The following is a 144,179-nucleotide window of genomic DNA, read 5'->3' on the forward strand; positions in this document are numbered from 1 at the left end:
TTAGCCTTAGTGTTGAGTTAAAAGGATTTTCACTAACAGAATAGAAATAGAGCATGTAACTTCCAATAAAATAACAAGAGATAAGAAATCTTGGAAGTCAAAGAAAGGAACAGAGAAAGCCAAACAAATCACAGAAGTAGATGGGAGAAATAATTCCAAATGGATTAGTAAGCAATACAAATGTAAGTGGACTAAGCTAGTAAGACATTGTCTGATTGCATTTTTTAAATCTAGATGTGCTGCTTGTAAGTAACATCTCAAACAAAAATACATGCCAGGAAACCCTAAACAAAGCTGACTTCTTATAGCAAACAAAATACACACACACCTGTTCTCAAGCACCTACGGAATACTTAAAATACTGGTTTAAAAAGATAGGGGCAGACATAAACATGAACAACTTCTTCATAAACATATCTCCCCAGGCAAGGGAAACAAAAGTAAAAATGAACAAGTGGGACTATATCAAGCTGAAAAGCTTCTGTACAGCAAAGGACATCACCAATAGAACAAAAAGGCATCCTACAATATGGGAGAATATATTCATAAATGACAGATCTGATAAAGGGTTGACATCCAAAATATATAAAGAGCTCACACACCTCAACAAACAAAAAGCAAATAATCCAATTAAATGGGCAGAGGAGCTGAACAGACAGTTCTCCAAAGAAGAAATTCAGATGCCCAACAGGTACATGGAAAGATGCTCCACATCGCTAGTTATCAGAGAAATGCAAATTAAAACCACAAGGAGATATCACCTCACACCAGTAAGGATTGCCACCATCCAAAAGACAACAACAAATGTTGGCAAGGTTGTGGAGAAAGGGGAACCCTCCTACACTGCTGGTGGGAATGTAAATTAGTTCAACCATTGTGGAAAGCAGTATGCAGGTTCCTCAAAAAGCTCAAAATAGAAATACCATTTGACCCAGGACTTCCACTCCTGGGAATTTACCCTAAGAACGCAGCAGCCCAGTTTGAAAAAGACAGATGCACCCCTATGTTTATCACAGCACTATTTACCATAGCCAAGAATTGGAAGCAATCTAAGTGTCCATCAGTAGATGAATGGATAAAGAAGATATGGTACATATACACAATGGAATATTATTCAGCCATAAGAAGAAAACAAATCCTAACCATTTGCAACAACATGGATGGAGCTAGAGGGTATTATGCTCTGTGAAATAAGCCAGGTGGAGAAAGACAAGTATCAAATGATTTCACTCATCTGTGGTGTATAAGAACAAAGAAAAAACTGAAGGAACAAAACAGCAGCAGACTCGCAGAACCCAAGAATGAACTAACAGTTACCAAAGGGAAAGGGACTAGGGGGGATGGGTGGGAAGGGAGGGACAAGAGGGAAAAAGGGGCATTACGATTAGCACACATAATGTGGGGAGGGACGGGGAGGGCAGTATAACACAGAGAAGACAAGTAGTGATTCTATAGCATCTTACTAGGCCTGATGGACAGTGACTGTAATGGGGTATGTAGGGGGGACTTGGTGAAGCGGGGTGTCTAGTAAACAATGTTCCTCATGTAATTGTAGATTAATTATACCAAAATAAAAATTATTTAATTAATTAAAAAATAAAAAGATGGGGGCTAAAGCAGAGAAAGACAAGTATCAAATGATTTCCCTCATTTGTGGAGTATAACAACAAAGCCAAACTGAAGGAACAAAACAGCAACAGACTCACAGACTCCAAGAAGGGACTAGCGGTTACCAAAGAGCAGGGGTAGGGGAGGGCGGGTGGGGAGGGAGGGAGAAGGGGATTCAGGGATATTATGATTGGCACACATGGTGTCAGGGGGATCAGGGGGAAGACACTGTAGCACAGAGAAGGCAAATAGTGACTCTGTGGCATCTTACTACACTGATGGGCAGTGACTGCAATGGGCTATGAGGGGGACATGATAACGGGTGAATGTAGTAACCACATTGTTTTTTCATGTGAAACCTTCATAAGCGTGTATATCAATAATACCTTAATAAAATTAATTAATTAATTTTTTAAAAAGATAGTGATTAGAAGCATGAGGAAAGTTGAAGGATAATTATTACCAAGCAGCATAATTCAAATTCAAAGCACAATGAGACAAGTCATTTCAAGCCACATAGATCTGACTCTAATGTGCAAATAGTACACAAATTATTTTTATTGAAAATGCTTTTAAATATTAGGAGCTGTTATTTGTCTATTACATAAATAAAGCAGAGTTTCTAAGATTAAAAAAAATGTTTTCTGGCCATAAAGAAGTTAGGTTAGAAAACAATAACAAAAATTTGTAGAAATTCCAAAGTACACATGTGTAAATAATATGTACAAAAAAAATGTATGATGCCACAGTGAAAATTTTTATGTATTTAAAATTTAAAGAAAATGAAAATACTACATATCAAAATTTGTGGAATGCAGGTAAAATGGGATTTCAAAAATAAAATATTACCTAAAATGCTTACATTTGAAAAGAACAGCTAAAAATTAATAAGCTGTGTTTCCTGCTTAAGATGTTAGAAAAAGAACAGTATGGAAGGAAATGATGAAATAGGAACAAAAATTAGTAACTTGAAAGCAAAGATACGATATATTAACTCAAGCCAAAAAGTTCTTTTTAAAAAATAAAATGCATAACATGGTGAAATTGATCAGGAAAAAAGAGAAAGGTAAAGAAGCAAAATTAGGAACAAAAAAAGGGGGGAGGGGCTTTCATTAGAGATACAGCCAAGTTGTAAAAAGATGAGGAAACCTAAACACATATTACTAAATGAAAGAAGCCAGTCTGAAAAGGCTACAAACTATGATTTCAAGAATATAATATTCTGGAAAGACAAAACTCTGGGGGCAGTAAAAAGGTAGTAGTTGGAGCAGTAGCACAAAGGATTTTTAGGGCAGGAAACTGCTGTATGATACAACAATACTTGAAAACTTAAAATGAATTATTTCCTGAGGGGAAAAGTAACCAAAAAACTATCTCAGAAGAAATAACCATTTAATAATAGTCTAACAGTCAAAGAATTCAGAGCAGTAGTGAAAACTGGCAGGGCAAAAAACAAAACCAAGACCACCACTCCCCAAAAAGCAGGTACAAATAGCTTTAGAATGAGCTCTACCAAATACTCTCTAATCAATCAATCAAACCACACAAACTTCCTGAGAATAGGCAACAATCATAAACTTATTTTGTGAGGCCTGAAAGCCTTGGAACCAAAACAGACAAGAAAAGTAGAAGAAAGGAAAAACCACATGACGGCATCTGTTGGGAGTCCAATTCACAGAACTCTGGGCATCACAATCAAATTAGGACAGGTTATCCATTAAGATAGATTATCCGTTGTGGGATAATTTTATTTCTCTAGATTGTTAAACTCAGGCATGACCATATGATTTGCTTTGTGCAAAAAAAAATGAGTGAAAGTGGCCTGCATTTCTGGACAAAAGTGTAAGAGCCAGTGTCTTTGCTATGGTTACCAGCATGGTTCCAGATAGTGGGTATTCTGCCAGCCTGTGTGCTGCTGGAGTGAGGAAGATGATAATGCAGGACAGAGTCCCCAGCTGATTTAAGGTTGTTGATCCACAATGAGACAAGTCATTTCAAGCCACATAGATCTGACGGTTGTTTGTCACTACTAGGTTCTAACCTATCTTGATTCATACAAGCCATGGAGTGAAATACTTTGCAGTCATTGACCAGAATGAGTTACAGCTACATGTGCTGACTTAGAAATATGACCATGGTATATTATACTAAGTGAAAAAAGCAAGTTGCAGGAAAAAATGTAGCATTTATCTTTGAAAGCAATAGAGAAAGGTTTGAAAACAATATTTTTGAATTTAAACATCTTTTTTCTAAATATAATCAGAGTAAAAGCTAACCTCAGCAAATGGAAAAACCCTAGAAACAGTCTCCTTAAGGTTAGGAAGACAAGGTTATCCACCATTACCACACTAATTAATATTCTGAACCTATGATAATTAGAAAAAACTACAAAAACAATGGGCGAATTCAATAAAGTACCTGGGTAAAAAAATTAGTATACTGAAAATTAACATATAAATTATCTGTATGCATTTTGGAATTCCCACACTTTTTTCACTTCTAACTTAATTTTATGGCCAGAAAACATGATATGCTGTCTTTTTTTGTTTCAAAGAAATTCTGGTTATTAGGAGGCTTAAATGAAATAAAGACAGAAACATTTAGCAAAGAGCATGCAACATTGCTAAGCACTTAATAAGTAGTCAATATTATTATTTCTCATATCCTGGTTTGCCACATATTTGGAACTTTCAAAATACCACTTCTCTAATGTTTTCCTTTCCTTGTAATTATACTATCACAATATATAGTGATACCGGGGAGGCCCACTGTGAAGAACAGCTTGACTCAGGCATCACAACAAAAATCGATCGCAAGGTTGTAGTTACAATGTTCAAAGAATAGGGAAAGAAGTCTTACTGTGTCAAACCGTAACGAGAGTATTATGCAATTCTGAGAATTCTATTTATGAAAAGAGGGCTCAGAAAGGATTTCTGTGATGGCAATGCTTCTTCAAAGGCCCCCTTTTGAAGAAGGAATGGAAGAACCCTGAGTGCTTTGACTTGGAAGAAAGAAACCTCTTTTAGAATGGTGTTGCTTGGTAGCTTCCTTCCTGACTGGAACATATAATGTGTCTCAGCTGGAAACCTAACATCTCTTAGGAGGCATGTGGGCAATTCCATTGGAAAAAACCTAAAACACTCTCTATATAAAAGGGACTTTCAACTTTGGCACTGCTGACATTTTGGGCCTGATAGTTCTTTGTTGTGAGGGCTATCCTGTGCATTTCACGATTTTTAACAATATCCATGGCTTCTACTCACTAGATCACAGTAGCAGTTCTTCCAGTTGAGAACTGCTTTAGATAATCTCTTGGCACCAGTACAATCATAAACACAACCTGGCACTGAAACCCCATAGTATTACCAGGTGATCATCCAGATGATCAGGATACACTGATAATCATTTTTAAAATTTACAATCAAAATAGACAAAATTGGAAAAATCTCTTGGAAAAAGTGTACTCTTCTTCCCTACCTCCAGTTTAAGAAACAACGTAACGAATTTTAGTCTTGGAAAGGACTATTTTTCTAATTAATATAGTTGAGAAGACTAAGGTTCTCCAGCAACCTGCCCACAGCGTCACCACAAGCTTGACAAGGGCCAAAGGTGCAAGAAATCTCATCCCAGAGTTTTCTAACACACACAGCCCTCACCTCTAACACACTGTCCTCAGGAGCTATCTTTAATCGTGAACAAATTCTTTTTAGATTTATTCTGTGTGATTACAACAACCAGAACTAGGACATACAGGAAACCGAGTTCAACTCTTTGTATAAGAGAAAACGTTCAGTATGTCAGTGTAGTTAAGGGAAAAAAGGATAACTTGATATGAACACAGAAGTAACAGAAACAGCGAAGATCTGGGGGACAAGTTCCCCCTGACAGAACGCTAAATCGTAGCCAACCTCGTGAGGTTTTTGCATCAATGACCAATGGAACTCTGCTCAGAAAAAGGGCTCTCTTAGGCCTTAAACAGTCATGCCCAGCCCTAAAGCCATATCGGTGCCTGCCCTATCAGCTCGGTCGGCCAGCACTACAGCCCAGTGCGTTACCTGACCCTTATAGCCCCCAGGACAAGAGTAAACTCCACCCCGGGACTCTGCGGCGAACATCAGCCGCCTGCATGAAAAGGAAACTACAACTCCCATCAAACAGTGCTAGATGAGGTGAGCGGGCACTCGCCGCACGTGGGCGGCTCCGACCAATAACGACTGTCGTTACAGTGAACAGTTTGGCCGAGTTTGTAAAAGGCCGCGGCAGGCGAAGAGACAGGAGGTGAGGGCGGTCAACAGCTTGGGGCCCTGGGCCTGTCCTGGGAGGGTGGGGGCGCAGGGCAGATAAGGGGGCCGTGTTCCCAGAAGGCGGGATGGCGGTGGGATAGAAGTGTTAAGTCGGGAATCGTGGCGGAGAGCGTGTCCAAGTTGCAGGGTGCAGACCAGGTGATGCTTCGGGTTTGGGCCTACTCAGGACCGGAACTGAGCGGCCGCGCGGGGAGGATGCTGGGAAGCAGGTCCCTAGGTGGTGCGTCGGGGGCAGACTGGGTCCCGGAAGCCGAATGCGAGCTTCGCCTCCCGCGGGCTCGGTTCCCAGACACTTGACGGCCTGAACCCGGCGCCTTTTCTCCGCTATTCCGAGGCAGCGCAGTGCTGATGGAAGCACCCTGGACCAGGAGTCGGGAGCCCTGCCTTATAGGCCTGCCCCTTCCTCTCCCTTGTGGTTTGACAAGGAATCCAGCAGATGCCAAATGCAGCGTTAGATCATCGGGTGGCTGGCTGTGAGACATCAAAATCTCTCTTTCTCTGAGCCAGTTTCTTCATCTCTAAAATGGGTAAAATAGTACCTTCTGCACAGGATCGTGGTGAACAGTACATAAGTAAATGCATGGGAAGGGCTTAGTTATACTCAGTAAACCTTAGCAAATTTATTTTACAATCAAGACATAATTCGTTCTCTTCATTTACTGTGCTTCACAAGCATTAAACAGCATCCTCCAAACTGTATCTACAGCCAAAGAGTACCTGATTGAAAGCCCATCACTTCCAGGGAGGGTTTGTGGGCTAAGTATTCCAGGACCAGTTTCTTTACACTGTGAAGCTATTTTGTAAACTTGCTGAGGAAGAAGAGACTTTTTTAGGCAGGATTTAAATACAGATTTCAAATACAAGTTCTTTCTTTCGGTAAAATTGACATTACATTCATTTCAGGTGTATAAAAATTTGATATTTATATATAATGGGAAAGTGACCAAAAAATTTTGTTTTCCTTGTGATGAGAACTTTTAAGATTTACTCTCTTGGCAACTTTCAAATATGCAATACAGAATTATGGACTATAGTCACAATGCTGTATATTATATCCCCATGACTTAATTTTATGACTGGAAGTTTGTACCTCTTGATTCCCTCCCTTTCTCCACTCCTGAGCGGCCCCCAACCCTTCCCTTCTGGCAACCACTAATCTATTCTCTCTGAGTTTTTTGTTTGTTCACTTGTTTTGTTTTTAGATACCACATATAACTGAAATCATATGGTATTTGCCTTTCTCGGATCTGTCTCACTTAGCATAATACCCTCTAAGCTCATGCATGCTGTGACAAGTGACAAGATTTCTTGCCTTTTTATGGCTAACTAGTATTACATTGTGTGCATATGTGTATATGTATATATACATATATATACCATCTTCTTTATCCATACATCAGTGGACACTTTTTTCCATATTTTGGCTATTGTAAATAATGTTGCAGTGAACATAAGGATGCATATATCTTTTCAAATTAAATGTTTTCATTTTCTTCGGCAAATACAGGCCTCATAAATTTTGTTACTTATGTGTATATCTTGATACTCCTTCCTTATCAATACATGTAGATCTGATTCTTTTTAATTGCTCTATAGTAGCATATTGTATGGTCACACCATAACTTATTTAGTCAGCTCTTAGACTTTCTGTTGTACATAATTGTGTACATGTGAGAATACAACTCTGAAATCTTAAAAGTGAAATTGCTAAGTCAAAAGTTTTACATTTATTTTATTTAAATCCCTTTAAAGAGGATGTTGCAGTTTACACTCCCACTTAAAATGGTGCAGTGTCTATCTCTCCACATCCTCGCAAACACAATGAGAACATTTACCTTCTTTGTCACTTTGTCAAAGTATTGTCATTTTAATTTGCTTCTCACTATAAGGTTGAATTTCAGATGTTTAAAACTATTTTTCTTTTTTCTTTTTGATAAGCTGTCTTTTCATGCCCTTTGCTCATTTTTCTAGTGCTTTTCTTTTTCTGATTTACAAAAACTCTTAGGAAATTAGCCCTTTGACATTTGCACTCTAAATATCTTCCCTTTTTAATGGCAGCCTTATTGAAATATAATTCACATAACAAAATTCAACCTATTAAAGTGTTATAGTTAAGTGATCTTATAATTTCATAGAGTTGTACAACCTTTCATTACCCTAAAAAGAACTGTATTTATTAGCAGACACTCTCATTTCCCTCTTTACCCCTAGCCCTTGGCAGTTAATCTACTTTCTGTGCATTTGCCAAATCTGGGTATTTCATTTAAATGGAATCAGACAATGTGTGGCCTTTTGTTGTCTGTTCAATGTTTGTTCATCCATGTTGTAGCGCGTATCAGATCTTCATTCTCTTTATGGCCCAATAATATTCCATTGTATAGATATATCACATTTGTTTATCCATTCATCAAGTTCATGGACATTTGGATTGATTCTACTTTCTGGCTCCTATGAATCCTACCACTATGAACATCTTTATACAAATTTTTCTATGTTTTCAGTTCTCTTGGGCATATATTTTCTGTGGAGTCATATGGTAATTCTGTTTAACATTTTGAGGAACCATCAATTTTCCAAAATGGCTGCACCATTTTACAATACCATCAGTAATGTATGAGGGTTCCAACTTTCTATATCTATGTCAGCACCTGTCTCTTTTTTAGTCATTTTAGTGCCTATAAAGTGACATATTGTGAATCTGATTTCCATTCCCCTAAGGACATGATGTTGAACGTATGTCTTTTGGCTGTTTCTATAACGTCTTTGGAGAAATACCCATTCAAATCCTTGCCTATTTTTAGGAAGAGTTGTATTTGTTGTATTTTTTAAAATGTATGTGGTTTTGGGAGGAGATTTCCACTGCTCTACTCACGCCGCCATGTTGGCTCCCTCTTCTCCTTGCCTATTTTAAATTGGGTTATTTGTCTTTTTATTGTTCACTTTTAAGTGTTCTTTATGTATTCTGGACACAAGTCCCTTATCACATACATGACTTATAAATGTTTTCTCCCATTCTGTGGAGTTGTCTTTTCACTTTCTTGATGGTATCCTTTGAGGCACAAATGTTTTTAATTTTGGTGAAGCCCAATTTTTCTATTTTCTTTTGTCACTTATACTTTTGGTGTCATATCTAAGAAACCACTAACTAATCCAAGATCATGAAGATTTACTCCTGTGTTATCTTCTAAGAGTTTTATAGTTTTGGCTTTTACATTTATGTCTTTGATCCATTTTGAATTATTTTTTGAATACAGTGTTAAGATAGGGATCCAGCTTCATTCTTTTGCAGGTGCATATCTAGTAGTCTCAGCACCATTTGTTGACAGAACTATTCTTTCCCCAATAAATGATCTTGGTATCACTGTCAAAAATCAATTGCTCATAAATGTGAAGGTTTATTTCTGACTTTCAGTTCTATCCCATTGTTCTGTATTTCTATCCTTAAGTGGTACCACACTGTCTTTTTTTTCCCTCCAACTTTATTGAGATATGATTGACATGTAACATTGTGAAGTTTAAGGTATACACGTTGATTTTATATACTTAACATATTGCAAATTGATTATCACCATAGCATTCATTAGCTAACACCCCCATCATGTCACATAATTACCATTTCTTTTTTGTGGTGAGCACATTTAAGATTTACTCTTTTAGCAATTTTCAAGTATATAACAGTGTTTTAACCACAGTCACCAAGCTGTACATTAGATCCCCAAAACTACTTGTCTTATAACGAAGTTGGTACCCCTTGACTGACATCTCCCCATTTCTCCCCCCATCCCCCACCAGCGCCCATTCTTTGTTTCTATGAGTTTGGCTTTTTTAGGTTCTACTTACATGGGAGGTCATACATTACTTGTCCTTCTCTGTCCACATTGTCTTAATTTGCTTTGAAATCAGACAGTGTGAGTCCTTCTACTTTGTTGTTTCCCAAGATTGTTCTGGCTTTTCCTGGTGCCTTTCATTTCCATATGAATCTTGTCAATTTCTGCAAAAAAGGTATCTGGGATTTTGGAGGGGATCACATTGTATCTGCAGTTCAGTTTGGGGAGTAGTGCCATTTAACAATATTAAGTCTGGACCATGAAATTGAGATTTCTTTCCAATTTTTAGGTCTTTAATTTCTTTGAATGATGTTTTGTAGTTATCAGAATACACATCTTGTACTGCTTTTGCTGCTCAGTTTGTTTTGTCTTTAGATATAGCCTATGGTACTTTTTTCCATGCAGAATATTTTATTTTTATGTAATCAAATATAATCAGTCTTAATTTTTAAATGGGAAAAATATTTAAATAGCTGTTTTTTCAAAGAGACACTGATTAAACAAGCATGCAAATTGTTGCTTACCACCATTATTCATTAGGGAAATGCAGATTAAAACCACAATGAGATACCATTTTACCTCCACTGTAATCAAATAGCTACAACCTAGAAGACAGTAAGTGTGGGCCAGGAAGTGGAGAAACAGGAAATCTTATGTTGCTGGTGGGAATGTAAAATGATACAGCCATTTTGGAAGGCAGTTTGGCAGTTTCTTTAAAAATTAAGTGTAAACTTACCATATGACCCAGCAATTCCAGTTCTAGGTATCCACCCAACAGAAATGAAGGTGTTTGTCTATACAAAGACTTGCATGTTAATGCCCTCAGCATCACTGTTCATAATAGCCAAAAATTGGAAACAGTCCAAATATTTGTCAGTTGGTAAATGGATAAACAAAATGATATACATATAATTTCCATACAGTGAAAACTATTAAGCAATAAAAAACGAATGAAGTACTGATACATGTTACAATGTGGTTGAACCTTGAAAACATGTTGAGTGAAAGAAGCCAGACATAAAAGGCCACATACTGTTTGATTCCATATATACCATATATATGAAATGTCCAAAAAAGGTAACTCTATAGAGACAGAAAGCAGATTAGTGAATGGGGGTAGGAATGGTAACTGACTGCAAATGGTGAGAAGGATCTGTTGGGGTGATGATAGTATTCTAAAACTATTGTAGTGATCTATAAATTTAACAAATATTGAGTTCTATACTTAAAACGGGTGAATGTCATGATATGTAAAATATACCTCAATAAAGAGTTTTTAAAAAAGAACTGATGTAGTCAGGAAAAATTTAATCAATATTTTATGGATTCAGTGACATTTAGGATACCCTCATTCTGATATTCTTAAAAAATACATTTTAAAACCTCCACACTTTTTTGTTCTATTATGTTAACAGTTCTGTCTTTTGTAATGGAATGTTTTAACTACCTGGAATTAATTTGAGTATACAAAGTGAGACAGGAGGAATAAGATATTTAATGATAATTTTTGCCCTTAAATTTTCCTTATATGTTGTATAATTTTAGGAAATTTTAGTAAGGTAGTGTATTGATTAAAATTATTTGGATCTCTTCCCCTTATTCATGTAATCACTGATGTACTTTTCAAACATTTTTAGAAGTAGAACCTTTTTCTCCCAATAAAATCTTACTCTGTAAAATTGGGTACTGTAAGATTTGGGTACTCTGTACCCAAGTAAATTTTTAAGAAAACCAGAAATAATATTCTGAATCTATTCTACTGAAATACTTGCATCTGTATGCTAAGATAAATGTTTAGGATGTTCATTGCAGCATTGTCTAGAATTAAAAACCCATTGGAAGAGCTGGTTAAACTATAGTGTATTCACATAACAGATTATTGTGCAGTCAGTAGAAATGGTGTTCAGAGCCATTCATGCTAACATGAAAAGAAATCTGTGATAAAATTTTAAAAGAGCACACTTCAGAGCAATGTGTATAATTCCATTTTTCTAAAAAGAAAGTACATACATACATATATTTATAAACATAAAGTAATCTGATGGCTATAAGCCAGCCTGCTGGTAACTGTATTTATGCTTGAGGAGTGGGGATTTGGGGGGGGGATGTGGGGATAGTGGTAGTGGTAGGAGTAGGGCATAAAAGGGGTCTGTACTTTTCCACTTTTACATTATAATTTTGTAAGTTGACTATTTTCTGAAAATATGAAATTATTCTAAAATAAAGTTTATTCTAAAAAAATAGGGCATTAGTGGAAAAACTGGTGAAATCCAAGTCTGTGGTAGAGTTAATAGTATTCTACCAGTGTTAAAGCGTTAGTTTTGACAAATGTCCCATGGTTATGGTAGATGTTAACTTTTGGGGAAGCTGGTTACAGGAACTCTGACTATCTTTGTAGCTTTTCTATAAATCTGAAATAATTCCAAAATTAAAAGTTTAAAAAAGATGTGCATTTATAATTTTGAAAGATACTAATAAATTGCCCTCTACAGGGCATAATAAAAAAATAAAAGGAAAATAAGAGGAAGGAGTGGAACTCCCATGATGAGGCAAAAACTACATCACCTCACGGCTTCCCCACATAGCTGCAAACCAGTTCTTTCCTCAGTGAGCAAGGTTGTTCTTTTTTCTACTTTAATGACATGTTAAATCATCATCAACATAACTCTTAAAATTGATTTTTTGCTAAGCTTTTTCATATGTATGTTTTTTTCCCCACTTTGCAAATATAAGATAACCTGTAACTCAGAAGTTACAAGATTTGTTCACAGACAACTGGCGTAAAGGGCAAACTAAATCCTCCTCTTTTTCCCTTTGGAACAACATTCCTCCCTGAGAACCCGTGTTTAGCTGAATGAGAATACCTACTAAAGACGTTTGTTAACTTGGAAAGGAAAGTGTGTCTCCATGAGTGTTTTTTAATGGGTGATTTTGCCCCCCAGAGAACCTTTTAGCAATACCTGGAGACATTTTAAGCTTTTTTACAGTTTGGAGAGGAGGGGTAGACTGCTACTGGCATCTAGTGGGTAGAGACCAAGGATCCTAAACTGCACAGGACAGCGCCCCCCAGCCCATTAAGGAATTATCTAGCCCAAAATGTCAGTAGTGGCAAGGTTAAGAAACCCTGCTGTAGATCATATTTCACAAAGTTTTATTCACTCTGTGGATACTCAGCAAATATTACAGATGGGGGATTAGGTCATAGCAAATTGAAGAGGTGGACATTCTTAGACTTTTCTTGTTTGGACTTTGCAGTTTGTTAATCAGTGGACTGTAGAAGATGTGGAGGGAAAATATTTTATCAAGACTATCCTTTTGGGCCAGGGTGGGAAAGCAATGCTAATAGCCTATTTCAAAATCACAAGCAAATTACCTTTCTAAAAAAGCTTTAAAACATTGAACTTTAGTTACTAGTAGGCATGTTGAACTAATTCCTACAATTTACTTATAAAATGCATCAAAATAGAAGAGGGATTGATAGATGAAAAACAGGGTAGATAAATATGTAATAAAGCAAAAATAGTAAAAATGTTTCTAGAATCTAGAATCTAGTGGGTAAGTATACAGAGGTTCACTGGGGATCAAAAGCAGAGATTCTCACTCTTCTCAGCTGACACTGGGTATTGAAAACTGCATTGTTGATTTTGCTGAGTTACCTCCGGCAAGTTACTTAACTTTAAAATTTTCATCTGAGAAGTGGTTGTTTGGCTCAAATGAGATACTGTTATTGTGAGGCTCAAACAAAAATGTGAAAGCCCTTTGAAAAGCATAGAGCACTTTAAAAATGTAATTCGTTGCCCTTAGGAAGGAGAAGTGTTTGACCAGTTTTATACGGTGGCTCTAGGTGTTATGGACAACTCCTTGTGTAATGACATCAGCACTATTTTACCTTTTGGCAGTCAGAAGTACAAAACAGCCATTTCCATAACAATTTCTGTCAGATATTTCTTAAGTATTTGTGAAAGACTTAATTCCTATTCTGAGAAGAAAGGATCATCCTGTCTTTATATAACTTTAATGTTTTTTCTTGTTTTCCTTACAGACTGCCAAGTGCTCCACTTAGGGCAATGGGCATCTTCTTTGACAGTGGAACATTGGGCAGGAGCTTTGCCATTGGCCGGCCGAGAAGGAGGAGGCAGAATGTCTTCATTGTTACACCGTAGAGTTCAAACTTAAGAAGACTTTGGCTTAAACAGTATCATTTACTCTGCAAATGATTATGTCTTCACCTGTCCTCTGTGATCATCACAAACTAATGAAACACCTTTTAGGTCTTAAGAATTTAGGTTACTCTGTTTTCCAATTGCTCTGGCAGCTGATACAGGTAGGATTGGGCTGGGTTTTGGGGGAATGGTGGAAAGGAACTCATCTCTCCCATTCTTGAGTCCTTACTCAAATTAAACATCTGTGCATGTAAAGATTAGGTTAACTCATCCAGGTTGTTGTGTAGAACAGGATTGAACCTACAGAAATGCCCAGTTGTTATATTAGGATTTTTAAAAATATTGAGAGAGATGGACAGTGACTGCAGTGGGGTATGGGGGGGGACTTGATAATAGGGGTAAATGTAATAACCACATTGTTTTTCTTGTGAAACCTTCATAAGAGTATATACCAATGATACCTTAATAAAAAAAATACATATATATATATAGAGAGAGAGAGAGAGAGAGAGATGAAAGGCAAAGTTTTTTTCACTTTTATTTTCTTTGAGGGTTTAAATTGATGCTTTGAGGATACAATTTGAAAATGGTGGATAACTTACGATATTAAGTACAGAAAGTAAAATATACAGAAGTGATTTTAAGTGTGTGTGTGTGAATGTATACTCATGCTGATGGGCTTGCTGCCTTTTTTAGGACCTGTGAAAAATGGAACCAAACACTCTGAGAACTAAAGTCCCAGCTTTTTTATCTGATTTGGGGAAGGCCACATTGAGGGGAATCAGAAAGTGTCCTCGATGTGGCACATATAATGGAACCCGGGGACTGAGCTGTAAGAACAAGACATGTGGAACCATATTCCGCTATGGTGCAAGGAAGCAGCCTAGTATTGAAGCTGTCAAAATCGTAACAGGCTCTGATCTGCAGGTCTACTCAGTGCGGCAAAGAGACAGGGGACCTGATTATAGATGCTTTGTGGAGCTAGGTGTATCAGAGACGACAATCCAGACGGTGGATGGGACAATCATCACTCAGCTGAGCTCTGGACGGTGTTACGTCCCCTCATGCCTAAAAGCTGCCACTCAGGGCGTTGTGGAAAACCAGTGCCAGCACATCAAATTGGCAGTGAACTGCCAGGCAGAGGCCACCCCTCTGACTCTGAAGAGCTCGGTTCTGAATGCAATGCAGGCCTCCCCAGAAACCAAGCAAACCATCTGGCAGTTGGCCACAGAACCCACAGGTCCTCTTGTACAGAGAGTTACTAAAAACATTTTGGTGGTGAAATGCAAGGCAAGCCAGAAGCATAGTTTGGGGTACTTGCATACATCCTTTGTGCAGAAAATCAGTGCTAAAAGCTTGCCTGAACGTCGTTTCTTCTGCTCCTGCCAGACTCTGAAATCGCACAAGTCGAATGCCTCCAAGGATGAGGCAGCCCAGAGATGCATTCATTTCTTTGCTTGCGTCTGTGCCTTTGCCAGTGATGAGGCATTGGCTCAGGAATTCTCACACTTCCTAAATTTTGATTCCAGCGGTAGGTGGTATGGTTGACACAGTTAATCTGTTTTTCTAAAACAGCAATGGAAGAATTCCACTGCTGGCATTTGGAAAGTGTCGTAGCAACCTTCAGAAGCAGTTACTAGCTAATTCAAATGAAAAGCATTCCTTCTTTTAATCCCAGTCAGCACACTTGCATAAAGGTTGGTTGGCTGGTTGGTTGAAATTAATGATTAAGAAACTTGGGCATTTTCATTGAGACAAATCTAGCAAAGCTAGCTTTGCTGGGATTTTTTTATTCCTCCACAGATGCCCTATGTTAGTAAAAATGAGTAACACACACAAAAAATCCCTTTTATTTCAGTTGGCTGGCTCATTTCTTACCTTGAAGATGTGGAAAACTAGTCACTTGCTCAAAAGATTTTCAGAAGTTTCTAAATCAAATATTTTGTTACTGTTGTTTTTGACATTTTAATCTTGCAGACACTTTATTTTCATTTCTTAATGATGTTTAGTAGGCAGCAGCTTCTAAGTTTCTAGTTTTACATTTGTCTTTGGAGTCTTATCATATTAATGCCTATGAACAAAAACATGTTTGGGGAAGTTCTTTGAAGGCACTTATTTTAAAGCAGACAGGCACTCTATAATTTGTTTTGGGGGGTTGGATTTTTATTATATATAATTTTTCCCTAGGCAGAGGCCCATACTTACTCTTAGATAGTATTAATAATTCAGAAATTTGTTATATTTTAGGTCTTAAAGAGATTATTGTGCCCCAGTTAGGTTGCCATTCAGAATCAACAGTATCTGCTTGTGAGTCTACTGCCTCTAAGCCAAAGAAGAGGAAAAAGGAGGAAATATCTGGTGAGCAGCTGTTTGGTTTGTTTTTTTAGTGTGTTATCTTTAGAGATTGTTTTACAGTGTTTTGTCTGTTTCACTGAATCTCAGCAAATATAAGAAATGTTTCTTATGTTTCTTTTAATGAAAAATATTTTACCCTCCATTGATGATTCTTTAAGTCAAGCTAAGAGTTGGTTCCACTGGCCAAGTTTAAGATCCATCCACACTCCACTTTTATTATTGTATATGTTTGTTCATCCCCTAAACATTCAGATAGTCTACACCTTAATCTACCTTAGGAAGTGTTATATAGTTTTTATCCAAGGAGCATTTAAAAATTTTTTGTGACAATAGTTAATTATATTTTCCACACTAAGTTAGGAGTATAGTTTGTTATCTGCATTTCACCATGTGGCACCATATATGTATATATATATTTTTATTTTTAATCCAAGTATAGCAGTGTCAAGTTAAGGATTTAAATCAATATGAAAATGCTAAAGTGCTCTAGTAGATAAATGTCAAAGGACTTCAACTCTAAACAAAAAGAAAATATTACCTGGTCTATGCATGTGAACTGAACTCCAGACTCACTAGTAAAACAGTGAAATGTAAACATTTTAGAAATGCAAAATTAAAACTAGATAGTTTTTGTTACCAAATTAGCAAAGATTTTTTAAATCATTACACCATAGGGAAAGGTGAAATATTGCTCTTTGGCATGGCTAGTGTAGTAAAGTTGCTGTAACCATTTGTAAAAGTAGTTTGCAGTATCTGTTAAGTTCCTACCCATAGGGAGATTGTTGGAAGTAGGTCAAATGGTCATGTACAGTAGTTTTGGTGCTGAGAAGTTGTAGAAAGAATGAGATGTGGTCATTTCTGTGTTTTTGAGAGGCAATTCAGGCAGGAATATAGGGTAGAGATTGTTATATCATTACATTATTTGAAAAGTAAACATTTTTGAGGTTTCCTAGGAAAACAAAATTTTTTTTTAAATTTCTTACTTTTTGACTGGATAGTCCCACTTATAAATAATCCTTTTTAAGGAAATAATCCTTGGTTCAGAAAAAGCATGTTATTCAGAGATGCTCATTTTATGGTTACTTATAATGTTAAAAAATTAGGTAAAGGCCAACCACAGGGGATAGTTAAATGAACCATGAAAACTACTTGACAGAATATCAAGCAGCCATTAAAAATGATTATAAAGAAGTTGGAAAATGTTCAGATCACTTGGGTAGTCAGAATTAAGTACAGAAAGTCAGTTAAACTTGGATTTCGGATAAACAATGAATAACTTTTTAGTGTTTATTTAGATAAACAATGAATAACTCCTGTGTAATTTTGGAATATGCTTAGTTAAAAAATATTTATTTGAAATTCAAAAAAATGTTGCTAAACCTGATAATCTTGGCATACTCATGGCTACTTAAAATCACAAAATCAGGAAAATTTACTGTTCACAAAAAAGAAAATGGGTGGTAGTTCATCAGAAAAAGTAATAGGGATTGTCTGAGAGAAGGGAGCAATGAGTAAATTTCTTTCCTTCCTTTCACTTCTTGTCTCTCCCGCCCCCCTCAATTTCCTATAAAGAATGTAAGAAACTTAAAATGTCATGTATAAAAGCTAATGCTAATTCTTTCTTGAAATGAAGCTATCTTAAAGATTAGCAAAGACTGTTTATATGTTTCAGACTCTTTAGAAATGAACATCGATTTATGTTCTGCAGACATGTTATTAAACACTATGATGATTTGTGGTTTAGGTGCGCAGACGAACAGTTCACTGTTGCCTCAAGACTCAATATGCAGTAATCTAAGGAAAGGTGGGCTGAAAAAGCCTGTGGTTGCTTCTTCATTAAAAAGGCAGGGTAAGTTTCCCTTCCCCAGAATAGGCTAAAGAGGTGGAAAATTATCCTAAAGAGGCTCAAACTAATATAACCAAAAGACATATTGCATGTTGTCCCCCAAGGACTGCTAAGAAAAAACACTAGCAAGCACTGAGGTTGATGTCTGTCCTCACACTAGCCTCAAATCATGCTCAAATCTAAATAACAAATGCAACAAAAATTACAGACATGTTTTGGCAGCATATATTTTATAGAATATTTTCCTTTTATTGTTTATTACCCACATTATTGGTTTGGAGATTTAAAGTTGAAAAAGAAATGTATTTTACAATTATGTATTGATAAATATTTGTTGAGAAAGACAAGTATAGTCTGTTCTCCAAAATTAGTGAAGCTCGAAAACCTTCCTAAAAGCATTAGCATGGCTATCATTCTGAATTTATGAGATAGAGTAACTTAATTTGAGCATAACTTACATTTATATATATCACTTCTCAGAATAATTAAGCTTGTAAATTTGGGGATCAGCATTTTCTTAACTCTCCTTTAGTAGGTCTGAGTTATTAAAAAACCATATATAATCCCTACCTTTATTCTCTGGTTTTGAAAGTAAGACCAATACCTAAATAGCAAATAATACAAGACCAAAATCTTAGTTAACAAGTTATTAAGAACTTAGACATTCCAGGGATAAATGTTTTTGGAAGTTCAGGAAGTAAAAAGATCAAAACTATCAGAAGATTTAAAAAATGTTTTCATTACTTCCTTTGGCACAAAGAAAAAAGAAAACCTTTAATCAATATCATCGCTGTGTGCATTTACCTATGAGAATTTTAGGTTCGGATGACTAGTAGTTAAGGCATCATAATCTCTTTATAAAAGGGATCAACAGTGTAGGAGCGTTCTCATTTCTCTCCATCCTCGCCAACACTTGTTATTATTTTTGGTGGCTATTGTAACTGGTGTGAGATGATAATCTCATTGCAGTTGTGATTTGCATTTCCCTAGTGATAGTGATAGTGATATGGAGCATCTTTTCATGTGTATAAGGCCATTCTTCAACCTGCAGTTCAGTGTTGGCTGCTAACTTTCCATGGTTAACAATGTTAAACCCATTAGTCTCTCAGAGCTTTTCATTTTTTAAAAGAATCCATCTAGAAAAAAAGAAATCTGAATCTCCCATTTCACTTGGTATATCTAATATCTGAGTTTCTGTACAAACTCCTTAGCTTTTTCAAACTTCAATTAACTGTTTATTCTGTAAGAAAAAATAAAAGTTACTGAAGGTTTTTTTGGTTTTTTTTTTTTCCCTAGCCTGTAGTCAGCTGTTAGATGAGGCACAAGTGACCTTATCCTTCCAAGACTGGCTGGCGAGTGTCACAGAGCGCATCCATCAAACCATGCACTATCAGTTTGATGGTAAGTACTGGTACTCAACTAGACTATTACTGAAAGTAAGAGAAATATTTAAGTAATTGAGTTGCAATTCTACTCTGTTTCGATAGGGAAAGTAATTGGACTTCAGTCCAAAGTACATTGGGTCACAAAAAAGTAGAAATCTAAATGAGGGAAAGGAATAATCACATAACTAAAATGGAGGACCAGCAAAATGAATTTAAAGGTACAAGAGAAAAAAACATAGTAAATAATAAGTAAAGGTAGTAGAGATCCTAGGTTTTGGGGCATGCATGCCCATGCATACACTAGTATGGGTGTGTGTGGTGAGGATGAAACCAAAGCCTTAGGAGATAATTCTAAGCCTCAAACTTAAAATCAAAATAAGGGGGGAAATGTTTAGAGAAAATCTAATGTGAGGCTAAGATAGTTATATAGAATTACATGACATGCTAAGGAAGATTAGAGAACACAGGCTGGGTTTGGGTTGATTGTGATCATCCTGTGGAACTGCAGCAATTTCAAAAGTGGACCATCCAGCCAGTCCTTGCCCACTGCCTTGCCCACATCCTTGATGGATGGTTTTCCAGGCTTTGTCCAGTGATGAGAAACCTGCCACTTTTGAGGCAGCTTATAACATTGCTGGACAGTGAGCTGTGAGGAAGGTCTTCCTCATTGTAAATGAGTATGTTAGCTTATAATACTTCCTGTTGGTTCTAGTTCTGTGCTCTAGCCACATGAAATAGGTCTGGTCCTGTTTCTAAGCAATCCCTGCCACTGCAAACACACCCATCGCCCTGCCTGACTGGTCTTCTCTTTTCCAAGTGATACATCTGAGGTCTCCAAATACTCCTCATGGCATATTTACAGACCTCATATAATTTTGATGTTTTTTGCTGAATGTGTTGCAGTTTACGAATATCATTTTAAAAATAAAGCATCCCTTAATAAAAATAAGTAAAAAATAAAATAATAAAATTAATTAATTAATTAATAAAGCATCCCAACCTGAATAGTAGCCTGGCACTCAATAGGAGACACTCATACACAGTAGATGGATGCTCAGTAGGAAGAAAAGTTTTGAAGAATTAAAACTTCATGGTGAGGAAAGAGACAAGAATGGAGGTCTTGAAATATATGTTTAGTTTTATTGATATTAGTTCAGAATAAATAAAACTTCAGAAGTTACTTTTTAGAAAAGCAAAATAGCCTGAGGGCTAAAGAGTCTATTTTTCTTTTAAAATTTTGTTTGAAATAATATAATAAATACCTATTAGCTCACCTCCCAAAACAGAAAATAGAACACTGGCAGTAACGTAAACTATCCACAGTGGCCCTTCTTCATCTCATTCCCGCACCAGCCCTTCTCACCATCTCCATTACCACGACCTTTGTCAAAGTCACACCTTCAGCTTTCTCCTGGACGTAAGCCTGTGTCTTTCGTGAGAGGTTTTCAAGATTGATTTGTGAACCTAAGCAACGTCTGCATTCAATAAAGTAGGCAAAATCAATTGAAAGAATGGAAATCTTTCTATGGAATTGTAGAAAACCTTTCATTTTTATTTTTCTTGGTTTGACCTTTGTTTTAAAATGGCATCTGAACTGTCTTTAAGAGCCATTCTTAAGGTGTATCCAGGTAGGCAGAAGTAACATGTTTATCCACATATTCCTGATGTTTTCCCTCTGTTGTGACTTCCCCCTTGGCAGAGTTTTTAGGAAAACTCTGAACTCTCCACCCCTCCCCTGAACACACTTTCTGTTGCCTTTTGTTGACCTAGTGTCTTACAAGCTTCTTTAAGAAATTTGTTCAGTATTTCCAAACATTTGCCTGCCTTGAGATCATATTCAGAGAGAAAGACTGATGATTCCGGTTAGATAAACAGTGTCCTGACTTTGTGGTCTCTGGCATTCATGGTCCTGACCATCTGAGAGCATACAGTTACTGCACTTAGACATGGATATAAGTAGCGAGTGCCTGGGGACAGCGAGCTGGAGGGAATCAAATCTACTTTCTCAAACCTCATTGTTCTCATCTCATTTCATATATTCTTTAAAGGGAAAGTCTGTGCTGTGGTGGTGTTTACAAAGTTGGGGAATTGAAGTTATCTTTGGTGGATGACAAGGTTCTGCTGCATTTGTTATGACTGCAAAGGATCAAGAGCAGGCCTGGTGATGATAGTGCTTGGCTCATAAAGATCAATCAAAGCCTTCTTTTGCCTCTATAAAGAAATTTTCTTACTTTTAGTTATTACTTCCCCTCAATTCCATTTCCTCCACCTTTTCCTGCACATCAGAAAGCTCTCTGAGTTTCTTTAAATGAGTTTCTCCTTACTCCCTATAGGCAAACCAGAACCACTGGTGTTCCATATTCCTCAGTCCTTTTTCGATGCCCTGCAACAGAGAATCTCTGCAGGAAGTGCAAAAAAAAGGCTTCCCAACTCCACCACAGGTATGGGATTTTTCCTCAGGAATAGCAATAGATGTCTTGACATTAGAGAATTATATTTGGAAAAGTCATGGGGAATTTCAGGACTAGGGCTTCTAGTAACATGCTCAGTGCATAAAGCCTTAGCCTGTCAGCTCTTACAGTAATGATCACAGTCTTCAGAGGCTCATCCTTATTGCAGCAAGAAGAGTTAAAGGAAATATTCAGAAAGAAATGGTAAAAGAAAACAATGAAGTGCAGTGAATGTGCCCACCGAGAAGTTTGATATTTTCTAGCTATGAACCAGCTTCAACAAAAGCATTGCAGGCTCCAATCATTATTTTGACTGGCTTTCTGGAATCATAGTACAGTATGTATCAAAAATGAAAACTTGTTTTTCATCATTTCCAATTTTTTATGAAGATTTTTAGTGTACATAAATAAGTAGCATCTCCAAGAAGCATCAGAGACTTATAAGAAATTCATGTAATTTGATTCATCACATTTCTACCAAATATTTTTATTTTAGAGTAATTCACTTTATAATTAAATTATTCTGTTACCTATTTCTTGGTTTTATATGATATCTTTCTACTACAGATCTGAAAGTACTGATTAGGGAATATAAGGAAATAAGGGAGACAAAAGGAAGAAGAAAGGATTGCTCAGTGGCAAATAGCCCAAGTAACTCCAGCTAGAAATAAATGCTGTTTCTTCAGTAAATTGTCATTTGATGATGTAATGGGAACTGTTTGAGTTTTAATTCTTTCTTTGAATAGTACAAGCTGTGAATCACTCTTTTTAGGGCCATAAATCTTTGTCTTCACAGCCTACCTGACTTTTGAGGCAGCATTGATTCTTCCAGTTTAAACTTTAAGCCTAATATGTTAATTTTAACCCATCCCTTAGCTATTTTTGCAGGCCCTTTGGTGGAACTCTTTTATAATTTTGCAGGCATGGCAATAGATTGACACTCACATTAGCAGGCTTAAACTCCATGTAATTATATTAATTATGATTTGACCTCTGATATATCTAAAGTTGTCAGAAGGTAAAAGTCTGTTTTATAATGGAGTCCTGTGCATATAGCTTTGCCATACAGAGAAACAAGTTTTTAAGAGCAAAAAGAAGGAGCATCTCAAAGCATCAGAGACTTTATATTAGCAGAAATCCATATCATTTGATTCATCACTTTTCTGCCAAACCCTATTATAGGTTTTCCTCTAGAATTGCTTTTTAAAGGGTGAGATCTATAAGGAAAGAACAGCAGAGCACTGAACTCTCTAGAAACTGAATAGCAAATATGGTGATAGAGAATGTTACTTTTTAGTAATCTAATTTTATTCCCCTTTTACATTAAAGCTTTTGTTCGGAAAGATGCCTTGCCACTGGGAACCTTTTCCAAGTATACCTGGCATATCACTAATATCCTGCAAGTTAAGCAAATCTTAGACACCCCAGAGGTAAGAGTTTATTTCTACAGTAGTGGGAGAACAAAGAGGGGAAGAAAGGGAAGCAAGAACAGAAAGTATGTTTGTGCCAGTTCCTTGATCTAGAGACACCAAAGAGAATTCCCTTTTTTTATACTAAGTGATTATTCAGAATTATTCAAGCGAGGTGTTACAATTCTGATTTTAACGGGTATTCCCTATAACTTGAAAAAAGAAGGATCTTAAATTGGAGTATCCTTTTTCTTTGCCTTTGGGTCAGAAATCAGGGATGATTTTTTTCTTTTTTTTTTAATTAAGGTATCATTGATGTACAATCTTATGAAGGTTTCACACAAGCAACATTGTGGTTTCAGCATTCACCCATATTATCAAGTCCCTCCACCCCATTACAATCACTGTCCATCAGCATAGTAAGATGCTTTAGAGTCATTACTTGTCTTCCCTGTGCTGTACTGCCTTCCCTGTGACCTACCTATATTGTGAGCACTAATTATAATGCCCCCTAATTCCCTTCTCCATCCCTCCCCACCCACCTTCTCCAACTCCTTCCCTTTGGTAACCACTAGTGCGGGAGTCCAGCTCCAGTCTAGGGGTGGGATGCCCGAAGGTGCAGGACGGAGTCGGCGTGTGGAGAGACAGGACACGGAGTCAGTTGGAGGTGGTCTCTCGACAAAGTGCCAATGACAGCTTTATTTATACCATTTTGCACAAGGATATGATTATTTTTTATTTGTTCTTTTGATTAACAAGCATAGGCAAGCTTTTTTCTTTCTGTTTCCTTCTAATCTATACATGGTTAGCCAAGTGTTAGACAGGTGATTTTTTTTTCTGTTCCTTGACCTAAACTTTTCTTAGCAACATGGACTCTATTTAGTGTTTCTTGTTTCTATGCAAAGCGGTTTCTAAGTAATGCATGTGACCACAGAAACGTGCAGCATGTAGCAGTGACTATGGAGTCTATCAGCTCAGGGTGAAAAACAGGTCACTCACTACTACAGTTAGCTAGGCAGATATCATCATCTATATTTTTAATGCAATGGGTACATTTTATCTCCTCATAATATTCTATCGTAGGTAGATGCAAGATAAAGATAGAAAGCATGATTTAGTGCTGTAAGAAGGCAAGTGTAGATGATCAGGTTTGTGCCTATAGACTAGGTATTAATCCAAGCCAGACAAGGGCAGCAAAACATCGACAGGTGTAGACAATTTCTCTCAAAACTGGGGGGGGTGAGGTTCTAAGCCTCACCTCTGTTAGCCCCCATTTTCTCACCTGATGGCACCCCTGCAACTGTGCCTGTCTTAGGTTGTTCCTCCCTTGAGGAATCTTACCCGTCTCTGGCTAACCAGCCATCTTCCGGGGCCATGCAGGGAGATGTAAAGCTGGTAAGTGAGAGAGAAGCAATATTCTTTGGAAAGGTTAGCTTTTCACTTCTTTGCAGATTTATGTCCCGTGGCTTCCAGGCCCAGCACTTGTCTTGAGGTATCTTTACCACTTGGAAGAATTATGGTACTTGGTAATTTCACATATGAGGCACAAATTCTAGTAAAGGGCTGTAATTAGGAAGGAAGAAGAGAAGCTATAGAAGTAGCAAATAGAAGAAAACATGAGAAGATTGTTTAAGTGTCAGGGTTATTCTATTCAATATTCCCTCATAACTCTATTTCTCTAATTTTCATATAAAACTCTTCATCACTAGTTTCACTAGCATTGCAAACAAGGGGGGCATTCCCTCTTAGGTGGAGATGGGGTAGTCAATGTTTGACTAGCTACCTGCAGGTTTTGGTATTCTATGCCAAGATTGCCATCTGGCCTCTGCATGTTCTGTTCTTCAGGACCACTGTCCTGAAAAGCTTCTGGGAAGTTTATGTTCTCCTCCTTTCCGTGCTGCTTAGCAAAGGTTAGCTTAGCCCTTGGCAACAATGCAAGCAAAAGCAAAGCCAATAGTATAATGGAGAATAACAAAATCAAGGTGGGTAATAGAGGGAGCCAGCTGTGAAGGCCCCTGCGTTGTGGGGGTCTTCCTCCAGCCTGAGCTTTGCTACACAGCTTGAGTAGCATGGCTCCCAGCACACTAGTCCCTTCTTGGAGTCTGCAAGTCTGCTGTCGTTTTTTTCCTTCTGTTTTGCTTCATTGTTATACTCCACAAATGAGGGAAATCATTTGGTACTAAATCATTTAGTCTTTCTCTGCCTGGCTTATTTCAATGAGCATAATACCCTGTAGCTCTATCCATTTGTTGCAAATGGTCGGATTTGTTTTCTTCTTATGACTGAATAATATTCCATTGTGTATATGTACCACATCTTTATCCATTCATCTACTGATGGACACCTAGGTTGCTCCCATATCTTGGCTATTGTAAATAGTGGTGCGATAAACATAGGGGTGCATATGTCTTTTTGAATCAGGGATGTGAAATTCCTGGGTCAAATGGTATTTCTATTTTTAGTTTTCTGAGGAACCTCCATATTGCTTTCTGCAATAGTTGAACTAATTTACATTTCTACCAACAGTTGTAGGAGGGTGTCCCTTTCTCTGCATCCTCCAGCATTTGTTGTTTCTTACCTTTTGGATGTTGGCCAAGGGATAATTTTTCTTGTAAATTAAATAATGATCCCCTACTAGGTATGGAAGTCCTAGATAAACTGGCCAGCAAATAGAAAGTATTTAAGTAATTTGAGAAGATACATTATTTGTGAAGTCATTGGGCTCAGCACAGTTAAACTCTCTTCCCAAATTGTAGTTTAATTCTCTTTAGAGAAATAACCTTTAATTAGTTTGTGTTCTTTTTCACAAGGGAAGTATTAGACATTTGTAAACTTTTTTTTAAAGCAGATCCGGAATATCTGAGGCTTTTCCCTTCCAACAATAATGGGATAGTGTAGAAAATTTAGCATAATGTGATTCATACATTAAGATTAGCTTAATTGCCAGGCATTGTTATATTCAGAAAAAGAGTAAGTTGTTTGATAGCTATAAAACTTAATGTGTGAACTCTAAATATAGGCCTATGTTAGCACTAAAGACACTGAGGAACTTATTTAAATGCAGGTTGTCACAGAGGCAGCTTCTAGCCTGGAACAAGTGGTGTTCAGGGAGGCCCTGAAGCAACCCAGAGCAAAGTCAAGAGAGCGAGTAATTGTTGAGCTTCTGTCCATTGGGCGTTATTTACTTACATCACCTCATTCACTCTCACAACCATGTGTTGGTATTAACTGTATTTTGCAGATGAGAAACAGACCATGAAAAGCTCACCCTGCATTGTTTAGTGGCAAACACAAAATTTATTTCAGGTTCTGTCTGGCTCAGTCCCAGTGATGGTGTGCAGCACACAAGTTGTGAGGTTAGCTGTAGGTGCCATCAACAGAGGTCTCATAAGAATGCTGCTAGCGGAGCAATAGGGGAAGGAATAAAACCAATTTTAGAGCAGGTGTGAGCCAGTAGCAGCTGTGTAGCCATGAAGATGTTAGTGATTCAGTTTGTATGTGGTTTGGCTGTAATTCAAATTAATGTTACAGAGAAAAAAGGAAAGCCGTGAATGATGTAAGGGAGAAAAGGCAGATTTATTGACAGAATTTACTTGAAAATAGAAAGGGAAGTTTTAACTAATTTGAGTGTACTTAACAGGAAAGAATGAATAAGTAAAAGATCTGTTGTCATCCAGATGTTGGTCTACTTTTCCCTTTCTCACTTTTCTTCATTTTGTCTTCACATCTAGATGCCCTTGGAAATCACCCGGAGTTTTATCCAGAACCGGGATGGGACTTACGAGCTGTTTAAATGCCCTAAAGTGGAAGTAGAAAGCATAGCAGAAACCTATGGTCGTATAGAAAAGCAACCAGTGCTGCGACCATTGGAACTAAAAACTTTTCTCAAAGTTGGTAAGTGACTTAGCTGTTTCATTAGCACATCTTCCTTTGTGGGTAAGCTGTGTGCGTTACACTGTCCTGGACTTTGGATCTTGACTTAAATATTCATCTTGCAAAGGCAGTCACGGGATAAGGTGTTTTGTTTCATTTCAGGTAGTGTTTTTAAAATAAAATTAAAATTCTCTTTACTATAAAGAAAAAACACAGTTTTTTCTTTTTTTTGGCATCATTAATGTACAATTACATGAGCAACATTATGGTTGCTAGACTCCCTCCATCATCAAGTTCCCACCACATACCCCATTACAGTCACTGTCCATCAGCCTAGTAAGATGCTATAGAATCACTACTTGTCTTCTCTGTGTTATACCGCCCTCCCCAGCCCTCCCCACATTATGTCTGCTAATCGTAATGCCCCTTTTTCCCTCTTGTCCCTCCCTTCCCACCCATCCCCCCTAGTCCCTTTCCCTTTGGTAACTGTTAGTCCATTCTTGGGTTCTGCGAGTCTGCTGCTGTTTTGTTCCTTCAGTTTTTTCTTTGTTCTTATACACCACAGATGAGTGAAATCATTTGATACTTGTCTTTCTCCACCTGGCTTATTTCACAGAGCATAATACCCTCTAGGTCCATCCATGTTATTGCAAATGGTAGGATTTGTTTTCTTCTTATGGTCAAATAATATTCCATTGTGTATATGTACCACATCTTCTTTATTCATTCATCTACTGATGGACACTTAGGTCACTTCCATTTCTTGGCTATTGTAAATAGTGCTGCAATAAACATAGGGGTGCATATGTCTTTTTCAAACTGGGCTGCTGCATTCTTAGGGTAAATTCCCATGAGTGGAAGTCCTGGGTCAAATGGTATTTCTATTTTGAGTTTTTTGAGGAACCTCCATACTTCTTTCCACAGTGGTTGAACTAATTTGCACTCCCACCAGCAGTGTAAGAGGGTCCCCCTTTCTCCATATCCTCACCAACATTTGTTGTTGTTTGTCTTTTGGATGGTGGCCATCCTTACTGGGGTGAGGTGATATCTTATTGTGGTTTTAATTTGTATTTTTCTGATGATTAGCGATGTGGAGCATCTTTTAATGTGCCTGTTGGCCATCTGAATTTCTTCTTTGGAGAACTGTCTGTATGGCTCCTCTGCCCATTTTTTAATTGGATTATTTGCTTTTTATTTGTTGAGGTGCGTGAGCCCTTTATATATTTTGGATGTCAACCCTTTATTGGATCTGTCATTTATGAAAATATTCTCCCATACGGTAGGATGTCTTTTTGTTTTATTGATGGTGTCCTTTACTGTACAGAAGCTTTTCAGCTTGATATAGTCCCACTTGTTCATTTTTGCTTTTGTTTCCCTTGCCCGGGGAGATATGCTCATGAAGAAGTTGCTCATGTTTATGTCTAAGAGATTTTTGCCTGTTTTTTTCTAAGAGTTTTATGGTTTCATGACTTACATTCAGGTCTTTGATCCATTTCGAAATCACTTTTGTGTATGGGGTTAGACAATGATCCAGTTTCATTCTCTTACATGTAGCTAACTGTTCAGTTTTACCAACACCAGCTGTTGAAGAGGCTGTCATTTCCCCATTGTATGTCCATGGCTCCTTTATTGTATATTAATAGACCATATATGTTTGGGTTAATATCTGCACTCTTTATTCTGTTCCACTGGTCTGTGGGTCTGTTCTTCTGCCAGTACCAAATTGTCTTGATTACTGTGGCTTTGTAGTAGAGCTTGAAGTTGGGAAACGAGATCCTCCCTGCTTTATTCTTCCTTCTCAGGATTGCTTTGGCTATTTGGGGTCTTTTGTGGTTCCATATGAATTTTAGAACTATTTGTTCCAGTTCATTTAGGAATGCTGTTGGTATTTTGATAGGGATTGCATTAAATCTGTAGATTACTTTAGGCAGGATTGCCATTTTGATAATACTAATTCTTCCTAGCCATGAGCATAGGATGAGTTTCCATTTGTTAGTGACCTCTTTAATTTCTCCTAAGAGTGTCGTGTAGTTTTCAGGGTATAGGTCTTTCACTTCCTAGGTATTTTATTCTTTTTGATGCAACTGTGAGTAGAATTTTTTTCCTGATTTCTCTTTCTGCTAGTTCATCATTAGTGTATAGGAATGCCACAGATTTCTGTGTATTGATTTTGTATCCTGAAACTTTGCTGAATTCAGATATTTGTTCTAGTAGTTTTGGAGTGGAGTCTTTATGGTTTTTTTATGTACAATATCATGTCATCGGCAAACAGGGACAGTATAACTTATTCTTTACCAATCTGGATGCCTTGTATTTCTTTGTTTTGTCTGATTTCCATGTCTTAGGACCTCCAGTACTATGTTGAATAACAATGGAGAGAGTGGGCATCCCTGTCTTGTTCCTGATCTTAAAAGAAAAGCTTTCAGCTTCTCACTGTTAAGTATGATGTTGGCTGTAGGTTTGTCGTATATGGCTTTTATTATGTTGAGGTACTTGCCCTCTATACCCATTTTGTTGAGAGTTTTTATCATGAATGGATGTTGAATTTTGTTGAATGCTTTTTCAGCGTCTATGGAGATGATCATGTGTTTTTTGTCCTTCTTTTTGTTTATGTGGTGGATGATGATGATGGATTTTCGAATGTTGTACCATCCTTGCATCCCTGAGATGAATCCTACTTGATCCTGCTGTATGATCCTCTTGATGTATTTTTGAATGCGGTTTGCTAATATTTTGTTGAGTATTTTTGCATCTATGCTCATCAGGGATATTGGTCTATAATTTTCTTTTTTGGTGGGGTCTTTGCCTGGTTTTCGTATTAGAGTGATGCTGGCTTCATGATTGACTTTGGAAGTATTTCCTCCTCTTCTATTTTTTGGAAAACTTTAAGGAGAATGGATATTATGTCTTCTCTATATGTCTGATAAAATTCAGTGGTGAATCCATGTGGCCCGGGGGTTTCGTGCTTGGGTAGTTTTTTGATTACCAATTCAATTTCATAGCTGATAATTGATCTGTTTAGATTTTCTGTTTCTTTCTTGGTCAGTCTTGGGAAGGTTGTATTTTTCTAGGAAGTTGTCCGTTTCTTCTAGGTTTTCCACCTTGTTGGCATATAGATTTTCACAGTATTCTCTAATAATTCTTTGTATTTCTGTGGGGTCCATCGTGATTTTTCCTTTCTCATTTCTGATTCTGTTTATGTGTGTAGATTCTCTTTTTCTTTTAATAAGTCTGCCTAGGGGGTTATCTATTTTATTTTCTCAAAGAACCAGCTCTTGGTTTCATTGATTTTTTTTCTATTTTATTCTTCTCTTTTTTTTTATTAATATTATTTTGGTATCATTAATCAACAATTACATGAAGGACATTATGTTTACTAGGTTCCCCCCTTCACCATGACCCCCCACATACCCATTCACAGTCACTGTCCATCAACATAGTATGATGCTGTAAAATCACTACTTGTCTTCTCTGTGTTGCACAGCCCTCCCCGTGTCCCCCACTCACTATACATGTTAATCGTAATGCCCCCTTTCTTTTATCCCGCCCTTATCCCTCCCTTCCCACCCGTCCTCCCCAGTCCCTTTCCCTTTGGTAACTGTTAGTCCATTCTTGGGTTCTGTGCTTCTGCTGCTGTTTTGTTCCTTCAGTTTTTTTTTTGTTCTTATACTCCACATATGAGTGAAATCATTTGGTACTTGTCTTTCTCCACCTGGCTTATTTCACTGAGCATAATACCCTCTAGCTCCATCCATGTTGTTGCAAATGGGAGGATCTGTTTTTTTCTTACAGCTGAGTAATATTCCATTGTGTATATGTACCACATCTTCTTTATCCATTCATCTACTGATGGACATTTAGGTTGCTTCCATATCTTGGCTATTGTAAATAGTGCAGCGATAAGCATAGGGGTGCATCTGTCTTTTTCAAACTGGAGTGCTGCATTCTTAGGGTAAATTACTAGAAGTGAAATTCCTGGGTCAAGTGGTATTTCTATTTTGAGCATTTTGAGGAACCTCCATACTGCTTTCCACAATGGTTGAACGAATTTACATTCTCACACACAGTGTAGGAGGGTTCCCCTTTCTCCACAACCTCACCAACATTTGTTGTTGTTTGTCTTTTGGATGGTAGCCATCCTTACTGGTGTGAAATGATATGTCATTGTGGTTTTAATTTGCATTTCTCTGATGACAAGCAATGTGGAGCATCTTTTCATGTGTCTGTTGGCCATCTGGATTTCTTCTGTAGAGAACTGTCTATTCAGCTCCTCTGCCCATTTTTTAATTGGATTACTTGCTTTTTGTTTGTTGAAGTGTTGTGAGCTCTTTATATATTTTGAATGTCAACCCTTTATTGGATCTGTCATTTATGAATATATTCTCCCATACTGTAGGATACCTTTTTGTTCTATTGATGGTGTCCTTTTCTGTACAGAAGCTTTTCAGCTTGATATAGTCCCATTTGTTCATTTTTGCTTTTGTTTCCCTTGCCCGGGGAGATATGTTAAAGAAGAGGTCACTCATGTTTATGTCTAAGGGATTTTTGCCTATGTTTTTTTCTAAGAGTTTTATGGTTTCATGACTTACATTCAAGTCTTTGATCCATTTTGAATTTACTTTTGTGTATGGGGTTAGACAGTGATCCAGTTTCATTCTCTTACATGTAGCTTTCCAGTTTTGCCAGCACCATCTGTTGAAGACACTGTCATTTCCCCATTGTATGTCCATGGCCCCTTTATTGAATATTAGTTGACCATATATGTTTGGGTTAATGTTTGGAGTCTCTATTCTGTTCCATTGGTCTGTAGCTCTGTTCTTGTGCCAGTACCAAATTGTCTTGATTACTGTGGCTTTGTAGTAGAGCTTGAAGTTGGGGAGTGAGATCCCCCCTATTTTATTCTTCCTTCTCAGGATTGCTTTGGCTATTTGGGGTCTTTGGTGTTTCCATATGAATTTTTGAACTATTTGTTCCAGTTCATTGAAGAATGCTGTTGGTAGTTTGATAGGGATTGCATCGAATCTATATATTGCTTTGGGCAGGATGGCCATTTTGACGATATTAATTCTTCCTAGCCAGGAGCATGGGATGAGTTTCCATTTGTTAGTGACCTCTTTAATTTCTCTTAAGAGTGTCTTATAGTTTTCAGGGTATAGGTCTTTCACTTCCTTGGTTAGGTTTATTCCTAGGTATTTTATTCTTTTTGATGCTATCGTGAATGGAATTGTCTTCCTGATTTCTCTTTCTATTAGTTTATTGTTAGTGTATAGGAAAGCCACAGATTTCTGTGTGTTAATTTTGTATACTGCAACTTTGATGAATTCTGATATTAGCTCTAGTAGTTTCGGAGTCTAGTGTTTTTTATGTACAATATCATGTCATCTGCAAATAGTGACAGTTTAACAACTTCTTTACCAATCTGGATTCCTTGTATTTCTTTGTTTTGTCTAATTGCCGTGGCTAGGACCTCCAGTACTATGTTGAATAACAGTGGGGAGAGTGGGCATCCCTATCTTGTTCCTGATCTTAAAGGAAAAGCTTTCAGCTTCTCTCTGTTAAGTATGATGTTGGCTGTAGGTTTGTCGTATATGGCTTTTATTATGTTGAGGTACTTGTCCTCTATACCCATTTTGTTGAGTTTTTATCATGAATGGATGTTGAATTTTGTTGAATGCTTTTTCAGCATCTATGGAGATGATCATGTGTTTTTTGTCCTTCTTTTTGTTTATGTGGTGGATGATGATGATGGATTTTCGAATGTTGTACCATCCTTGCATCCCTGAGATGAATCCTACTTGATCCTGCTGTATGATCCTCTTGATGTATTTTTGAATGTGGTTTGCTAATATTTTGTTGAGTATTTTTGCATCTATGCTCATCAGGGATATTGGTCTATAATTTTCTTTTTTGGTGGGGTCTTTGCCTGGTTTTCGTATTAGAGTGATGCTGGCTTCATGATTGACTTTGGAAGTATTTCCTCCTCTTCTATTTTTTGGAAAACTTTAAGGAGAATGGATATTATGTCTTCTCTATATGTCTGATAAAATTCAGTGGTGAATCCATGTGGCCCGGGGGTTTCGTGCTTGGGTAGTTTTTTGATTACCAATTCAATTTCATAGCTGATAATTGATCTGTTTAGATTTTCTGTTTCTTTCTTGGTCAGTCTTGGGAAGGTTGTATTTTTCTAGGAAGTTGTCCGTTTCTTCTAGGTTTTCCACCTTGTTGGCATATAGATTTTCACAGTATTCTCTAATAATTCTTTGTATTTCTGTGGGGTCCATCGTGATTTTTCCTTTCTCATTTCTGATTCTGTTTATGTGTGTAGATTCTCTTTTTCTTTTAATAAGTCTGCCTAGGGGGTTATCTATTTTATTTTCTCAAAGAACCAGCTCTTGGTTTCATTGATTTTTTTTCTATTTTATTCTTCTCAATTTTATTTATTTCTTCTCTGATCTTTATTATGTCTCTCCTTCTGCTGACTTCGGGCCTCATTTGTTATTCTTTTTCCAGTTTCAATAATTGTGACTGTAGACTACTCATTTGGGATTGTTCTTACTTCTTTAAATAGGCCTGGATTGCTATATACTTTCCTCTTAGAACTGCCTTCGCTGCGTCCCACAGAAGTTGGGGCTTTGTGCTGCTGTTGTCATTTGTCCCCACATATTGCTTGATCTCCATTTTAATTGGTCATTGATCCATTGATTATTTAGGAGCATGTTGTTAAGCCTCCATGTGTTTGTGAGCCTTTTTGTTTTCTTTGTACAATTTATTTCTAGTTTTATACCTTTGTGATCTGAGAAGTTGGTTGGTAGAATTTCAGTCTTTTTAAATTTACTGAGGCTCTTTTTGTGGCCTAGTATGTGGTCTATTCTGGAATCTGAAAAATGTTCCATGTGTACTTGAGAAGAATGTGTATCTTACTGCTTTTGGTTGTAGAGTTCTGTAGATGTCTATTAAGTGCATCTGTTCTAGTGTGTTGTTCAGTGCCTCTGTGTCCTTACTCATTTTCTGTCTGGTTGATCTGTCCTTTGGAGTGAGTGGTGTGTTGAAGTCTCCTAAAATGAATGTATGGCATTCTATTTCCTCCTTTAATTCTGTTAGTATTTGTTTCACATATGTCAGTGCTCCTGTGTTGGGTGCATATATATTTATAATGGTTATATCCTCTTGTTGGACTGCCCCCTTTATCATTATGTAATGTCCTTCTTTATCTCTTGTTACTTTCTTTGTTTTGAAATCTATTTTGTCTGATACAAGTACTGCAACACCTGCTTTTTTCTACCTATTGTTTGCATGAAATATCTTTTTCCATCCCTTCACTTTTAGTCTGTGTATATCTTTGGGTTTGAGGTGAGTCTCTTGTAAGCAGCATATAGATGGGTCTTGCTTTTTTATCCATTCTATTACTCTGTGTTTTTTGATTGGTGCATTCAGTCCATTTACATTTAGGGTGATCATCGATAGATGTGTACTTATAGCCATTGCAGGCTTTGGATTTGTGGTTACCAAAAGCTCATGGGTAGCTTCTTTAGTATCTCACCGTCTAACTTAACTCTCTTATTAAGCTATTACAAACATAGTTTGATGATTCTTTATTTCTCTCCCTTCTTATTCTTCCTCCTCCATTCTTTATATATTAGGTGTTTTATTCTGTATTCTTGTGTTTCCTTTGCTTTTGTGGATAGTTTATTTTATTTTTTGCCTTTTGTTAGTATTTGGTTGTTCTGCTTTCTTTGCTGTGATTTTATTTTCTCTGGTGACATCTGTTTAGCCTTAGGAGTGCTTCCATCTAGAGCAGTCCCTTTAAAATATCCTGTAGAGGTGGTTTGTGGGAGGTAAGTTCCCTCAACTTTTGCTTGTCTGGAAATTGTTTAATCGCTCCTTCAAGTTTAAATGATAATCATGCTGGATACAGTATTCTTGGTTCAAGGCCCTTCTGTTTCATTGCATTAAATATATCATGCCATTCTCTTCTGTCCTGTAAGGTTTCTGTTGAGAAGTCTGATGATAGCCTGATGGGTTTTCCTTTGTAGATTATTTTTTTTCTCTCTCTGGCTGCCTCTTTAATACTCTGTCCTTGTCTTTAATCTTTGCCATTTTAATTATTATATGTGTTGGTGTTGTCCTCCTTGGGTCCCTTGTGTTGGGAGATCTGTGGGCTTTCATGGTCTGAGAGGCTATTTCTTTCCCCAGATTGGGGATCTTTTCAGCAATTATTTCTTCAAAGACACTTTCTATCATTTTTTCTCTCTGGTCTTCTTCTGGTACCCATATAATAGGAATATTGTTCTGTTTCACTTGGTCACACAGTTCTCTTAATATTCTTTCATTCCTAAAGACCCTTTTATCTCTCTCTGCCTCAGCTTCTCTGTATTCCTGTTCTCTGATTTCTATTCCATTAACAGTCTCTTGCACCTCACCCAGTCTGCTCTTAAGACCTTCTATTGATTGTTTCATTTCTGTAGTCTCCCTCTGGACTTCATCCGTTAGCTCTTACATATTTCTCTGCAGGTCCATCAGCATGGTTATGACTTTTATTTTGAATTCTTTTTCAGGTAGATTGGTTATATCTACCTCACCAGGCCCTCTCTCTGCGGTTGTTTGAGTGATTTTTGACTGTACCAGATTCTTCTGCCTTTTCATGGCTATAGAAGTGGTCGCAGGCAGGTGGCGCATGTGTCAGCTGGGAGAACAAAGTCCCTTCCTGCTTCTTGGTCACCTTGCCCTTCTCCACTGCCTGTGCCATCTACCCGCACACCAAGAGCAGTCTCTGGGATAATCTCCTGAGCTGCCATGGGTGGGGCAGCCCTCGGGATAGCCTAGCGCACTGCTGGAGGTTGCAGCCATGCTGAGTGTTCTCCTGCAAGAATAGCGCCCCTTCGTGCCTTCCAGACTTTGCTTCGGCTTCCACTGCCTGTGCCAGTTACCTGCACACCAGGAACAGTCTCTGGGATAATCTCCTGAGCTGCCATGGGCGGGGCGGCCCTCAGGATAGCCTAGCGCACTGTGGGGATCGCAGCCACACCGGGTGTGTTCTTCTGTGAGAACGGCGCTGCTTTATGCCTTCCGGACCTTGCTCTGGCTTTTTCTGTCCCTGTTAGCTTTGCACTGGGAGGAGACTCTGTGTGGTTGCTGTAGGCGGAGCTGTTCTCTGGATGCTCCACAGCAGTGGCGGGTCAGCTGGTTTGCTTGCAGCACCAGCCGGGTGGAATGAATGGCAGGCTGCTTATTGCCGTGAGGGGCTTCGGGGTTGCATTACCCACCAGTGGGTAAGGGAACCTGAAGTTCCTCAAGATTCCCAGCCTGCTGCACTGAGTGTGCTGGGATGATTTTGTCCAGCTGTTGAGCCCTTGTCCCTTTAAAACTTTTAAAAACTGCCCTCTTTTCTTTTGTCCCAGGGAGCCTGCTGTCGGGACCTGCTCGCAGTCTCTGTCTCGGATTTTACTCTTCTCTTTCTCTAATATCCAGTACACCATGCAATGTGTGTCTGTGCTCCCGGTGCAGATTACTAGGACTGGTTATTTAGTAGTTCTGTGCTTCCACTCCCTCCCCACTCTGATTCTTTTCCTCCCACCAGTGAGCTGGGGTGTGGGGAATGCTCAGGTCCCGCCCGGTCATGGCTTTGTATCTTACCCTTTGCATGAGATGCTCTGTTCTCGCAGATGTAGATGTAGCCTGGCTGTTGTACTGTATCTTCTGATCTCTCTTTTAGGAATAGTTGTATTAGTTGTATCTTCAAAAATATATATGGTTTTGGGAGGAGATTTCCACGGCCATACTCACACCACCATCTTGAGCCCTCCTTCTAGATCCACACACAGTATTTTAAAAATAAAATACATGTTCTCTATAGGGAAATTAAAGGTGCTGTTATTAAGCATAAAGGAGAAAAATAAACTACCTGTAATCCCACCCACCATAGATGACATCACCATTAAGATTTTGGTTTATACCCTTTCATACTCTTTTCTGTACATGAAAAGAGTTCCTAAAACATGGATCACAACTCAGGTGCTTTTTTCACTTAAAAATGTATCATGAATGGCTTTCTGTGTCTTGTCTTCAGCTTATTTTTTGAACTTCTTCTATTGTTATAAAATACACATAATATATAATTTACCATTTTAACTGTTTTTACGTATATAGTTCTCCATCATGTAGTACATTCACATTGCTGTGCATCCATCTCCAGAAGTTTTTCATCTCCCCCAACTGAAACTCTACCCATTAAACACTACCTGCCCACTCTTACCTCCCCAAGCTTCTGGCAATCCCATTCTTCTATCTGTCTTTATGAATGCCTACTCTAGGTACCTCATGTAAGTGGAATCATACAGTATGTCCTTTTGTGACTGGCTTCAATGTTCATCCCTATTGTAATGTGTTGAAATGTCTTTCCTTTTTAAGGCTGAATAATACTCCATCGTATGTTTGGACTACATTTTGTTAAACTATTCATCTGTCAGTGGACACATAGTTTGCTTCTATCTTTTGGTTATTATGAATACATTTCCTTAATAGTTGCATTAAATTCATTCATTAAGGTATCTCGCTCTAATGACTCCATTTGTTTCAAACTCTTTGCTGTTGTAAACAATGATTCCTTTTATAACTAACTTCCTTTTATAACTAACTTCCTTTTAGATAAGACTTTTATATACTTATTTCCTGACTTATTTAGGATATTCTTTGGGATAAATTCTTAAAAATGAAACTGGATGGTCAAAGATTATGTACATTTTCACAGCTTTTGATTGTTTTGCCCTCCAGAAGATTATATTTGTATTTTACTCCTGCCAGTCATATGTGAGTTTCTTTTTCAATTTTTGTTGATTTGATAGGCAAAATATGTTCTCTTTTAATTTGCATTACCCTCAATACTAAATGAGGCTAAATTGTTTGTATTATTCATTTATATTTGATGAATTGCTTTTTCTTTGTCTATTTTTAACTGGGGTATTTGTGTAATAATTTAATAATACTGATAACTATAGCACATAACAGTTAATGAACAGCTACTCTGTGCCAGGTATTATTTTAAGTTCTTTATATGCACTAATTCATTTAATGCTCACAACCCACTGAGAGGTAGATTCTGTGATCCCCATTTACAGATGAATAAACTAAGGTGAAGGTAGATGCAGTCCCCTTCACAAAGTTACACAGCTAGTAAGTGGTGGAGCTGGTCTTCCACCCCAGGCAGTTTTGGACTCCAGAACCTGCACCCCACATCATCTGATACTTAGCTGTGTCACTCTCGTTCATCACTGTACCCCAAGATAGCACAGTGTCTGGTCCATAATAGACACTCAATAATGACTTCTCAAATGAAGAGTGAGTGAATGAATGAAAGCCAGCCATAATTTTAATTACCTTAGCTTTGTGATCCACTAGTGGCCTCCCTTCATTTCTCCAATTGTGCACTTACTCTTTTAGGAGAAATTTAGAATTTATAATTATTGTTTTCAAATTCTTACGTTAATATATTCCTACTTACATTTTTTGCTGCTCTTGTGACTAAGATTTTTATCATTTTTCTAACTTGTTACTGCCAATGTATGGAAAGCCCTTGATTTTGGCATACTCATTATCAAATTGGCCCCCTTAATGAGTTCCTAGTAGTGATGATAGTTCTTTTCCTCTGGGTTCTGAGCAATCAGTTATATCTCCTGAAAATGATAATTGTTTCATATCAAATATTTATATCTCATATTTTTCATAAATTAGCTACGATTTCAAGAACAACAATGGATAATAGTGAAGCTAGCATCCACAATCATCATTTAGGTTATAGTAAAAACTTCCCCAGTGTAGTATTTCCCAACTATCTTGAAGAAGAGATAGTGATAAGTACTCTGTGAAAAAAGTATTTCATGGTTAAATAAATTTGAGAAATGCTACATACTATATTTCTTTAAGACCCCTGATTGTAAGACGCCGGACAATTTAGTAGTAACTTTTTTGGTGGGAAAAGAAACTTCACCATATGAAAACTGCCTGGGTTATAAAATATACTCAGATCTCAGATAATGCTATAGGTAGAGTAGAGAGTAGGTAGGTAGTAATGTCTTAGAATATAATTTATCTGAGAAATTAATCCTAAAAATCAACACATTAAAAAGATCTTGAAATAAAAACACCTATTGAACTTTACTTAACCTAAGGTTTCCCAGATTTATTTAACCAGTGAACACTTTTCAGGGGAATACCATTAACATTTCACAGGATAGTTTTCTAGGAAAAACTGCTCTGTTTCACTATTAGATTATGCACTATTGGTTATTGATTTCAGATAAATTTTTTTTATTATTGTAACAACACATCATTCTCAGTACATTAAGTACTCTTATTAGGAACTAGCATTAAATTTTTTGAAATACCTTTCCACGATTTTTTGAGGTTTGTCTTTGACCCAAGTGCAATGAACTTTATTAATAAAGTTCTAATGTTTAAGTAACTTCCATTTATGGAACAATTGACCCAAGTGCAATGAACTTTATTAATAAAGTTCTAATGTTGAAGTAACTTCCATTTATGGAACAAATCCTTCTTGGTCTTTTCTCTTTTAATGTATATATAGATGCTACTTGCTATTTTATTTAGGTTTTTATCTATTCATAAGTGATTAACTGCCTACCATTTATATTTTGGAAACTTTTTTGGGTTTTGGTAATACTTATATAGAAAATGATTTTAGAAAGCTTTGGATCAAATTAAATAGCTTAGGAAATATCTGTTCCTTGAATATTTGAAAGAATTTATTCTCTAGACCTAACCCTTTCTTGCAAGCAGTTCTCTAAAAAATTGTCCAGTTTCTTCTGATTTACATTTCTGTTCATGGTTTCTATTCTTTCTTGAGTCAATTTTGATAATTCATTTTTTTTAATTCATCTGTTTTCATCCAAAATTTAAATGATGCACATCTTAATGATTTTTGGTATAGATGATATTCACATATGACCTTTAAAATCTATTCTTTGTCTTTAGTTATACACTCCACCAAAATTCTTTTTTATTATCTTTCTCAAAGAAAGGTACTTGTATATATCAGTTGTTGTAAATTGCTGTTTTAAACTATTGTATCCTTTTGTCTGTAATAATTGCTCCTAACTCTTTAAAAAGTTTTTTCTACTATTTTCTTGAAACTCTTTTTATAGCTTTTAAAATGGAATTCTCAGTTAATTTTTAAAAACATGTTTGATAATAATACTTAAGGTTCTTATTGTCTGTAATTATAGTTTAGCTTCTTATTATCCCCAATACTTCGTATTTAAAATTTCCAGTTGGTTGAGGCTTTCAATTTCTGACTTTTTAGAAATTTAAAAATATTTTCTCACTAACCTATGATACGAATTTTTGTTAGTAAAGATGTAATTTACCCAATATAAGGCTTTATATAGTTTTAAAATGAACCATATCTTTAAAGTTCTTTTTATCTTCATTTATTACCTGTTTGACCTACTAAGGATCAGAGAGTTGATACAATTTCCTACTATAATGATATTTCTCTAAATATCTTCTTATGTTTCAAAAAGACTTTAAGTATTGTAATGCAGTGTTTTTGGTACATCTTAGACCATTCAGGCAGCTGTAACAGAATTCTATAAACTGGGTGGCTTATAAACAACAGAATTTATTTCTCACAGTTCTGGAGGCTGGGGAGTTCAAGATCAGGGCACTGGCAGATTCAGTGTCTGGTGAAGGCTTGCTTCCTGGCTTATAAACAGCAGTCATCAATCTTTTCATTGTTGTCTTCACATGACAATAAGGGCAAAAAATGTGTCTGGGGTTTATAAGGCCACTCATCTCATTCATCAAGGCTCCACCTTCCTGACCTAATCACTTTTCAAAGTCTCACCTCCAAGTCCCATCATGTTGAAGATAAGGCTTTTCAACAGATGAATTTGGGGAGGATATAAACATTCAGTCTTATAGCAATACTTTATCAATTTAAAATAATTTTTACCCTAAATTATTCTTTGTCTAATATTACAAGTGACACCACTTTCTTTTGTTTTTCATATTTCTGAGATGTTTTCCATCCTTTTAACTTGTGATCTTTGTTTAGTTGAAACTCTTACCAACATTAGTTGGTTTGGTTTTTCTCTAGTTTTAATAACTTATCACCTTTATCTTTGTTGTAATTGATAAAGTTGGTCTTTTGTTGTTTGCTTTTTTTTTTTTTTTTGCTAAATGGACTCTGTTTTTTGTGCTTGTCTCCATAGTTTTTAAAGTGATACCCTCTTCTCATTGTTAATTCTGCTAGTGTTCCATGTTTTTTTTCAAAAGCACCCTTTAAACTGAGGTTTTCATTTTCTTTTTAAGGTATCATTGATATCTTTTTAAGGTATCATTCATATTATCGAGCCCCCCCATACCCCATTGCAGTCACTGTCCATCAGTGTAGTAAGATGCCACAAAGTCACTACTTGTCTTCTGTGTGCTACACTGTCTTCCCCATGACCCCCACACACACCATGTGAACTAATCATAATATCCCTGAGGTTTTCATTTTTAAATCTTTAATCCTCTGGAATTTATTTAGTTGTAGGTATGAGGTAAAATTCTGTTTTCTTTTGTTTTTTTCCACCTATCTGGTTGATGCACTCCATTTACTGTAAGAAACACCTGCATTTCTTTTACTAATTAAAAATCCCTTTATCTTTTACTAAATTCCTGTTGTATTTGTGTCCATTTTGAACTTTGTTTTTTTCTTTTAATCTGTCTAAACATATGCCAGTACCCCTATAGCTCCAGGGGGAAGGGTGTTCCTGGCCCAGGGCAAATACCCTATGAAAGCAGTGAAACCAAAATAAGTCAAGGCGAAGAGTAGGTTTGGGAGAAAGATCACAAGTTAAAGGATGGAAAACATCTCAGAAATATGAAAAACAAAAGAAAGTGGTGTCACTTGTTTGCTTGAGTGCTCACAGCTTGCTTGAATTTGCTGACTAGGCCCAGCCCTGTCCGTCTCCTCTCACCACCACTCTCACTCTGCCACCAGGGTGCACTCTCTACTTCCTGCCCACCCCTTCCAGGAGGAACTCCATTGGCAGGTCCTTGGTGACTGGCAGACACCAGACCAATTATGTACCAGGAACAGATGAGAGGCAAGAACAGCTGCTCCCCCTTGCCGCAGAAGGCAGGGAGGCTCTGCAGTGGTAAACACCTCTTGATAATATAAATTAACTAAGGTTGGGTTGGAGATTCTGAAAATTCTGCAGTTTACCCTGAAAGCATATCTCGCCATGACCCTCCTTACCCCAGAACGACTCAGGAGACACAGGCCCACTCAAGAGATTTTATCTGAAAGAGAAAATGGCTGACCCCAGAGAGAGGGAGCAGCAGCTCGTGGGTGAGGAAGCACATTTTTAAGGAGTAGGGGGAGGGTGTGTTCTGCATTGGTAATTGGATCTTAAGGGGTGGGCGACCATCTGGTCGGTGGTGATTGGATCTTAAGGGGTGAGGGTCTTAGCGCGCCAGAATTTGCCTTCATACCCCATAACCACACTCACACTCCTTTGGTTATTATGGATTTGTGATATGTTTTAGAACCATGTAGATTTTAATTCTTTCTTTCTGGCTTCCTTGAAACTTGACCTTTTCTCATTAGTCTCCCTTTTAATCTCATCTAGCTGTCTTTTCTTCTCAATCTGGACTATTCTTATGATTCTTTTGGCTGGATTCTTATTTTATTCAAGGATTCCAGATGGGTCTGTGAAATTTTCTTTTGGATACATCCAGTAATAATTGCTTTTCCCTCCCCCTGATTGTTGTTCTTAATGGTTCCCCTTGTTCTCATATAGTTTGTTGGGTTTTTTAAACTTTTTTCCCTTTACTTTTTTAATCCTGAACAGAATAATATCTGTGCAGACTCAGATTTTGGAGTTGTACTGATCTTTTTTCTTTGTTTCTTTCTTTAGGCAATACTTCCCCAGATCAAAAGGAGCCAACACCTTTCATCATTGAATGGATCCCAGATATCCTTCCCCAATCCAAGATTGGTGAGCTACGAATCAAGTTTGAGTATGGTCACCATCGGAATGGACATGTGGCAGAGTACCAAGACCAGCGGCCCCCTCTGGACCAGCCCTTGGAACTGGCCCCGCTGACCACCATCACTTTCCCTTGAGGCAAAATAAGAGTCTTTTGCTGCTAAATTTGCACATCCCCACCCCTTGACAACTTTAAATCCTATTTAGGCACTTACATAGCCCTGTTCCTTAGTGAACTGCTCTTAGCTAAGATGCAATTTCTCAATACTCCAAGTGGATTCTGAAGAACTTTTCTTGTAAATAGCCTTTTTGGTGCTGCTGTGTATAGTCGTCATTATAAATTGGATGGCATTCTAGCTAGTTCTTGAACAAAAGGAATTTCCTTCCTAAAGACTCACCTTTAGAGTTTGTTTTGCTTTTTTCTAATTCTCTTAAGAAGTTAACAGCACTCAGCCTTATACCAACAGTGTTGGAAAGTTAGTAATACCTTGGTTAGGGCATAGCGATAAGGACCATCCTGACAGTTCCAGTCATGCCCTTTAATTATGTTCTCAAATAAAGCCCAGTGTCACGAGTTTTTCCAAATTTTACATCATGTTGGCCTGATTCTAAAATTATAAACCTTTTGGGAGATTTAGATGATAGTGAAAAGGAAAAAGAAATCCAGGTGTCAAAGGAATATTGACATTTAAAATTAATACTTGTTCCCTTCATATTCCTTCTTTATTCTCCAGAAAGTTTGACAGCTGGTAAGATTCAATTTCTATTTGTGAGTTCACTGATCACAGAATGGAGATACTGAAAGACACAGGTTTGGAAATCTACCTTCAAGGAGAAAAGAAGAGAATGAATATTTCCTATATACCTACTTTGTGCCAGGCACTTTTATTTATATTCTCATTCATTCGTCTCCGTCATTTAGTCCTCATTATTCTTTGGGTTTAGGCATTACTCCTTTTATAGTTAAAGAAACAGCCTCTCTGAGGTTAAGTATCTTGCTGGAAACAGCATTAAAAATATTGTTTCATTTTACCGCAAAGTGCTTGTTCTTTGCATTTTGTCAGGTTGCTTTGATATAAGTTCCTTATTCATTGCCCTTGAGAAGACAAGAAAAACCCAAAGGAAGTAGGCTCTTGGTTTTCTTTCAATTGCAAGTAACAAAAACCCAACTCTAACCAGTCAGGCAAAAATGGGAACAAATGACTGGGTCAAGAAGACTAAAATAGGGCTGGAAAACTATCCTAGGGTAGAGCTGGGTGTAGCTAGGCCTCAGGACCTTTGGAACCAGGGTCCATCTGACCCATCTCTCCCTCTCCTGGGGCTTTACTCACTCACAGCACAGAGCAGCTCTTTCTGGTAGGAATTCTGGCTCCTAATGTGCCTTAAAGCATGACTTTGACTTCCACTCTAAAACAGGATGAACTGCTCTACTTCCTCCCTGATCCCAAAGTGCAAAAACCCCCAAGAGAGGGTCTGATTGGCCTAACTTGGGGGAGGGGGATGATGAGCATTTCTAATAAAGGGTAGAGCTGTGCCCCTACAAGAAGGGGATGGATAGGCAAATTAGTTGTCTATCCTATATGATTAAGGAGCTAGCTTGCATGGGGATATCCTTAGTGCTTCAGACAGTGGGAGAGCTCACTGAGGAGAATTTAGAGAGGTCCACACAGAGCTTGGAACTTGCCCTGAGCTTTAAAAGAGAGAAAGATTTGGATAGGTATGGAGAAAAGAAAACTAGGTGAAACAAAGAACCTACCTGAAAAGCAAGAACACCCAAGGAATCTGGTTGGTCCATTCTGAGAAATCCTTTAACCTAAGTACTTGAGGACATCAGTCACAGCGTTTTAACTAAGACATTTGCCTGTTGAGTTACCAGGCAAATGCCTGGGTCTGGCAGTACTTAGCTATTACCACAGGGGCCACAAAACACATGATCTACCCAAAGAGGCCCTCACTCAAGTGTTAAGCTCTTCACCCAGGACCACCATCACAGCCCATCAAAATACTGAATAGAGTTCAGAGTTACACTGACTTTTCTAGCTTGACACTCTCTCTACTAGGTCAGTCATGGGCCCAGGAGTACCAGTAGTACTGTTGCACCCACTTGCAGCATCCAAATACCTCTGGGACATCATCAGTGTTGGCCTCACCTTACACTACCAGAGTGGTCTTCAGATACTCTTACCAGAGCAATACTCTTCAAACCTGTACCCACCTGCCTCCACTTCCCACACACTATCATGTGTAGTATCCATTGCACTCATACTCCTATTACTCATAGGAACTCCCATCTCTTAAGGGCTACCACCAGCTGCTGCCTTTCCACTGCAGCTACCATTTGTATTCTGGAGGGAACAGCTCAAACACCTCCATGTATGCAGAGCTTCCTGCTATTGCACTGACTGATCATCCTCAGACTGAGTGTATTAACAGGTCTGAGATGTTTGCTGCCTTAACTCCTCCAGGCAACATGTTTGGGCCCCTATCAGTGTGGATATCATGAGAACAACTTGCTGCTCCTCCACCCAGAACATTTGGTTCTAACCTATCATATCCCTGCTTCTACCAGAACGGCTATCAACTCAACAGCTTGCTAGTATTTAGAGGAATGATAGGCCACTCAGAGACCTCCAGAAACTCCAAGAGCCACCCACCTAAGTGAAGCTCCGTAGGCCTGTCACCTGGCTCTCTCTCAAGGTACCAGATGTCATCAGCCCTGTAGCGAGGGCCCGCCAATTCCCAGTCACGTAAGTCTATCCAGTCTTTAATGCATTTCTATTATGGCTGGTCTTCCAATAACCTTGCTCTTCCCTCCAGCCCACTGTGTGCGGATACACAGGCACACATATGACACACACTTCAGCCCCAAGGCCTGGCCACCTAGAGAGTACAAGCTGTGTCTATCATCCAAGAGGCAATATTCTGTCAGTACCTGGTTCTTCCATGTCAGAAAGAGCCCAGAACTTGCTTTCCAGTAGAACCCAGGAAAATACCACTCTTGCTGAGAGGGAGAGAATGGGCAGGGGCTGCCCTCCTCCAGCTCTTTAAAACCTGACCCTTTCAAGCTTAAGTTACAGATAACAAAGAACAAGCCTTGAGTCTTTGTGTGTGAGTTTTCCCCCTCCACCTATTATTTCTGGGTTTTTTTAATCTCCCAGATTTTTAATATTCTGGTTTTCTTCCTTGTGATATTTACATCTTGTTACATTTTGATATTCTTATTTTATGCTCTTTTTAAACCTTACAGACCTTGCTTCATCTACCTGCCCTCCCACCATCCAGCTCTGCAAATGCTCTTCACATCTTTCCATCATCCCACCTGTCTCACCAAGGTAGCAGGATGACTTGTTTCACTACAGCCCTTTGATGTGTATAGCAATCACCCAAGGATCTAGTTAGAATGCATATTCTGATTCACAAGTTCTAGGGTGAGGTCCAAAATTCTGCATTTGTATCAAGCTGGATGGATGAAGTACTGGCCTGCACAGATGCTCTTGGTATGCAAACTGACTTTGAGTGGCAAGAGCTAATGCTGACCTGGTACTGTGACTCCTGTCTTTCACAGCCACTAATGGAAGAGGGCAGTCCTGGAGGTAACACTCAGCAACTGCTGGCCCTCGCATACACCTAGGGCACTAACCAGCCATGTAACAGGATGTTTCAAGGCAGTGTGTTAGTGTCAACAGCTTAATTTAACACTCCCACAGCTACTCCAGCTGATTGAGGAGCTAGCCTTAAAGCTCACAACTAGTTCTCGTGAGTTCAGTTCGGAGTTGCTGGGAAGTCAGAAAGTCAAGAAAGCATGCAAGCAAGTTTATTACATTCTGTAACAGAGCAGACCCCAGCTGCCTACTGTGAGGCTGCTTTTCTGACGTTTTCACAGGGCAGAGAAATCCTTGATTGACGATTCTTGGCCCTCTAGGCCTGATCTGATGGGTGAAATGAGGACATGGGCTAGACTGAGCCTGAGCTCTGATGTTTCTTATCTGGGGAGATGCTGGACGTTTCCTGAGTCACTGCTGGTCCCTGTGGCTTCATCTGATTAACTCGGGAGTCATTTCTGGCTCTCTAGCTTTATCTGGTTAACTCCAAAACTCCGAGTTAATTTTGGTGGGTCCCACTATTTTTCCATTCCACTCATGTCTATTTTTCTGCCCAAGAGTTCCATCTGGATAGATACAAGAAAAAAATGGGTCTGTAACTACATACATTCCCTGTGGTTTCTCTCACTCTTTACCCAGCACCAGTTTTTTCATTGTCCACCCCACAACCACCATCTTAAGGTTCAGATTTTAAGCCCAGGGTTCAAACCCTCAGTCTAACACCTGCTTATTTACTGTGCAACCTCAGGCAAGTTATTTAACCATCTGATACCCAGTTTCCTCATCTGGATGATGTGCATACTAAATAAAGACACTGCATATGATATGCTTATCAAATACTGTTACCCTCCTGCACTTTTTGCACTTCTCTATTCCTCTTCTGTTGTTGGTCCAGAAGGAGGGGGTTTCCCGTTCAGGTCAAGTTCACTATGAATTTCGTGAGACCGAATTAAGACAAGATCGAGTTGGGGGTTGGGGAGTGTCGGTTAAAAAGGGTTTCATACCACATTTATCTCATGGCTGTCACCCAACTATGCAGAAGCAGCAAAGACAGCTCACTCTCTCCTGGCTCTTGTGCTGCTCCCTCCTGCTGCTTCCCAGCATGGGGCTCAGTTCTCTCCCTACCTAGCAGCGGGGCTCCGCAGCTTCCCTCCTGCTGCTTCCTTTCTCCGCCCCGCTAAGCTCTTCCTCCTCTGCTCGCACCGTTCTCCTCCACTCTCCTGCTGGTGGCTCAGTCTCCCTGCTGCTTCTGCTTAACAGCACTGGAGCTCTGCAGCCTCCCGCTTCTCCTGGCTCTCCCTTCCAAGATTCCTTTTTTCCCCTCACCAGTTCTCCTACCTTCCCAGCCCCTAGATCCAGGGAAGAACCCTGTGGGCGGGTCTCCATGGTGACTGGCAGAAGCCCAACCAATTACCTACCGGGACTAAGAAGAGACGAGAATAGATGTTTCCTTTCCAGCCCTCCCCTGGAGGCGGAACTCCTCGTGACTGACCAGCGCTTCTGTCGGCAGTAATCCTGCTGTTCATAGATATGCAACGCAGGCTTATGTACACAATGGTTGATATTAAAGCCAGGGAGGATCCTGGCCATAATTTTCATTTTCTCTACAACCGTGTTTTTCCAAGTTAGCCTTGGTGTTTTTCTCTTAGAAATTTTTGTACTTAATACCATTGTTACAAGAAGACCACAATTTTGCTTACTGTAAAAGGCTGCAAATAACAAAGAGGGATGCTGGTATTCATGAATATTACTTTGATAAGTTAGATTAAAAAGGGTTACAACCTTAAAAGAAGGGATATAAAAGTTAAGCTTCCACACTACTGAAAGGAAGACGAAGAGGAAGACAACGACCTGAGCCACGGTTGGGGGGCTGTCACGCGGCGGCCGCCCCTCGCCTCCGCGAGATGACGTCAGTCACGTTCTCCCCTTGCTCAAGCCACCGCTTCCGGCCGGTTTGGCATCTCTTCCACCAGGCGGCGCCGCAGGACGTTCTGTTGCTGATGCCTCCTGCGCAGCCGCACTGGTCCCTGGACGCGTCACCACCTTCGCGTCTTTTCTGGAGAGCGCGGGAAGGCGAGTGCTGGAGGGTGGTGGCGTCACCGGGGTTCCCCGCGCGGCTCTCGGGGGCGGGGCCGGGGACGTGGCGAACGGAGAGGAGGAGGAAAGAAGACTGGACGGGGGGCGGAGTGGCGCCGAGCGCAGGCCCCTCCCGTGCTGGCCGGGCCGCGCCCGTCCCGGACCCTCGGGCGCCCGCCTCGTGACCCGCCGTGGGCCCTGCCCGAGCCGCTGGAATGGTGCTGACGAGGCGGGCTCGGCGGGGAGGGACACCGACAGCCGCCCGCCAGGGCCGTCCCCAGATGTGCTCCAAGTATTCCGGACGCCTTTAGACCCCATTTTGGGCCGGCACCCACCTCCTGGCTCCATGGGCGGCTGCGCCCTCGTGCGACCCGGCCCTGGCCTGGACTCCGGGACAGCGAAGTGGACTCGAGCCCTTGGGGCCAGACCTCAGCTGGAGCTCCAGACCGCGGGCTCCGCGGGGGTGGGGTAGCTGCACCCACCGCCCACGCCCCTTGCCGCCGCGGCCTACTTTGTCCTCCCCCGCCTTCCCAGTGTTGGCCAGCCCTGCCCCATGCTGTTCCTATCAGGTGGGGAAAGAGCGTGGACTCTGTAAGGGGACCCGGCCCGCCATTTACTGTTCGCTTTGAGCAAAACATTCAGTGCCTTTTGAGTGCCTGTTTTCTCTTTTGTAAAATACAAATAGTATCCACTTCACAGTCTTACTAGTCTGTGCTTAGCACGTGATAGGCAGTCGGTCAAAAGATACAATTACCTTTTCACTTTTACTTTACCCACCTGGTCCTCAGAGCCAGTTGGCAGGGGCTTTAATTCCTGAATAACACTTAAAAGGCTTTGTGTGGTTCCGTGTACTGGTTTTTGATAGACCGTGTACTGGTTTTTGATAGAGTCCTTCCTTTTCTTAGTATGAGCTCCATTGCCTGCCCAGTGGCTTTGGAAGGAAAGGTGGCAAAGGGTTTATGTGTGGCCTGAGTTGAACCTGGAGCCTAATAAGAATTTAGGCCAGGGTGGTTACTAGAATTTTCTCTGGGCCCTAGCGCCTGTGAAACTTCTTAACAGACAACCACAAGATTTCCTGCTGGGAGACCTATCTGGGGCACACACTGCCTTGAGGCACCCATCAGTTGTCCTCTTCCTGTCACTGCCCCTTCCCAGAATTTTTCATTGCGTGTTAGATTGCTGTGGCCAAGTCATCTTTCTTGGGATGGCTTGAGCCCTGTGAACAAGCTAGCTTCCAGTTGTTTCTATGAGGCTGGTCTAACAGAGTAAACAGAATACAAGACTATCTACTGGGAGGAAGAAAACTAGTTATCTTGAAATGCTTATTTAGCATGTGTTAAAGACTTAACACAAGTTTTTGATTCCCACAACCAGTCCTGTGAGCTAGGCAGCATTATCATCTATTTACAGAGAAGAAAAACGTCGTTTAGCAGGTTAAATAGCATGCCTTATGTCTTACAGCAAGAATATTGCAGAGCCCTTGCTTTTGAGACCATACTAAGTTTGGGTTGCAGAGCTGTGGCAAGAGAGAAACAATTACTTAGCCCTTCTCTAGGTTATGAGATGCTCAGGACCATCCTAGAGGGTATGAGCGAAGGGACTGTGGACTTCCCCTCCATATCCTCACTCGTTTGGCCACCCTTGCCATTTGTATTAAGGCAAAACCAGTTTAAGTGACAGATCAAGGGCAGCATTTGAGGTTCCAGAAGCCCCTAGAGACACAAAGGGTTACCTCCCTCCCCCCACACACACTTTGCTTTGGTCATTGGTGGGTTAATGGAAGAACTCCTGTGTATCTGACTTAGGCCTTTTTTTAGCACCATTGGCAGGAGCCACATCTTGCACCTGCTGTCTCTAGGAACCTTTGCTCATTTGTCAGTCAGCAGCGCAAGAGGCAGAAATGTGGTGCCTTTGTAATTTGCATTCAGTGTACCTTAGGGATGGCTGTGTTCTATTATGTCCTAAGAATGGCAGCTCATATCCACTGCTGTGGTTTATGTGGAACTATGAGATACAAGAGAAAGGCAACAAACACAAGTCCATTCTCCATTTTCAATTTTAAAAAATCTTGAACTTGACTAGAGACATTCCCAAGGCAAACTGGTAAGGACCCAGGTATTTTTTAGTAGTTCTTCAAAACCCAGGGCTTTGTAGGTAAATATTCCTTGGATTGGATCAAGGCGCACGCAGTTCCTGTGTTTCAGATCATAAAGCAGATGAGCCTAGTTGAGCCGGGGCCACTTTAAATGGAGAGTGGTTTGTTTCTTCCTTTTTGCTGCCAAAGAAGTCCTTCCTGTCCTGACTCATACTAACATACTTCCTGAAACCTACAAGGCATGGGTGCTCAGGCACTTATAGTCAAATTGGAGAAATATCTTCTGTTTTGTCAATATAGCCTATACTTAAGCGACAGGGAATAAGTTTGTTGAAGACCAGTGAAATCCAGATGTAACGGATGATTAGCTATCCATGAAGGTAAACCTATAAATAGTTTGTAAATTTGTTGCCTAGAAGTTTGAAGACATCCCCAACACTGATCAGATATCTGAAAGCAAGCTCAGGAAGGGCTGGAAAGAGGTTAATTTAGGTTAAATCTAATTATTTGTGGTATAAAGCAGTTTGGAGAACCAAGGAGTTTGGTCATTCTTTGAAGTGTAGAAGTATCTTCTGGCACTGCCTAAGGAAGGGCAGGTCTTAAGGAGATTTGAGCTCCAGGATTTCCTTGGTCAGACTGTACCTGTAGCAGAGAAAAGGGGCCCTGCCCTAAAGGAGCAATGTTTCTCTAGGTTGGTTCCTTTTGTTCTAAGTCCATATTTACTAAGCAGCCTTTACTTTAGCCCATGAGAAGATCAGACAGGCCAAGTCAAGCATTCTAGTCCATTAAAATATCCACTATTCCTTGCTGTAAATCGAACATTGTCAATTTGGTTTGTATGCCATTCAGCCTCTGTGTGAATTCAGTTAATATATGTTTGAGAGATGAGTCCCCTCACAGTGGGCCAGCCTGAAAGTATAAGGCCCAGATCTGGGTCCTTGTTGAAATTCATCAAGATAAGTACTCCCTAGTGGGGATCTGTGAGAAGGGTAGGATAGGAGGAGGGAAAGCAGGAGCAGGATCCAGCTTTGCCAAGGAAATACTACCCTTGTCTTATTGTTGACCTTCCTATTGCTATTGCATTCAGGAAAGCTGTATTATCAGCACAAGGCAGAGAATGCTAAATTTTAGATGAGTGACATAGGCATTGAGTGCTATGGATTCAGAGTAAGGTGGGAGGGTCAAATATGTTGCTACCAAGGAGGACAGTGAATTTGCCAAATGGATACAATTTCAGTAGGTGGAAAAGAAAAACCCATTGCCACTTCAGTGAAGTTCCCCTCTTAGAGATGATGTAAAATATACGGTCATCTGATCTCATAGCTGCTAAGCCAAAGAAAAAACACTTGAGTCAGAAGAAGGAGTGGTAGGTTCCAGAGAAAAGGAAAAATCAACTGTTCATTCAACAATTTGTTTATTCAACATTTACTGAGTATGTACTATGTGCCAGTCACTTAGCTGGGTGGGGATATAGAACTCAAACAAATAAAAGTTTTAAAAAGTTTACATTTAAACAAACAAAAGCTTTAAAAACTTCAAAAAGTTTACATTCTAGTGAGGAGAGAGAAAGACTGGAAGGAGGGAAAGAAAAAGGAAGGGGGAATGGACAATGCAGTATATCAGATGTGAGATAGAATTAAACAAGGGTGGGGAGGTAGGATATGATGAGGTGTTTTTCCTCCAAATTTTAAAGTATTATGTGCAAGTTAATATAAAGGAATATAAGTACATATAATATATAGTCTTTGATCATCTTCTGTGAGTTGGGGGAGCTGACCATGCTGTGACACACCAGGAGGTAAAATCTGTGGCTATGACTCACCGCCTGGAAAAAAATAAACCAAGATCTCTGAATGGAGCATTTTCTTCTGAAAGGCAGGAAAGCCAGGTGCGATGACAGAGGAAAATGGGATTGTACCTTTGACCCTTGAATGTAAACACTATGGTTTTAAGAAAATAAGTGTTGATCTGGTGAGATGTGATAGAGCCAAACAGGGAAGAGGAAAAAGCTAAAGAAGCACTTTTCCCATCAGGGGGTGGGGGCCGGGGAGTGGAGAGTGGAGGAAACCAGGCCTGGAGGTGGGTGGCTGTGGAATCTGCGAGAGCATGTTTCCTCAGGAGGTTCCCTGTTTGCAGATGCACGTGGGAGGCTGGAGATAGTGAAATTGGGGGTAGGATCTCAACCTCCCCACCTTGAGCTTAACAGCAGTATTTTCTGAACCAAGAGTGTCAGAACTATTAATCTTATACTCCTTCTTGGTGCCAGAGATGAAATTGGGGCACAAAAATATTGGCATTCTCAAGACATTGTGATGACTTAGCAATGGGACAGAATAGTAGAAGGAAGTAGAGGTGTGGTTGAGGAGGGAAAGATCAAATTTGGGACAGTGTGAATACGAGTGTTGAAAGACAGTACGTGCTGGAACATGGCTGAGAGATGTACAACAGGTCTCAAAAGTCTGTACTGACCTGCAAGACTTAGATGTCAGCAGTCACCAATATTCTCTTTGAAGCTGGGGAAATGGGGGTAGGGGTGGCAATGGTAGCTGAACCTGGCTCATTCCTGGCTTCACCTCCTCCTCCTTCCTCTGTTTTGTTAATGATATGACTGGGGGGAAATTAAAGGAGTGGAGGGGGACTTGTGTTTCTGGATGTCATGGTTGCTCCCCAGCTCTGTCCTTGGGTAAGTCTGTCTACCTCTAGGCATTCATTCTAGCTTCTGCTGCATAAGGACTTGAAGTTGTCTCTGTTGGTCTCTCAGGCATTGTGTAAAGACAGAATGCTGGAGGCCCCTTCACCTTTGACCCAGCTTGTGGAAGGACGCTGGTCACTAAAAGGTAGTTAAGTATCATCCCTTTCTGAATAGTTTTTTTCCCTTTTGCTCCCTTGGCTAAGAAGCAATGAGAATAAGTTCAAGAGAAGTTTGATGGGAACCTGAGAAGTGGCATCTTACACAGACACAATAGTGGGAAGTAAAGACCACCAGTTTTATAGTCTGAGTCTGGTTTTGAAGGATTGTCACGTTGACCAGTAATTTCTGCGTGTGGTCTGGTAGTGCCCATGAGAAATGATAAAAGCATCCAAACTCTCTGACCTAAAAATGGCAGTCCCATCCCCTATATCATGTACTGACCCTATGTCCATGCATTTCTCTCCACTCCCACTGGAATTACATTAGTTCAGTCCATCTTCACCTCACCTGAATCACCACAGGTACCTACCTGGTCTTCCTGCCTCCACTCTCACCCTCAAGTCTTCCCCTGACATACTGTCTCCTATGCAAACCTGGTCATGCTTCTCCCCTGCCTAAAACCCTTCAATGATTCATCATTGTCTTCAGATGTTTATTAACAAGTAATATATATATCCATCATTGTCTGAGGCCTATGGGGGACAAAACAAGCATAAGACCCAACCTGTACCTTAGCATGATAGCAAGAGCCTCTGTCACCTGGTTCCAATGCCTCCACCCTTGCCTATCTCTTCCATTCCATCCTCCCTCATCCTTTATTCCATCCACACTGAACCATGTAAAACTCTGAGCCATGTTCTCACTCGCTCTCTTCTCTGTACATTTGCACAAGTTGGTCCCACCCTCTGTACATTCCTTCTTTTCCCCTTCCCCTGACTAATTCCTACTTACTCTTCAGGTGTTCAATTCAGGTGTTACTCTTCCCTGACTTTTTATATGCCACCATACTTGAACCAAGGTAGGACATAACAATGACAAGAGCAGTGACCATCTGTGCATCCATCACAGTACCTTACTGTACCTGTTGGTTTTCTTTGCTCTCCACCATGAGACTGAACTTCTTCAAGACAGGGAATTGAGTCCTATTCACCTTCACATAACTAACTCCTAGCATAGTGCTTGAAACTTCAGAGGTGCTCTATAAATGTTTGTCAAATGTGTAAGTAAATAAATTAATGAATGGATGAGTGCTTGTCTGATCCCAATCTTGACATAACAAACCTGGAGAACAGGGCCTTGGCCTACACCTACATTTAATGGATCCTCTCATCCTGTGTTTCCCCAAGGGAGATAGCTTATACTGTTCAGTGTATAGCCTTAATCTGTTTTGCTGAACTTAACTGCTTATATTGTTCAATGACAATTGGCAAAGCCCATGGCATTGGGGAACTCATGGGTGATCTTCAGAGTAAGAGGTAAAATGGAGCCTACTACTTTATGCAGTAATGCTTGTACCCCAAGTTTGTCAAAGGCTGTTTGTTGAAGACAGGGACCTATCTGGTCAGAATCTATATGGACCCTTCCCCAGGCGAGATTCCATGAATCAGTTCATGCCCTTGTGTTCCCATGTTCTTCACCTGGAAGAAAAAAATACCTGTTGTTAATGGGAATGGGTGATTTTCATACCTGCTTTTGAGTTTTCCTTTGTGAGCTGACAGATTGCTGAGCCTCTTAAGGACATGATTTGGCAGCTTCACATCAGTCAACTGTCTTACATTTTTCAGTGACAAAACATTGTTTCAAGCCAGGATGTCCTGACAGGAAACCTGAGTGACATAATGATCCTTCTTCCTGCTGATGTGTTTTATGTGGATATGTGGAAGCTTCTTGCTGCTTCTTACAGTCTGTGGTGTTTGTATTTCTCAACCTGGTTGGGGTTTTCCTCTGAGAATAAGCCAGTACAGAATGAATCTCACAGTATCATTCCTGGTGACATTGTACGTGTGTAACAGGGAATGGACTTTGTCTCTATGGGGCCTTCTGCTCCACATTCCCAGCAAATTGAACAAGCTGGGTGGTGGTGTTCTGGCCCAGTACTCTCAGGAGAGATAACAGGCTGTGGTTCTAGACACCTAAATCCCTGCCAAGTACAGCATTGCCATGAATGACTTGCTTTTAGACTCACATTTGATTTAAGGAGAACCTTTCATTGAACACACCTGGCATACATATATCTCCAATTTCCTTCACAGTAACCAAGGAATTCTAGCTAATGAAAGCTGAAAGCTATGACGCTGTTACAACTAAATTAACATCCTGAATTACATTACTTAGAGTTTGAACTCTAGCTATAATCTTTGCAATATAAAAGCTATTCTCCAAAACCTTAAAAAAGGAAGACGAGAAAGCCATTCCTATAAATCATATTTTTGACCATAGCTAACCATGAAAACGTCTATGACTCAGCAATATGGCTGCTACTTTGCAAATGGATTTAAAGAACAAAACAAATGAGTACAGACACATTTATGAATTGATGGTGTCCTAACAGATTATTAGAGATTGGGGGCAGGAGCTGGGGTCTCATGTTTGTTTCTGTACCTAGCACGGGACCTCAGCCAGCCATGGATACACATTAGGTGTCGATTAAGAGTCACTGAATTACTAAATGGAAATTTACTGGGGCTCTGCGCTGCAGACTCCACACACAAATAGACTTGCCCCTTGGGATTCTTAGCAAGAGCAGATATTTCATGAGAGCTGTTACTTCAGTTGATTGGTTAGACAAAGTGAAACCAAGGGATTCTGTTTTAAAACTAAATACACTTACTCTGCTAAATTTCACAACTGGGATGTTCTACTTTAGGTAGGTGTTGGACAAAATGACCTCTAAATTGAGGTTTGTGGGTTTAGGAAAATATGGGTTGTTGTTGTTTTTTTTTTTACGACACTGAAAAGAACTCAGCAGGAAAGCTGGCAGGAAGTCAGACTGCAGTCCTTGCCTGAGAGGATGACACAGGCCAAAGGAGAGAAGGAAAACAACAAGGCAGCCAGAGCTTGTCAGGCATTTTGCAGAGTTTTTCAGCTTTCCAGGTTTTTCTGGAAAACGGAAGAAAAGAAAGAGCATAAAGGGCAGAAAGGATTGGTTAGCAGCTGGATTCAGAAATGCTGATGAGTGGATTTGCCTATTGGTTTTGTTTTTCTAAGAAGGGATAAGGGAAGAGGTTGTACTTGGCCTGAGCTGCTTGCTGGCAGGGCAGTCTCCCCTGGTCTGTGTGCTGACACTGTTGATAGAGCCACTGGAGGAGCCCAGAGCCTCTGCACTGCAGTCTCATTGAAAAGTGGACACAGTCTGCTCTGCAGAGATTTCTAAGGCATGTAGAAGAGTAGAAAGGACAGGAGGAGTTCTGTTTTGCTTTTAAAATGTTTATTTATATTCATTTTTTTGGATAGGTGACTCAAAACTAAAAAAATATAAAAAGGTGTATACCAAAAACACTTTCTCCTATTCCTGTGCCCCCCACCTGTCCATTTCCCACACCCCAAACTGATAACCCTGTTTTTAGGTTTTTGTTTATCTTTCTTGTTGTTTTTATCTGTATACAAGCTAAAACAAATGTATACTTTTCTTTATTCCATTCTAATATAAATGCTACTATGGTATATACACCTTATACACCTTGTTGGGGCTTTTTTCCCACTTAACACTATACCTTGGTAACATTTCCTTATCAGTATATAGAGAGCATTCTCATTTTTATTTTATGGCTGCAGAGTTTTACAGTATGTGGATGTACTGTAATTTAACTGGTTCCCACTGAGGGACATTTAGGTTATTGAGCAGCTAGAATTTCTAGAACAATATTTTAAAATAATAAGCATTCTTTCCATGTTCTAGACCTGATTTTAAAGGAATAACTCTAGAATTACTCAATTAAATATAATCAGGCTATTGGTTCCAGACTTACACAATCTATGATTTTCTAATCATAAAGAGGTCTTCTATCCATTGCCTTTGCTTCTAGATTTGAAATTACTTAGATCAGTGTTTAAACAAGCAAACAAAAAAAGCAACTGTTAACAGCCTTTCCTGCTTCGTTTTGCCCTGCCTACTGAATTGTTAGTTTTAGGGCTTAGGCCCAAACAGGAGGCTCCTACACTGAAACCTGTACTTTAGAGGACCTCACATATCATAAACATAAAATAAAAAATTATTTAAAGAACTCATGAAAATCTTTGTCACCCAGGACCTGGTACTCAGTGCCAACCCAGTTGTACTCACAACCCTAAACCTCCACTCTTATCACTATATTCAGACCTCCAGAAACCCTATTCCCCAACTGTTAACCTGTGTCCTCAAAACCAAAGGGCACTGCATTTGAATGCTATGAAGGTTATGGATTGTGTGCTTCTATGTTGGAAGACTGCTTTGGGATTCAGGGTGGATATGAGGAATAGACTACTTAGTTAAGAGAAAAAAACAAATTAACTTGTTCAATCCTTTTCAGACAGTAGGTATATTAGTTTCCTAGTGTTGCTGTAACAAATTACCACAAATTTAGTGCTTAAAACAACAAAAGTTTATCATCTTACAGTTCTGGGGATCAGAAATCCTAAAATCAAGGTGTTAACGGGTCTGCATTCCTTCTGGAAGCTCTAGAGAAACTGGTTCCTTGCTTTTTCCAGCTTGAAGCCACCTATATTCCTTGGCTTGTGACCCCATCCTCCATTTTCAAAGCCAATGATGTAGCATCTTCCAATCTGTCTTTCTCTCCCTGACTTTCCTGCTTCTCATAAAGACCCTTGTGATTATACTGGGTAATAATCTCCCCATCTCAAGATCCTTACCTTACTCACACCTTCAAACTCTCTTGCCATAAAAGGTAACATATCTACAGGTTTCCAGGATTAGGATATGGCCATCTCTAGGGAGCTATTTTTAGAATGCCATGACAGAGATACAACATATTCTTACAAAATAAAGTATGGTTTCCCAGTAGTACAGAACATCAATTTTTTTTCCTCTGGTTCTAATTCAGTTACAGAGGTACTCAAGAAATAGCAAATATTCACAGCATTGTACATGACAGCTGAGGAAATGGCCTTTTTCAGTATTAAAAAGATGCATTCTTAAATTTATGCATATGTAACTGTAACATGCTTGATTCTCTTAAATTAGATATATATGGAATCTTAGAATTGTAAGTGATTCTAGATTTATAGAAATATGTCATATTTAAGCTTAAAAAATATTTGGATTTATTTTAATAATTCTTATTTGAATATTTGATATTATAACATTTGCATTTTAATAGACACTTAAAATGTCTAAAATAATTTGTAAAAAATGAAATTTTTTATTTTTTATTTTGTACTTTATACTTTATGAGTTATTCAGATTTTATATAACTTAAATACAATTACATTTTAATTTTTAATCCTAGGTCAGCATATGCAATAAAAATATAATGCAAGTTACAAATATAATCTTGAATTTTCTGTAGTAGCTACATCTTAAGAAGTAAAAGAAATAGGTGTAGGTGAATTAACTTTAATTTATTAACTTTAGTTTATCTTATAATCCAATGTATCAAAAATATTACCAATTCAATATTTTATCAATATAAAAATTACTGAGTTTTTTGTAGTGAGTCTTCAAAATCAGTAAGAATTTTACACATGCAGTACATCATTAGAAGCTTTGCCTCTAATGAACACAAGAAAAAATAATTTTCTCTAATGAATATAAACACATTTTATGGAATGTATGATAATTTAAGAATTTTGTGTCTTTATTACTCATTACTTTATGAGTCTATCAAATTATATCCCAACATATGTCAAAGTAATTAAATTCAGTCAACTCTAGTATTTTGTAGACTTTCAGTCATATAAAAACTAGTTTCACTCATCCTTAACAATTTTGTTTTGATGAAAGCATGTCAGATATGGTATATGGGTCTCCATTTGTACTTTCTCCCCGAGCCCCACAAGTGACATGGGTGGGTCTGATTACTTTCTCTCCACTTTATGACAGGGTGCAATTGGCAGGGAGAGGCTTCAGGCAGCATAGGAGCTCTCTATGATGGTGCTTACCTGTGTGCACTCTTATTCCTGAACATCTTTCTGCATTCCCTCTATGATCTCCTCAACCTCTTCCCTTTCAGTGAAGTAAATATTATTGACTAAATAAATTAATGTATTATTTTTGCCATCTATAAGGACTTTCACATATATATGTATTTGATGTACAGTCAACCCCATGAGGTATAGCAAATAGCAGATAAGGACACTGGCAGAGAGAGTTTAGGTGACATGACCGAAGTTTAACAGTAACCAGGGCTTCTCATTTTAAGTTCTTGCTCTTTCTACTTCATTTTGTTGCTGCTCTAGATAAGGCTCTGTGCTAGGCTCGGGAAGATGAAGCCATGGGAAGTCAACTTTTCTTGCCCACAAGTGGTTGATTCACTAAGACAGGAAGACAAAACAAGGTATGTGGGTCTCAGAGAGGTACACATCTAGGGCTATGGTTCTTTAGAGAAGAAAAAAATTCCACCTATTTGGGAGAAGAGAAAGGCCTCATGGAATAGGAAAGATTTGGTTTGGGCTTTGATTTGGATCAAGAGAAACAGGAGTTAGGGAAGCATGTTAGGTAGAGCAAACAGCATGAGCAAAGGAGAAAATAGCTCCATTTGGCTAAAGCTCAGACCCTGTGTTCAGGAAAAATAGAAAATATGGGGAAGAACAGGGCTGTTTTAATGAAGCCTTAGGATGTTAGGTTTGGGATTCTGCATTTTATGCTGGTGATCCCCCTGGTGGTAAACCCCTGAAGACTTTTCAGGCAAGAAAAAGGCATGCGGGGAGGGGAGCTCTTCATTAAAAAGAGAGAAAATCAGAACCACGGAAACTGAACAGGAGGCTATTTAGCAGTCCACGGGAGACTCAGCTAGGTTGGTGGTGGAAATGGAAATAAAGAGACATCTTTGGGACACAGCATGGCTCTAGAGTCTATAGAAGTCGACCATTGATTTGGCTATGGAAGGGCAAGGACATGGCTAGAGTCAAACAAACCAAACTTTTTATCCTGGATCCTGGGGAAAAGAGGGTTTCCGTTCACATAAGCTCTGAAGTCAGGAGGATGAGGTGGTCAGGAACAGGAGTGAGGCTGGATGGGGCAGGGATGGTGGGAAGCTGAAAAATTGGTTTTTTGGGTCTTGTTAATTGACTAGTGGGATAATCAAGTAGAGATAACTGGTCAGGTGTTGGAAAATCAGTTCTGGAGCTCAGGAGTTAGGGATGGGGCTGAAGGGACTTCTGCGCTGTGGTGGTATCGGACTTATGGGAGCAAAGACATGCAGGAGATAAGAACAGGACAAAAAGAAAAAGCCACAGGAGATGTCATCTTTGAGAACTGAGAGTAAGAAGGGGAGGAAGTGGGAAGGTGGAGGAGTGGCCAGGGAAAGGGGAGACCCTTTGTGAGTGATGAACCTGAAAGCAGAGACTTTCCTCCTGTCCCCACACCCACCACTATACCTGGCAGACAGGCACACAATGAATGCTTGCTGATTGGGTGAACAAACGGATGAATGAATGAGTCAGAAGAGAGAGAATATATCCAAAAAAAGGAAAAAGGATTTTTCAGAAGGTCATTAATAATATAAATGCTGCTGACAGGAAAAAGGCATTGTTGGCAAAAAGGAAGTCTTCAGCTTTCTTGCTCTTCTTTTTCATAAACCTCAAGTGGTCACAGGAACAGTGTACAGTGGGGCAGAAGATGACTAAAACTCTCCCAGGGAAGAGATGGGCCCTAAAGACACCTGGGGTGGCCGCTGTTGGAGAGACCACCAGTGCGCCAGGCCAGTGCTTCCCAAGCTGCTGAAGCTTCCTTTCTTAGCTCACACAGTTGCCAGTGTTTGGGTGCTGGGCCCCTCTGAGTCAGGAAATAATTTCTCATCCTTTGACTAAAATGAGAGACCTGTGTTGGTTTTTTTTATTGCTGGGTTTCCAGTGAGTGGGGTGGGCAGGAAACACCCATGTATAGAATCTAGCCTTAGGTGGAATGGGGCAGGTTGGTCCCTGAACTTTAAATGAAGGCATTCTCAGCACTGGCTTCATATGTAAGTATATTTTTCTGAACCTACAGAAGGCTGTGGGTTTTCCCTCCAAGGCAGGAGTCTGGAAGTGCCCCTGAAAAGTCCCTTAAATCCTACCCACACTAGGATTAGTTGTGATACAGTAAAACAAGGGTTGAAGGAAGGACAAAGGGTGAAACCCCAGGTCTGCTCCCAATTAACTATACCCTCTCTCCCATTTGGGCCCCTGACAGTCTAGGAACTTTCTGGAAGTGAGTGTAAAGAGGAAGAATGGGGAAACCCAGCAGTAAGAATGGCTGGGTGCCTACAGAGATCCCCGTAATGTCTACTTTTACCTCAGAGCTTAGACTGGCCCTCAGCCTTGCCAGGCTCAAGACCTGATTTACTAATGCATCAAGAATGGATCAGCAGTCTGGGGGCTGACTCATTAACCTAGTTCTCACGCATTGATACATATGCAGAGATACTATTTTGATCCCCTAACCAATGTGTTGTTTTCCTCTTAATTTTCTGTTACCCTGTAACCTCACTCCCCTTGAGATGGAAGCATCATGAGGCATCTTTTGCCTCAAGGCACCACTGTAGGGCAGAAGTACCACAGTAAACGGAAGACTAAGGACTTGGATCACAGAGTTCATCCCCCACCCACCACTAGATCCAGTTTTCCCAGACAGGGAGATGCGCACTGCCTCTGGGTAGCCTGGCACCTCTTGAGAGCACGCCTCCACCATCCCCATACCTGAGCACACAGCAGTAACTAGCAAACAAAAACACCATGGGTTGAGAAAGCGACTGCAGAAAAATGGAAAAGCTTCTTCCTTCTTTTATGGAAAAGAGGTCCCACAAATTATGTAGCTGACCCTGTTGGCAAATAAAGCATTCCTGAAGGAGTTAGAGGTCAAGAATATTCTGGGGCATTGTGGCTTAAGTAAGAATATAAGTTAACCCTGCCTAAATTTTGAACAATGCTGGGGCTCTTTCAAGCCATATGAAATGTCAACACTAGTGTACAGGATTGTTTACACTATAAATGTCAACACTATTAGCAAAGCAAATACAAAGTGTCTGCACATGTGATAAGGAAAAACCTTGGTAGAAGGTGTTTGTTGGCTGTTCAGCTTCATTTGGTTAGAGGAAAAAGGTGGGTAGAAAAGGCTGTCTGGCTAGTTCTCCCTGGAAGCAAGAACCAGCTTGTTTATCCTGATAATCTGGCATCAGATCCATCAAGACTTCAGAAAAATCTTGATTTGAAAAGAGAACTGATCGCATATCTTCAATATTAGGTGCCACCAAAGTCTGTTTGTTACCAATTTGTTACACCCATGTGTTTATTTTTATTCATTCCGAGAGTTCAACTTCCTTCAGATTTTTTTTTCATATCTCCTTTTTTGAATTTCCCATTCATATTCCTCACTTTATTTGCAAGCTCTCCTACATATCAAAAATAACATTGTTTGTCACTTGTGTTGCAAATAGGTTTTCCCAGTTTGTCCATTGTCTTTTAACTTTATCCTTCTGTGTCTCCCAGTCACATTATCTGACGGGCATGAATGAAGTCACACTAACAGTAATACCAAATCTCATTAATTCAGAGTAATAATCACCTAATATACCACTAATAACTGAGCATGTACTAAGTACTTCACGTGCCATTAACCTTATAATTACTCTATAGATTGGGTATTGTTAGTTCAACTTTATAGATGTAGAAACGGATAAGCGTGGGTACTTAATTTGCCCTATCACACAGCTAGTTAAGGGATGGAATATGGGTCTTGATTCCAGACCTAACACCTAAGCCCCAGGTTCCAACCCTGTGCTGTCCAATACTGTAGCCATATCTATTGAGCATTTGAAATTTGGCCAATGTGATTTCAAAGACCAAGTGTGAAAGAAAGAATAGGAGATATCTCATTGTTAGTTTTTAAATTGATTACACATTAAAATCGTATTTTGAATACATTGGGCTAAATATTTTACTATTTTTTTTAACGTGGCTACTAGAAAAATTTTAATATGAATCACGTATTTCTAGTGAAAGAATAGCTCTAACCACTTTACTATACTGCCATCCTTCACTTGTGTGAAGAGTCTTCATAGTCCTTTTAATCCTTTCCAGTTACATCGCTGTTGGCGTCTTTTAAATTTGTTGTTAAATTAAAACCTCCAGTTTTGTTTTTTACATTAATTAAAATCATCCCGGGGCCTCACTCTCTTCAGCATTCTTAGTTCCCTCCGCTTGTCCTCACACACCCAGGTCTTGTCATCCAGATCTGGATATTCTCCAGTGTCTTTGTCCCCCTCAATCCGCCAAGGTAAGAACACGGCTACTGCAGAGTTCAGGAATATGGAAAGTTCCGAAGTGGGCAGTGGCTATAGTTGCACAACCATGTGAATGTACTTAGTGCCACTGAACTGCACACGTAAATTTGGTTAAAATGGTAAATTTTATGTACGTTTTCACAATAACTTTAAAAAGTAATTAAATTCTCATACATATTACACCATGCATGAAACTTGAAAACATTATCCTAAGCAAATAAGCCTGACAAATATTGTATGATTCCACTTATATGAGATATCTACAATACGCATATTCGTAGAGACACAAAGTAGATCATTAGTTACCAAGAGCTGGGGGGTGGGGAGCAAATGGCTGCGCGGAGGAGAGCTGTGGGAGTGGGCGCCACGTGGGCGCGGCGGCGGCAGGGAGAGGGGGCCCGAGGGCCAGCGCGCAGGCGTCTTCGGGCGGTGAGCAGAGGCGGCCCAGGCCCAGGGAGGGGAGCGCGGCCGCCGGCGCACACCGACCGGGACCAAAGAGCCGGGGCGGGCGGGGCTGAGAAACGGCTGGGGCCCGACACTCCGCCCGGCGGCGCAGCGCTCCATCCGCTTTCTCCCTTCCTCCTTTAACAAAGGGCCCCGAGGCCCGCGCACCCAGCGGAAATAACCCGTAGCAGCGTCGTGGCGGGGGGCCCTTTGGCCCCGTGCTACTCGGCCTGCGCCCGGGGTCAACCCTGCCGCACGGTCTTTCTCTCCGAGCCTGGGGCCTTACGGGCTTTTTGGTTTTGTTTTGCGTTTGATCCTTTCACTTTATAAGTCCTAAGGCTTTCCCCGCCTCTCATCTTCCGCTATCCCAGTGTAGCCAGCGTTGTGTATACTTCCGTAATTTTCCCCATCCTCCACGCCCCGGTCGAAACGGACACGCGCGCACAGGCGGGGTCTCCTTTTGTTTTCTAAAATGGCATCGTGTAAGGCGCCGCGCGCATCTTCTTTTCTGAGTCCACCGAGGAAGCTGTATATTTTAAACTGGGTTCACTATTAACGGCCGAATATTAATCTGCGGCATGAAGGCACCTCAGTGCATGTGAAAATTCCTATGTTGACGTCCTTTGTTTCCTGTGTTTGACCACCATAACCGGTGCTGCCATGAGTATACAGCCCCAGCGCCAGAACAATTCCCGTTTCACCAGGAAGGTCTGAGAACTGTTTCTCCGCAGGCCCACGAGCACTTTGCCGGTGGTGCGACGGTGAAACCAGCCCTACACGGGCGCCTGCCTCGGCCGCCGGGGAAGCCCCTCCCTCTGCCCACCTACCGGCGGCGCGCGCTCCTCTTCCGGCCCCCTCCCCCCACGTCCCCTCTGCGGCTGCAGGAGGCCGGCCTGGCTGCCCCCGGAGCCTCCGAGCTCTCTTCCCTTCCCCCTCGCGTTTTCAGTCTCGTTTTTCGAGGGTTCGCTAATCTCCCCGTCCTAAGGAAGAACGAGCCCACTACTCCCTTCTGTTCTTTCTTTCTTTCCGGTTACTGCACAACTTGGAAAACATAATTACTTTGCTGTACTTAGATACTATGTGCCCATGGCATCTAATCCAAAGGTACAATATAAACAGGAAAGACTGCTAACCACCCATTTCCCTCCCCCAAGGTCACGACTGATAACACTTTCCTGATATTTTTCCAGAAGACTTTCAGCAGTAAATACGTATTTCGCAAACAGCAGCGTGAGGTGTAGACGACTGCACTGCCCCCAAACTCCTGTAAGTCCGCCTGCTCTCTGGCTTCTCATCAACTTCTCGCTCACCCTCCCCTTCTGCCTTTCTCACGACACTGACGCTGCTTTCTCTAAGGGGCTGAAAATTCATGTCTAGTTCCTTTCACCCCATATCTGATCAGGTGCTAGGAGCTGATAGTGCACCCTTTGAAATATTTATTCCTCCAGTCCCTTCTCTTTGTTCCTCTGACTCCACCTTCTTCAGGCCTCATTTGTCACATTGCCAAGCCACTGAAGTAGCTAGCCTCCTCCTGCCCTTCCTCTGAAAAGGTCTGGTGTTGATCCCTCATCTTACCACTGGTTACTGATCCAGTATAGCAAATGCTATTCCACGGAAGGGTCCCTTAGTGTCAGGAGGTTGATAAAGTGTATTGCATAGGAGGAGTACTGGCCTGGATGACCGACCAGAGGCCCGGGTAGCACTTGAACCCTGCCCTTTTCCTGCCTGGTACCGTTTTCAAATTGCTCCACATCTCTGGTTTCCTCACGGATTATCTCCAAGACCTTTCTGGCTCTAGCGTCTGAAGCTACAATTACAACTCCGTTCCCCATCTCCTGTTCCCTGCCCTGGCCCCTTACCCAGTCAGCCACACTTCCCTTTCCCTCTCACTGTGCCTCCCACACCTGTCCCCCAAATCTGTTCTCTACATTGCGCTCTCTCTAGAGTGATCCTTTAAAAGCATAAGTCAGGTCATGTCTACTTCTTATTCTGAATATTCAGATCGTACTCATCTTTGAAGACCGGACTTTTAGTCATTGCTTTCTCAAAAAGCCTTCTGCAGTGTTTCCCAATGAGAGGAGCCTTTTGACCTTGCAAGCCTGCTGTCAGTAACACTTTATCTGTATCTCACTAGTGACACCAATCACTGTGCCTTGTAGAGTTGTTCCACACCTGTCCTTTTACCACCATCCACTTCTCCCCCACGGCCCTTAGTATATTACTTTGTACATGATAGAGGATATAGTTTTGGGAGTCCTGAAGTCCCAGCTCTAACACCAGATCATTGTGTTACCTTGAATATGTCACATAGCATTTCTGAGCTTCAAATTCCCCAGATATAATGAAAATAATAACCTATTTCATAGTGTTGTGTCAATTAGATGAGATCATGTATGAGGAGGTGCTTTGTGAACTGAATCTATCTATATGGTTGATGATAATAGTAAAGATACTATTACTCAGATACTGGCAACAGTAATTGCTTTTCAAAGCAGAATTTTAAAAGGTGGAAAATGGAAGTTTTTCATCTTGGTTGCAGTCTCAGAATGGAGACTGCATTCTAATTATTCCCTTTATATCAATTACCAGATGGTCTTAAATATAATAATAAAAACTAAAAATAATTTAATAATGGGAAGTGATTAAATTATAATGAGCATAATGCAGGGTCATCAAAGGTATATTTTTGAAGAATATTTAATGATATGGGTAACTAATAGTATAAAAATTTTAAAAGCCAGATGCAAAATAGTGTGTGTAGAAGGAGGTGTAAGAGGGGAAGAAGCTTTTTCCCATCACTCTTCATAGCTTTTTATTAGACCTCCAAATGGGGCACCTAGTGCCAGAGAACTGGGGTGCATTCCAGGGCCTCTTGCACAAATAGCTCACTCTCTGCCTCCCAAGAGTCAGGGATTCAGGGCAGACGAACCAGGAGCCTCATGCCTCAGGGGAAGCCATGGCCTGTCCCAGATCCAGGGACAACCTTTAGCCTGCCTCTCTGTCTCCATGGCCTGACATTCCAGGGTCTTCTCTGCACTATTTCTCCCATCTGGACTGTGGACTTGGGGCAAATAGCACGTCCCAGGACCTGCTTTGACAGTTTCCAGAGTGAGTTAAGGGAAAGGCTTCCTGCAGCCAAAAAGACTCCAAGTACAATTAGAGAACTAAGCTCCAGAAGGAGGGGCCACAGGCCATAGGAGTGAGCAAAAAATGAGTGGTCACCGATGGTTAGGAAAGCTCAGGGGACTCCAGAGTGAAGGTGGCATTTATGCTGACCATGAAAGGATGGTAGGAATTTAGTAGGTGGAGATATCATTAAAATTGTATGGTTATTATCTTACCCACATTTCACATGGGAGATGGGGGAAAAGGAGAGGGAGAGATGGGGGAAAAGGAGAGGGAGGGAAAATGTTGTATTTAAAATATCCTGTCCCCCTTACTACAACTTACTGTAGAAATTATGGAAAATAAAAAGAATAAAGTATTCTGTAATCCTCTCAGTCTAGAGCAGTGATTCTCAACCTGTAGTGATTCTCAACCCTGCTGGTACACTAAAATCTGGGGAGCTTTTTTTTTTTACCACCTGATCTGATTTTTATTTTTTATTGAAGTATCATTGATATACAATCTTATGCTCAGGTTTCACATGAACAACATTGTGGTTACTACATTCCCCCTATTATCAAGTCCCCACAACATACCTCATTATGGTCACTGTGCATCAGCATAATAAGATGCTATGGAGTCACTACTTGTCTTCTCTGTGCTATACTGCCTTCCCCGTGCCCCCCTTTATTATGTGTGCCAATCATAATGCCCCTTAATCCCCTTATCCCTCCCTTCCTACCCACCCTCCCCAGTCCCTTTCCCTTTGGCAACTGTTAGTCCATTCTTGGGTTCTGTGAGTCTGCTGCTGTAAATCTGGTGAGCTTTTAGGAAATGCTATAATGAGTTGGAGTCCCACTGTACACACACACACACAAACCCATATGCTCACCCCACCATTAGCAGATCTGTACCTTGAAAATACATCAAGGATCTGAACACTTCTTACCATTTTCTCTCTGCTATCTCCCTAGTCCAACCCTCTGCCTTTTGCCTGGATTGTAGCTGTAGCGTCCTAACTAGTCAATTTCTATCTCCAGCTCCCACACCTGTCCCCCAAATCTGTTCTCTACATTGCGCTCTCTCTAGAGTGATCCTTTAAAAGCATAAGTCAGGTCATGTCTCTTCTCTATTCAAAATCCTCCTGTGGCCCCCCTGCTCACTCAGTCAAAGGCAAATCCTTAGAATGGCTGCAATGTCCTTTATGACCTGATCTGGCTACTTCACTGACCTTGTCTTCTCCCATTCTCCCCTTTGCTCACTGCATTCCAGCCACGCTGTGTCTGCGCTGTTCACAAACACAGCAGGTAGGTTGCTGCCTCAGGGCCTTTGCACTTGCTCTTCCCTCTACCTAGACTCCTTTGTTGGTTCTCACCTTTCCTTCAGATCTAGGACAAACATCAGCCCATCAGAGGGGTCTTCCCTGAACATCTTAAATAAACTTGCAAAGTCCTGCCTATCTCCCATACTCCTTATACCCTCTTGTCAGCTTTTCCCAGGGCACTTCTAATCACCACACCCATATCTTTTTTGTTAATCCTGGGTACCAGACTTAAAATCTCACAGTCTTTCCTGAAAACAGCTTTTGTGTTTCTGTCTCAAACCTCTCTCTGCACTGATATTCAACAGTACCACTGTTTGCCTTTCCTCATCTCTAAGCCTGTGTTCCCCAAACTCTCCCTCCTCCTGCCAGGACCTGTCAGTTTAGGGCAATGAACTCCTCCTGCCTGGACCTGTCAGTTTAGGGAAATGAACTCCCAGAGGAGTTGCCAGGCATCTAACTGCACGAAGGCCCAGGCCAGCTTGCTGGGGAACTCTGTGTGTTTATCTATTTATTCGTTGTACTTTACACAAAAGAGATCATAATAACATTCCTATTGCTGGACAGTCACGGTGTTTTCCTAGTTTTTACTATTGTCGGCAACCTTGAACACACCCATGACTGTTTCCTTGAGATAAATTACTTAAAGACGAACTATTGAGTCAAAGGGTCCATGATTTTGAGGGCTTCTGGTGCATATTGCCAATTTTTCCTCCAGTTTATCTAATTATAGTCCCACCAGCTGGATGTGATGCCTTTTATAATCTTACATCTCTAATAAAACAGTATTTATAAAACCTTGAGAGGTGGGAAAATTATATCTTGTTTTCACTGATGAAATTGGACATCTTTTCATCTATTTCCCCTTTTTTTTATTGGTTTGCCTCTGCCCTTTGCTGTTCTATGGAGATATCAGACTTTATCTTCTCCTGATTTATAATCATTTTTATATTGAGAATATTTACTCTTTGAAATATGTGTGCAAGGTTTTTGTTAGGTTTTTCACCTTTCAATTCTGTTCTACACTTTTCACATAGAAAATTTAAAAATATTTAAAGTTTCTAAATTATTTTCTTTGCAGCTTTTGGTTTTCATTTCATGCTTCTAGATGGCAGGTTTTAAATAACCCCCATGATATTCCCTGACAGCTGAGACCTAGTATTAAGTGGAGAGGATTATAAACCTAGACATTCCAGCTCTCAAACCACCTAGTCAATGGCTTTCCAACTTTTTTTTACTGTGATTTGTAATAGAAAATACAAATTTACATCACAAGTCACTATACACGAAAGTATTTGTTTTAGAAAATTGTTTTAAAATGTTTCATGAAACATCACTTACCCTAACTACACGTGATATAGTCTGATATATTTTGTTTGACTAATTTTATTTTATTCTATTTCATTAAAAAAAAATGGTATTGGTCTTGACCCAATAAATTGATTTAATAGACCATCAATGGAGCCTTGACCTAGAGGAGTTTGTTTGTTTATTTATTTATTTATTTTTGAAGTGTAGTTTGACTTAGAGTTTGAAGAACATAGATCAGAACCATGAAGAGCCTGATTTTCTCTCCCCAGATCTTACCAATTTCCATGCCTTTCACTCATCTCCCACTCAAAGAGGGGATGGAGGGGCCAGACAATCATCAATCCATAGAGAAACACTGAAGACCTGTGTACTAGTGCTGAGCCTGAACTAAGCTTTGATTAACATCTAACATGCAAAAGCAAAAACTGGTTTTGGATTTCAATCCTGAAGTTTGGAATAAGGTTCTTTCTAGTTCCATGTTTCCCAAATTCTCACCCTAACTATACTCGCTTTAATGTAGTCCTAGAAAACTCTTGTCTACTGTGTAATCCAGCATCTGGCAACAAATGGTCAAAAGAATCTGCTTTAGCTCAGCTGTTCCTGCAATTAGAACCCAAGAAAAGGGTGGCACAATTTTCTTGGGCAGAGACACTAATCTAGTGCATTCTTTTTTTTTGGTGGGGGGGTATTTTTAACACTTTATTTTAAAAGTTAACATATTGTAAAATAACTCCTTTCCCTCCAGTATACAGTTCTGAGTGTTAACACATTTATTGACTGGTGTAACCAAATGCAGTCAGGATACAGGGGCATTCCATCAATCCAGAAAATTCTCTGATGCTGTCTGGTCGTCATCACCTCCTCTCCCTATCCAACCCCTGAACCACTGATCTAATCTCCATCATTACAGTTTTGTCTTTTTAAGAATAATATATAAATGGGATCATATAGTATATATTCTTTTAACTTCTTTCACTCAGTGTATAAATGAACCTTAAGCCTGGCTTCTTTTACTCAGCCCTTGAGATTTATCCAATTTGTTGCAGGTAGCAACACAAGGTGCTCATTTCTTTTTATTCCGTGTAGTATTTCTGTGTATGTAAGAGACTTAGTTGACTTGCCCACTTGCCTCTTGATCACCTGTTGAAGGACATTTGGGTAATTTCCAGTTTTTGGTGATAAGGAATAGAGCTGCTATAAGCATTCACATACAGGTATTTGTATGAACATAAGTTTTAACTTCTTTAGGGTACATTCTCAGAAGTAGTATGATTTCTTTATTTTTTTTATATTTTTTATTTTGGTATCATTAATCTACAATTACATGAGCGACATTATGGTTACTAGACTCCCACCATTATCACGTCCCCACCACATACCCCATTACAGTCACTGTCCATCAGCATAGTAAGATGCTGTAGAATCACTACTTGTCTTCTCTGTGTTGTACAGCCCTCCTGTGCCCCCACTACATTAGGTCTGCTAATCGTTATGCCCCTTTTCCCCCTTGCCTCTCCCTTCCCACCCGTCCTACCCAGTCCCTTTCCCTTTGGTAACTGTTAGTACATTCTTGGGTTCTGTGAGTCTGCTGCTGTTTTGTTCCTTCAGTTTTTTCCTTTGTTCTTATACTCCACAGGTGAGTGAAATCATTTGATCCTTGTCTTTTTCTGCCTTAATCCAGTGCATTCTTTGCACATACATTTAGACTGGCTTGGAGAAGCCTGTCCCTCAGTGTAAGGGTGGAGAATCATTCAGTAACATACTCTGACAGAAGACTGATAACATAAAAGAAATACAGAAGTGATGAATCCTTTAGAAAGTCCTCCTAAGATACATCAGCCTCAGATTGGGGGTCAGAAGACCTCAGTTCAAGTCACCATTCTGTGGGATTTCCTAGTATTCTGTTCTGGGCCAAATCAAAATTTTTCTCTTTGCCTCATTTTTCTCATGCATAAGTGGTTATAACAATAGCAGCTTTATCAAGACTGGAGGGAAGTATAGTTGGAAGAGAAGCAAGGTGCTGTGCAATGCCAATTGCTGCTTTTGTTGGTTTGCATACAGGCCTTTCTGACTTTGAAATGCTGGCTCAACTACTGGCCATTTAATTTGGTTAGTGATTTGTGGCTATAACTTAACTCCAGTTACAGCTAATGGTTCGAATAGCCTTAAATAAACTTTAGAATTTAGGCAGGCACCTCTCGTTACTGCTTGTAAGGACTGGCTGTGCACGGGCAGCTTTCTGTGGGGTGAGTTGAAATGCACAACTAAATGGAGTCAAATGTATGTCAAACATTCTAACTGTAGTATTTAGAGAGCCCTCAGAAGTTCCGGAGAGTGAGCACAGCCTGTCTTTCAGGGAACTCTGAGCTTTCTATATTGTGTGCCTTCATTTCCCCCTGCCCTGAGCAGCCCTATGACCCATTAAACACCCAAGGATGCCTTTGGAAGACAAGCTCCAGAGCAGCCACCTTGGTGCAGTTAAGATGAGTTTTAAAACTTTCAAGGGGCCACTGAAGTCAGAGTTGCAGATATGCTTCCAAAGTTTGCAACACCAGATGATGATGATGAAACTCTGCATGGTGCAAAGTTTAGGCTGAATCCATAGCTCAGAACATTTCTACAGGGGCTTCTTGGGGTGACAGGGCACTCATATTCCCTTTTTCCCAGCAATTCCTGTTGGGGACACACCTGAGTGTCTGCCTGGTCCTCAGGGACTCTACCCTTCTCTGAGAATGGCCCAGGCCCTGGAAAGCCCCAGTGGCCATGTTTGGGGTCCAGGACTCCTGACTTCCCTGGGCAGAGCTGACTAATAGGGCTGTAGATATCTAACCCTGGCAGGCAAACCACATTCTCCCTCCTGGAATTTAAAACCCCAGTGGAGAGTCTTAGCCTGGCAAGCTTGGGCTGTGTCACGTGAACCACTGCATTCTAGAGAGAAAGCCCCAGACTGCCTGGTTCCTACTTGTCTGGCCCCGTTTGTTAGCTCTTCCTTCAGTTCTCTAAGCCACCACAGTGTTCTTGCAGTAAATCCCATTTGTATTAGGTAGTCAAAATTGCTGTGGGAGGATTAAGAACAACAACAAAAAAAAAACAAAAACAAAATCAAACCAAGCCAAACAATAAAACCATTATAAATATTATGGCAACCAAGGCATGGTGAAGTGGACTTTGGGTTGTTGTGTTTTCTTTCTTTCTTTTTTTAAAAAAATTTTTATTAAGGTATGATTGATATACACTCTTATGAAGGTTTCACGTGAAAAAACAATGTGGTTACTACATTTACCCATATTATCAAGTCCCCACCCATACCCCAATGCAGTCACTGTCAATCAGTACAGCAAGATGCCACAGATCCACTATGTGTGTTGTGTTTTCTTATTTTAACTCTTTCCACGCCCAATGTAGTTTTGAATCTTCACTCTTTAACTGACCAGCTGTATAGATTTAGGTATCCTTTCTGAGCCTTAATTTCTTTGACTATGAAATGGAGATCACCTACCTCATAAAATCAGTGCTTTAATTAGTCAAGTGACATTTATTGTGTCACTCAGAGGCTGTTTTTGCTTACTTCCTAGTCCTAGGCTGCATGACAGGTAGCTGAAACCTCTGTGAATCAGTGATATTAGAGTACTTTTAAATATCACTACATTTGAACATTTTATAAACCAAGAATCCTCCCTTTCTCCAGCTTCTTTAGGAACAAAGGGTTTTAATACTTATCATACTCAACAAGGTTTTCATTTGCTTGATGACCTTGAAATATCACCAGACAGAGGGCTGGGGCATGGTAACAGCAATTGTACATTCAGAATCGTCCTTTTAAATATATTGTGGTACATAAAAAACCCTAAAGAATCCACTCCAAAACTACTAGATCTAATATCTGAATTCAGCAAAGTTGCAGGATACAAAATTAATACACAGAAATCTGTTGCATTTCTATACACCAATGATGAACTAGCAGAAAGAGAAATTAGGAAAACAATTCCATTCACAGTTACATCAAGAAGAATAAAATACCTAGGAATAAACCTATCCAAGATAGTGAAGGATCTGTACTTTGAAAACTACAAGACACTCATGAGAGAAATTAAAGAAGATACCAATAAATGGAAACACATCCTGTGCTCATGGATAGGAAGAATTAATATTGTCAAAATGGCCATCCTGCCTAAAGCAATCTACAGATTCAATGCAATTCCTATCAAAATACCAACAGCATTCTTCAATGAACTAGAGCAAATCGTTCTAAAACTCATATAGAACCACAAAAGACCCCAAATAGCCAAAGCAATCCTGAGAAGGAAGAACAAAGCTGGGGGATTATGCTCCCCAACTTCAAGCTCTTACTACAAAGCCACAGTAATCAAGATAATTTGGTACTGGCAGAAGAACAGACCCACAGACCAATGGAACAGACTAGAGAGCCCAGATATAAACCCAACCATATATGGTCAATTAATGTATGATAAGGGAGCCATGGACATACAATGGGGAAATGACAGCCTCTTCAACAGCTGATGTTGGCAAAACTGGACAGCTACATGCAAGAGAATGAAACTGGATAATTGTTTAACCCCATACACAAAAGTAAACCCAAAATGGATCAAAGACTTGAATGTAAGCCATGAAACCATAAAACTCTTAGAAGAAAACATAGCCAAAAATCTCCTGAATATAAGCATGAGCAACTTCTTCCTGAATGCATCTCCTCGAGCAAGGGAAACAAAAGCAAAAATGAACACATGGGACTACATCAAACTAAAAATTTCTGTACGGCAAAGGACACCATCAACAGAACAAAAAGCATCCTACAGTATAGGAGAATATGTTTGTAAATGACATATCAGACAAGGGGTTAACATCCAAAATATATAAAGAACTCACATTCCTCAACACCCAAAAAGCAAATAACCCTATTAAAAAATGGGTGGAGGATATGAAGAGACAATTCTCCAAAGAAGAAATTCAGGTGGCCAACAGTCAAATAGAAAGATGCTCTGCATCACCAATCATCAGGGAAATGCAAATTAAAACCACAATGAGATATCACCTCATACCAGTAAGGATGGCCAGCATTGAAAAGACTAAGAACAACAAATGCTGGCAAGGATGTGGAGAAAGGGGAACCCTCCTACACTGCTGGTGGGAATGTAAGCTAGTTCAACCATTGTGGAAAGCAATATGGAGGTTCCTCAAAAAACTAAAAATAGAAACACCATTTGACCCGGGAATCCCATTCCTTGGAATTTACCTAAAGAATACAACTTCTCAGATTCAAGAAGACATATGCACCCCTATGTTTATTGCAGCACTATTTACAATAGCCAAGATATGGAAGCAACCTAAGTGCCCATCAGTAGATTAATGAATAAAGAAGAGGTGTTACGTATACACAATGGAATATTATTCAGCCATAAGAAAGAAACAAATCCTACCATTTGCAACAACATGGATGGAGCTGGAGGGTATTATGCTCAGTGAAATAAGCCAGGCGGAGAAAGACAAGTGCCAAATGATTTCCCTCATATGTGGAGTATAACAACAAAGCAAAACTGAAGGAACAAAATAGCAGCAGACTCACAGACTCCAAGAAGGGGCTAGGGGTTACCAAAGGGGAGGGGTGGGGGAGGGTGGGTCGGGAGAGAGGGAGAAGGGGATTGAGGGGTATTATGTGTAGTACATGTGGTGTGGGGGGTCACAGGGAAGACAATGTAGCACAGAGAAGACAAACAATGCATTTGTGGCATCTTTCTACACTGATGGACAGTGACTGCATTGGGGTATGGGTGGGGACTTGATAATATGGGTAAACGTAGTAACTACATTGTGTTTTCATGTGAAACCTTCATAAGATTGTATGTCAACAATACTTTAATAAAAAAATTTTTAAAAACAAAACAAAACAAAACAAAATACTTCATAACCAAGCTGAGCTTATTCTGGGAATACAATGCTGGCTCAACGTTTGGAATACAATTAATGTAATTTACCTAAATAATAAGTTATAGGAGAAAAACCATAAGATTACAGAATGGGAGAAAATATTTGCAAAACATACATGAAATGGGGTTAATCTCCAAAATGCCCGAGGAACTCTTACAATGCAATAGCAAAAATACAACCTGATTAAAAAATGGTCCATAAAAGAGCTACAGTGTCCAATCAGCACATGCCATACTAGTCATCAGGGAAATGCAAATAAAAACCACAGTGAGATGTCACCTCACACCTGTTAGGATGGCTGTTATCAAAAAGATAAGAGATAACAAATGGTGAGAATGTGAAGAAAAGGGAATCCCTGTGCACTGTTGGTGAGAGTGTGTTACAGCCACTATGGAAGACAGTGTGGTGGTTCCTCTAAAAATAAACAAGCATATGATTCAGCAATTTTACTTTTGGGTATATACCCAAAGGAGGTGAATCTCTATCTCAGAGAGATATCTGTACTCCCACATTCATCACAGCATTATTCGTAATAGCCAAGATCCAGGAACAACCTAAGTGTCCGTCAGTGGAGGAATGGACAGAGATAATGTGACATATAAAATGGAATATTATTCAGCCTTAAAAAACAAGGCAATCCTGCCATTTGTGATAATATGGATGGCTAGGTGGATGGACCTGGAAGACATTATGCTAAGTCAAACAGGTCAGATGGAGAAGCACAAATACTGTATTGTATCTCTTACATGTGGAATTTAACAGAAACTCCAAGCTCAATTCTCCAGGAGCAGAATGGAATGGTGGTTGCCAAGGGCTGGAGGCTGACAAAAGTGAGGAGAGGTTGTTCAACGGCTACAAACTTTCAATTCCAAGATTCAAAATCCAACTTTCCCTCTTCCGTTTGCAAGCTCAGACCTGCAGCAATAAGGGTAGCAAAAGACAGTTCCTCACGTGGTCAATCCCGCAGTTACTTGTGGATTTAGTACCTATCAGGCACCAAGAGCTTTACTTCCATTAACAGGCACTGTTTAATCTACTCCAGCCTACAATCACTGCCAGGTGGTGGGTGACAAGGTTCTTGTCCTCAAGACCAGGTGGACTTGACTCCAGACTTACAAACGCATGCGTTCCTACATGACAAAGGAGCAAGAAATTGTCTTTCCTATGAGGAAATGAATGGCTGATTTTAGAATTACTACTAAACAAAGTAAGCTCCAGATGGATCTGACTGCAGTAAATACGGTCACCCCTCATTCCAACCACAGATTAATAAAGAAACTCCAAATGGATGAACGCCACCTAACTGGATGTATTCTTGCATCACAGAAGCTACTCACTGCACCAGCTGAGTTGTGGGAATGGGTTTCTGTTAAACAAGAAAGAGAAGGGGATCTCGCCTGAAAATAACTTAACAGATCAGATAATGAAGGAGTCCTCTCTCAGAGAATGACTGTGGTAAAGGGATTTAAATACAACTGTGAGCAAAGAGACCCAAAAGATAACCTTTATGTGTGTTTTAGCTCTAGATTAAAATGACTCTCCTGTGAATTTGTAAAAAAAAAATATATATATATATATATAGTGGTGAAATACATATAGTATTTACTAACTTAACTTTTTAAGTGAGCAGTTCATGGCACTCAGTACATTCATAGTGTTGTGCAACCTATAATGGTCTTGTTTTAATGTCATTTAAAATGTTTAATTGCATTGTAATTTGATTGTTACACTTTACTATAAGTGAATAAAAACCTTCTCAATCTTTTGTAAGACCACTTGTCTCTGTTTATCTGGACTGGAAAGTGCAGTGACTATTACTATGAACTGGGTCAGGTTCTATGCAGGTTTGAACTCTGGCCTGGGGAACAGTTCTCAGAAGTTAGTGCTGGAAGGGAATTTAGGAATTGTTCAAGCCAAGGCCCTTCATTTACACTGTTGGCCATTGAGTTGGTCATTCAGGCATCAGGTCTTTACTGAGTCTGTGTCTCAGAACTGGGATGGGTGCTGGAGGATGGACAGATGGGAGTAGCCAAGCCACTACCCTCTCTGTGGGGCTCATGGCTGTCCAGGGGCAGACATGGTGCACAGGGTGGTTGGGTAACAGGCTCAATGGGCTGGAGAGCAGGAGAGAGGTGCAGATCTGAAGGAGATGAGATAAAAAATGTGGGCTTGGGCCAGATTTTGAAGGGCTTCAACTGACATGGAAAAGAGTGCAGATTTTTTCTTTCTACAGGTTATTCAGGCCACAGAGTGGGAGTGGAATCCAGTCTTCAACTAGGCGGGTAACACAGTCAGATGTACATTTCAGAGCAAGCACTGGTGGCAATGCAGACAGGCAGTGGGCTGGAGAGGCACAAAATGGAATTTGGAGGCTCAGGGAAAGGCCTGTTGTACTTAGTAGCTTGGAAACATGAAATGTCTTTAAAATCACAGAGTGGCAGAGCCAAGTCCCAGGTTCTTTCTAAGTGACTGTGATATGAAGGATTTTTCAAAGTTTTGCACATCAGAATTTGCTGGCATTTCCTTTAAAAAAAACCTCCCACCCATTCTGCATTCTTCCCTCATTGCATTGCAAGTTTCCCTGCAGCCTTGCTGGAGGAAAGTTCCTCCTTTATAGTAGGAATGAAACTTGCTAGAAAAACATGAAGCACTCCTAACTACGCCACCTCCACACCAGCAGCAGGCTTTGCAGTGCTATCTTTGTGCCTTCAGATAATAAGATCAAAGTTTCTCCAAGATCTGACTCCTCAGGCTTTGCCTGGGGAGAGGGAGGGGTAAGGAAATAGGTGTGATCTGCCTCAGGATGTCGATGGAAATTTCTGTTTCAGAGGTGAAGCCTCCATTGCGGTTGGCAGCATTGGATCTATACTAGCAAGGGAACCAGCCCTGCTCTCTGTGGGATCAGACACAAAATCTAGGCCATAGTCTGACCTTAATCTAGAATCCTGGAATGTTAACGCTGGAAGGGGCCTTAGGCCTATCTAGGCCAGTTTTACAGATGGGGAAATTGATCTTTGAAGTGGTAGACCAGACCAGGAGACAAGTGCTCATTAAAAATTGAAATATATTTAACATATAACATTATGTAAGTTTAAAGTCTACAACATGTTAATCTGATATTTATATATTGTAATATGATTGGCATTGTAGCAATAATCAGTACTTCTATCATGAGACATAATTATCCTTTCTTTTTAGTGGCTGGAATTATTCAATTTTAGTCTTAAGAGTTTGATGAATGTACTACAATAATGTTGTCTATATTCACTATGCAGTGCATTAAATCTCTAGGGCTTATTTACACTCAGTGCAGGTGCTCTTGGCTTTATGTCCAGTTTATTTTCCATGATCTCCTTCCACTTTCATCTGCTAGTATGTGTGTAGTATAGGTTTATAAATAAGTAAAACTTGAGGGATGAATAAAAATGAACAGAAGTGGAACCGCTGTGGAAAGCAGTATGGAGTTTCCTCAAAACACTAAAAATAGAAATACCACTTGCTTCAGTAATTCCACTCTTAGGAATTCACCTGAAGAAAACAAAATCCCTGATTCAAAAAGACATATGCACCCCTATGTTTATCACCACATTATTTACAATAGCCAAGATACAGAAGCAACCTAAGTGTCCATCAGTAGGTAAATGAATGAAAAAGAGGTGGTACATATACACAATGGAATATTATTCAGCCATAAAAAGAAAAGAAATCCTACCATTTGCAACAACATGCACAGAGCTAGAGGGTATTATGTTCAGTGAAATAAGCCAGGTGGAGAAAGATAATTACCAAATAATTTTATTCATTTGTGGACTATAAAAATGAAGCAAAACAGAAGGAACAAAACTGCAGTAGCCTTACAGACACTGAGAAGGGACTAGTTGTTACCAAGGGGAAAGCTGAAGGGGTAGTGGGGCACAATAATTTGCAATCACAATATAAGTTGGTCACTGGGGACTGTAGTATAGCATGAAGAATATAGTCAATGATTCTGTAACATCTTTCTATGTTGATAGTTAACTGTACTAGAGGGGGTGAAGATTTAATAATATGGGTAACTGTTAAACCACTGTGTTGTATATTTGAAACCAACATAAGATTCTATAACAATGATACTTCAGTTAAAAAATAAGTGAACAGAATGTGCCATTTTAAAAATGCACCAATTCAGAAAGAGCCTGAGGCAAAATGCTCAGCCTTCAAGAAGCTCTAAGGCCTTGTCCCCTTTCTTCCTTGTAGTGAACTCCCTTCACTCCACCAACCCCTCATCATGAGTTTGGGACTTTGGCACAGCTTCAGCTGTTTATGATCATGCGGGCAGAAGGGACTGGGAAAGAACAAAGAAGGGAGCCTGGGTTTGGGGGATCTCGTCTCTATATGGACCAGGTAATGTTTTGCTGCAGTGATTCCTATCCATGGCTGCACATTAGAATTACCTGGGAAGCTTTTAAAAATCCCGAAGTCCAGGTCCCAAACCAGAATAATTACATCAGAGTCTCTGGGGGTGGGTCCCAGCCATCCAGATTTTTCGAAGCTCCCCAGGTGATTATACTGGGAGCCAAGATAGAGCCACCACTCTTTCCTAAGACACATCATGAACCTCTTACTCTCACCAGAATGTCAGAAAAGTTTGGCAGTATTTGTAAAAAGAAATTGGCAAAGAGAATGCAGATAGATTGCTAAGTGTTTAAGTCGTGTTAAAAAAACATTTAAAGTGTATGTGTTCCTGTGGGTGGGTTTTTAACCCAGAAGCTGACTTTCTTACCTAGGGCAACTTACTAGATCTGAGCAAAGTGCCTGGCAAGTAGTCAACCTTGTAAAAGCTGGGGTTATTATTACTGTTGTTATTATTATTATTATATGGCTTTGAGCCTTTGTCCTTCCTGGGCAAAGTCAGTGTCCAATACAAAGTCATTGGTTGATGGCCAGAGGGCAGCACTGTCCAACAGAAACATCATGGAAGCCACAGATATAATTTCAAAATTTCTAGTAGCCATATTTTTAAAAACAGAACAGGTGAAATTAATTTTAATAACACAGGTTACTTAATTCAATATAGCCAAGTCTTATAATTTCAACGAGTCATATAAAAAAGGATTAATAAAAGTATTACATTTTTTTCCATACTAAGTCTTTGAAATGTGATGTATATTTTACATCTTAATTCAGAACAACCACATTTCAGATGCTCAACAGCCACATGCAGCCTTGTGACTCTGCGTTGTACAGCCCAGATTTAATGCTTCCTTCCTGTCCCCAAACCTGCATATTGTAGTTTCCATTAAATGTGCTCCTCTGAGCTGGTGCTGTCTCCCACCTCTCCTCACAGGGGCATCCATGCACTGCCCAGGCCTTCTCTTTTTTTAACCTGAGCCCATTTTGAAAAAAGTCACAGATTTTGGCCTAATATTCTAAACCGTGACTGTTGTGTGAACATCACCATGCTTTTTTTTTGTTTTAATTTTTTATTAAGGTATGATTGATATACACTCTTATGAAGGTTTCACATGAAAAAACAGTGTGGTTACTACATTTACCCATATTATCAAGTCCCCACCCATACCCCAATGCAGTCACTGTCCATCAGTGCAGCAAGTTGCCAGAGATCCGCTATGTCCCTTCTCTGTGATAACACTGTTCTCCCTGCATCACCATGCTTTTATAAGATCCGTCTACCCTCATCCTGGTTTCAGCTTGCCTGCTCACACCAGGAAATCTGTGGCCGTAAGAGGAAAGTTACATTTTTTGTGTAAATTTTTACAAAAATATTTGGTTGGCCCAAAAGGCAGCCTCCCCAGGGGCAGGGTGGGAAGTTCACAGTCGCCGCTGTACCTGCGACTCTTCCCACCCGGCCGCCCGTGGCCTTGGCGGCCAAACAGCATGAGTCATCGTGGTAACTGGTTAAACCTCCGCTCCAGTTTCAGCGCCGCTTTTGTTCTGCAGCTGAATAGGCAGCATGGAGCTGACACGCGCACACGCACACGCGCGCGCAGGGAACCAGGCTGAGGGCTGGGTTCTTAACCGGGAAAGCATATTGTTGGCCATAATTAGCCCATTCCTGACCCTGGCCCTTCACTGCCCTTCCAGGGGCCAGTGGGTCTGTCAAGAAAGCTGTCTGTGGTTTAACTGAAGGCAGGAGGTTGGAGAGAAATTCAGATGCTGACGGAAGAGCCAAACAAGGCTGGAGTTCATCCTCCTGTGGTTGGGGGATGTGCGGGGAAACGCTGCTTCAGCCAGGGCGGTAGGGCCTCCCCCTCTTCCCGCCCCGGGTTGGAGATTTCCGTCTCAGAATACGCACATTTCCTTTTGGTCTCCACAAATTCAACCATGGTGGCGCATGACGATCACAAGGGCAGCTTTTAAAATTTCCGATGCCCAGGCCAAAAACCGGACCACTTAAATCGGAATCTGTGAGGCCTTTACTCTGTGACCAGGAGGACTTATGATTGCCAGTTTCAGCCCAAACCCTCCGCTCTGCCCAGCAGCCCTACGCTGTTCTGGAGGCAGCAGGCCCGAGTGCAGTGATTCCACACCTCCAGTACTCTCCCGGCTTCTACTCTCCTCCCTCTGTTAGTCTGTTGGGAAATTATGTTCTCCTGCGGCGCCAATCCACCCGTTTTATGTCCCTCCCACTTCAGAGAATGCGGAGATAGGAGGTGGAGGCTGACAGGGTCCCGCCACCAGAGCCCATCCCTTCCACACTCACTGTGCTCCGTTATATTTTCCATCTGCCTCTTTCTCAAACGTTTCGTCTGTTTCATTGTCTTTTCCCTTTCAGCTTAGAAACATCCTCATGTCACTCCCACCTGAAAAATCTGAATCCCTTCCTCAGTTCTGTCTCCCTTTCATTTTAGTACCTTATTCTCTTGGCTTCTCTTCCCTGCTAAGTTTTTTGAAAAAGTCCTTCTGGAAGTCTGCACTTTCTCCCCAACCCACTGAAGGTGGTTTCAGTGGCATCACAAAGCTTACACTCCCCACACTCACTAAAGCCCCTGGTGACCTACTAGATGCTAAATCTTTGTTCCATTTTCCACCTGCCTCTCTTTGCTCTTTGGTGGTGCTGATCACTTCCTCTCCCTTGAAACTCATCTTTGGTCTCCTGTGACTTGTCTCTTTACTGTTTCCATTCATCTCTTTCATGGTTTCCTCTTCCTGTGCTCAGCCTTGAGCTTGGTGTTCCCAGTTCTGTTCTTGGCCTTCTCTCCACGTGAATTTATCAATCTCAAGGTTTCAACTACTATCTGTATGGTAACTCTCAGATATTTGTCTCTAGCCCAGGTTTCTTGTATGTCCAGCTCTCTACTGGGCATCTCTACACTAATACTCCTCTGAACATGTCCAAAATGGAACCCATTATATTCTTCCCATCAAATTTGCTCCTTTTCTAGTCATCATACAGTGAAGGACTAGAAGGTATTACCATAAAAGGTGGGAACATGAAAAGGTACCTGCTGCCACTATGATTATTTAGAATTGTTCTGAAAGAACATTAGAAGTCTGAATAGAAAGATCTATTCAATGCAATACGTCTTAAAAGAAAAATAAATGAGCTATACACGTTTGAAAGAGGACAATTACCAATATTTGCAGGTAGGGAAAATTCCAGATAATGACTTGAAAAACAGAGCTAATCAAAGAATTTAGCAAGGTTCCCATTACAAATTAATCACACACTAAGACAATACCATGGCTTTATGTCATTATTCCTTCACTCATTTAAAAACTTTTATTAGGAGCCTACAATGTGGAGGCTCTACTTCTTAAGGTTTAGGGTTGCAGTTCTGAACAAAAGCTACGTGTTCTCTGCTTTCATGAACCTTATATTCTAGTAATCAGAAATTAGACATTATATTGAAAAAGAGACTCCACTTATAATAGCCACTAAAAATATAAAATATCTAAGAATAAACTTAATCAGTAATGTGTATGACCTATCAGAATAAAACCATTTAGAGACATAAAGAGAATCTTTTAAAGTGAAAAGAAATACTATGTACCTAAATTGGAAAATCTAATATAGTTTTAAATTTTAATTATTTTGTAGGTACTTTGAGGTGATAAATTTAGACAGACATATAAATGAGAGAAACTGGTCAAGAAAGTGTTGAAAAGAGTATAAGGCTTGTGCTCCCAGTTATAAATATTTAGTACCTGGATGCAATACCAACTGGGGTGGAACAGGCACAGGAAAAGACAGGCGTATGGATGACACAGAAAAGAAAATCTAGAATAAGAAAGAATGTATCATCTAATAAAAGCCTCTCACATCAATGGGGAAAAGGATGGATTAGTCTAGAGAATGACAAAAAGTTTAATCTTGATGCCAAATCTCACAGGAGGTGGCTGCCTGAAGTTCTAAGAGGGCTGTGGAGGCCTAATCTAGGCTTGGCCAGAGTTCTGCATTTGATTAGAAATGTCTTCCAGGGGCAAGGAGGGGAAGACTACACTCAAGCCACATATTTGTCATTCCTGGATTATTCAATAAATATTGGGACAACTATTCGGCAATTCTGGGGTAAAATTATTAGCCTTTTTCATCGTATTTACCAAATAAAATTCAGATGGATTAGATTTAAATGTAAAAAAATAAAAACATAAAATACTAGAGGAAAAAAGAGGGAACTTTTAAAAAATAATTGTAGTGAGAGAAGGACCTCCCAAGCATCAGACTAAAGAGAGAAACCAGAAAGTTAAAGATTGATAGATTTAGCTACTTAACATTAGAAACTTCTGCAGGAAACAAGTTCAAAGGGAACTGACAAATTAATAAGAAAAAAAAATGCCCCTATTAACCCTGTGATGAAGAGTTAATATTTTACTAATAATGAGCTTCTTAATTAATAAGGAAAATAGAAATACCCCAGAGAAAAAGGTGAGAAAGATGTCATCAGGTAATTCACCAAAGGAGAAATTCAAACAGTTGAGGAACATAAAATTTTTAATTTTACTCAACAGTAATCTTAAGGAATGAAAATTAACGCAATGCTATGCCATTTGCACTTGCCAGACTGGCAAAGAAAAATTTCTAGTGTGGTTAAGAATGTGAGAAACAGTATTGAGAAAATCCCAGCTAATTGGGCCTAGTGACCTTGGACATAAAATTTGCTTTGTAATAATTTGCAATTACTGATTACCTTTTTCAGAAAGCAGTCAAACTATAAAAGGTAGTATTTAGTGGGAGATTTGGAAAAAGTTGCAAAAGATCTTGGTAGCCAAGTGATAATTCTGTAAATTTGTGGTTAGCTAGAATATCCTGTCAGACTGTTAAGTTCAAGTTTCCTTTTCTTACTTTAAAATGTCTCTTCCTAAGAAATGGGTCATGAGTGCTGGCTGTCGTCCCCGAATTACCCTTTAACTTCTTGGATACCCAAGTCCCTTGCTAAAATTTTGGGTATAAACTGGCCCCACCTCAGGATACGATGAGACAGCCCCCTGCTGGGCACCACAGTGTTGGCATGAGGCCAGGAAGCCCACCCAGATGGGTCACCTTCTCCCCTGGAAGGGACAGGAGACTTCTGTTTCCAGCCTTCTACCTAAGACCCACCCACATCTGACACACAAACAATGAACCCCACCTTTGTCACCTTGTTCTGGGTAATCAGGAATTTTCTCCCCAAGGATATCTGGTTGGGAGGTGTCCTGGGATGATGACATCAAAGTTCATCTTCATTCTGGCTCATACATGTTTTTATTCTCACAATGTGATATGTAATATGAATGTGGGAAACAGCATTGAGAAAAAATCCCAGCTAATGGGGCCTGGGCACCTTGGGTACAAAATCCACTTTATAATGGCTTCTGATTATGTTTTTCAGAGATAGTCAAGCCATCAAAGATAGAATTTAGTGGAGAGATCTGCAAAAAGTTGTGGAAGATCTCTGTAGCTTAGTGATAATTATGTAAATTTGTAGAATAATAGATATTTAATTATTAACCTAAATAAAAGTACTGATAGGTTTGCCTATATAAAATTAATGATAATTTTTTAAAACTATGATTAAAAAACACTCCACATGGCAAAAAAAATTTCAACATTCATGATAAAATGATAAAGGGCTAATGTCCTGAATAGAAAGATGGCTCTTAGAAATGATTAAGATAAACGTTGCCCATCCCAGGAAGAAAATGTATAAAGGATATGAAGAGGGAATTTATGAAATAAAAATAGAAATTACAAAAATCATGAAAAAAAAGGTTCAACATTATTAGAAATTACAGATTGCAAATTAAAATCACGAAGAGAGCCTGCTGTAAGCAAATGTTGAAAAAAAATGGTGATGCCCAGTGTTGGAGACAGTGCAGGGAAAAGGGCACAGTGGTGAGTTTATACTTTGGTAAAATCTTTCTACAGTGCAGCATTTCTCAAAGAGTGCTTAGGGAACCTAGGGCTTCTTGACACTTAAAGCGATTGTCGTGCTAATACTAAGATGTTGTTTACCCTTTTCATTCTCATTCTCTCACTAGGGTAGAGTGCAGTTTTCCAGAGGCTAGATGATGTGTGATATCACGGCAGACTGATGCAGAAATAGATGAGACTCCAGCACATTCTATTAAATCAGACATTAAAGAGATTTACAAAAATGTAAAACTGCCACTTTTCTCACTATTTTTGTTTTAGAAAATAGTTATTTTTAATAAAAAATACTGGCATTTCAAGGGTTCATTATAGTTTTTTGCTAGTGTGACTGAAAAACTTTTTAATCTTATTTAATTTTAACTAAATCAAATGTATTTTTTAATTAAGATGTAATTGATATACAGTTATGTTGGTCTCAGGGATACAACATAGTTTTTCAATAATTATACACATTATTAAATGCTCATCACATTAAGTATAGTTACCATCTATTGACATACAAAGTTACTACAATATTGTTGACTATATTCCCTATGCTGTACTTTCATCTCCATGGCTAATTTATTTTATAATTGGCATTTTGTACCTTTTTACCTCTTCACCTTACCTGTTTGGATACCTTTTCTTTCTATCAAGTTTTCAGCTTTTTATCATTGAGTGTGATGCTTTAATTTCAAAGACAGTTAATACAGATAGAAATAGCACACACAAACAAAGCCCTTTAGCAACCTCGATAATTTTTAAGAACATTTAGGGGGTCCCAAGACTGAAAAGTTTGAGAACTGCTGCTTTAGAGCAAAGTGATGATATGCATCTGAAGCCTTGAAATGGAGCTGGCCTTTAACCTAGCCTTTCCTCTTTTGAATAATTTACCCTAAGAAAATAATCAAAGATGTATCTCAAAATATTTTTGTAAGTATATTCATCACTGTATCATTTAATGTAAAAACTTAAATGTCTATAAATAGATCAGTTAAATCAATCAATTTAATGGAGTGCATATGGCTAATAAAAATACTACTACAAAATAGTAGTTATTGTAGTGAAAATGTTCACAACTTAAGTTAAAAAAGAGTATATAATAAAAGAATAGTAACAAATAGTGCTGGGACAACTGGATACCTACATGCAAAAGAATAAATCTGGATCCCTACTCAGACTGTAGAAGAATTAACTCAAAATGTATCAAAGACCTAAGTCCAAGGTCATGAAAATTTATATTTAGGTTTTTCTTTTAAGAGTTTTATAGTGAAAGAACTAGAACTATAAAATTCTTAGAACATTAGTATAAATCTTCGTGACCTTGGATTAAGCAATAGTTTTTTAGCTTATAAGTACAACAATCAAAGGAAAAAAATAGATAAACTGGATTTCATCAAAAGTATAACAATCTAAGGAAAAAAATAGATAAACTGGATTTCATCAAAGTTAAAAACTTTGTGCTTCAAATGACGCTATCAAGAAAGCTAAGAGAGAGGGAGACGCTATCAAGAAAGGGAGAGAATATTTGCAATCATCTATCAGATAAGATTCTAGTATACAGGACATATAAAGAACTCTTACAACTCAATAATAAAGACTAATAATCTTATTATTTATTTATTTACCCAACTTTTTAAATGGGCAAAGTATTTGAATAGACATTTCTCCAAAGAAAATATTCAAATGACTGTTAAGCACAAGGTAAGTTGCTCAATGAAGGAAATGCAACTAGGGAAATACAAATCAAAACTACAGTGAGGTACCACTGCAAAGCCGACTAAGGATGACTACCAAAGAAAAGGAGACTAACACAAGAAGGTTGAAAAGTTGAAACCTTCAAGCACTACTGGTGGGAAAGTAAAGTGGTGTAGCCACTTTGAAAAACAATGTGGAGGTTCCTCAAAAAGTTAAACATAGGATTACCATATCCAAGAAGAATGAAAATGTATGTCTACACAAAAACTTGTATACAAGTGTTCATCGCAGCATTATTCATAATAGCCAAAAAGTGGAAACCAGCCAGATGTCTTAACTTACGAAAGGATCAATAAAATGTTGATAGAGTCATGCAGTGGAATATATTCAGCCATAAAAAGAATGAAGTACTGATAACACTACCATGCAGATGAACCTTGGAAACACTGTGCTAAGTGAAAGAAGCTAGATATGAAAGGTCACATATTGTATAATATTTACATGGAATGTCCAGAATAAGGAACTCCGTAGAGTCAGAAAGTAGATTATTGGTTGCCTGAGACTGGGGGAAGGTGGGTAGATGAGGAATGAGGAGTGGAGTGACTGGTAATGGGTATGGATTTGTTTTTGAGGTGATGAAAACATCTGTCATAAGATCATAGTGATGATTGCACAGTTAGGTGAATATACTAAAAACTACTAAACTGCACATTTAAAAATGATGAACTTTATGGTGTAAAATATCTCAATTTAATAAAAATAGCAAATTAGTGTATGGAGCATGATCACATTTTTAAGAGTAGCAAATATATGCCACTTTAAAAGAGTACAAAAGAATAGAGGATATTAAGAGTAGCAATATGGATTTTCATGTGTCACATTCTCATGTACATTCTATAAAAATATGTGTTGTTGTCTTAATTGAGAAATTAGGCAATAAAGTTATTAAAGACAAAATAAAACAATATATAGACTATCTGTCCATTTAGACTTTCCCAAGGATAGTTTTTCTGGCCTAGAAGGACAGTCCAGAATAGTGGTTAAGAGAGCAAGTTGGAAGCCACATTGTTCAAATACTGGCTCTGTAACCTTGGACAAGTCACCTCATTGCTGTGTGCCTCAGTTTTATCACCTGCGAAATGGCATCAAAATAATATCTACGTCATAGGTGGATTCAGTGAGTTAACTCATTGAATTTACAGTACTTGGAACAGTGTTTGCACATAGTAAGGTTTTGATAAATGTTAGCCAGTCATAGAGATGTTGCTTGGAGTGGCTCATATTCTGACTTCTGTAAGGTCCTATCAGGAGCTAGTGGGAGACGGTTCTCTTAAGAGCCCACTGAGCAAGCCCAGAAAATGCTTTTTGAAGTAGAAGTGAACTAACAAATGAAGGCACAGGTTTCCATCCACGTGGAGGCAGGTTTAAGAAAGTGCATCTGTTCCAGCCTGTGGTTGAACTGTTCAGGGAATAACTAATTTGGTGTATTCCAACATGCAAGTGACTAACTGGGTAATGTGTTTGCTGTCATTTAGCTACAGTTGCCTCTACTTTCTACCAATGCACCACTTGGCCTGGTGGCAGATGTCTGGAGTCCTAATTGTCTGCTGGAAGGAGGGGGCAGCTATAGCCACCCTCTCCCTACTTCAGTGGACTCATGTCCAGGGGGCACCCAAAGGAGCCGGAGCCTCACTCTTAGGGCATGAGAGCAGGGGAAAAGGGGGGAGGAGGCTTGTGTCCTTAGGGGACTAACCATCTCTGTGTAACCTCTCTGGCTTGTCCCCTTTGTCTTCCCCTCTACGGCCCTTGCCTCTTCCCTATAAAGCCTAAAGGTAACACCTTCCGGGATATTCAGAGCAAGTCTCTCTGGTAGTTTCTTCCTTTCTGCTACCTCCTCAATCCAGCCTCTATGAAGAGTTACCCAAAATCCAGGCTCAGGCTTGTTGCTACCAGTTTTTTTGTTAACTTCCGTTTTTCTCTCTTAAGAGTATTTACGGAAGGCCTGTGTGTCAGAAGGCAGAAGCAGGAGTGGATGCCCACAAAGGCAGTATTATTTCCCAAGGCAGGCAGAGAATCGTGGATATCTTATCTAGCCATCTCAGATGGAGGACTAATGTCTAAGATCACCCAGGGGGTTGATGCCAGAGCCACGACTAGAACTCCAGTCTCCCAATCCTCAAAAGAGTATTTTTCCTTGTAGAATGTTGATGCTCAAGAGCAGGAGCCCCAGTTAGGAGCCCCAGAACTCCAGGCAGGTAACAAAGAAGTCGACAGCCAGGGTCAGAATTACAAAGAAGCTATTATTTCCCAGCTGCAAGGATGCCTAAACAGAATGACTTTGGGGAACTGCAGGTCCTTCTGTACAGGAGGCTGAAGGCAGAAAAAGAGACCAGCAGCAGGCCTTGCTGGTGAGGCTGGTGGGAGCATATCCTGAAGGGTCCGTAAGCTGTACAAAGTTTGCAGTTTCTTTTGTAGACCATGGGTGGAGAGGGGACTTGAAGGCCTTTAAGCGAAGGAGTGATGTTGTCAGATTGGAATTTTAGGAAGGCCCCCCCAGGTGGCCAGGCCAGGCAAGGTGTCCAGAGGACTTGGCAGTGGGAGGCTTCTCGGGTGGTGACTGCCTATTTATATGTCTGGCTGGGTGCTGTCTCATTGGCAGGAGACAGGCCCAGCCACTCTGGACAGTGTGTGGTTCATTACTTGAGGTAGCCAATAGTGGGGGTGGTGAGGTGGGTTCAACTCACAAACCTCAAGCTCTTGGCAAACACTGCTTACTTTCCAGGTGACAGAGGTTCAGTAGCTGCTCTATGGGTGAACCCAAGCGTGGTGAATCATTGCCCAAACTGCTCCCTGGGTTGGGGCATGTGGTGGTGGCACATGCATGTACGTTGAGTGGGGCAAGGGAGGGGACTGGGGATTGGGGTAAGACCAGCCTTCTAAACATGTAGGACAACTCCTGTCACTATGACACAACAGGTGCTTGTCAATCTGTTTAGTCTCCTCTGGACTGTAGCAGTGGCTGTGGCCTAACAGCTGGTGATAGGAATGGGGCTGTGACAAGAAACAACGGCAGAGGGGACTCATCAATTTCCAGTCCTTAATCTAGGACGGGACATGCTCAAGCTGCCCCAAAGAGAAAGGAGTCCTGAGATGCACGTCCCCGTAAGGAGAGGAGACAAAGTGAATAGTCCAACTGGCCTGGCACCTGGTATTCTCTACTCCAAGACCTTCTCTTATCCACAGTCCTTTCTTACCTGTAGCGTTTATTTGCAGCTTTCTATTGGTTCATTATCTGTCTTTAGAGAGTTTCTTTTCAAAAACAAAAAAAAAGTAAATCCTTTCCCCCAATTCTCCTCCCTCAAGCTATTGTACTTTTTCTTTCTCTCCTTTGTACCACCAAATACTTGAGTGATCCAAACTCCTGTCTCCACCCCACCATATGCATGCTGCCATCACTCCTCTTGAAAGTCTGCTCCCTAAGGTTATCCATGACATTGAAATTGTCTTCCCAGAATCCCCTTGAAGCGGTCTCTATAATGACTGGGGGAAGGGGTAAAAAGAGCTATTGGAAATTAAATTTCAAATTGTTTTTTTATGTTAACTATTTGTTTTCTTATGCTTGTAATTTATAAGTAAGCATAATGACTAGTATACATGTATGTAATTTATAAATAAACCTGTAATAAGGATATAATGCTAAAGACTTTTTACTGAAGAGTACACTTTAAGAAAATGTTTGGGGACCTCTGGTTTTTCAGGATAAAACCTAAACTCTTTATTATGGCATCCAAGGCTGTTTATAATTTAGCTTCAAATAATTTTGCGGCTTCCTCCACCTCCCCGCCCCTCCTTTTACCACATTTTATGCTTTAACTACAATGAGGTACTATACCTCTTCCAACTGTATCAAAACATCAAATTTCAGTTCAGAGTATTTGCACATAGTGTTCAATCAAATCTGTTAAATACTCTCTAACATTGTCATTTCATCATCCCTGAAACTTTCCTCCTTGACTCAAGAGCACTGTCCTGGTTATTCTCCCATTGCTTTGACTACTACTTCTTCACTGGCTGCTTCTTCCATATTCATTCTACAAATACTGAGGCCCTGCTATATGTCAGACACAGTGACAGGCACTAGAGATATATAATGGTGAGCAATTAGGCTAGTTAGGTCCCTTGTTCTAAACCTCAAGTCTCTAGCCCTTTTCCTCTCACCTGTCTCCAGTGTAGCTAATTTCCACTGAGAATTCGTCTCTTATTTCTAGTTTAGTGCTCCCCCTCCTTACTTCTTTCACTCACCTCTATGCCCAGTTTTAATCTCTTTTGCTTTGGCCCCTTTCTATCTGCACTCCTATTGATAATCTGCTTCCCTGTAGTGTTCTAACTGCTGTTCCTGATTTTAGTCTATCCAAGTTGCCATTCATCCTATCCTTTGCTCCTAACCCATTATTTTGCAAATTATTACCAGCTTTGACTTTTAAGGGGTAAGAAGGAGAGGGTTTTCAGGGAGAGTTGAGGCTTTTTTATAGGGCATTTGAACCACCTCACCCAGCAAGTTGCAAGGACTCTTCACAAACCATTTGACTTGGTGTTTGAGGGTCCAACTTCATTATCCATTCCTGCCCTACCTTACACAAACTTGACTAGTGCTTATTACTTCCAGAAAACATTGAAGCCATTTCTGGATCTTCACTAGGGCCTTCCTTACCTGTCCAACTGTCTTTCTCCACTTATCATTCAGTACACATTGCTTTGTTCCCTACCTGCTCTGCCCATGTATTGTGAGCAGAAACAGACCTTTGGCTTTTTGTAATCTAAAGTATATTGAAGTTTACTATGTTGTAAGCACTGTTTTTGCTTTACATACACGCTTTTTTCCTTCCACAATCCCAGAAGTTGTGTGCTTGCAACACCACCATTTTATAGAGGATAGGTAATTATTTGTCCAAGGCCACAAGTAAGTGGTAGAACTAAGGTTTAATTCCTTAACTTGGGCCCCTTTCAGTGACTGCTTGAAGCCACAGTGGGTATAAAATGCACGGTAGACCCCAATCTTACCTCCAGGAACTCTTGGAATTGAGTCTGTAACCTCAGAAAAAGGAGCAGATGCTCTGTAGAGAATAAGACTCAACAAATATTTATTGTATATATTTTCCTCCCACAGTAATTTCTTTGCTGTTAGTGATATCCCACAGTACCTGGGGTTTGAACTACACACTTTTGGCACCTAATCATCTGTCACCTTGTACTGTGTATTTGCCTGAAAGACAATTTAGGTAGAGAATTTTTCTTCTCATGTCCAACCTAGTCCCACTGGCTGATATGTGGCCATGAGGCTGCAGGCCTTCACAGCAAGATCTTCCTAATCCATTAGTGAAAACAGTGAAAACAAACCAGTGGCACTCAAATCTAAGAACCTTCTGGAGTTGTTAAAAATGTTAGTTTTGATTAGATTTGGGGTGGGGCCCAGGAATCTCCATTTTTAACTCTTCAGTCATTCTTAAGCTGTAGTCAGTGGATCAGTCTACATTAATGCCTTTGAGGACTGCCTCATTTAGGTAGGATTATTTTCTGATATTGTGATTTCTCTAAACGTTGAACACAGCCGAAGAATTAGAAGCTGGGCCTCTTTTGTTTCTGGATAGGCCATTTGGCAGGTGTAATAACATCCTCTGACAGGCTGCTTGCCACAGGTGCATGCTTGCCACGTGCACGCCACTACCATCCCCCATTCAGTCCTGTTGCCCAACCAAGACCCCTATCCCTTCCACCACCCATACCAGTTGCCCTCTTCCAAGCCCCCCCCACCTCACATCCCTCCCTTCCTCCCCCAGCCCAGCCTTCCCCCACCTCTGCTCTGGGTCCCCCAAGCTCCTCCCACCTCAGAACATTTTTTGTTCCTGGCTGAGTTTTCCCTGTGAGCCTGGGGGTGGGGGTGGTCAGATGGGAGGACACACTGCCATTCATCAAAGCCCCTCCCAAATGGGCACACTTTTTTCCCACCTGAGATCCTAGTTTTCTACCAGAGAAACGGGCACAGGCCTCTCTCTGGAACTTGGCCGGTGGGCTGTCACTCTCCAGTGGAGAGCCCGTCTCTGCGAACAACCCAAAGCAGGCCTAGCCTGCCATGTTCCTTTGTTGGGACAGAGAAGGAATGGAATCTTATTAATAAGGTGACAGGGGCTCGAGAGAATACCAAGGATGGGCTCACCCTTTTCCCTACCAGCACCTAACACTAAAAAGGGAAAGAAAAAAAAAGCACCAACAGTTTATCAGTTCCCAGCTTTTTCAAATATGAAGCGTTTTTTTTAACCAATCCGTTTTTTAATTTTTAAATTCTTGACATTACAGAGCTAAACTGAAATTTATTAACATTCCACTCTTAACATTTCTTATCGACAAACAGAAATAAAATTCATGAGCCAAAAAACCCAGAACAAAACTAAAAACAGGGAAAAGCTTATAAAACTAAATATGGATCCCAGCATTAACAGCTGAACAGAGAATGTGATTTTTAAATTCTTAGCGGATGATAAAGTTGTGTAGAAACTGAACACTTACAAATTATTTAAAACCTGGAATCACTGACCAGAAATTACACAGTTGGATCACGGGAAAACAGCAGAAAGGGTTATGAGAGAACCTACACTGTTCTAACTGCACCCCATGCCCTTCTCAGAGGAAAGCCTGGCATTGATTAGATATTGAGCCAGACTAATACTGGCAGCAGAACCAGTGATAGTAACCTGCCTACCAGAAGAGCCTTCCACTGGGTTGGCAATTTTAATCTGCGCCCCGGACATCTGGCGGATCTCATTAATGTTGGCGCCTTGGCGCCCGATTATGCAGCCAATTAAGTTATTTGGAATGGTGAGTTCATGGGTGGTTTGAGTAGATGCATCCAAACTTGCCCAATAGCCTTTCACCTCTGGAGAGCTGGAGTCAATTCCGGCGAATCCGGTCCCGCCGTGCATCATGGCAAAGTGAGACTGTTGTCTTGCCACCTGGTTCAGCTTGGCCAGATCGAGCGGAGAAATGGTGTGTTGTCCTTGAATCGAGTAGGCATCTAGAGGTGGTCCCTCCAGGTCATGGGTGGCATGGGGGTAGCCCGCAGCGTCGCTGCACCGATCTTGGCCGCCCGCGCAGATGACCGGAGAGCTGGCCGGCATAGGCTGGTACGGAATGGTCATGACTCTCCCTTGCGGAGACTGGGAGAGCGTCTCCAGCATGACCAGGCAGATCTGCTTGACACACTCGGTGACAGACTGCGGCACGCCAGCAATGGTGATGGCCCGCTCGGTCGAGTTGGGCAGCATATCCCCCGCCACCTGGACCTGGGCCCCCGTACTCTCGCGGATCTCTTTGATCTTACAACCGCCTTTCCCAATCAGGGAGCCGCACTGGGTGGCTGGCACCACCAGCCTCAGGGTGACCGGGGGCCGGCTGGCCGCGGTACTGTTGGTCATGGAGCTGTTGATATCTTCCTCCAGCTTGTCGATGATCATAGCGAAGGCCTTAAAGATAGCATTGGTGGGGCCGGTGAGAGTGATGATTCTCTCCGGGCAATTTCCCTCCGAGATGTTGATCCGCGCGCCACTCTCCTCGCGGATCCTCTTAACCGACTCCCCTTTCTTCCCTATGATGCTTCCTACTTCCTTTCCGTGCATAAGCAGCCGAATGGTGAGAGTCACATTTAGTCCACTTTCAGTCACACCGGCATCCATGGCGAGCAGCGGGCGGCGTTCGGGGGAGTTGGGCTCGTTACGTGGTCAAGTCTTTGGTGGCTGGCGTTGGGGGAGGGGAGGTGTAGGCCCAAAACTGCCGGCGCGAGGCGAACGAGGGCCGCGGGAGCGAGCGGGCGCGGGAGGGAGGCCGCAGCGTCGTCGCAGGGGCGGGCGGCGGCGGCGGAGGGGGCGAGCGGGGCCGGGAGCGGCGGGCGGGCGGGTGGGCGAGGGCGCGGCGGTGGCGACTCCGGCGGCAGCCTCGGCGGTCTGGGCGGGGCGGGAAGCCCGCTTTCAACTCCGCATACCCTCTGACCCCGGAAGTGCTTGCTGCGCAGGACCCCTTGAAAAAAATGAGGACCCATTTTGTTTAGGTCACAAGATTGCGCCAGTCCCGGTATGGTATTTTTTGAAAAACTTTTTTAATCATCTAACGTTGAAAATAAAGCCCCGATGGGCTGAAGCTGTGAGTCCGGCAATTTTTCAGGACGAAAAAGTATTTTATTAACCCTAACAGCACGGGCAGATGTTTGGAAACGTTAGTGTTGTGAATGGGAGAGACACACTATTTTCCCGCTCTATAAAAGAGGTTCCGGCCCAGACCGATACGGGAAGCCCCGGCGATAATTGCAGGCGGCAGCTGGGGCGCCGCGGATTTAAAACGTGCGCGTGAGGCGGCCAGGGCGCTTGCGCGAGGGTGTGGGGGGACGGGAGGGGCAGCCGCGGTCTTCCGGGGGGGAGGGGTGGCGAGGCGAGGCCCTCGAGGCGAGCGCGCGCGCGCGGGTGGGCACGTGGGGCCTCTTCGTCTCCGGCGATCGGGCGTCACCCGCCACCCCCAACCCCTTCTTCGGCCCCCGGGCGGAGGCCGGTGCAGAGAAAGACCGAAACCCACCCCGTCCTGGAGTCACGGGTCTGCTAGTGATTTCTGGGAAGTGCTAGAAACCTGGTCATAAAAAAAGAAAAAAAAGAATGGCGTCCATTTACATAATGCTTTGTTTGCATTTTGCAAGTTTCTTTGGGTTGAACCCGCAGAAATCCCTCCTCCCTGTCCTAGTGTCATCGTAGTCGCAGCCTTCCCGTCAGGCATTTAAGACAATGGCGTGTTTCTTTGGGGGGGGGCCTCACTTATTCAGGGGTGCCCAGGAGTGTTTTGGGGAGTTTCTGCGGTTTTCCCTGTTACTGTTCACTTCCCGGCTGCTGCCTTTCGCCCCCTTCTCTGCTTGGTGCAGCCGCCGCGCCCCCGCTCTTTCCGGGGGCGGCTCCTGACGGGGTCCCGCCATCTTGGAAGGCCTTTTCTGCCGGATGTCGCTGGCGCATGTTTCTCTCGCTGGGAAAAGATCGCTCGAGACGCTAGTGTGTCTGTTGTGGTTTCTGCCCATTCCCCTTTCGGTTCAGGCAGAAAAGGCCGTGTGCGCGACCTGCTTCCTGTTCCCTCAGGGAAAGCGGCTAACGGCGGTCCCCCTGTACCCGCCTCCTCTCCTTCTCTGCGGGGGTGGCCGCCATGTTTCCTAAACACAAAATGGCGGCCCGTGGCCAGGATACACCGCCAACGAAAAATTGGGGTTGCCGTGAAAGCCCTAGAATGCTCCCTTTTCCGGCCCCCTCTCCGTGCTGGCGGGCCGGGGCCTTCCCCTCCAAGCGGGTGCGCTGACCACTCTGGGATAAGACCCCGCGGGCTGTCCCAAACCTCGGGGCAAATTTTAATACATTTCCCCCCACCGATTCGAAACGGGAACGCGAATGACTGTAAAACGTAGGCATAATAACGAGTCTCTCGCTCATTTAGAATTTAATAATGGATTTGGCGGGGGGCAGTACTAATGGGTAATTTGGGCCCCCAGTACCAATCACTCAGGAATCACTGCTTTTCTAGACTTCTAGAATAGGATGTTGTGGGGAAGAGACCAAAACTGGTCTTATAAAGCTTATTTTGAAAAAAATTTCGTGAAAGGACTAGGATATCAATGACGTTTTTCACAGGCTAGCTTGCCGGTGGATCTCAGTTGACAACTGTTGTCCACTTTTGTCCAGAAGGAACAGACACATTCTGCATTTCCCAGAGCCAGGCCTTGTGCTAGCCATTTTACTGCATACGACGTTTAATTTTTACAATTCCCCTCTGAGGTAGATGTTATTTCTCTCTCTCTCTCTCTTTTTAACAGATGAATTGACTTAGGCCCAAAGAGATGAAGTGAATAATTCAAGGTCACAGTGTCCAGGATGGAATCCAGACCTTCTGATTTCCTTATTGGTGAGCATGTTTCCAAATTTTTTTGCAAGTCAGGATTTTAGAATAAATGCTATTTGAACGTCAGGTGAGCATGTCATTTGAAGAGGAACCCCTTAACCTTTTTGTATGTAGCCATCCCCTATTTGTATCTGGGGATTCTCAGTTTTTTCAGGTGTGAGTTACACTTGTAAGGTGTTCAAATGCTATTTTTTAATGAGGTGTCTGGATGAGGATAGGAAGAGGGAAATGATTCATCCCTGCCTAAAGGCCTAAGTCTCTGTCAGTCCAGCCTCTGGCACATTTGTGTCTCTCTGCCTCTGTGGGAGCAGTTTCTCTGTATGACTCATTTGCTTCCTTAGCTACCCATGGGCATGACTTCTGCCTTCCTCACCCCAATGTCTCAACCACGTAAAAATAAATAATTCTACTTTGGCGCCAAGCCTCCAGTTCTCTGCAAATATTGACAGAACGTGACAGTGTTAAATAAATCATAGTCTTGTGGACACTTCAGTTCAGTGTAACAACTTAACCTAACAGGGCTGTACAACAACAAATATGTACCTAAGCAGGGCTGTAGTTCTGTGGGTGTTAGAGATGGAGAAAAAGACTTTTTGCTGTACTACCTTACATTAAAGTTGTACATCAGACTTCACAAAGTGCTTTCACATTGCCTTATATGATCCTACAAACAACTTTGATAGATACATCACAGCTGCACTGACTATAATAGCACTGAGTGCTTACTATGTGCCAGGCACTGTTTGAAGCTTTATTTTATGTGTGAATTCAGTGGCTTTCACATTTTTAAAGCAAACCACTGTAACCAATGAATTTTACACAACTCAGAGATGTACACACATGTATAAAAGAAACAGTTCTTGTAAAACACTACATATCCTTACTACATGCAGTGTGCTCTGGTAATCTCTATCCTCTTTCTTATGTGAAAAAAGGGCACACCAAAACTAAAGTGATAAAAAACCCATTACTAGGTTATGACCAATGTGATGACAGTACACATTTAATCCTCACAGAACCTCTACAGATGGGAGTGATGTTATTTCCATTTTACAGTTATAGAGAGGTGAAGGATTTTGTTCAAGGTTACACAGCTATTAATAGGTAAATCAAAGGGTTAAATTTAATCAGTCTGAGTACAGAGCCCATATCATTAAACTCGATGTGGTCTCTGCAGAGGGCCTTGGTTTATAGGGAGACAAAATTGATTAGGGAGCTAAAAATACAGGTAAATGTTAGAAATCAGGAGAAAATCAAAGGATTACATTATATATAGTCAAGAATTATCCTGATTTGAAGCATTCTGGTCTTCTAAGTTTGCCACCTATTTATTTTCCCTAAGGAAAATTTTATACATTGGGTTTTTCTTTCCAAGACTGTCTATTTTAAACCTCTTCTGCCTAAAATATTCCCTTAGTTTCTTCATATCTGAGTACCTCTAGGGCAGTGCTTACCTCCTCAGTGAAGTGTTCCCTTTCCCGGTTGAGCCTCCTCCCTTCTTCTGGAGTCCTATAGCCCTTCCCTTGGGTAGCTCACATTTGGCTGTTGATTAGATTATAATGTATCAAGGTGTTGATAAGGTGTTGTACAGGACACAGGTGTCTTGGGTGACCCTGAGATCTGGCAAAGAGGGTGCTAGACTTAGGAATCCATGGCTGTGGCCTCTAGCTCCAGCTCTGCCACTGACTAGCTTTGGGACTTCTACAGTCTAGTTTATTTACCTGGGCCTCATTGTTTTCCCTTCTTTAAAGCAAGAGATTAAATGATCTCTAAGGCCCCTTCTAATACTTTCCAAGGAGTGATAGTATTTGATGAGCTTGGTTATTTATCTCTTGGTGGGGGAGGGTTATGTAAATATTTTACTCAATTGTGGTAAATTCTGCACTCCCTTCCTCAGACCTGCACTGTCCTGTGGATACTTGAGTGAATTCCACACCACCCATTTTACAGATGAAGCCACTGAGACATGGAGCTACTGACAAAAATAAGTCACCGCCCCACCCCATGGAGGCTCACATATGACTCTTTTCCCACTTGAGTGACCACAGGTTGGTTACAGGGCTTAACAAGGTTGGGGAGGTGAGTCAGGCTTAGACCTTGAAAACTGAACTGCAGGATTTATAATCCATTGAGAGGAAGGATTTTTGCTTCCTCTTCCCTCACTGAGGCATGTTATACAAAACCTGACAAGATGATTTCATATTACTGAATCATCACAGATAACCATTCCAAGAAGGTGGTATTATGCCCATTTATGGAAGAGCCATCTTTGGATCAGAGGAGTGAAGTGACTTGCCCAAGGTTACACAGCTTGTTGGGACCTGAGCTGGGCTTCCTGACTTGCAGTGGTGGATTGTACCTCTCCTTGGCTTCTGAGGCTTGTGGCACTGATTTGACACATGGAATAATTTCATCTTAAACTCAAAAAACTTGTCATCTACTGTCTTTCTGTCCCAGAACATTGAATTCACTTATGTTAGGTTTCTTACTCTTATGCTCTAAGAGAATTTCTTTCCTCTTGTTCTGTAATGTTTGTATTTATGGGTTTGGGAAGTGGTGGGAGTGATTCCTAAATGAGATTTTAAGTTCTCTTGGGGCATCACCTTTTTACCCCTAACCTACCTGGCCCAGCAAGTATACTGCAAGTTTTAAAAATTGCCCTACCAACATGCAGCATTTTTTCCAAAAACAAGGTTTCTTTTTCTCTTTCCTCTTCAGATTTAGCTTCCCATTTAAGTCTATAGCAAATTGAGAGGAACTTTACTGTATTACTTTCCAGCTTACTAGAGAGTGCAGCCTAGAAACATGTCTTACATACTTGGAGGTGGTAACAATTTGATCTCATGTGCTAGTGACCTTGCACAGCTTTTTTTTTTTTTTTTTGCTATCATTAATAGAAAATCACATGGGCAACATTATGGTTACTAGATTCCCCCCATTGTCAAGTCCCCACCCCATACCTCATTACAGTCACTGTCCATTAGCGTTGTAAGATGCTGTAGAGTCACTACTTGTCTTCTCTGTGCTATACTGCCTTCCCCGTGCCCTCCACTACATTATGTGTGCTAATCGTAATGCTCCTTATTCCCTTTCTCCCTCCCTTCACTCCCCTCCCCCAGTGCCTTTCCCTTTGGCAACTGTTAGTTCATTCTTGGGTTCTGTGAGTCTGCTGCTGTTTTGTTCCTTCAGTTTTTGCTTTGTTTTTATGCTCCACAGATGAGTGAAATCATTTGTTACTTGTCTTTCTCCGCCTGGCTTATTTCACTGAGCATAATACCCTCTAACTCCATCCATGTTGTTGCAAATGGTAGGATTTGTTTTCTTACAGCTGAATAATATTCCATTGTGTATATGTACCACATCTTCTTTGTCCATTCATCTACTGATGGACACTTAGGTTGCTTCCATATCTTGGCTGTTGTAAATAGGACCTTGCACAGTTTTTATGGGGTCACTTCTTGATTTCCTCCAAAACATAAGAACTGTATTGGTGTGCCTTACAGAAGTGATTAGGAGATATACCAACATCCTTGGCTTCAGTTCTTCCAGTTGGGCAGAGCAATGCTCTTGGATTTCCCAGGTCACTGTTACTGAAAGACGGCATGAGAATAGAGTGCAGAGAAAGTTAAAAGGGACAATGAGAACAGAATGCAAATGGCAAATATAGAAAGTGAAAAAGGAAAAAACGTTAAGAAAAGGAAAGAGAAAAGAATAGAGCAAAGAGAAGAAAGTACAGGATCATTGGAAGGGACATGAAGAGAACAGTACTGTGGGGTAGGAAGCATAGGCTTTTGTCTTGTACTGAGGAAGAATAGCAGGTGTGATAACTCCTCCTGAGTTGGTCTTGAGCAGCATGTCTTTTATCCTCTATTTCCAATAGCAGGTGGGGGAAATTTCTTTGTTTCTGCTATCTGCTGAGGATGTGATTAGATACCAATTTTCTTATTAGCTTCAGTTCAATTGGTTTATCAATGAAAATGTACTGCAAAAATCACATAAGTTATTCCAGGTTAAATTTCATCTTATTCGTTCATTCAACAATTATTTATTGATTGCTTGATATGTCTCAGACAGTAAGGATATAGAAATCAATGAATGAGATCCTGTCCTTGTCCTCAAGATGTTTATGGTCTGGAGAGGGAGATGGACAATAAACAGAGCCACAGTACGGTGTGTTAAAGTATTATTAAATATGAGTAAGTAGGGGGTGCTGTGAGCTTGGAGGAAGGTCCTTGATTCAGCCTTGGAGGTGATCCAGGAAGGCTGCCAGGAGAAGCTGACATTCAGTCAGAGTCCTAAGTTGGCAAACTGCAAAGTAGGGAAGGGTATTTCAGGCAGGGGAGCAAAGGCCCAAAGGCAGAAAGAATGCAGTCCATTCAGAGGGTGTAGCCATTTCAGGAAGGTATGAAGGATGTTTGCGTGATCCAGTTTTTGGTAATTATTGGTTACTGCTTCCAAAGAGTAGACTATTGAATTTGACTATTCTTGCCTAGAGCACAGAAAGTTAAAGGTATTATTTTGTAGCAATAATTCTCTTTTCAGATGAAGACACCAGAAATCGTACTTCCTGTCTTAGAGATTCTAAGGATAAAATGTAAACAAAGCACAGCTTTTGAGTGAGCAAATAATTGTTAACCCTTTGTGCAGTGAAAGAAGGTGTGATGTACAGCACAACCCTTTCCCAACTTTTGGATTGATTGTGTTCTGGTTCGTTTTTAAAGGGGTACATGTGGAAATTTAGGGTTTTTGTTTAGCTGGTTAGGGTATTTGATTTAGGGAAGAGGGAAAGGAGCTCAAGAATAATTGCTACTTTATGGCGACACAAAAGAAATACATTTAAATAGCTCTTTTCTCTGATCCCACCTACTGAGCACAAGCAAGATTTATTTAGTTGGGGACTTGGTTTCAGAGAGACAGTTACTTCAGCCAGACAAAGCCTTTGTTCACCATTATTTGCGTGTAAAATCTGTTGTGTCCAGCTTAAGAACATTGATTATGGTGCTTATCTTTTTTTGGACACAGAAACCTTATGTGTATTCATTGGGCAATACTGGAATTTTACCTGAATTAAAAGAAAAAGAGTGAGGTGCATGGAGTAAAGAATATCCTTAGAAAACATCACATAGATTCGGAGGTCATTTCTTAGTTGTCTTCTTGACCTCTCAGTAGCATTTGATGCTGCCCTCCTTGCACGTTAGTTTCACTTGGTTTCTAGGAGGCTATTGGTTCTCCTTCTATCTCAGTGGACCCACCTTCTCAACCCCCTCCTGCTTTTTGGCTGATTCCTCCTTATCTCCTCAGCCTCCAATAGTGGAGTCCTCAGATCAATCCTTGCATCCCTTCTCTGTCTACACTCATTTCCTGGGTGTTCTCTTTAAAGATTTTAAATACCCTGACAGTTCTCAAGTGTGTTGTTATTTTGAATATCTTTCCCTGAATTCAAGAGTCATATAGCTGCCTATGGGATATCTCTGCTTGGGTATCTAATAGCTTCTTGAACTTAACATATTCAAACAGTTAACTCCAGAGCTTCTTTCAAAACCTGCATTTCTGATAGTTCTTCCTCATCTTAGTTCAGTTGTGTTGCATATACGGAGGACTTCCTTGATTCTGTTCTTTTTCTTAAGTCTGCTAATCTAATCCACCAGCAAGTCCTGTGAGCACTACCTTAAAATATATCAAGGATATGAACACTTCCCACCACCTCCCCTGTTACTATTGGAATAGCCTTTTAAATGGTCTTCCTCCTTTTGCTCTTGGTCACCTTAGTTTAATCTTACCAGTGACCAGAATAACCCTGTTCAGTTTGTATCAAATTACACTACTTCTGTCCAGGCAGTGAGTTGCATGCAGACTAAAAATTGAAGTTCTTAGCACTGGTGTACAGGCCGGATCTTCAGTGTTACTCTCTCCCAGCTGCTCTGACCTCACTTCTACCACTTACCCTTGTGCTCTAGCCACACGGGTCTCCTTGCTGTTGCTCTACCAGGCCAAGCGTTGGGACCTTTGTTGTTTTCTCTGCCTGGAGTACTTCCAGATAGCAATATGGCTTTCTGCCTTACTTCCCTCAGGGTTCTCTGCAATTGTCACCTAATCTGTGAAGCATTCCTTGGGCATCCTATACTTGAAATTAATAGTCATATCCAATCCTGCCCTCTGCCTTCTCAGTTCCTCTCCCCTGCTTATTTTTCTCCACAGACTTAGTATTGACGTACTATTTAGTCATCCATTCATAAGTCAGATATTTATTGAGTGCTGTCTACTATATGCCAGGTAATGTTCTAGGGACTCTCTTTTATTACTTTTTGCTTATTATCTGTTACCTGCCACTCGAATATAAATTTAAATTTTATGAAGGCTAGAACTTTGTTTTGCTCACTGATACATCACCACTTCCTAGAACAGTGCCTAGCACATAGGAATTGAATGAATATATTTATTCACATTTTGAACAAAAATGTTTTGCATATGTAGAAAGTTGTGTACCAGATAATGAGGGAAGAATCTAATAAGACATTATTCCTGCCCTCAAGTTGCTTGGTCTAAAAAATGTGTATTTTGACTTGAACAGTGCTGTGCTCTCTAGTAGGATAAAGTGATACATGATTTTGGAAATGGGGAGGTAAGGACTGGTGCTGGAGGGTATGGATATCTTCAGATCTGAAGTCCTGCTTTGTCAGGCTTATCAGTAATTTGCACTGTTTCTGGGAGGGCAGAATTGATGACAGCTCACTGTATTATTGGCTTTTTGGGTTACAGTTTCTGTTTGGTCTTGTCTTGTTAGAGCAAGAGTTTCTTAAAAATCCTGTTATCAGTCTTGTTTCTATTTAGGTACCTTCTAGAAACTTTCTATCATAGCCACTTTCTCCTCAAGGTAAATGAAGTTGTTCACTGTCTTCCTTCCTTCATATCTGAAAGTTCTTTTCCAGAAATCCTGGCCATCTGCTTATAGATTTTTGGTCTTGAACCTCTCTGAACCTCAGTTTCTGCTCCTGTCAATAGAGGTAATGATAATAACAGCAGTCTTTTCCACTCGTGAGGATTAAGTGCCTAAGTAATATACTGGTTTTGAGAACAGTGGAGTAGAAAGACGAAGGCAGTGGAGGACAGATTTTTTTTTTTAAGTAAATACTGTGTATCTCTGCTTTATGTCAAAAAAAATACTTAATCATATGTTTCTATTTTAATGAGGCTAGTGAAGATTTTATTTTGAAAAACAAAGCAATATATTGGATTTTGCAGAGTAGCAGGTTTGTAGAATATGTTTCCTTGTTTCACTCCACTTCACGCTATATTACATGAGGGCAATGAAATACTATGACTCCACCCCAGCTGCCCCATGAACTGGTATCTATGTAGGAAAACCATTTCCCTTTAGGTGAAATTGCAACTCAGTAGGTAGATAGTATTTGAGAGGGACTCAAAGGGATTGATGATGATAACAGCATAATGGTAATGGCTGACCATGGGGGTCTGCATTAAGCGTTTTATGTGGATTGTCTGATTTTAACAAAATAACAATCATATGAGGCTGGTGTTACAGAACCAGAGCAGTGTAGGAGAAGGAGCATAGATTTGGGGGTTAGACCTCCTGCACTGATATCTCAGCTTTCCCAGTAACTGACCATGTGACCTTGAATAAGAAAACTGCTTCATTTTCTTTTTTTATTAAGGTATCATTGATATATACTCTTATGAAGGTTTCACAAGGAAAACAATGTGGTTATTACATTCACCCTTGTTATTGAGTACCCCCCCATACCCCATTATAGTCACTGTCCTATCAGTGTAGTAAGATCCCACAGAGTCCCTGTTTGTCTTCTCTGAGCTATACTGTCTTCCTGTGACCCCACACACACCATGTGCACCAATCATGGTACCCCACAATCCCATTCTCCCTCCCCCGCACCTGCCATCCTCCACCCCTCCCCTTTGGTAACCACTAGACCCTTAGAGTCTGTGACTCTGCTGCTATTTTGTTCCTTCACTTCTGATTAGTTGTTACATTCCACAAGTGAGGGAAATCATTTGGTATTTGTCTTTCTCTGCCTGACTTATTTCACTGAGCATAATACCTTCTAGCTCTGTCCATGTTGTTGCAAATGGTAGAATTTGTTTCCTTCATATGGCTGAATAATATTCCATTGTGTATATGTACCACCCCTTCTTTATCCATTCATCTACTGATGGACACTTGGGTTGCTTCCATATCTTGGCTATTGTAAATGGTGATGTGATAAACATAGGGGTGCATATTTCTTTTTGAATCTGAGAAGTTGTTTTCTTAGGGTAAATTCCTAGGAGTGGAATTCCCAGGTCAAATGGTACTTCTATTTTTACTTAAAAAAAATTTTTTTATATCATTAATGTACAATTACATGAGCAACATTATGGTCACTAGACTCCCCCCATTATCAAGTCCCCACCACATACCCCATTACAGTTGCTGTCCATCAGTAAAGTAAGATGCTATAGAATCACTACTTGTCTTCTCTGTGTTATACTGCTTTCCCTGTGCCACCCCCCTACATTATGTGTGCTAATCATAATGCCCCTTATTCCCCCTCATCCCTCTCTTCTCACCCATCCTCCCCAGTCCCTTTCCTTTTGGTAACTGTTAGTTCATTCTTGGGTTTTGTGAGTCTACTGCTGTTTTGTTCCTTCTGTTTTTTCTTTGTTCTTATACACCACAGATGAGTGAAACCATTTGATACTTGTCTTTCTCTGCCTGGCTTATTTCACTGAGCATAATACCCTCTAACTCCATCCATGTTGTTGCAAATGGTAGGATTTGCTTTCTTCTTATGGCTGAATAATATTCCATTGTGTATATGTACGACATCTTCTTTATCCATTCACCTACTGATGGACATTTAGGTTGCTTCCATTTCTTGGCTATTGTAAATAGTGCTGCAATAAACATAGGGGTGCATATGTCTTTTTCAAACTGGGCTGCTACATTCTTAGGGTAAATTCCTAGGAGTGGAATTCCTGGGTCAAATGGTATTTATATTTTGAGTTTTTTGAGGAACCTCCATACTGCTTTCCACAATGGTTGAACTAGTTTACATTCCCACCGGCAGTGTAGGAGGGTTCCCCTTTTTCCACAACCTTGCCCCTTTATCGTATATTAATTGACCATATATGCTTGGGTTAATATCTGGACTCTGTATTCTGATCCACTGGTCTATGGGTCTGTTTTTGTGCTGATACCAAATTGTCTTGATTACTGTGGCTTTGCAGTAGAGTTTGAAGTTGGGAAGCAATATCCCCCTGCTTTATTCTTCCTTCTCAGGATTGCTTTGGCTCTTCGGGGTCTTTTGTGGTGCCTTATACATTTTAGAACTATTTGCTCCAGTTCGTTGAAGAATGTTGTTGGTATTTTGGTAGGGATTGCATTGAATCTGTAGATTGCTTTAGGCAGGATGGCTATTTTTACAATATTAATTCTTCCTACCCAAGAGCATGGGATGAATTTCCATTTATTAGTGTCCTCTTTAATTTCTCTTAAGAGTGTCTTGTAGTTTTCAGGGTTATTTTTAGGCTTTCGAGGAACCTCCATACTGCTTTCCACAATGCTTGAACGAATTTACATTCCCACAAGCAGTGTAGGAGGTTTCCCCTTTGTCCACATCCTCACCAACATTTGTTGTTGTTTGTCTTTTGGATGTTGGCCATCCTAACTGGTGTGAAATGATATCTCATTGTGGTTTTAATTTGCATTTCCCTGATGATTAGCAATGTGGAGCATCTTTTCTTGTGCCTGTTGGCCATCTGAATTTCTTTGGAGAAGTGTCTTTTGAGATCCTCTGCCCATTTTTTAATCGGTTTTTTTGTTTTTTGGGTGTTGAAGCATGTGAGTTCTTTATATATTTTGGATGTTAAACCCTTATTGGATACATCGTTTATGAATATATTCTCCCTTACTGTAGGCTGCCTTTTTGTTCTACTGATGGTGTCCTTTGCTGTACAGAAGCTTTTTCGCTTGATGTCCCATTTGTTCATTTTTTATTTTGTTTTCCTTGCCCGAGGAGATGCGTTCAGGAAAAAGTTACTCATGTTTATATTCAAGAGATTTTTGCCTATGTTTTTTTCTAAGAGTTTTATGGTTTCATGACTTATATTCAGGTCTTTGATCCATTTGAAGTTTACTTTCATGTATGGAGTTAGACAATAATCCAGTTTCATTCTCTTGCATGCCGCTGTCCAGTTTTGCCAACACCAGCTGTTGAAGAGGCTGTCATTTCCCCATCATTGTGTATCCATGGCCCCTTTATCATATATTAATTGACCATATATGGTTGGGTTTATATCAGGGCTCTCTCGTCTGTTCCACTGGTCTATGGGTCTGTTCTTGTGCCAGTACCATATTGTCTTGATTAGTGTGGCTTTGAAGTAGAGCTTGAAGTCAGGGAGCATAATCACCCCCGCTTTATTCTTCATCCTCAGGATTGCTTTGGCTATTTGGGGTCTTTCATGGTTCCATATGAATTTTAGAACGATTTGCTCTAGTTCGTTGAAGAATGCTTTTGGTATTTTGATAGGGATTGCATTGAATCTGTAGATTGCTTTAGGCAGGATGGCCATTTTGACAATATTAATTCTTCCTAGCCATGAGCACGGGATGTTTTTCCATTTATTGGTATCTTCTTTAATTTCTTCCATGTCTTGTAATTTTCAGAGTATAGGTCTTTCACTTCCTTGGTGAGGTTTATTCCTAGGTATTTTATTCTTTTTGATACAGTTGTGAATGGAATTGTTTTCCTGATTTCTCTTTCTGCTAGTTCATTGTTAGTGTATAGGAACGCAACAGATTTCTGTGTATTAATTTTATATCCTGCAACTTTGCTGAATTCAGATAATAGATCTAGTAGTTTTGGAGTGGATTCTTTAGGGTTTTTTATGTACAAAATCATGTCATCTGCAAACAGGGATAGTTTAACTTCTTCTTGCCAATCTGGAGGCTTTTATTTCTTTGTGTTGTCTGATTGCCATAGCCAGGACCTCCAGAACTGTGTTGAATTGAAGTGGGGAGAGTGGGCATAATCTTGTTCCTGATCTTAAAGGAAAAGCTTTCAGCTTCTCACTGTTTAGTATGATGTTGCCTCATTTTCTTTATCCATAAAATGAGGGTAATAATAGTACCTGCCTTATAAGGTGGTTATGATAGAAAGTGCTTAACATAGTGCTTGGCACATAGAAAGTGCTCACCAAATGTCAGCTGTTACCATAATTAAAATAGTTGTTATCGTCATTTAATAGATGGAGAAACAAAGGCTTAGAGAGAGGTAAGGTAATTTGCCCAAGTGACACAGCAAATAAATGATGGAAGGAATTCGTACCCAGCAGTCAAACTCCAGAGCTCTTGTTCTTAACCGTTAGATTACACCACTGTCGTGAGTTGAGGGGAAGAGACTGGATGTGAACTGCATTTATCCATCTTGCAATGAACATAGATGTAAAGGTCACACTTGGGTTCACTCCTACCTGACCTTTATTTGTGACCTTAAGTGTCTTATCACCATAGCATGTAACTGGTTATTCTGTGATTGGTTCTTCCCCTAGATCCAAAGAAATGAGTAAGTGATGGGTTAGTGACATCTTACACTGAGGGATTTGGTGTTACCTAGCTGAGGCCAGGAAATGGGTCTGTATACACCTGCCCTTCCCAGTGCTCTTTGGAACAGAAGTAGGAGCTTGTCCCATCTCTTTTTGTTACTATTGATTTTCTCTCTAATACAACTGGTAATGATGAGAAGCAGAGCAGTGTATACATGGTGTGCTTCTATGTGCCATGCATTTTACATGAATTATCTCATCTAATCCTTAAAATAACTCTGTCAGGTAGCACTCTTATTTTATAGAAACAGAGAAGGTAGGAAACTTGAATAAAGTCACCCAATTACTAGGTGGTAGAACTGGGATTTGAGCACACAGTCTGGCTCTAGAGTCTATTATCTTAACCTCTACCCACTACTGCTTCTGTTCCTTTCTTAACCTGTACAGAATGTAGCATGGGACAGGTGGCTTAGTAGGGTCAGTCCTATTTTTCCCATATGAAAAAAGGGATGATTTTGACTACTGGGCTAGGAATAAGGAGGCCTGTGGTCTTATCTGGACTTTGTCACCAACTTACCATGTCCAGGACTTCACTTTTCTCAGCCTTGTCCTCACTCATATGCTAGGTGGTCTCCCTTCTAACTCTCACATTCTGTGATCATGTGAAGTGAGGAGAGTAACACCTGCTCAGTTCCTTGATTTTGGAGCAGTGGTGTTTGTGAGGTTTTAGGGAGCTTGCTTTGTATAGGGGAAGATGCCAAATTTCAGGGCAAAGAATGAACCTCCTTCCTGAAGAAGATAGATCCCGGCTCTTTTTGAGGCCGGTTGCCTAGGGAACCTAGCCTCTGGCCAGCAACTGCCAGGAATGCTTTGGTTGAGGGTTGGGTACAGATAACTAAAACAAGCAGCACATTGAGGTTTCACTTTCCATCCCTCCCCCCACCAGGCTACCTTTCCCTTGTCAAGCTACTAGCTTTATACACTTCCTGTAAGTTCGGCTCAATTTTAAGTACTTAAAAAGTATTATTTAATCTTTATAGTAATGAGAAAAGTACTATTATTCTGATTTTACAGATAATGAAAGTGAGGCAAATAGAGTAAAATAGTTTGTGTATATGTACTCAAGTGGAAGGTGGTATCCAATCCACTAAATTGTACTGCTTGGTTAGAACTTGAAAAAAAAAAAAAAGGCAGAGGAAAGACTGCTTAGTTATTAATTAGTGGTTTTGTTTAGTTTTTGTTTTATTTAGAATGATGATAGATTCTTAGGTCAGAAAGGCCATTTAAGGAAATTTAGTCAGTGTCCTTGTCTCCAGTGTGTTGTTCAATGCTTGCTATTGTTCCCTTGACAGATAATTATCCAAGTTCTTTTTGAATACTTCCATTGCTGGGGAGCTCATTGCTTATTGAGGAATCCCATTATATTGTTGAATAGCTCTCATTGGTAGAAAATTATTTATTGTTTTGAATTGAAATCTAATTGATACAACTTGTCATCAGTTTCAGGCCTGTACCCTGGAGCCATCCAGGAGAAATACAATCCATTTTCCACATTGCCAGTCTTGGGAACATTTGAAGGCACTCTTCCTATGTTTAAGGCATGTTTACAGTTTTGTCTTAGCATGTAAACTTGCTTTCAGTTCAGACTGGGCACAAAAGTAATCTCTCTTACCATTTGTAACAAATCTGTACTTCACTTCTTGTGATTAGTTAGGCACAAAGGTGTGAGCCCTTCTCACATCCTTGGATAATGAGTGGCTAGTAAAGTGAATCTATACCATTGTATATGAGTCTGGAGGTTTGTATTTTCCTACTCTTGCAATCTCTAAGACGCCAGGCTGCTGCCCTCTGCACCCTTGTTAGAGCTCACAAAATGGCTGGAAGTTGATGCAGGCTCTTGACAAAACTGCATTTACTTCATTAGGCCACTAGGTGATGAACAACTCGCAAACACAGACTGCCAGGGATGGTTGTGTACCAGACAGTTTCTGTTTGTACTTGGAAAGGTAATCAGAAGTCATCTGTTAAAACCTCATTAAAAGGTTTTTCTGGCGGAAGGGAAAACATGTCTTGTCTTGTGCATACATTATCTTTTCTAGCTTTGTTCCAAAAATTTTAAATATTAATTTGACTAGGATAAGTCTTTGAGTAATTTTTCTTAGAAATGGGTCATGGATGGTACTTGCAAAATCCAGGATTCTTGAATAGTAGTCCTAGTCTATACAGTCTGTATGCAGCTTTCTACTTTCTTTAGTTTCTAGTGATACAGATGAGAAGTCCAATGCCAGTTGGATATTTTCCTTTGTAAGTAATAACCTGTTTTTTCTTTTTGCAAGTTTGTAAGTTTTTTTCTTCATGGTTAGGGTTTTATCATGATATGCTTAGGTTCATATCTTTTTAAAAATCTCTGCTTGTCACTTGAACCTTTTCTACTTAAAAACTTAAGTCTTTTCTTAGTTCAAGGAAGTTTTATTGCTTTCCTTCTATCGGTTTCCAACCTCCTTTACAGATGAGGAAACTGAACCCAAAAAAGTTAAGTGATTTGCCCAAGGTCACACAGCTAGTTAAAAATGGACCTCAAGCAAATAAAATGACTTTTGATGAACTAGGCTTTCACTGTGTTGAACATCATTCTAGTGAGAGGGCCATCAAGAGCAACTTAGAAATTTTTTAGTGAGACAGGAAAGTTTTGCCAAGTGTTTATGCAGAGATGAAGAAGGAAGAGGTAATGAAGAGGTAGTATAATTCATTATGGTTAAAATGTGACCCATTTAGAGGACTGAAAAATTCACAAGTTATTGTAATATCCCACCTTTTGGAACTACCCCAGAGCTCTAAAACTTAAAGCCAGGAAGTTGATTGAATATTTGGAAAATTAGATACTTCGTTGTCAGGAGTTGGGTAAGCATGGTCATGCCCTGTTGTAAATATTGGAAAGCATTTAAGTATTTGAAAGCTTGGAGACAGACATCATAAACTGTCTTATCAGAGGTCTGGTTTCTGTTTTGAGTTCCAGCCTGGGACCCTTTTTTGCTGGAAACCACCTGTTCCTGACTCTGTTGATCTTTGGATTTCCCCAGCCCTTTGGTGCCTTTCAGTTTTGAAATGAAACCTATTCCAGAGGGTGAGGTCAGGTACAAAGAAGACTTTTGACAGCTCACACTAGGTTGTTTTCTTTCTGGAGCTGTCTGGTATGTGACTGCGTGAGGCACGAGGTATAGCAGGCTCTGAGATAGTCTAATTTGACAGTGAGTCAGCTGTTGGGTAAGGCCTACTTAGTGTCATTTCTCTGGTAACCAGGAAAACATGTAGACCAAGTAAGTTGTCTTTCATCCTCAGGAAGTTGAAAGTTAGGAACACAGTCACCAGAGACCTGCCATGGTCTCTCTGCCTTTGGTTTACTGAAGAAGGAAAAGGTTTATTTCAGTCTTTTCTCATTTATAGAACCTCCTTTCCAGAAAAGAGCCAAGTCCCTGGCCTCTCTACTTTTCCAGCTTCTCAGCTTTTACACCGTGTCTCCTGGAATCGCTGAAGTGAAGTGACTCCTCTAAATACCTCTAGGCACACCCACCCCCATGTCGCGCCCAGCCCCTCCACAAAATGAGCTTACCCTCTTCCCTTTGCTGTAAACTTGGTTTCCACCACTGTACGGCATTTCTCTTGGAACCTTTAGAAGTGAAACTGGCTCTTTCTTCACCTGACCCCATACCGCTTCCCCCTGATTCTGACTGACTGCCCCATCCCCCAGCACTATAGAGCTGCTTCCAGACCTTTAAATACCTCCTCCACCTTGAGAATTTTGCTGGCCAGCAAGGCCTCCTCATTTCTGTTCTTGAAGCTTGGCATCTGTATTCATTTTCCCATTTTCATTTAGAACTTTGTTGTCTTACCTTCTGGGGCTCTGGACCAGGCTAGGAGATTGGTGGCCAGGTTGAGCCTCAGGTCAAGGATTTAGGGTAGAGCATGAAATTGGGGGGCTGAGTGTTAACATCTCAGTTATGGGCAGATGGGAAGCTGGAATATCTGAACATTAAGGTCAGTGGGGGTGGAAAGGATGGAGAAAATTCAGTAATTGAAGCAAAGGATGACTTTTGTAGGCTCCCCCATCTGCCCATTCAAAAAAAAAGGTTAAGAGTTATTTTTTAGGACACTTTAAGGTTCACAGCAAAATTGAGAGGAATGTGCAGAGATTCTCATTATTTTTTGAAAAAATGATCTTTAATTTTTAAATTTTACAGAGAACATAGTAACCCCCCCCCAAAAAATCAAAACATAGATATTTTGAATTCCAGCTCCCCCACCACACAGACCCCATTTCCATTATTTCTGTATTCCCTAGAGGTAATGTGTTAGTGGTTTGGAGTGTACCTTCCAGACATTTTTCTTTGTATTTACATATGTATGCATGAACCCAGAAAAACTGTGGTTTTTGTGTTTATTTTCACAAATGGGGTCATATTTTATGTATCATTCTGGTATTTCTTTCTTTTGATTCAGTACTATGCCTTGACAGTATTCCATGTTGGTACTATTACTTTTCATTTTTTCTGCCTAATATGTAATATTTCATAGAATAGACATACTGTGTTTTATTTAGCTATTTTCCTATTGAGGGACATTAAGGTATTGTCCTTTTTGTTGTTATAAATGATTCTTACATTTAAATGTCAGCATTCTGATCCTAAGCCTTTTTTTTTCTTTTCCTTGCACTCTCCCTACATGATCTCAACCTCTCTGACAGCTTCATTTACCATCTACAAATGGACGCCGTTCAAATCTCTCTCCAGACTGCTTATGTAAACAACTCCACTGGGATGGTTTGTGGACTTGGCAAAATGCAGCCTCCTGCTCTTCCCACTTGCTCCTCATCCAGTGTCCTGTCACAAACAGTACCACCACCTACATAGTTGCCAGGCCCAAGCTGAGTAGTCACTGTAAGTCCCTCCCCTCTTCTGACAACCAGCCACCAGGACTTGTCCTCCCTAGTATTTCTTGAATCCAGTTGCGTTCTTTCCTTCTTCACTGCCAATATCCTGTACCTTAGTGTCCTAATTTATAAGCATATTTATGAAGATTAAATTAATTAACATATATAAAATGCTTAGAATGGTTGGTGGTTCAGTTCTCTGTAAATGTTAGCTGTTATCAGCAGCATCATTTCTTCCCCACCCCCCTTTTTCATAACACTTTTCAATATGCCATATTTTTTCTTGTTTTTTATTCACATATTTCAAATTCAAATGTAAATTTTCTGAGAACAGGGATATTGTCTGTTTTATTCACTGTTGCATTTCTAGCCTAGGACAGTACATGGCATGTTGTAGATACTCAGTGAATATTTGTTAGGTGAATGATAACACAGCTTCATATGTATTGTAAGGCTTTTCTTGGTCTCCCCAGCATCATCTGCCTCAGGAAACTTTGTACCCTGGCCTACACGCCCCCCAGCTCATCCCATCTCTTCAGATGTTCTTTCTTGCTGCAGGACCTTTGCATATGCTGTTCCTTCTGCTTAGAACACTCTTCCTCAAATGTCAAACTTCTTGAAAAATGTTTCCTGCCACTGCCTAGGTATCTCCTATTCATCCTTTAAGTTTAAGCTTAGGTATAACTTCACCTGATTAGCTTTCTTAATCTTAGAACTCTGTATGCATTGCCTTTAATTATCTTATGTATTTTAATTATTTGTCTCCTTTTTACTAGACTTTAAGTTCTGTTGGGCAGAGGTGAGGTGGAAGGATCCCTTGAGGTAGGGGTGGTGGTTAGAAGGGATGGAGTACTAGGGTTATCACCTGAGGGCTAAGAAAGGTATGCCTTATAATGTCAGGGTGAGGTCTAGACATTTGATCCTAGTTCATTGTCATTCTCCTTATTTCATCTTTGGTGATTCCAGTGTTTGCCTAGATGAACCATCTAACATGCTTGAGGTGACCCATCTAATATGCTTATCTCTCTCTAAGACATAAAATCAGGGTTAAACTTGGCAGGGGACTTGCCTACAGAGGGGGCATTGATGCTGAGGTCAAGGATCTGGGAGGCAGATTCTTTACTCTGAGTGGCTGATGGTAGAATAACTGAGAGTAGAGTGGAATCCTAAGCAAGGAAGGAAGCAAAAGGTCTTCGGGATAAGGTGAGGCAAAGATAAATAGGAAGATGAATCATTAGGTCAGAAATCTAGAGAGTCAAGATAGTGGGTGGAGTGTAAGAAGGGGCAGGGCAAGCAGTCAGGATTAGGGCCATAAATAATCATGGGTATTACTTAAATCATCATTTGGCATTCTTACCTCTTCAGTGTAGAACCAGCTTTTAGATTATAAGAAGGATCAGTTGACATGCAAGGGTTTGAACTAGGTTGCCTACTACTTTGTATTTTATGTGCTATTTATTAAAATCAAATCCCTAGATATCCTACCTTACCTCTCCCCCCACCTCACTTCAATTTCTGTTCCCAAGAGCCTACGTTTCCTGCTTTAAATGTACTAGTTAGCTCAGCTACACCATCTTTGGGAAAAGCTTCCTGTATAGACACCTGCAACAATTCTGGCACACCCTTCAGGTAGGTGAGGATGCTCCCTTCAGGTAGGGCGAGTGCTCCTGTGACTGCATCCCTCCACCAAACCAGACATAGGAGCTGGCCTCAGCAGCCGCTGCCTAACCCAAATCTGTGGAATTCCTCTGAGTTCTGGAGATGGGCATGGGAGTGTAGAATATAGGGTGGGACTCTGTCGGTTGGCAGTAGAAGATGGGCGGGATGTGCATCAGTGGTAGGATCTGAAGATGTATAAGCAGTGGGCTTGGTGTTTCGGTGAAATGGTCCTTGAGTTTGTGGCAATGTTAGGGGTCTCTGATGTGCTATATGGAGAGTCTTGGTGAGTAGTGCTAGTCATTAGCCCTTCTTCGAGGTGCTCTGTATGTTTCCTTCATAGCCTGGAGCCCTTCTGCAGACTGATGAGTAGCCGGCATCGTGGTGGGTGCTGAGGCTGGGGGGATCATGGTGATGGAAACAGTACTCACTAAGGAGGGGTGTATTCTCTCTTGAAGGCTGGATGGAGTGATTGTGTGAACATACTGGGGAGTGTAAGGCCCAGTCTCTTGGTCTATGCGAGGCATCTGCATGCCCCTTTTAGGGCTCTGCTGGGCAAATCAACCTCAGAGAACCAGAGATCAGGGGTGTTGTGAGTGATTTCCCCAAGAGTGCTCCCTGTCTTTAAATCCTCTGCTCTCTCTAGGCCCCATGCTTTGATGTCCTGCCTCCTATTTTCTTCGTTGGGGCCTTCAGATTTCCATTATGGATTATCCTCCAGATAATCCATTATGACTCCCCTTTCTAGATTACTCCATGCCTAGCTTGACTCTTGACTATATGTAGTCTCCTAATTTTGATATTGCCAGCCAGCTTCAAGTGAGGGCCTTTTCCTCCACTAGCTCTGTTTATAGAGCTATGATTTTGAAGCTTTAATGTATCAGAATTACAGGGGGCATGGTGGGGGAGCTGGATACTTACTTAAATTGCAGATTCCTAGTCTCTACTCCTAGCTATTCTGATTTGGTAGCTTTGGAGTGGTAACCAGGAATCTGCATTTTGGTTGGGCTGGCTTCCCAAGTGACTCAGTAGGAGATGATAAACTAAACTAGAAGACTCGGCTGATCCCCCCCTCCCCTAAAGGGGAAGGAAGGGGATTTGAACCCTTTACTTAGATCCTAAGGATCTAGGATCCTTAGTCTGTTACCTGTCATTCAGTGGGGACAATGGATAACTGTCTCTATGTACTGGTACCTCATTTTCTCATTGCCATTGTAGGCATGGAGAACAGATGAAGTAGAGGGCCTTAATGACTCCCCTGTGGCTGATCAGTACCTCTGGGATTTATAAGGGCTTCAACTTTAGACTTAGAAAGCAGCCCAGAACATAGACCTTGAATGCTGCCAATTGCACTTCGTGTTTGTCTCTGGGGTGTCTCACTTTACTGTGCACATTGACTCTGCCCTAATATAGGCCATCTTCATTTGGTCTCCAGTCTGTCCTCACTCCCCATTGCAGCCGTCCTCTATATAGATCCCATTGTCTACCTATAAAATAACCCAAACCTCTCTTCCTTCTTCTCAAATCCTCTGTTGCATTCCATTACCTATACAATCAAGTCCACATGTCTCAGGTTGGAATAAACAGTCTTGCACAATTTGCTCCAAATTGGGTCTACAAGGCCCAGCAAGATATGGTTCTTGCCAGTTTCTCAAATCTCATCCCAAGCCCCTCTCCTCCTCATCTCCTGCAGGCACCCTCACCTGCTTGCAGTTCTTTGACCTCTTCTTCAGCTCCCTGGCTTCAGGGTCTTTGAGTGCTGTAGTCTCTACCTAGAACTTTCTTTACCCTGCTCTTCACCTCATTAACCATCCCTTGTCTTTAAGTGTCATTTAAGCATTATCTCCTTTTAAATGTCTTTTCTGGCCACATTAAACAAAGCAACTCCATATTTTTCTCTATCTTTACACCCTGTTTGCTTCCTTTAGACCATTTTCCACTTTATTGGTTTGTCTTTCTCTCCTACTAGATTATAAGATCCATGAGAGCAGAGACTGCTCACAGGTTGTATCTTCAGATTCTAGTGCATAGAGGCACTCAGTAATTACTTGCTAAGTTGCCTTTCACCTTCTTGTGAGTACTTGTGCCAGTGCTTTGTGGCTCTGCACAACTCTCACCCTTTCTGTGTGTTCTTGCCTCTGGTGGAAGCATCTGTTCTAGCATCAGTTTGGTCAGATTCCTTCTTGCCCTATATCACTCCTCTAAGTATTCTTTGGCTTCCCCAGGCAGTGCCACTTCAGCTGAGGCAGCACTTGGGACCCCGTAGGTGAACTTTTCACCCTGCATTGTGATTTCACCTGTGTTGGGACAGATGACACATATTGTCCTTAGTTTATAGATGACAACCCAGAAGCTCTGAGAGGTGGATTAACTTGGAAATGGCAGAACTGAGATTCAAACCCCAATGTGTCTGTAGTGCCCTCACTCATTCTGCCTCACTGTGCTCTCTGAAAGAAACCATATAGCAGACCAGAGACACTGTAGTGAAAGAGGTGCTTTTAAAAAAATTATTTAGGTAATAGAAGTGTGCGTGTGTGTATATATATATATAATTTCCTCAGAGATAAGCACAGTAAAACATACATACTACTGACAAACCATTAAAAGGTTGGAGTAAAGGCTGACCATAATATTCAGAGGATGATAGCTATTTCATGTGTTTCCTTGATCATATCTTTGAGTTGTGACTCCTTGTGACAGTGACAAAGTCAGTAACCTAGTAGAAATGAGCCAAGGTGAAGCACTATTAAATTCAAACCAAAGCAAATATTAATCACCATTCGTAGTTGCTTGGAGGATAAAGAGTGAGTCTGAACATTTTTGTTGAGGGGAAAAATATGCAGAATTGGTATGCAAATCCTTTAATACGTGTTGCTTAAAAAATATATATCACAATATATTGATAAGGGACTAGTTGAGTAAACTATGATGAATATTACCATGTTATGAGACTATTAAAAAGAATAAGACACACACACACATGGAAAAATCTCCAAGACCTATCAAGAGAATACTAAAGCGAGGTGCAGAATAGCATTGTAGCATGCTAGTATTAGTGTTTGTATGGAAGAAAAAGGGGAAGACTCCATATACTTGTTATTCTCTGGGAATTTTTTAAAAATATCTTTTTGTGTTATTGAAATTTTTTTTTTACCCATGTGTATATTGCCTTTAAAAAAAAATCGTGGTAAAAAACATAACAAAAGTTTCAATTTTCACCATTTTTAAGTGTACAGCTCAGTGTTGTTAAGTATATTCACAGTGTACTAAAGATCAGCAGAACTTACTTGCAAAAACTGAAACTTACACTCATTAAACAGCTCATTTCCCCTTCCCCCTAACTCCAAGTTAACCACCATTCTGCTTTATATTTCTATGAATTTGACTACTTTAGATATCACATGTAAGTGGAGTCATGCAGTCTTTGTCATCTTGTGACTATCTTTTTTCACTTGGCAGAGGTTTATCAGTGTTGTACCACGTGACAGGATTTCCTTTTTAAGGCTGAGTAATATTCCATTATATATATCCAGTCCACATTTTCATTGTCTATTTATTTGTCAATATATTGCCTTTTATAATTTTTTAAACAGTACTTCACCCTGATAAATGTGATTCTGAAAAGTTGGATAAAGTGCACATGTGTGTGTGCATCACACACATGCACGCAGTAACGGGGACAGGAGTTGGGGCAGTTTTAAATTTATCTCCTTAATCTTTACAGAGAACAGAGTGATCCTTTTTGTCTAATTAATGATCTCCAACTTCATGTCTTGGATTTTTATATTTGAGATTTTTCTTGAAACATATCTGCTAAGGATGGAACAAAACAAGGGGAGATTGCGTTTGAAACTGAAGATAATAGTATATGTCAGGATACCCCACCATCTATCTTACTTTACCACCTCTCCCATTGTCTTAACTAGCATCTCTCTTCTTCCTGTTCCATGCTCTAGAAATCTTGGAGCCTCCTTTTTAATAACATGTTTTCTGTGTATTGAATTTGCCTTCCCAAATAGTAAATTTTTGAAGGCAGGAAGCATGTCTTATGATTATATTCTATAGTAATGGGAGTAATAGAAGTTGCTCAAGAGCTACATATTCAAGAAAGACGAGAGGTGGTGAGAAAGAGGCTCCTCTGCTGAAGAGATGATTGCTTTTGGTTTTTCTCTGACTCTTGTTTTCTTCACTAGTGAAGAATTTCTTCTACTTGCAGACTAAGTATGTCGGAGGGTGTGTGTGAGTGCATGTGTGTGACTGAGTGGGTGTGAGGTGTTCCCTTCTGAAAGCCCAGGAGACAGGAGAAGCCGAAATGGGACCTGAAGGCCTGTGGCCTGGGAGTGTGTAATGAGACTTCGTGTTGCAACCCTGAGGGGAATCTCAGTGTTTTACCATTTTCCTAATGTCAAACTTAGGTATTTAGCTGTCAGCAGGGCAGCTGGACCTGTATGTGCCTTAAACTTCTTAAATTTAGTAGCACATAGTAGGACTGTTTGATGAAAGTGATTCGTCATTTTTGGTGAGAGTAAATGAAAGCATGTACTTACCACAGGGCCTGGAATATGTTGATACCCAAGAGGTGACAGAGAGCTTGTGAAAAATATTTTGAAACAGTCAAATCTTTCCCTAGGTCCCCTACCTGTACTCCTGCCCTCCACTCCAACCTTCAGGCTAAAGAAATAGGGAAAAGCAACATGGGTCCCACCTTTGGAAAGTCTCCAGTTTCTTGTTTGTGGCTTTATGCTCAGGTGAGAAGTGCAATCTGTCCTACGTATTTGAGAGCAAATTTATCTGGACCCTGTCCACCACATTACTCAAAATTTCACCCAAGACTGAAAATCTTCCATTCAAACTAGCGTGTCTGGTCACCTTGGACAACTTCCTTGGTAAGGACCTAGTCTTGAACATCTTAGTAGGGAAGTCTGTGACTCTCTAGGGTGGTCTTAGGAAGGCGGTACGGGGGTGGGCAAGAGTCTGACTTAGCCAGCATAATTTGCTGGATTCAGGTGTGGAGGCAGGGATAAAGTAGGAGGCAAAAAGGGCATGGCTCTGTGTCATTTTCTGCTCATAGGACGATGCAAGCACTCATGTGCCAGGGCAGAGCTCTGGCCTGCTGTGTCTTGTCACCTCCCTGTGAATGAGTCAATGTTGCTCCCGGCTACCCTGAAAGGCATTTGGGGTTTGTAGGAGATGAAATAGGGAATCTGAAGCAGATAGCCTTGCTTCAAGAGATTTGCAGGGAAGATGTGTGCCTCCTAGAATGTTTCCCTCGTGCTGAAATAAGAGGATCCCATCTAGCTCTGTAGGAGTTTCCATCCTTCTTTTGCCCTCAGCTTACTTAAACTTTTATCCCTTTCACCTTATCACGGGCCTAAGTCAGTGGGAAGAGAAGGGAAAAGGGTGAGGGGGCTTGGGGAGAGTTAAAGAACTTGTGGGGATATATGGATTTGCTGTCTGTCCTTAAATCCCTTCTGGGACAAAATGTAGGTGTGGAGAGGAGGATGAGTGAGTGGGTGGCAGAACAAATGCTTGTTGAACCACTTCTCTGGCACCCACCCTGGACCCTTGCTTGTTGTTAATCTCTGTGTTGTTCCTCTCTCCCATTTAAAGCATAAGCATGTATACACATGTGATTTCCTATCAATGGAATCTACCTTAAAACTGGTTTTCTTCCTTAATGCTGTTTTGCAATCTTTTTTTCACCTTTTTTCCCAGGTTTATTGAGATGTAATTGACATGTAGCATTGTGTAAAGTTTATATGATGATTTGATATACATATATATTATTAAATTATTACAATATGATTAACACATCTGTCTCATGGTTACCTATTTGTGTGTGTGTGTGGTGAGAATCTTTTTTCATTTGTATGTTATAGACATCTTTTCATGTCAATAAATACAGAATAGCTGAAGTGTAGTTCTGTGTGTTAGATATACAAGAATGTATTTTAGTCTCTAAAATATTCTCTAATAAAATCTATCTCATCTGTTGTCAATGGGACCTCCCCTGATTCCCTTACTTATAATTGTAGCAAACCCCCTTCCTTTCCTCTCTTTTCTCTCCTTTATTTTTCTCTATAGCATTTAGCACCACTTGATAGACTACAAGTTTTTCTTATTGCCTAATACCCTCCATTAGAATGTAAGCTCCATGAGATAGGGATTTTTTTCTTTATTGTCCATTGCTCTGTATTTGGTACTGAGATTACTTCCTGGTACACAGTTGGTGCTCAGTAAATGTTTGTTGAATGAATGAATTTATTGGACTTTTGGTATACCTATTGGGTTATTTGCAAATTTTTGTTATTATGTACATTCGTGCTAAGCATCCTATATATAATCTTTGCACGTTTGTCTTCTTCCCTCCTTAGGATAAATTCCAAGAAATGGAGTGATTGAGTTGAAGGATATGCACACTTAAAACGCTGATTTTTGGAGCCAAACTACTCTTAAGAATGTTGACTTCTACCAACACCAAATAAGACTGCATATTTCTCCACATCATCAGTAATGCTGGGTTGTGTGTTTTTCATTTTCCCCATCTGATAGGTGAAAAGTGTTCTTGCCATTATAACATGGCAGTTGAGACTGTGACTCTGGGACCAGCCTGTTGGGGCCTGAATTCCAAGTCAGCCATTTACCTTGTAACCTTGAGTAAGTCATTTAAGTTCTGTCCCTCAGTAAAGTAGGAATAGCGATAACACCGATTTCATGAGGCATAAATCAATTAATCCAAGTAAAATGCTTCAAATAGTAACTGGACATGGCACTCAATAAGTATGATTTAGTTTACATTTCTTTAAATATTAAAGATTGAACATCTTCTCAAATGTATTTTCATTTATATTTATATTTATATTGTTGCTTTGAATCACTTATGTCCTTTGGACATTTTCCCTGTAATATTTTCTTAATAATTTGTAAGAGCTAAAGTGTTGTTGACTTTTATGATGCAGAATTGTTGTTCCCAGTTTGTCATTTATCTTTCAACTGTTAATGCAATTTTTTTGCCTAGAAAAACATTTTTAGATAGAGTAATCTTTCCTCATAGTTTTTTCTGCTAAATGTTTAGAAAAGGCATACTTCTTTCTCTCAAAAGTATAAAAATAGTTACTCATTCTCTTTGAGTACTGTGTATGTATATTTTTAAATCTTTAAATTTTAATATTTAAGTCTTTGATCCATCTGGAATTTGTTTTTATATGAAGATAGCAGTTGAGATCTGGCTCTAATTTCTTTTCAGTTGGGTGGTATCTCAAACCCATTTTTTGAGAAAGAAGAAATGGGAGCAGCAGCTTTTAATCTATTCTTCCTTCCCCTAAATTAGAAGTAGAATATCCTAGAGATGGCAGATCTCCATTTCAGAGAATGAATTTAATGTTTGGAGTCAGTCAGTAGTCATTCAGTTGCTAAGCTGTGGGATGAATATGCTATGTAAAGCACTTTGGGATCAGAACTACAGCTCAGATCTGTGTGCTAATACTGCTGAACACACTGGTGCAGCTTCTCTGCTGGCTCTAGCGGTTCCTCCTAAGTGGATCCTAATTTGGGGATAGCTTTGAAGGGGCCATTCTTAGTTTGGAATGATAAGCTTCGTTTCTGTTTCAAAAAACAAAGGAAGTGACTACAGCAGGTATTTCCTCACTCCAGCTTGGGGGTATTGATCAGGTATTGATAGGAGATATTGAATGGTAATAAACCCATTGTGTTCTAGCTCTGCCCTCATCAGCCCTTATTGGAAGTCAAGTCCCATCTAGTCTTTTGCTTCCGACTCAAAATGGAGGGAGGATGATTCCTAATAACAGGGCATCCACATATCCCATGGTAACTACTGTATGCCAGAGATGATAAAGAAGGGTAGCTAACTCTTACATGGGCCTATATTATGTGCCAGGAACTGTCCTAAGCACCTTACACATATATAAACTCTTCATCAGGTAGGTGCTCTGTACTGGATTGAATAGTATCCCCCCTAGAACTTATGTCCAAATTCATTATTTGGACATAGTCTTTGTAGATGTAATCAAGTTAAGATGAAATCATACTGGATTAGGGTGGGCCCTAATCAAATGACTGGTGTTCGTATGAAGAAAGGGAGACACACACATGCAGGGAGGGCAGCCATGTGAAGATGGAAGCAGAGATTGGAGAAATGCTGCTACAAACCAAGGAATGACAGGCATTACTGGCAGCCACCAGAAGCTGCAAGAGGCAAGAAACGATTCTTCCCTAGAGCCTTCAGAGGGAACATGGCCCTGCTAACATCTTGACTTTGGACTCTAGCCCCTAGAACTGTAAGAGAATAAATTTATGTTGTTTAAAGCCACCCAGTTTGTAGTATTTGTTCCGGCAGCCCTGGGAAACCAATACATACTCTCTTTATCATCTCCGTTTTCAGATAAGGAAACTGAGGCCCAGAGAGGTCAAATATTTGGCAATCTCTCTAGGTCACTGCTCTGCTGGCTGGGCACTTACTCTGAAGATCCTCCTGTTGGCTGTTGTCCTTCCCCACCTTCACTAAGGGCATCCGCTTTGTGGTGGTGCTGGGGCTGAGCTGCTGGATGGTCCCTTTCCCAACACAGCAGGCCACAGCTTTTCACCATCCTTGCCCACCGCACACCCTGAAGTGAAACTCCTCTCAGAAGACTTCTGGCTGTAGCCTGATCATTTCAGCAGATCTCCTCCTAGTCCCACCCCTCCAGGTAAAATCAGCCTTTTGTTTTTCATTCCATGTTATATCAGAGAAGTGTTGGTGACCTATGATGGGAGGATCACCTAACTTCTGGCAATTGTTCTTACACTTTTTATATCTGGCCTGCTATACTTCCTAGAATTCCTGTCTACTAGACAACTCAAGTCTTGTTTTTCTTTGGAGTTTTCAGGATCTTGCAAATATCTCACTTGTAGCATACCCCAGTCCTTGAAGCAGAGAAGGAGCAGCTTCATAGCAGCATTGGCTGTAAAGGCCTTGGTCATCCGTTCTTAATGAACTGAACCACCCCAGTGGCTCTCTCCTGTCAGAAGAGTAGGGGGAAATGTGCATTATCTGACCCAGTTCATTCATCTCCCCGAGCAGCTCCTTGTCTAACCATGTTCTCTTCTGTGGCATCCCAAAAGAGGTTTCCTTCCTCTGCATCCCATTGCTGACTGTGGAATCTTATCTATTTTCTAAAATAGGCTTTTTGCTTTGGATCCTTTTTCTCAACTCTTCTCACTAGACTGTGGGCCCTGTGAACTCAAACCATACCTGTTTTGTTTGCTGCTGTATCCCAGGACCAAGCCAAGACCTGGCACTTACTAGCTCTTCAAGAAATGTTTATTGAATGAAGAAATGAATATTGACCTTGAAGCTTTGTAAACCTGGTTTTCCTTGCTTCTTGCTGAAGCCAAGGACCAGATTAAGAACTTCAGAGTTCCTAAGCAATAAAAAGATTATGATGTCCCTCATACTTTCAGCCCTCAGTATGTAGTTCAAAAACAGTATTAAACATAAAGTATAAGGAAATCCAGCAAAGTGTAAGGAAAATCCAGCAAAATTCTGCTTTTTTCCCTGGTGACACTTGGATACATATAATTTAAAACATGTGTTATTGTCTCTGCTTGGCCATTTCCGTAAGCATATGCTATGGGATAATCCTGCCTGGACCAGCCCCTCCCTCACCTTGGACTTCACCTTTATTTCTTCTTTACTCCACTGTTGAAGCTGCCAGCCAGCCCCTTTCACCCAACAGGAGTGCCTGGCTCCTGAGACTCAACCTGGGCTAGTGCCCCAGGCTCCTTGGGACTTGCCAAGAAAATCAAGTAGAACATGCACACTCCTAGAGAATTCCTCAGAATGAGAATCCCTATGCTGAATAGTGATTTGTAGTCAGCATAGCACATTGTGCCAAGTGATTACACTTAGGCTGTTGTTAACCATTTCTGCTTCTGTGATCCTGTATGTTGTAAAGCTCAGACATTTGCCTGTGGCCCTCCTTTCTGGATCACTAAGAAGTCAAGATGTAAGCCTACTTCTGCCTCCTGTAAATCTGGGCCTTGTTAAGATCCTTTGGAAGAATGAAAAGTCGAAAGACAGGAAAGGACATTAAACCAAAAGACAGCTGATAATAGGTATCATTACCTTTTTCCTTCTATCATCTTAGGATTTATTCTACTCTCTGGCTTCCTGAAATAGGTACTTAACTCATATAATTTCTATTCTTTTTACTTTATAATGTAAAATTTTAAATGAATAACTTTCCTTTGAAGTACTACTTTTGCTGGATATTATATTTCAATAAGTAGTGTTTTCATTGTCATTCAGTTTCTTTTTTTATTGGAAACTTTATTTTTATTTATTTTATTAAGGTATCATTGATATACATTCCTATGAAGGTTTCACAAGAAAAACAATGTGGTTGCTACATTCACCCATGTTACCATCCATACCCTGTTGCAGTCACTGTCCATCAGTGTAGTAAGATGCCAGAGTCACTACTTGTCTTCTCTGTGCTGCACTGTTTTCACCATGACCACCCCCAATACCATGTGAACTAATCATAATACTTATCAATACCCTTCTCCCTCCCTCCCTCCCCACCCCTCCCCTTTGGTAACCACTAGTCCCTTCTTGGAGTCTGTGAGTCTGCTGCTATTTTATTCCTTCAGTTTTGCTTCATTGTTATACTCTACAAATGAGGGAAATCATTTGGTATTTGTCTTTCTCTGCCTGACTTATTTCACTGAGCATAATACCCTCTAGCTCCTGTCATTCCATTTTTAAGTATTTTAATCTTTGGTCTTGAGTTGTTTAGTAGTGCTTTTTTAATGTCTAAATTTGCAAAGATTTTAAAGTTTTTTTTTATATATTGTAACTTGCTATAGACCAAGATCATGGCCTGTATTCTACCTGCTTGAAATCTGTTCAGTGTTTAATCTAGTACAGGGTAATGTTTTATAAAAATCCTGTCTTTGATTAAAATGTTTATTCTCTAATTTTGGATGCAGAACTCTATGTCTACCAGGTGAAGATTATTCATTGTGTTATTACCTATTTTCTGTCTTCTGTCTACTTAAGTATATGTACAGTGAAAACAGTCTTTAACTGCCTTCTTCACTTCTATATCCCCAAGACCTAGAACAGTGCCCAACACATTGTATGAATGTAGTAAATATTTGTTGAATTAATTGAATAAATGAATTACTAAAAAAAAAAAGATCCTTTGGAGAAGCAAGGTGTGATTCAGAAGTAGAGCCAGAGCAGAAGGGGTAGCCAAGTCTACCAAGTTCTTTTCTGGACCTGTTGATTTGAGTTGTGATATTCAGCAATCTGAGATGCTGTCCTGTAGCACTCATTTTCAGCACAGAGTGATACGGACTGTGCTTGCAAGGGAAGAGGCCAACATGCCAGTCCCCTCCTCTAGGGCAGCCTCACCATTAGATGTCCTTCCTTTCATTTGAATTTCCAGGCTCCTTTTGTAAATGCAGAATAGGAACCCAGTAATGTCATCCACATTTTACTTGAATTCATTTAATCAGAATTGCTTTCCATCTAGCAGGGTGATTTGATCAGCTCTTCTAAGGGATGGGAACTTTGATGGGGTTTAGGGAAGGTTTCTACATCTTGGCCTTGGACAGTCAAGAGAATAACATGAGGTCTCCAGGTGCATGTTGAACTAGATGGGAAAGAAGAAACTCATCCCTGGAAAGCCAGGCATGTTATTGGAGGTTTTTTGTATACTTTCTTATTTAATTATAATGCAAACCAGTGAAGTATCATCTCCATTTTTGCACACAGGCAAGCTGAAAGTCAAAGAAGTTACATAATTTGTCCAAGGTCAGACACCTAATAGACAGATGAGCTAGGATTTATTTCTTCTCAGGTCTGTCCAATTCCAAAGCCCACGATATTTTCATAAAGCATTTCTGTCTATCACAAGATTTAGGAAAGGAAGGTGAAGGAAGAAAGGATAGGGAGATACCATGTTTGAGACATGTTTAGCCAGAGTATCCTGTTTATCTGTTTATAGAATACTAAGTTCTATATATAGGGATGCTGCAACAACATAAGTGGGAAAGATACCAATTGGCTGTAGGGGAGGATTTAAAAAAGCCTTTGTTCTTTACCTCTAGGTCTTCATTGCAGCATTTTCCTCAAGTGTCAAAACACCACTGGTAACTCTGGTTTTCTGCTTAAGAGGCCATCTTCTACCATCCGTATAAAATCTGTTGATGTGTCTTAAGGAGTAAGCCAGGCTGGGGGCAGGTGTGAGGGTGTGGTGTGCCCTTGTTGTATGTTCTGGAGCTGGTGGCACCTGCTATATGACTATTACAGTGAATTATTATTGAGTAAACAAGAGGTGTCTCTCTCTTACCTTTCTAAGGGAGACCAGATGGCAGTGGGTGCTGGCCCAGATCCAGGGGAGCCTGGCTTCTGGGCTGGCAGAGGAGACAGTTTGAGGGTGTCAGGTCACAGAATAGAAGAGACAGGCCTAGTCTGTTAAGTGGTGCAATTCCAGGGGCACTACGAATATCTCCTATCAGTATAAGAACAAAGAAAAAACTGAAGAAACAAAACAGCAGCAGACTCACAGAACCCAAGAATGGACTAACAGTTACCAAAGGGAATTAAGGGGCATTACGATTGGCACACATAATGTAGGGGGGTGCACAGGGAAGGCAGTAAAACACAGAGAAGACAAGTAATGATTCTATAGCATCTTACTATGCTGATGGACAGTGACTGTAATGGGGTTTGTGGTAGTGACTTGATAAATGGGGGGAGTCTAGTAACCATAATGTTGCTCATGTAATTATATATTAATGATACCAAAAAAAAAAGTCTCCTACCCCTTAAAGACTTGCTTCAGTTACTTGCTGTTGGCTGAAACCCACAGTGAAAAATTTTTCCCTTGATTTAAGTTTTTGAGACCCTGTTAAAAATGAAGAGACACCAAGAACGGGTTTGACTGTGAGCATCTTGGTCATGAAGTGGAAGCGTGAATGAGTTTCTAAGATTGATTTCTGAGAACTAGACTACAGGGGCAGAGAAGAGAGGGCACTGTGTCTGCAGTCATAAGGACAGGAAGAAGTCACCACTGAATTTGAGATGAATTTGAAAAAAGAAGTTGGGTCCCTAATGAAACATTTTGTTTCCTTCATGTTTTTGTCTGAGAAAAGACAAACAGCTGAGGGTGGTGGGATTGGAGGTTCTTGATTCCCAAGGAGGGGTGTTGGGTAGAGATTTTCCACCAGTGTGATGTGTATATGGCACATTGTTGTGTGGAAAGCAGCTGACAGGCAGAATGTCAAGTAGTATGGGACCTTTGAGTCTGCGGTTTGCTGTGATGTCCTCAGACAAGACTGTCACAGATCTTAGGAAGCAGGAGATAGCTTCCGAGAAATGATGTACAATGGTGGTGCAAAAGAGGCCACCAATGACAACATGAGCAGGGTACTTCCTCAGTTGCTGCTGGTCACAGACAACTTCTGGTCTTGATTTCCCAATGAGCTGTGCTGAGGTAGGTTTTACCGGAAAGCAAAATAAGCCATGTCAAAAGCAGTGACAAAGCACTTGGGGTGTCTGTGCAAAGGTGTGGGGCATTTCCCTCTTGTCCACTAACTCTGTGGAGCCAAAATAGTTAGTCCAGAGGCTGCCAGCATAGTACCTGTGGTTTAGATCTACAACTTTTTTGGCCTTAATCTCCGAAGAGAACCTTCCTAGTTGATTTTTCATCATATTTGAATTACCAGTACTCTCAAATTGCTTTTGTGATTTGAATTTTCACATCTTTTCCTCCTCCAGGGAGTTTCTGTCAGAGCAACTCAAATCTCAGTGTCTTTCCCAGCTCCTCACTGTTGGGTTCATGGATGCCCTTCACCCTCAAGCTTCAACTTCTACTCTGTCCACATTCCTACCCTAAGTCCAGAGCATTTTCTTTTGGATCAGACTTTGGCTTCATTCAGGCCTCTGGGGTTCTTACTTATTTCTTCTGGCACATTTCCCTATAGGGCTGTCCTAGGAATGGTCTCCACCTCTCACCTAAAGTTTGACTGGGTCTGGACCTCCTTCCTTACTGGAATCAGCCAACTCTGGAAGTTTCTGGATGTAACACACCCCTTCTTTCTCCCTAACCACCAAAATCCCATACACCAGATTAGTGACATAGTTGGACCTGCAGATCACAAGGATTTTGGAGCTAGCGCCCTCAGCAGGGAGGGACTCCTGGGCATGTGAAGAAGTGACCTGAGTGACAGCTCTGTACACCAGTCCCTGCCTGTCCTCCATTTTACCTTTATTTTGGCTTTTTCTTCAGAGATTCAAGTTTTGTATAGTTATCCTGCTGGGACCCACTAGCCTTGTCTAGGACTCACCATAGGCCATGGCCTTTGCTTTCCAGCCTCTTTTGGGCTACGTGCCTTCTGAGATACCAGAGCCTTTTCTTGCATCTAGGCGTCAGTAGGTAGAGTCCTGCCCATGCACAGAGCTCCCAGTGTTGACCACCCTCAACTGTACACTCTTGGGCTAATTGGATGTCATGCTGGCCTGTACAGCTGTGCCTGCCTCTGAAACAAGGCCCTTAGCGTAGTCAAACCCCTGTCCTGAATTTCATGCCGGCTGTCCAACTGCCTGTGCCTCAAAAAGAGCTTTTTCATATGCATTTACAAAATTCCAGAAGGAAGATAGAGAATATAATGTTTTCCAACCTTATTTAACTAGAGAACCAGTTTTGTTTTTTTTCCTGAAGGACTATTTGTTGAGATCTCACTGAATATGGTGTTTGGTGGAGTACAATGTTGGAAAGTATGTGGCTTTAAAGAAATGGATGTCAAATGAATGAATTCCAGGTGAAGGTAATGTGAATAGTAAAAAAGTTGTTTGTGGGTAGGAAATCACTCATGGTGCTTTTCATTTAACAAATGCCCACTGAGCACCTACTATTTACCAGTCTCTCAGCTGGAATCACACCATGTATTTGATACTCACCATATGTCTGCATAAAGCCCACTGTCATCTGGAGTGGTGCCATAAGGAGGGGAGGAAGAATGGATTCTACCTTCTTTTTCTCATGTTTTGATCCTCTTCCCCATTCGTCCAGTTGAAACAGGAAGTGGTGGATGGGGTGATGCCATCATGGCCACAGACAACATCAGCTTCTAGATCCAAGGACGAAGGGCTTCTCTGAGGCTTCCTGTTCCAGGTTTGACCTCTTCCAGGATTTCTGTAGCACTCCCGAGCACCCCTTCCCTCCCGTCTGGGACTGTTCATCTCAACATCAGTCTCAGGTTTTACTGCTAGTTCAGGAATTTGACTACATATGGGGGATCAGTGCCAAATGGGATGGAGCTCATTCTTATGGAATGGGTGTGGCACTGTAAAATTGCTACTTTCCATATGAAATCCTTCTTTTATAGTCCAGATTATAATAATTCTCTTCAACCCTTTAGTGTAGATAAACCCATACTCCATGGGCAGGGCAATCTTATAGGTAGAAAGCCATTTAAATCTGGCAGGGTGCGTGACTAAGTGCCAGAACTCCAGCTGGCACAGCTAGTGATCAAAGAAGCAGTTAATCACTTCCTCTGTATGCCATTCCCAACCAGGACAGCCAGGAAAAGACCACTTGGAGAAGACAGAAATCTCTGACTATGACTCCTGATTAAGAAATTGCTAGGTCTCTTTGAGACCTTAGTGTATGTGTCTTTACTGTAGTTTGAGGGAAGTCTTTGGTTGGCCCATCTTAACTCAATTGGCTGAGCTAGTCATATAACAAACTAGATGGAAAGGCTCAACTTTGACCCTGCCCTTAGGTAAAATATTCTTTGAACATCCAGCAAGTAGCGTCGTTTGCCCACAAGCTCCACCATAGGGGCCTTGGCCTATGGTACTTGTCCATTTCTGTTACTTCCTCTGAAAGTCCATGGTTTTAATTATGAAGATCAGGGAGTGAGCTCACTTACAGGAAGGTAGAAAGAGGGCTTGAGATGGACATATAGATATCTTAGAGCCCAGTCAGTTATTTGGTCCGTCTGTAGGTATTTTTAATTATCAGGTTGCCTGTAACTGCAGAAGGCTCATTTCTCTGATCAGCTCATCTTTGGCTAAGAGGCTCCCTGTACGAAGACATTTCCTAAGATTCTGTCCTTAGCCCCCCATCTGTCCTCCCTTCATATACTATTCCTGGATGATATCATCTGTACTTATGGTCTTAGCTACTACTGAGAGGTCAAAAACTCTCAAATCTGTATCTCTAACCTCAGTCTGTCTTCTGAGTTCCTGACTCATGACGGCCAAACAGTATTGACATCCTAACCTGTATGGCTCTTAGGAATTTTAAACTCAGCATGTCCCAAGCTAAATTATATCTTTCATCATCCCCTTCTCTTCCCACTCTTCCCCTTCTTCGTATTCCTTTTCCTCCTCCTTTGTTTCTTGACTAAGGAACACCACCATTTAAAGTCATTTGTAAACTTCTGCATCACTATCTTCCACTGTTCCCCACCATGAATTTCATAGGTTCTGAGTGTAAATGTAAGATGTTTAGGATGTAGATGGGTGGTGCATGTGGAGTAGAGATGGGATGATCCTCAGCTTCTTTCTTGTACAAGCAGAGTAATTAGCAACCTCCTCTGCTGGCTGCTTCTATAAACAACTTCATGCAGTTTGGTTCCTTTTAAAAAGTTCTGAGGATTGGGTATTCTGGTGTAACCCTAGCTGGAGCCATGCTTTCCTTTAAAACTTTGGCTTAAAGTGTCATTTTATAACTTGTAGAAAGTCTGATTCCTTCACCCAGATTTTTTCAGATTTGTGGAAGTTCCTGTATTTATGGTCACTCAAATTATGAGCTCTTGCTTCTACTAAATTAGTTTATAGACAGTCTTACTGTCTCAAGCATGCTGTTTATATCCAAACTGACCCAGATGTAGAAATATCTCACAGCTTAAAGCCTATTCCTGTGTAGCAGATTTTACAAAGGTTTGGGTAATGGAGAGTGTTTTACATTGCAGCAAAGCAAGCAACTTGAATTCTAATACTGGGTCTCTCTGTTCCTTAAAGTACTTTTGCCCACCTCTCCTTTAGGGATGTATTGCTTTTCATGTCACTCTGTACATGGCTTTGGTCTGTTATAATCTTACCTTTCTCTCCTCTGCAAACCTACCTTACTTTATTGCTACCGAGCACCCCGAATACTTCTTACTTGATTATGCAAAGCAACTGAACTCTAACTCCCTCCCAAACTCACATCTGTGTGTCCGGAGTCCATACATGAGCTCTGCTGAGGAAAAAGCCCTTCTACTTCTTTAGCCACACAAAGGATTTGTAGAACCTCTGATGTGTTCTTTTACATTATCTCCCACCTTTGAAAGCATTTCTTATTTTAAATAGCATTTTCTTCTTATCCCAGGAATGCTTTTGCTTTGAAGGATCTGTGAGGGAAGGTAATGTCAAAATTCTAGGCAATGTCAAAATACTTAAAAATACCCCAAAAAACTATCGTCTTCTAGCAAAATCAATTCTAGATGATAAATACTGTAAAGGGAAAAGTGTGATAGTTTAGCTTAAAAAAAAACACCACCACAACAGACACCATAACCAAAGTAAAAAGTGGATGACAAACTGGTTAAAAAAATTTTCAACATGTCTCTAATGTACACAAAGCTCTTAAAAAGTCAATAAGAAAAAGCAAAAATACAAAAAGAAAATGGGCCAAAGTCATACAAGAATAAATACAAATGACCAGTGAAGCACATAGAAAAAGGCTTTTACTTGTAATCCAGGAGACACAAACAGAAATGAGATATAATTTTTCAACTGTTAGGTTGACAAATATTAAAAAGATGAAAATATTGCGGGTGAAGGCTTGAAATGGGAATTCATACTCTGTTGCTGGGAATAGAAGTTAATACACTGTCTGCAGTTTAGTTTGGCAGTATGTATCAGATTTAAAGTGCACAAACTTTTAAACCAGCAATTTGACTTTTCGTTATTTATCCCAAGGGCAAGTGCACAGAGATATCTGTACGAGGATATTTGTTACTGCAGAGTCTATAAAGCAGTCAGAGTGGACATTGGTAGGGATTGGTGAAATAAATTGTGGTATAGCCATACAATGATAAATGAAGTAGTAGATCTATAATTGTAGATTTAGAAATATGGCTACAATATAGACATGAAAAAATATATAGCATATGAGCCTGTTTCAACAGAAATATAGCCATAACTAGTGTATATGTTTTAAAAATGATATACTTTAACAGAAATTATCTTTTCTGATTCAGAAAAAAAAAGCCACTTAAAAAAACAGGAAATAGATTCTGATTTGAAGGTAGTGGGTAGGATGAAACTAGACACAAATATTTTACCTTGGGGAACTAGGTGATGGATAGTGGTGATAAAAGCAGTGATCAGGGAAGGTTTTATGGTTTGAATGCATGAAATGAATGAAGCAAAAAATAAGGTTGCAGAAACCAGTTAGGAAGCTACAGTAGCAATCCAGGTTTGAGATAATAAGGCATCTGGAGCAGGCAGTGCATTTTAAGAGGAGAGACCAATCTGAGGGACATGTAATGAAAGAAACCACTAATCCAACAGTCTGTTAGGCAGGAGGAGGATAAAGAAGAAAGGGTAACAAGTTACTGATAATGCCAAGGTGTCTGTCTATCCTGAGAAGCTGGAAGACTATTCATCATGACAGAAAAGAGGGTGACTGGAAAGGAGAACAAACTCTTCTAGATGTGGGAGGTGAATTTGTTTATTGGAGTTGAATTTGAAGTGCCAGAGGTACATCAAAAAAGAAATGTTCTGTAGGTTGGGGATTCCTATTTAGAGAAAAAGGTACTTGTAAAATAGAGGCAAAGGTGGGAGTAGGGACTCTCTAGATTTGACACCCTTGAGATGCCTGGGGGAGGGCTGGTCATATCTTGGTTCTCCCTTTCCTACTGCAGTCTTGACAGACACTGGACAGAAGTGTGTGGCAGTGGTCTCCATGGGAACCTGAGTGTAAGCTTGAGGAGAGGGAGGAGTGGGCAGAAATGATTACATAAAACAATAGCCACAACATTCTTTAAAAATCACTCTGCCATTTACAAGGGCCATTATATACAGCAGCTTAGCTAATACAATCATGTATGCTATGCGTTATTTTTCTCCTTCTACATGGACACTGAAGCATAATGAGAGAGTAGAATTAGGACTCAAATTCAGGTATTCAGCTTCAAATCCCATTTCTCATTTCTTCACTCACCATCTCTTAGACATGAATTTTCCAAGGAGGGAAAGATGAGCAAAAGCTGCAGCCTGGAGCTAAGGGCACCGATAGTTAAAAGGTGAGAGGATAGGGCCAGGGAAGACACTATGTCACTCACAGTTACTGCCCTGTCCCCTGGCCCTTGTAGGCCCTGATACTCCTCTAAATAAGACAATGTTGAATTTTGTGTTGAATTCAAAGGGGGAAAAAATGTCCTGATGTCTTGATAAATAGCTTGAGGTGTTAAAGCATAAGATTGGCCAGTTTGGTTAGAGCATAGTTAGTATGGTGGCTTAGTGGTTTATTGAGTTCTGTCTTCATCCCTGTGAAAGCAATACGTAAAAGCCTGTTGACTTAGACCCAAGAGGGAAGGGCTTACCCTTGAATTAATTACATTAAAAATATTTTTCTGAAGTCATTAGATTTGTTTACTTTTAGAACCACATGGTAACTCACCAGTGTATGCGGGAGCTGGTAGAGATCTAAGAGGACCTGCTTTAATGAGTAGAAAATCAAGTCTCTTAAATCACTTCAGTTTTCCAACTGACAATCATTATTTATGGGACTAAACTATTTAGCTAACCCATTCTGATAACAAGCACAAAAAGCAATTACTTAACTGCCGGAAGTTCTGAATCGACAGGATCCACTTTAAGGAGGTTCTTGGGCAATTGCTAGACTGGTGTTCGGTAAGAATCCTGCAAGGCATCTGTGCAGCCCAGTGCTTGCAGCATAGTGGGCCTTAAGAAACTGGTTGAATGAGTGAGTGAGCGAGTGAAGGACTTAAGATATTATTCTCTCTGAGGCATGTTGAGCTGTGTGGAACAGTCTTCCTACAGTCTCACCCTCCAGCTTGGCTGGATGGTTTGGGGACACGTCTTACAACTCAGATCTAGTAGTAGGGAGGGAGGAAATGGAGGCACTGTGGGAGGTTTCTGCTTTGTGATTTGGTGACTCCACAGAGAAGGGATGTTTTCAAAACTGGTAAGCTTCTATCAGTTGAATTTCAGTCACATGACCTCCTTCTAAAAAGATCAGCTGCTGAGATGGTCTTTGGAGCAAATGATGAGGCCCATGGAGGTAGGAGGTTTCCTATTGGCAAACTGGATCTGACCCAAAAAGGGCAGCTACTTTATAAGACTTCTGTAGGAGGCTCTCTAACCCCTGCCTCCTCCTGCTTGTATTCTAAATCAGAAGCTACTTGGGCTCATTGCTAGCTTTTGCTTAACCAGCCTGGCCCTGCCCTCTGGCCATGTGCCATTGGTGATTTTTAGACTGTTGGAAATTACACCCACTGTGAGGGTAAAACAAACTGGAGGGTTCTGGTTCTGGCCTCACAGAAACTGGGGCCTGTCACCTGGCCTTGCCCTGTTTCCTGTCATGCATTCCTGGTTACCTTTATACCCTTAGTCTGGTCCTCCAAGCCCATAATTCTGCTTGGGTAAAGATTAAGGACTGGCTTCTCCAGAGTGATTGTGTGGGCAGGGATGTCAGTGTTTTGGAAGAAGCTCCTGCACCAGTTTCCCTGTCTTTAGAAGAATTACCAGTCTCATATAGATGACCTAAGAGTTGTTACTTTGGGGGTGGTTAGGCGACATGGAGGTTCTTCCTACCACAAAAGGACTTATTACCAGGTTTCTTTAAGCATTGAACCTGCTTTTCACAATAGAACTTGACTTTCAGACTGTAAGTAATGTTCAATTATTCACAACAGAACTCTTGTGTTTTTTCTAGGCAAACTTCTTTGTTTCAGAAATGGGCAAACTGTGGGAGATCCAGCAAGGGCAAAGCTGTGCCTGTGTTGAGGAGCTGATGTTCAGATTGTGTAAAAGGGATTGGAGCAGAGGGGAGCAGACACTGCGTGGGATAAAGTCTGTCCTTCGTGGAGGAGCATTTCTTGAGGTATTTTTCAGGTGAGGGAGGAGAAAATTGCATTCCTTCCTCTGGAATGCCCTGCTTACACCACTCAAATTGGGTAATTCCTGCCTCACTGGCTTCTACTTTAGTCCTTTCAGACTGAACCTGAAATGACATGGTAATACCTCAGTATTTAGGCTTTGCTTTTAATAAATAAACATTTAAATAAATGAACACCTAAATACAGGATGAAAGTGATCAAATGCAACTTTATTAAATTCAGTGTGTAAAAAAAGCCCAATATTAAGTTAGCAAAATATCAGTGGAGGTTCTTCAGGGGTCTGATTTAATTAGTCAATTAGATTGATTTATAATTAGAATTATCTGTTCTATAGTAGGTACTTGTAAAGTTTGTTCATTTATCAAATATTTATTAATTGCAGAGAGTTCTATGATAACTTGAGATAAATTGATAGGGTTTGACAGGTATTGACTGATGCTGTGGGAACTGAGACAGAAGAAATCATTTCTAGATTTTGGATCTAGAGAAGTAGGGAAGTTTTATGAGAACAGGTTTCTTTGTTTAAAGAAACACTTTAAAAACAATTTTGCTTATATTCTACTGAAAGGTAGTGTTGATACAAAGTAAAATCTATTCTCATTCATATTATTAAGAATTACTCTCATTCATATTATTAAAACTCTGAATGAATAGCAACACAATGTATTTCCTTTCACTGTGCTTCTTTGCTAATTGCTAAAGCAATTTTTCCCAAGAGCAGACCTTGGGTAAATAAGAGCAGTCCCCTCTCTTTTAGTAGATAGTACCTCTGCAGCCAGCAAATGGACCCAGTCAGGGAGGCCACTCTTTCAAGCTTGTCTGTGAAGTAAGGAGAGTTAATGAAGTGGGGACACAGAATTTTGGGATGCTGATTTATTTTTTGAGACACAAGCATGTCCATGTGTTGTGGGGAAAGAGCTAGTAGAGAGGGAGAAGTTGAAATTAGAAAGGAAAAATAAAAATTGTTAGCAAGGCCCCCGGGGAGAAGGCCCTACTGTATCCTGAGCATGGTGGAGAAATTGAACTTGAACTGAACAAAGGCTCCCACTGATTTTAACTCTTATCACCACCATTTATTGCTTTCCTACCTTTTTCTAGCAATCTGTTGAGCACTTTTAAGTTTCATCTGATAGGGGACAAGGGATGTGATGAGGCAGAGGGATTTGGTAAGATCTGGGGGACACTTAAAGTTGGAATTTCTGTTGGGCTTTATTTTCCGCAGAGAGCAGGTAGGATAGTGAGGACAGTAGCATGGTTTTTAAAAGCTGTTGTTCCAGTGGCAGTGACCTGAGGACATCTAGTAGGATAGCTGAACAGTGCTGAAGACCTAGCAAATTTTGGAGATGACTTTCTAGAGGAAGCAGCCCTCATGACTTAATGTTTGCTTTAGCTGTGCTTAGCAACTTGGGGGTTAAAGTGGGAGATATTTGCATTCAAATAAGAGCTGTGTTTAGTAGGGCAACTGGAAGACTTGGAGTAATTGGAACCTAGAATAGTGGTTGTCTAGTTGGCTAGAGAAAGAAGTGAATCCCAGAGAAGACCTATAGGCAGTAAAATGATGGGAAGTGAGTGTCAAGGGGTGAAAATCTCAAAGTAAGAACAGAAACTGTAGAAGGAAAGACAAGGTAAGATAGAGAGAGATACAGGATGATACAGGAGGTCATGGGCAAAAGGTCTGATTTGGAGTAGAAAGGCAGAGGCCAAAGTCCTATGGCTTTGAAGCAGCATTGAGGCAGACCATCTTTCTTTTCTTGGTACCACTGGATATTGAAGAATGGTTTTATGGTAGAACCTTCATTTCTCAGAAACCAAGTTCCTCAAGGAGTGTTAGGTTTTAGTGAGGGGTAGGCCAGAACCATCTTTTAAGCCCATTTTCTTCACTGCTTGCCTAAATACAATAGTTTTATATGTTGGGGGAGAGGCAGCATTCTTGGCTGAGTGGGACAATGTCCACAAAGTACTGGGCCTTTAGGCAGAGTTTGCAGAAACAGGGACTTGCAGGTAAAAATCCCATTTGGCTATTAGGGCTTTTTGAAGTGTTCAGGATCAGATTGGGCCAGTGCTAATCTTCTGTGAGAGACTGAAGGAAAACTGTAAAGGTTTCTTGCTTAAAACTCTAGAAGTCAGTGAACTCTGAGCCTTTCTATTCCTGTGAGGTCTGGAATTTTTTCCTCCATGGTGACAGCAAATAATGCCCTAAAGCACACATAGTTCAAGAGAGTCTGGAAATACTCAGATTATTGTTTATAAAAATGTTTTTGGATTTTTAATGGTTCAGGATTCCTTTGACATGCTTAGTATGTGACTCCAAACATTTAAGAAAGCAGCTCAAAATAGCTGAAAACAAATGTGATCTTTACAGTTCTTTTTGCTTCTTGATTCATTTACTCTAACTATAAAGCCAGATGTGAACAGCTCAGAAAATGATTGCCTAATCAGCTTTTTCACCACAGGAACCTAAGCAATTTTCACCACAGGAACCTAAGCAAGGTTGTGTGGCTCCAGCAGAAGAGGCTCTGTGGCTCAGAGCTCAGGGTGTGCTGATTCCATGGCAGTACTTTCTAAATCATTTGTATTGGGTTTTGCCACATTAAAAAGGCAAACTTCTGTTTAGCAAAAGTCATCATAAAATAAAGTTAGAATACAACCAAGAGGCTGGGAGAAAATGTTTGCAAGTTGTAGTGGACAGTGGATTAATATCTATAATCTATAACGTTTCCTATAAACCAATAAGGAAAAGACAACATAATAGAAAATGGTCAAAGAATACAGATAGGCAAGTCACAACAGGGCAAACTGGAATTTCACCTAAATAAATGCTTATCCTAGAGCACAGAGTTTTCTGGACAAGAATGTTCATTGTATTAGCAAATATCCATGAGTAGGGGACTGTTAAATACTGTGTGGCTGTGAAAACATTGAAGTACATGTCTATATCAGTGAAAAAAGCAAGTGGAGAGCAACATGAATAGGATGCTTCCATTTATTTTTAAAACCATTCCTATTTGTTTGATTTTGAATGTGTTCATCATGTTTCAGATTTTATTAGAGAGTTCTTATAGGTTCAAAAATATATAAGGCTGTGTTCTTCTAATGACAACATTAATGAATGAAACATCATCTTTTATCTTACCTTTATGTAAGGTAAAAGATATATTCACCATCCTCACCTTCTTCCTCTCTATTTGTTTACTTTGGAATTATAAATCTTAGCCTCTGAGAAGAATTTAGGGGCCTCCCTTCCAGGGAACTTCCTGAGGGAGACTACAGGGCCGTGGTTCCTGCAGCAGCAGTTTTGGTGTGATGAACAATGGAATTCAAAGCTCAGAATTCTTCTTTCCTAAGATTTGCTCCTTTTTGGTATTCACAGCCTTGCAGAGTTTCTCTGCCTCCTGCCTCTGATACAGTGGGAGGGGCTGGTGGCCCTTTTGCTTGGGACACCTTTTTTGCTCCTTTCCCTTAGAAAGGGGAGGGAATTACCTGAGTGGCCCAGGAAGAGAAGACTTAGAGCTGGCCTAGGTCTTGGGAGGAAACTGGATCTTTGCATTTGTGCTTGCCGCTTTGGAGAGCCGCACAGCTGGTTTTAATTATGGTCTCAGGCTTCCACCAACCTGGGTGAAAGGAGTCTTTGAAGCTGACACTTTAGTTTTGCCCATTTCACTGGGGTTTGAGGCTACAGAACTCCAGCCTGGAAACAACAGGAATTCCATTACAGGGTGGCACAAGGACATGAATCCCTTTGTGTTTCAAAGACAGGCAAAGCCTTTGGGACAGGAGCACTCCTCTCCTTAAGCACATTCTCAGTGTTGGTAGACCCCAGTGTGGGTGTATGGGAATTGTTTTGGACTTGTAATATATGCTTTTCTCTGAGCTGGAGAATTTGCATAGAGTGGTGTAATAAAAACTTACTTAAAACCAAAACTGACGGCATCCACCTCCATTTTAAAAAGGGGTGGCATTGGAGAATACAATTAATGATTCTATAACACCTTTCAGCATTGATAGACAGTGACCACAATGGAGGGGGTGAGGGTTCGATAATGTGGGTGAATGTTGAACTACTGTTTTGTGTCTGTGAAACCATCAGAAGATTGTATATCAATGATACTTTAATAAAAAAATAAATAACTAAAAATAAAGAGGGGTGGCACAAAGGACCAGATGGCTTCACAGGTGAATACTACTAAACATTTAAAAGAAGAGTTGATACCTCTCCTTCTTAAACTATTTCAAAAAAGTGAAGAGGAAGGTAAGCTTCACATTCATTCTAAAAGGTCAGCATCACCCTGGTCCAAAACCAAACAAGGAAACTACAAAAAAGAAAATTACAGAGCAGTATCTCTGATGAACATACATACAAAAATCCTCAACAAAATATTAGCAAACCAAATTAAAAAATACATTAAGAAGATCATTCACCATGATCAAGAAGGACTTACCCAAGGGATGCAAGGATAATTCAACATCCTCAAATCAACATTGAAGGATTAAAAACCAAATGATCATCTCAATAGATGCTGAAAAAAGCATTTGATAAAATTCAATATCCCTTCATGATAAAAACTCAACAAATTGGGTATAGAGGACACATATCTCAACATGATAAAGGCCATCTATGACACACCTACAGCTAATATCATAATGATGAGAAGCTGAACATTTTTCCTTTAAGATCGGGAACAAGACAAGGATGCCCACTCTCACCACTTTTATTCAACATAGCCTTAGAAGTCCTGGCTACAGCACTCAGACAAGAAAAAAGAAAGAAAAGGCCTCCAAATTGGTAAGGAATAAGTAGAACTGTCACTATTTTCAGATGACATGATAATAAATATAGAAAACCCTAAAGATTCCACCAAAAAATGATTCTAATTAATAAATTAATTCAGGAAAGTGGCAGGAAACAAAATGATGTACAGAAATGTTGCATTTCTATATACCAATAATGAACTAGCAGAAAGAGAAATTAAAACAATCCCACTTATAATTGCATCAAAAAGAATAAAATACCTAGGAATAAATCTAACCAAGAATGTGAAAGACCTGTACTCTGAAAACTGTTAAGACATTGATGAAAGAAATTGAAGAAGACAAATAAATGGAAAGATATTCCATGCTCATGGATAGGAAGAATTAATATTGTTAAAACGTCCATACTGGCCAAAGCAATCTACGGATTCAGTGCAATCCCTATAAGAATGCCAATGGCATTTTCACAGAACTAGAGCAAATAATCCTAAAATTTGTATGGAACCACAAAAGACCCTGAATAGCCAAAGCAGTCTTGAGAAAGAAGAGCAAAGCTGGAGGTGGTATACTCCCTGACTTCAAACTGTCCTACAAAGCTACAGTAATCAGAACAGTATGGTACCACCACATAAACAGATACATAGACCAATAGAGAGCCCAGAAATAAACCCATGTCTATATGGTCAATTAATATATGACAAAGGAGGCAAGAATATACAATGGGGAAAGGCATTCTCTTTAATAAATGATTCTGGGAAAACTGGATAGATGCATGCAGAATGAAACATGATCATTGTCAAAAATATGGAGAAGATTGGATGCTTGACTACATAGGATCACAGATCATTAGCACACAATGCTTCATTATCTATTGAACCAAAGTGACAATAAGGGATTTCAAGAGCCAATACAGAGGTTACATAGTTGTAAGCAAAACTTAGCTCTTCAATATTAAGATGACTCAATTTTCTTAAGTGACCAAAGACCTGATGATAAAATGAAGCACAGGAAATTATTTTGATAAAATAGAAATTTTCTTTTCTAGGCAGATTACTGAAAAACTTTGTCCTTTTAGCAGGTGAAAGAAAATCAAGTTTTACTTTCACAAAAGGACACTATTGATATTAAAGCTTATTTCAACAATTCAGTTTGAGCCAGGTTTAATTACACAAGGTAAAATTTCTCTCTCTCACCATCCATATATATATCCACAGCTCATCCTCTATTTTTCTTTCCCATTCTGAAATAACCAACTTTACTTTAGAACAAATTTACTTTCTTTTCCCTTAACAAAAATGCATCTCCATACCTGATACCTTTTGTTAGCCAAAATACAACCTACTTTACTTACAGAATTGTATACCATTTCTTAGCCAAAATACAACCTACTTTATTTGCAGAATTGTTTCTATTATTTCTAATAGCTTTTAATTACATATATTAGAATTCTTAGCCCTTAAACTTTAATTTCTAGTGAAAACGAAATAATAATCAATTGTGAACTGTTATGCCAGTATTCTTTTAGACTGACAAATTTATAAATATATTTCATAATTTCTAGAAGCATATGTGCTTCTTAATAGTACGGTCTTTTGATGTGGCATAAGACATGTTTCCTAATAGACCCAAATTTAATTTTGTTTTCTCTGCAATAGGAATTAGAAGTAGATAAGCATAAATTCAGTAATTAGTGTTTCACTATTTTATCTTTTTTGGAAATGATCTAGATATTCATGATATTTCCATAATTTAACTTTGTAAAACTCTGAAGTTTAGAGTTAACAGATTTGTGAAACTATTTTTAAGTACACATTCACATAAAGTAATTATTGCTAAACAGTTCACCTAAAAATTCTTATCTCTTGTCTGTTTAAATCATTTTAGATAGTGCTCCCAATGATTATGTTTAGACTACTCAT

The 144,179-nt window shown here is 40.3% G+C and overlaps 2 protein-coding genes and 3 long non-coding RNA genes across 17 annotated transcripts; 2 read left to right on the top strand and 3 right to left on the bottom strand.

Annotated features, from left to right (window-relative positions):
• The first annotated feature begins 5,835 nt into the window (after window positions 1–5,835).
• On the top strand, window positions 5,836–44,251 carry C2H2orf42 (chromosome 2 C2orf42 homolog). Of its 4 annotated transcripts, none has more exons than XM_036908280.2 (10): window positions 5,836–5,886; window positions 13,782–14,063; window positions 14,599–15,433; window positions 16,150–16,260; window positions 18,002–18,106; window positions 19,400–19,504; window positions 21,822–21,929; window positions 23,268–23,368; window positions 27,079–27,241; window positions 43,141–44,251. In XM_036908280.2, exons 3-10 carry the CDS (start codon window positions 14,611–14,613, stop codon window positions 43,347–43,349), a joined length of 1,725 nt encoding a protein of 574 aa, XP_036764175.2. In that variant the 5' UTR covers window positions 5,836–5,886; window positions 13,782–14,063; window positions 14,599–14,610; the 3' UTR covers window positions 43,350–44,251. The 4 variants fall into 4 exon arrangements, with proteins under 4 accessions (XP_036764175.2, XP_057353089.1, XP_036764176.2 ...); XM_057497106.1 differs by lacking the exons at window positions 5,836–5,886; window positions 43,141–44,251 and adding exons at window positions 5,963–6,439; window positions 23,654–23,766 and having other exon boundaries at window positions 27,079–27,185; XM_036908281.2 differs by lacking the exon at window positions 5,836–5,886 and adding an exon at window positions 5,971–6,439.
• An 8,098-nt stretch (window positions 44,252–52,349) lies between these two features.
• On the bottom strand, window positions 52,350–65,406 carry LOC118923962 (uncharacterized). Of its 3 annotated transcripts, XR_005029402.2 has the most exons (4): window positions 64,399–65,326; window positions 56,909–57,046; window positions 53,455–55,314; window positions 52,351–52,810 (listed from the first exon to the last, which is right to left on the bottom strand). It is a non-coding gene; the product is annotated as an uncharacterized LOC118923962 (long non-coding RNA). The 3 variants fall into 3 exon arrangements; XR_005029403.2 differs by lacking the exon at window positions 64,399–65,326 and adding an exon at window positions 65,364–65,406 and having other exon boundaries at window positions 52,350–55,314; XR_005029401.2 differs by having other exon boundaries at window positions 52,350–55,314.
• Window positions 65,407–81,661: 16,255 nt separating this feature from the next.
• On the bottom strand, window positions 81,662–83,136 carry LOC130682721 (uncharacterized). The gene is made up of 2 exons (XR_008996013.1): window positions 82,515–83,136; window positions 81,662–81,932 (listed from the first exon to the last, which is right to left on the bottom strand). It is a non-coding gene; the product is annotated as an uncharacterized LOC130682721 (long non-coding RNA).
• Window positions 83,137–94,555: 11,419 nt separating this feature from the next.
• Window positions 94,556–96,212, bottom strand: PCBP1 (poly(rC) binding protein 1). Its single transcript, XM_036908278.2, has one exon. The coding sequence runs from the start codon at window positions 95,975–95,977 to the stop codon at window positions 94,907–94,909; it is 1,071 nt and encodes a 356-aa protein (XP_036764173.1). The 5' UTR covers window positions 95,978–96,212; the 3' UTR covers window positions 94,556–94,906.
• Window positions 96,213–96,906: 694 nt separating this feature from the next.
• LOC118923961 (uncharacterized) lies at window positions 96,907–137,690 on the top strand. Of its 8 annotated transcripts, XR_008995813.1 has the most exons (8): window positions 96,910–97,727; window positions 98,137–98,225; window positions 100,120–100,270; window positions 114,523–114,715; window positions 121,113–121,250; window positions 122,739–123,021; window positions 124,766–125,069; window positions 137,328–137,690. It is a non-coding gene; the product is annotated as an uncharacterized LOC118923961 (long non-coding RNA). The 8 variants fall into 8 exon arrangements; XR_008995811.1 differs by lacking the exons at window positions 124,766–125,069; window positions 137,328–137,690 and having other exon boundaries at window positions 96,907–97,727; window positions 100,120–100,301; window positions 122,739–123,197; XR_008995812.1 differs by lacking the exons at window positions 124,766–125,069; window positions 137,328–137,690 and having other exon boundaries at window positions 96,913–97,331; window positions 122,739–123,197.
• Window positions 137,691–144,179: the final 6,489 nt, after the last annotated feature.

The sequence above is a fragment of the Manis pentadactyla genome, chromosome 2 (genome assembly GCF_030020395.1).
Source record: "Manis pentadactyla isolate mManPen7 chromosome 2, mManPen7.hap1, whole genome shotgun sequence".
Taxonomy (NCBI): domain Eukaryota; kingdom Metazoa; phylum Chordata; class Mammalia; order Pholidota; family Manidae; genus Manis; species Manis pentadactyla.

Bases quoted from the DNA above. Each gene is read 5' to 3' on its own strand.
- C2H2orf42 (XM_036908280.2), top strand. From the start codon at position 14,611: ATGGAACCAAACACTCTGAGAACTAAAGTCCCAGCTTTTTTATCTGAT. The intron at 19,505-21,821 runs GTAAGTACTGGT...TACTCCCTATAG, and splicing joins CATGCACTATCAGTTTGATG to GCAAACCAGAACCACTGGTG. The intron at 21,930-23,267 runs GTATGGGATTTT...TTTACATTAAAG, and splicing joins GCTTCCCAACTCCACCACAG to CTTTTGTTCGGAAAGATGCC.
- PCBP1 (XM_036908278.2), bottom strand. From the start codon at position 95,977: ATGGATGCCGGTGTGACTGAAAGTGGACTAAATGTGACTCTCACCATT.